Here is a 125,192-nt window from a genome sequence, read left to right on the forward strand (position 1 = left end):
CTCTCATGAATAAATAAATAAAATCTTTTTAAAAAATTAAAAATGAAAAAATCATTTAAACCAGTTTTTTTTTTTTTAAGATTTTATTTGTTCATGAGAGACTCACAGAGAGAGGCAGAGACATAGGCAGAGGGAGAAGCAGGGTCCCTATGGGGGACCCCGATGCAGGGCTTGATCCGGGAACTCTGGGATCATGCCCTGAGCCAAAGGCAGATGCTCAGCCACAGCCACCCAGGTTCCCCTTATTTAAAATAAAATATTTTTTTCTTTTTGAAAAGAATAGAGAATTCTATTGTGTCTGTCTTTTTTTTTTTTAAGATTTTATTTATTTATTTATGAGAGACACAGAGAGAGAGAGAGGTAGAGACACAGGCAGAGAGAGAAGCAGTCTCCATGCAGGGAGCCCGATGTGAGTCTTGATCCCAGGACTCCAGGATCATGCCCTAAGCCGAAGGCAGGCGCCAAACCGCTGAGCCACCCAAGGATCTCCTCTTTCTTTTTTCTCTATTTTTTTTTTTATCAAGTGCCTTTCTGAGTATCCATGGATATAATCACAAAATTTTTCTCCTTGATTTGCAAGAAAATGAATTATCCTTTTTATTTCCTGGGGTACCACCTTCCTTTATTTTTTTAAAGATTTTATTTATTTATTCATGAGAGACACAGAAAGAGGGAGAGGCAGAGACACAGGCAGAGGGAGAAGTAGGCTCCATGCAGGGAGCCCTATGTGGAACGACCCTGGACCCCAGGATCACAACCTGAGCCAAAGGCAAACACTCAAGCTCTGAGCAATGCAGGTGCCCCTATATTGCTTTTCTGTTACTGCTGTAACCATAAGCAATAAAATTACCACAAATGTAGTGACTGATCACATTGTGTTCTAAGAAGAGTGTGCCAGTGTTGTTTATGCCCTCCCTTACTCTTCTCTGCACCCTGCTCTGCTTTCCACCCCTCTGCTCCACCTAACCTACTCTTGCTAAAGGCACCAGTGACTTCCATTGGCCAAATTCCAGAGTCCCCATTCCTCCATCTTCTGAGTCCTCTCACTAGAATCTGGTGGTGTGGACCACATTTTTCCATTTGTCTTTTTTGCTACCTTTGTCATCCTGGTGGTTCCCAAGCTTTGCTCATCTCTCTGGCCATTCATTTTCAGCCTCTTTTGCTGCCTGCCTTTCTTCCTTCTTTTCCTCCTTTTTCTTTCATTGACGCGACCTCCCAATCTTTAACTTGTGTGATGCCTGATGTTGGAATAGAGTACTATTATGTCTTTTTTTTTTTTAAGATTTTATTTATTTATTCATGACAGACAGAGAGAAAGAGAGGCAGAGACACTGGCAGAGGGAGAAGCCGGCTCCATGCAGGGAGCCCGACGTGGACTCGATCCCAGGTCTCCAGGATCACGCCCTGGGCTGAAGGTGGTGCTAAACCACTGCACCACCGGGGTTGCCCGACATTCAGATTTTTATATCCTGCCTAGGCTACTCTTGTGGGCTTTAAGCTCATAAAACTCCAGCCACTTGTACGACATCTCTGCTTAGACATCTCAGCAGCATCTTGAATTGAACGTGTTCAAAATGGATCTACCGACATGCCCCCTCCTTTCTGCCTGCCTCCAGCTCTCTGCATCTCAGCAAATGGCACCTTCATCCACTGAGGGGCATTGACCTTCACAGGTCCTTCTCCCTCTTCTCTTTAATCCTTCTCTCATCCAACACTTGCTTGTTGATGCCTGTTACGTGCCAGGCACTCTGTCCTAGTGCTAGTGATATAACCAACATTCTGGTGTGGGGAAGAGCCAAGAAAAAGTAATCATGTAAATAAACAAGATGATCACATGGTGTAAAAAAGGGTATGAATGACTCAGATAGAGGAATTTGATGGAGGAAGGTCCAAAGAAGGAGCTGCTGCTGATAGTATCTGAGGGAGAGTGCTCTGGGCAGAGGAATCCGTATTTGCAAGGGCCTGTGGGTGGGAAGGAGCAGAAAGGTCAGTGTGGTTGGAGCATAGGGAAGTAGGCAAAGAGGTCATGAGAAGATGGGAGGTACATAGGAATCACATCATGCAGGAGCTTGTTGACCATGGCCAAGAAATGACTTAACTTGAAGTACCCTGAGAACCCTTGAAGAATTCAAAGCGGGAGGCTTGTGTGATCTTGATTTGCAGTTTTGAAAGCTCACTTTGGACTGATCATGAGTAAGGGGTTTCTTTTTGTGGATGATGAGAATTCTAAACTTAGAATGTGGTGATGGTTGCAAAATTCTATGACTACACTAAACGATTGTATGGTATGTGAATTATATCTCAGGAAAGCTGTGAGCAGGAAAAAAAAATCATTCTCTGTTGAGTGAGCTGGCAAAGGACAAGAGGATAGCCCAGGAGATCAACTGTATTCATCAGATAACAAAGTGTAGGATGATGGAGCTGGGCCAGAGTGGTACCCACCTGTGGGTGCAAGGTGGGATGTGGTGACTGTCAGATCGGGTGGGGGAGGAAGGAGGATTCCTTTATCAAACTATTGGCAGCACAACAGCAAGAATAATCTTTGAGGACATAAACTGGATCACGCCACCATGCAGCTGGATCCTTTAGTAGTTTCCTGAGTAGAACCATGTCTGGCCTCAGGTCTCCCAGCCTCCAAAAGCTGGGTTGCCTCTGCAAAACCACTCTGTCTTGTCCAGACCCTATCATCTCTGAAATCCCAATTTAAGTGCCACTTTTGCAGCAGCTTTCTCCAAGCTCAAATTACGTGAGAGGCTCTTGCTATCCTGCACAGCACTTCTCAGAATCTGTAGTTATGGAAGTTGCAGAATTATTTGTTTTTGTTATTGTTGTTCACCTCCCCCACTAAACTATAAACTCCTCCAGGGCAGGGATTTTTTCTCCTGTGATTATGCCTCCAGTGGTCATCCAAGCATAATATATGGAATGCACTGGAACATTTTTTGGGTGAATGAGTGTGTGAAATGAATGCAATATGTGAGAAACTAGTAAGCAATGGGTCAAGGACACTTCTGGAAGGAGAATGAATTTACAAAGACTCAAAAATGTAAGGGACAGGAGCACCTGGGTGACTCAGTTGGTTAAGCATCTGTCTTCAGCTCTGGTCATGATCTCAGGGTCCTAGGATGGAGCCCTGCTGTTGGGCTCCCTGTGGAAAAGGGAATCTGCTTGGGATTCTCTCTCTTTCTCTCTCTGCCCCTTCCCCACTCATGCATGCACGTGCACTAAAAATAAGTAAATAATTTTTTTTAAATGTAAGGGACAATCCACAGAATGAGAGAAAATATTTACAAATCATATATCTGATAAAGGATTAATATCCAGGGGATCCCTGGGTGGCTCAGCGGTTTGGCGCCTGCCTTTGGCCCAGGGCGCAATCCTGGAGACCTGGGATTGAATCCCACGTCGGGCTCCCGGTACATGGAGCCTGCTTCTCCCTCTGCCTGTGTCTCTGCCTCTCTCTCTCTCTCTCTCATGAATAAATAATAAATAAAATCTTTTTAAAAAAAGGATTAATATCCAGAATATATAAAGAACCCCTAAAACTCACTGACAACCCCCTCATAACCACATTAAAAATGGACAAGGAACTTAGATATTTCTCCAAAGGAGACAGACACATGGCCAGTAAGCACATGAAAAGATTCTCAGAACCAGGGGATCCCTGGGTTGCTCAGTGGTTTGGCGCCTGCCTTTGGCCCAGGGAGTGATCCTGGAGTCCCAGGATCCAGTCCCACGTGGGGCTCCCGGCATGGAGCCTGCTTCACCCTCCTCCTGTGTCTCTGCCTCTCTCTCTCTCTCTCCTCACTGTGTCTATCATAAATAACTAAATAGATCTTAAAAAAAAAAAGATTTTCAGAACCACTATTCATTATGGAAATACAAATGAAAACCAATGGGAGATATTACTTCACACTCCTTAAGACAATTACTGTAAAAACACAAAAACAAAAACAAAAACAAAAACACAAAAACAAATACGAAATCCTGAAAATAACTAGTGTTGCTGAGGATGTGGGGAAACTGGGAGCCCTATGCGTTGCTGGTGGGAATGTGAAGTGGCTCAGCCTCTACGGAAAACAGTAGTTCTTCAAAAAAGGTAAATATAGGGGCAGCCCCGATGGTTCAGCGGTTTAGCGCCGCCTTCAGCCCAGGGCGTGGTCCTGGAGACCTCGGATCAAGTCCCGCGTGGGGCTCCCTGCATGGAGCCTGCTTCTCCCTCTGCCTGTATCTCTGCCCACCCCACCCCCTCTCTGTCTCTCATGAATAAATAAATGAAATCTTAAAAAAAAAAAAAGGTAAATATAGAATTACATGTGATCCAGCAATTCCACCACTAGGTAGATACATGAACTAATGGAAAGCTGAGAACCAGCTTCCAAAGTTCAAAGCAGCATTATTCACAATAGCTAAAACCCGGAACCCAACTCCAATGTCCACTAATGGATGAATGAATAAATAAATGTATGGGACTCCTGGGTGGCTCAGTGGTTGAGCATCTGTCTTTGGCTCAGGGTGTGATCCCAGAGTTCTGGGATCGAGTCCCATGTCGGGCTCCCCGTGGGGCACCTGCTTCTCCCTATGTCTCTGCCTTCTCTGTCTCTCATGAATAAATAAATAAAATCTTTAAAAAATATGTAGTATATACATACAACAATATTTAGTTTACAACAATATTTAGTTTTAAAAATAAATTCTGGGGGCAGCCCGGACGGCTCAGCGGTTTAGCACTGCCTTTGGCCCAGGGCGTGATCCCAGGGTCCCAGGATCAAAGTCCCATGTCAGGCTCCCTGCATGGAGCCTGCTTCTGTCTCTGCCTGTGTCTCTGCCTCTCTCTGTCTCTCATGAATAAATAAATAAAATCTTAAAAAAAATAAAGTCTGGGTGGCTCAGTCAGTTAAGTGTCTGCTTGTGGCTCATGCCAGGATCTCAGGGTCTCTGCTCAGCGGGGAGTCTGCTTCTCCCTCTACTCCTCCCCACTGCTCCTGTGCTCGCTGTCTCACACATACTCTTTCAAATAAATAAAATATTTAAAGAAGAAATAAAAAAGGAAACTGACATATGCTACTACAGTGGACCTTGAAAATATTGCATTGGGTGGAATAAACCATACACAAAGGACAAATATTCTACCATTCTGCTTACATCAGGTACCTAGAATAGACAAATTCCTAGAGACAGAATAGAGGTCACCAGGGACTGGGGAGGGAGAATGAGGAGTTAGCACTTAAATGGCAGCTTTTCAGTTTAAGATGATGCAAACCTTCTGGTGATGGTTGGTGGCCATACTTGAACAACATTGTGAATGTGTTTAATCCCACTGAATTGTACATTTAAAAGCGGTTAAAATGGTAACTCTTTTGTTATGCGTATTTTACCACATTAAAAACTGTTTTAGTATTTTTTTTTAGTATTTTTTAAAAAATTTATTTATTCAGAGAGAGAGAGAGAGAGAGACTGAGAGGCAGAGACACAGGCAGAGGGAGAAGCGGGCTCCATGCAGGGAGCCTGATGCGGACTCGATCCTGGGCCTCCAGGATCAGACCCCGGGCTGCAGGTGGCGCTAAACCGCTGCGCCACCGGGGGTGCCCTGTTTTAGGATTTTATTTATTTACTCATTTTTAGAGAGAGTGTGGGAGAGTTAGGGGAGGGGTAGGAACAGACTGCAAAGGACAAGCAGGCACCTTGCAGAGCCTTGCAGGGCTGGATCTCCCAACCCTGAGTTTCTGACCTGAGCTGAAACCAAGAGTTGGAACTCAACCCACTGAGCCACCCACATCCCCACCACAATAAATTTTTATTTTTTAATTTATTTATTCATGAGAGACACAGAGAGAGGCAGAGACACAGGCAGAGAGGGAAGCAGGCTCCCTATGGGAAGCCGATGAGGGACTCAATCCCATGACCCCGGGATCACAACCTGAGCCAAAGGCAGACGCTCAACCACGGAGCCACCCAGGTGCCCCAAGTAAAAAAAATTAAAGGTAAGAAATGACATTAGCCGTAAGTGCATCTTGAACACCTGACTTAAGGATTCAACCACAATGAGAGGCTGGGCTGAAGCCTAAAGACCACAGTCACTACCTAGAAAGTTCCAAACAATGGTAGTCGCGTTCGGCCTCAGAGGAGATGCGGGCAGCCAAGCGAAGGGGCGCGCCCCTGGTGCAGCCCACTCGGCGGGGAGAGCCAGGCCCCTCCCCCAGGACGCTCCGCCTCCGCCTTTGTCTCTGCTGCGCCAGGCGGCCGGCAGCCCGGAGGTTTCGGAGCGAGCCCGGGGCCTGGGAGCGGCGGTTGGCCCTGCGGAGGCCGCGTGGCGGAGGGGCGGGATGTGCTGATACTGGCTCCCGGCCCGCCAGCTCCAGCCGCTCGTCTGGAGGCGCTAGCAGGGCGGGAAGACACCACGTCCTGCGGTTCTCAGGCTCAGTCACAATTTAATGTGAAGTTTCATATCTACAAATGACAAGTGTTGAGCGTTAAAACGATGGGAAACACTGAGAAACAAAACAAGGCAATTCACGCATGCTCACATCACCTAAAGTCCCTGTAAGCATTTTGGATGATATTTTGGGTGTATTTACACATAAACGTTCTGTACGTGTGTGATTATAGTACACATTTCAGAAAACTGAGCTATGGATTATTTTTCACACAATGAATATTGTAAACATTTCAAAAATATACACTTAAATCACCGTGATTTTTTTTTTAAGATTTTATTTATTTATTCATGAGAGACACAGAGAGAGGCAGAGACACAGGCAGAGGGAGAAGCAGGCTCCATGCAGGGAGCCTGATGTGGGACTCGATCCCGCGACTCGATCCCGGGACTCCAGGATCACGCCCTGAGCCGAAGGCAGGCGCCAAGCCGCTGAGCCACCCAGGGATCCCCCTACTTTTAAATTTTTATTCACTTTGAGAGAGAGGTCGTGTAAGCAGGGAGGAGAAGCAGAAGCAGAGGGAGAGAGAGAATCTCAAGCCGACTCCCTACTGAGCACTGAGCCCAATGGGGTGCTAGATCCCACAACCATAAGATCATGATCTGAGCTGAAATCAGCAATCAGAGGCTTGAAATTAATAGTCAGAGGCTGAACGGACTGAGCCACCCCGGCATCCCCACTATTTTTATTTCATTGTATTATTTTTTTAAAACATTTTTTGAAGATTTATTCATGAGAGACACAGAGGGGCAGAGACATAGGCAGAGGGAGAAGCAGGCTATGCATGGGGAGCCACTAGGGGACTCCATCCCAGGACCCGGGGATCACGACCTGAGCTGAAGACAAGACGCTCTACCACTGAGCCACCTAGGTGTCCCATCCCCATTATTTTTAATGACTGTGGAGTATTCCATTATATAGATCAATTTTTCTCAACTTTTTTTTATGATTGCCACCCAAAAGAGACTTTTGTTCAGTTTTTCCCCTCATGCTTCCCCCACATGAAACGTTAATTGCATAGATATACTGTATATTTTTTTAGGTGGCCATAAACCATTGTAATAACGAAGATTGTATTTGCCTACCCTCCCCCCACTAGAGAACCAGTTTTTGCCACTTTCAGAGGCAATATCAACCCAGGTGAGAATGCATGGTAAAGGGGATCCCTGGGTGGCTCAGCGGTTTAGCACCTGCTTTCGGCCCAGGGCATGATCCTGGAGTTCCGGGATCGAGTGCTGCAGGCTCCCTGCATGGAGCCTGCTTCTTCCTCTGCCTGTGTCTCTGCCCCTCTCTCTCTCTCTCTGTGTCTCTCATGAATAAAAAATAAAATCTTAAAAAAGAAAAAAGAGAATGCATGGTAAAGCTGTACCACAGTTTATTCAATACAAGAGACATTTCAATTGTTTTCTAAAATTTCCCTATTTCATGTGGCAATGAACATTCTTGTAATTTTTTTTTTTTTTTAAAGTAAGCTCTATACCCAACACTGGGCTTAAACTCACCACTCCAAGATTAAGGGTCCCATGCTCAACTTGCTGAGCCAGCCATGCATCCCTTAAAAGGAATATATATACATATATCTTAAGACTTTGAATATATATTGCATATAGTCCTCCAGAGAGACTGTACCAATTTACATTCCAACCACAATGCAATATATGTGTATGTCACCTCCGTGCATTCTTTCCAGTTCTTTTTTTTTTTTTAAGATTTTATTTATTTATTTATTCATGAGAGACAGAGAGAGAGAGGCAGAGAGAGAAGCAGGCTCCATTCAGGAAGCCTGATGTGGGACTCCATCCCGGGTCTCCAGGATCAGGCCCTGAGCTGAAGGCAGCACTAAACCGCTGAGCCATCTGGACTGCCCTCCAGTTCTTTATTACTTGTTTTAACAGTCATTACTTTGTAAATTAGTGGTGAAAGCTGTTGTACTGTTATTTCATTTAATTTGTATTTCTTTGGTCACAGTTTTTTTTTTTAATATTTTATTTATTTATGAGAGCCATACAGAGAGAGGCAGAGACATAGGCAGAGGGAGAAGCAGGCTCCATGCAGGAAGCCTGATGTGGGATTTGATTCCAGGGCCCCAGGATCATGCCCTGAGCTGAACAGACTCTCAACCACTGAGGCACCTAGGCGTCCCTGGTCACAGTGTTTTAATGTAACATTACTATAATTTTGTTTTCTGCTCTTTCCCCCCATACAATTATGACAAACATTTCTTCACAATATCAAAAAAATCTATAAAAATATTTTGATAGCTTGCAATATGTCATTAAAAAAATTAAAAAGTGGAATATACCAGTTTCCATCAAAACTAAGATGTTGGGGCACCTGGGTGGCTCAGTCGGTTAAGTATTTGCCTTTGGCTCAGGTCATGATCCTGGGATCGAGCCCTGCATCAGGCTTCCTGTTGGGCGGGGAGTCTGCTTCTCCCTCTCCCTCTGCCTGCTGCTCCATCTACTTATGTTGTCTTTCTTTCTCTTTCTCTGTCAATAAATAAGTAAAATCTTAAAAAAAAAAAAAAAAACCCAAACTAGGATGTCATCGATTTAAGACAAACCATTATTTTAGGTACCAGTAAGAAAATAAACGCTGCCAATTAAACTATAACATGCCACTCTTTTTTTTTTTTTAAAGAATTCCTATTTTAGAGAGGTTAAACTGTGAAGAAATGTTTTTTTAGAATTGATGAAAGAGATAGATGATGAATAAACACATCCTTTACCTCTGTATGGGAAATGGCTTTCTAAACTTAAAGATAAAAGAAAGTACATCTTGGAGGGGGGAAGGAAAGGAGAGGAAGTGAGTGCTTTCATCATGAACTTTTATGCAGTTTGTGTTTTTGTTTCTTGTTAAGGTCAAAGATCACATAACTGCCAGGGCAGGGCACCTGGGTGGCTCGGTGAGGTAAGTGTCCGACTCTTGATTTTTGCTCAGGTCATGATCTTAGGATTGTGAGATTGAGACCCACATCGGGCTCCTGGCTCAGTGAAGAGTTGGCTCAGGATTCTCGCTCTCCCTCTTCCTCTACCCCTCCCTCAAAAATGAATACTAAATAAAACATATTTTTAAAAGATTTTATTTATTTATTTGTGAGAGACACAGAGAGAGAAGCAGAGACACAGGCAGAGGGAGAAGCCAGCTCTGTATATGTTGGGAGCCTGATGTGGGACTCAATCCCCAGACCCAGGATCTCACCCTGAGCCGAAGGCAGACACTCAACCCCTGACCCATCCAGGCGTCCCAATAAATAAAATCTTAAAAAAAAAAAAAAGATTACATAACCATTATATAAAAAAAGATAAAAGACAGTAAAATTAATAAGATAAAAGAAAGTATCCATGGCTTTGACTTCATCAAAATTAAAAACATCTTTGTTTCTAATTATTAAAACAGGGGTGCCTGGGTGGTACAGTTGATTAATTGTGGGACTCTTGGTTTCAGCTCAGATTGTGATCTCAGAATGGTTGAGACTGAGCAGTATGTTGGCTCCACTCAGCACAGTCTGATTGAAATTCCCTCTCCCTCTTTCTCTGCTCTTCTCACTAGTGCTCTATCTCTAAAACAAATAAGTCTTTAAAAAATAAATATTAGAACAAGTAAGAGATAAGCAAACAGAAAAATATTTTAGGTAGGGATTAATGGCCTTAATAAGGACCAAAAGATCACTGAAGAAAGAAGAAAAAGTGACAATCTATATAACAGGGAGTTGGCTATAAATGTATAAAATTCATTCTACCTCACCAGTATCAAACAGATGCAGATTAGAGACAGGGTTTTTTTCAGTATTACATTAGCAATGATTAGTGGACAGGAAATTTTCAGTGCCAGCAAAACAAGATGTATGGAATCCTCACACACCACAAAAAGGTTTGTGAAGTGCTAGAACCTTTATTAGTGGCCTTCAAAAGATTTAGATCCTTTTGTTGAATAATTTTACTTCTAGAAATTTATCCTAAGTAAGTGATCTAGTCTATGATGATCATACAATTACATTTATTTTTTTAAGGATTTTATTTTTAAGTAATCTCTACACCCAATGTGGGGCTCAAACTCACAACCCCAAGATCAAGAATTGCATGCTCCACCAACTTAGCCAGCCAGGTGCCCCCATTCTTATTTATTTTTTAAAATATTTTATTTATTTATTCATGAGAGACAGAGAGAGGCAGAGACACAGGCAGAGGGAGAAGCAGGCTCCATGCAGGGAGCCGATGTGGGACTCGATCCTGGGTCCCCAGGATCACACCCTGGGCTGAAGCCTGCGCTAAACCACTGAGCCATCCAGGCTGCCCGCCCCCATTCTTATTACGTTAGAAAATCCCAAGAAAACTATAGAAAAAAATTAGGAAAAAACAAACATCTTGGAAGTGTGGCCATATTGTTAAAAGGTAAAAAACATGATTTTAAAAATTTATTTTATTTTTTCTTTTTAAAAATATTTATTTATTCATGAGAGACACAGAGAGAGAGGCAGAGACACAGGCAGAGGGACAAGCAGGCTCCATGCCGGAAGCCCAATGTGGGACTCGATCCCAGGACTCTGAGATCACACCCTGAGCCAAAGGCAGACACTCAACTGCTGAGCCACCCAGGCATCCCTATTTTATTTTTAAAGATTTTATTTATTCATTCATGAGAGAGGCAAAGACAAGCAGAGGGAGAAAGAAGCAGGCTTCATTCAGTCGGCTGTTTCAGGACTTGATCCCAGGACCCCAGGATCAAGACCTTAGCAGAAGGCAGACACCTGAGTTAAAGGCAGACCCTTAACCACTGAGCCACCCAGGTGTCCCAAAAACGTGACTTCTTAAAACACCCTACCTAAAGGGATCAGGGGTTTTCCCCCTCATCTGACCATAAACCAGTGTTCTTTGCTCATTTAATAAGACCAGAACTCTCAAATGCTGTAACCTATTAAGACATCGCCAGATGTTAAAGTTATATCCTAATTAAAACAAAAAATTAGGGGGCCTGGATGGCTCAGTTGGAGAAGCATCTGCCTTCAGCTCAGGTCATGATCCCAGGGTCCTGGGATTGAGCCCCGTGTGGGGTTCCCTGTTCAGTGGGGAGTCTGCTTCTCTCTTTCCCTCTGTCTGCCACTGCTCCCCCTGCTTGTGCACTCTGTGTCAAATAAAATCAAATCTTAACAATAAAATATTTTAAGGAGAAGAAACGTCTGGGAGGTGTCTGTGATATTCTGGAGAGAGCATCTAAGAGCAAAAAGTGTTCTTCATTTTGAATCCCCCCAGAGATAGACCTATACTGTCTGGAAGATGTGGGAGTCCCACATCTTGGTGACTCCAGCCAAATTGCCATTTCCTCTAGCTCTGCTTTCACTTGAGGGCAGGCAGCAGTACTCACACTGCCTGATCCTTCTGGGTCCCTCTTCCTCCCTCCCCGTTTTCCTGGACAAACAGCTCCTGTTGCTCACTGTTAAACAGCTGGTAATGCTTTCCCCTCTCTCGGGGTTAACACTGTTGCCAAGACCTAAATGGTCGGCCAAGATCGTTCCAAGGTCTGGCCCTTCCCCACTCTGGGGTTCCTCTCTTGGATCATCGATCCTCTTTATTCCATTGATGTCTTTCTCTCGTTTTCTCGGACCTGCCAGATCTGGATTTGGCCTCCAAAGCCATTGCGCTTGGGCAGGAGCACGCTTCGCCTGCATCTTCCAACATCAGGGAGGCCTACCCTAAGCGCTCCACGTACCTTACTGCTCACGTGTTCAGGGCCTGTGCCCACCGGGCCCGAGCCGGTGAGGACAGGCGGGTCAGGTAGTTTCCCGCAGTGCCGGCGGGAACCACGAGTCTCACGAGTCCCGTACCAGGTGCGCACACGGGGAGGCCCGGGGGTCCCGCTTAGCCTTTGAAGAAATAAGCAGGAGCCCACTTGGGGGAGAGCGGAGCCCGGCGCTCACTAGACACCACGGGGGACGCGACATCCGGCTGCCCCCGCCCGTGCACGACCGGCCTCACCCGGGATGCCCCCCGGGATGCCGCGGCGGGGGTCGCAGGGTGCGGGCCTTCGGCACGGGCACTGGGACCCCGCGCGGGCAGGTAAGGAGTGGAGGCACACACACCCCCGACGTGCCCCTCACGTCGCAGCCCCGCGGAGGGGCCCAGCGGGTCGTGGGCCGGCTCTGGGGAGAGGGAGGGTACAGGCGGCCCCAAGGCGGGGAGCGGCTGTCCTTCGGGCCGGCTCCGAGCACGGTAACAGGCTAAGGGCGGCAGGACAAGGCCACCGCGCCACACGCCAGGGCTCGGGACTGCCTTACAGACCGTACCCACTGGGAAGCGATTACCACCATTCCCCTCCCCCACTCGGCGGGCGAGGCGACAGAACGGTTTGAAGGAAGACGCATGCGCCTGAAACTAAACTCATAAACCGCGGAGGCTCCAAGTTCAATAATCGCGGGATGACGCAGGCGCAAAAAAGCAGAGCGGGTTTCTTGGGGTGGGGGGGAATAAGCCTAAGACGCAAGCGCAGAATAGCTCGCTGGCGGTGGGGGGCGGCTCGAGAAGTTACGCATGCGTCGGGGCTCTCTGTGACGCAAGGGGGCGGTGCGGGCACCCAGCTGCGCGTGCGCAGAGCTTGTTCAAAGGGCCTTATTTAGGTTGCGCAGGCGCCCGCTGGCCATTTCTTCTCAGCCACGCCGAAGTCGTGTGTTCAGGTGAGTGTTGCCGCTTGGTGTTCGCCGCCCAGCGATCCTCGAGGATGCCATTTTTGGGAGGATTGCTTACCTCCAGACTTCTGTAGAGCCTGGGGGTGACCGGCGAGGTGCGGGCTGCCGCTTGGAGCCAGGAATAGTTGGCTGAGTAGCGGCGGGGCCGTGGAGGCCTGCAGGCCGCGTCGACTCTATTGTGTGAGATGTCGGAGGAGGCGGAGCGGAAGCGGCCGCCGCCATTTCCTTGCATCCACGCTGGCGCCAGGCCAGGGCCCCCTCGCCTCGGAGCGTCGGCACCGGGTGTCCAGAGCGGCTTTGGGGGCCGGGCCGCTGGCCGAAGGGGTGCTGGGTGTCGGAATGGGCAGGGTTCGGGCGTCCGTACGGGCTCGGCCCCTCTGGGGCGCCGCGGGCCGCCCGGCGCCTCGAGGTCGGAGGGCAGTTTAATTATGCCTTTTCCTCGTTCTCTGACGCTCGTCGCTCGTCTTGCAGCCTGTGTCGGCCCCGAGACCCAGTAAGAGACGATGATGTTGGGCACCGAAGGCGGAGAGGGGTTCGTGGTGAAGGTCCGGGGCTTGCCCTGGTCTTGCTCGGCGGATGAAGTGCAGCGTTTTTTTTCTGGTGAGTTTGAAGCGGAGGCGGGAGTTGGTGGCCGGGGCCGGCGGTCGGGCCGGCGGTCGGGCGGGGAGGCGGGCGGCTGGGGCGGGGCGGGGCGAGGCGGGCCTGGGGCGCCCCCTAGCGGGGCGCGGGCTGCAGCCGTTCCTGCTGGGCTGCTCGCGCCTGGAGGGCTGCTGTTACGCAATGGAAATTGCGAAAGCCCCGCCCGCCCTCCGAACCCCGGGGGGTGGAGGTGGGGGTAGGGTGGGTGAGAGCGGCCTCTGGCGGATTTTTTTTCTTCTTTACCTACTTTTAAGCCTTAGTCTTTTCTATGGCTGTTTTTTCGAAAGGATAAATGGAATTTTCCTCTCCATTTTGAGAAAATTGTCCAATAGCTGGGCAAACAATACTAAACATTTTGCAAATCTTTAAAGTATAACAGTTTATTTCCAATTTCGGTATGCCCTTGAAGTGGGGGCATTCGGCTTCAGAAAGTTAAAATGTCTCTTCTTAATTTCAGACAATTTTCTTAATCAAGATTTGGTAATTGTGAAAAGTTCTTGCTCATTTAGTTCTTGATCTGGCTCACTTTATAGTTGACATTGAAGCCCCAGGGAAGTTCACTTGTCTGTGGCTTTTTTCCAGTAAGCAGGTTTCCTGAATAATTTCTACAAAAATGTCCTTATTGTTAATGTGAGTTTAGACTGAGAAGGGTATATTCGGAAGAAATTCACAGGTTTTGGAAGGATACTTGTAGTATTGACTGAATTTAGCGTTGGTAATGGAAAAGGACCTGTAAAACGAGAACCAAGTACACTGGAAGCCACCTTGCAGTGAGCAAGACTGGGTTTGGCTTCAGCTGTGCAACTGGAGCATTTAGCTTGCTAACATTGATCCCCTTTTAGGTGAGTATTGGCCCTGCAGTTTGGATTCGCAGGAGAAATTGTATGTTGCTGCTAGTAAGGTAAAACCATCACGTGTCCCAGACCAAAACTTGAAACCAGACTCCGTGGCATAAAATTAGACTCCAGACTTTATGAGAAGTTACTAAAGATGTTCAGTGGAGAGGACTTGGAGATAACTTTAAGAAACTGCTTTGGCTATTGGATTTTCCTGATGTAATGGGAACATGTCTAGGGAATAAGAAAGTTTGGGAGAAGATAAATGCTTAAGTACTGGAAAGCAGCCCTGGGAATTGGTAATATGGGTCATTCTGTGCTTTGCAGAAACTTTACTTTGTAGCAGGGGCATGAACAGGTGTTTCATCTGTATCACCCAGAGGTGGTTTTTTTTTGTTTTGTTTTAAATTCCGTATTAACGGTTGTTTTCTTTCCAGACTGCAAAATTCAAAATGGGGCTCAAGGTATTCGTTTCATCTACACCAGAGAAGGCAGACCGAGTGGCGAGGCTTTTGTTGAACTTGAATCAGAAGATGAAGTCAAATTGGCCCTGAAAAAAGACAGAGAAACTATGGGACACAGATATGTTGAAGGTTTGATTTATGTTGCCCTAGTAACAGTAAATAAAACATTAAACACATAGAGCTCTATCTTACCCCTTCTGAATTTTAGGTATTTGACCGCATGGAAATGGTCATCTAAGGGAGTTTATGGCAGCTCTTCCTAGATTATCTAAAGACCCAGGAAGTCTGAACTTTGTTCTCTAACTTTCCAAAATTGACTAATTCTAAGCACCTCTTTCAGTATTCAAGTCAAACAACGTTGAAATGGATTGGGTGTTGAAGCATACTGGTCCAAATAGTCCTGACACGGCCAATGATGGCTTTGTACGGCTTAGAGGACTCCCCTTTGGATGTAGCAAGGAAGAAATTGTTCAGTTCTTCTCAGGTATGTAGTTCTGTTTGATGCTGAGCAGTGAGTTCTGGCTAGTTTCTGGCAACTTGTGATTTAATAGACCTTAAAGTTGAGTAGCTTAGATATTTAAACAAGTGTGAGTATATGCAGATGAATTAAATGTTTTCTTCTTCCTGGAGACCTTCAAATAATTTAAGCCCATCTTAAAGGTGGAAATTAAGTACTTCCAATATGCTAACTTTGCCTATACTTAGTGTTGTAGTTAGAGTAGATCTTTAAGGATTGTCCTCAACAGCTTTACTTTCCTCACAATGCTGTTCAGCAAAGTACTTCAAGTTAAAGGTAAGATCACTTAACATTAGATTAGTATCAGTTAGGTTGTTGTAATTTATGGCAAGTGCCTATGTCTTAAGACACATTTGGGTCTTGGGCCCAGAAATGTCTCTAATGGTCTAATTAATTTTCTGTAAGAAGAAAAAAAAACTTATGGAAGGAGCTGTTGGTTTTTTAGCCAGGGAATTAAATATAAACCAATCTAATGTAGGAGTAGTTTGAATGTAGTCTCAGTATCTGAAATACAGAAAGTGTTTTGAAATTGTTCTGGGCCTAAAGTATTTGAATGTTTTTATGCTGAAGAGCTGATAAAATTGCATGTTTAGCAGAATGTTAAATCATATATTTTCAGTAACTTTTAATATTCATGATGTGATAAAGTGGAATTAACAAGAAATCCTTTCATGGTTTAGTGTAGTATATAATAAAATCTTAGAAATGTATCAAGTCCTAATGTTTTGCCAGAATTTTTGAAATCAAGTCTGTTTTGATTGTTTTTGTCTAAATTGGTGAGAATTGAATGCTATCTGTCAACGTTAAATATGAACATAATTTCATATCTTCTAGGAAAGTGCTTTAAGCCCTTTTTGTAAGCTTGGGAATGTATCCACGGAAAGGATTTTTCATAGACGGAAATTCCAGAAGTGAATCATACTACTGTTAGAGCATAAGAGTGCATGATTGTGCTGTGTAGATCAGTTGTTTGTTGAAAAGTTTAGATTGTATGTTTGTCAATTATATGACTTAAGCAATGTTTCAGTTTGTATATAAAATGTTTAAATGTATAATTTTTTTTAAAAAAAGTTGAAGTTCCACTAACTTAAAACATTGAAATATAAAATGAGGTAAAAGGTGTGTTTGAAGTTTAGTAACTGTTGTATATATTGCTTGAAAATTATATTAAATTCTTGTGTAAATCTCAACATTAATTTGCATAGATTAGAGTGTTAATTGTTATTCTTAATGCATCCTGTGTTCAAGTGTTTTTGTTTTTGTTTTTAACATACTATGCCATGGGGTGTGTTAAGAATTGAGTTGTACTTTGTAATAATGGAACTTCATATTACAATGCATATGTAAACAGTACTGTTGAAAGCATACCGTTCACCTAAAGTTAAAATTCTGGTTTATTTAAAGCTATAAGAAGAATCATTTCTGGGCTTGTGATGTTAATATTGCCCCCCTACTGGGGTTATTTGTCCTTGGGTTGAAGGGTTGGAAATCGTGCCAAATGGGATAACATTGCCGGTGGACTTCCAGGGGAGGAGTACGGGGGAGGCCTTCGTGCAGTTTGCTTCACAGGAAATAGCTGAAAAGGCTCTAAAGAAACACAAGGAAAGAATAGGGCACAGGTGGGGATGGATGGTTGGTTGGATTTGTCACTTTTCTTATGGTAAACAATTAAATCCATATTCTCTCTGCTTAGAAGAAAAATATATTTTCTAGTCTCCACTAATTGATGTTTGCCACAATTTCCAAATTTTCTTTTAAAGTCCCATCATACATTGAGATGAAAGTTTAGGTTTTAAAATTGCCCCCAGTTAATTTGATCTCCCTGTCAAATATTGTAAGATTCCTAATTCTAATCAATAGAGTTGAGAGACTATGGCTTTAAAAAAATGTTAATACAAACCTGGCTTTAGCTGTAATAACACCCACCTAGTAAATTAATATTACCATAAGAAAATGTGATACTTTCTGATCTTGTTTTTAAAGTTGAAATGCAACAAACTTTTTCTTGCTGTATATATATTCTGCATATGTATTAATAAGCATAGCTTTCAAGAAATTGTCACAAAAGGTTTTATTCTCTTTGCTTGTGACTATTTTTCATTGAAGCATGCGCTTACCTATGCTGATTCCTACTAAAAGCATAGGCCTGGGGTATTACTGGCGAAATGAAATGTGTAGTGTGGGCTAGACTGTTGGTGGAGGCTGGCTTTTTAGCCCACTTGCTATACATGCTGCCAATGGATTTAAGACCTGAAATGTTGAAAGTTGAGTGGAACTCTTTCCCTCCTAAGACATTTATAGTACTCCTCTTTACCTCTAAGGTTGGGCTCTGCCTCAGAGGAGTGTTTTACTCTATATATAAAGTTTACATTTATAAAAATCTTACATTTGAGTGAATTTCTGGTCATTGCCTATGCAAATATAAGAAATCTGGCTTTAAATATTAGTCAGTTTCATGGCTATGACTACATTGTTTTCTTGTGTAACTAAATACCTGTATGAAGTGGACTAATGTTTTCTCTCCCCTCCCCATCCCCTTCCCTCGTGAACAATGCTTTAGGTATATCGAAATCTTTAAGAGCAGTCGAGCTGAAGTTAGAACTCACTATGATCCACCACGAAAGCTTATGGCCATGCAGCGGCCAGGTCCCTATGACAGACCTGGAGCTGGCAGAGGGTATAACAGCATTGGCAGGGGAGCTGGCTTTGAACGGATGAGGCGTGGTGCTTATGGTGGAGGTACGTGAGAATATGCAGGCATCACAGGGTCTGTTCCTCATGTAACTGTTTTCATTTGATTGATTGTACTTACTGTTTTTCAGGTTATGGAGGCTATGATGATTATAATGGCTATAATGATGGCTATGGATTTGGGTCCGATAGATTTGGAAGAGGTAAGGTAAGAATTGAACTTCTCAGCTGAAGAGTACTTACACTCTTGTCAATCTAGACCTCAATTACTGTTTTTCAGGAATGTCTGATCACAGATATGGGGATGGTGGCTCTACTTTCCAGAGCACAACAGGACATTGTGTACACATGCGGGGATTACCTTACAGAGCTACTGAGAATGACATTTATAATGTAAGTGTAAGATAAATTTATAAGTTTTCTGTTCCAGGAGAGCAGTAAAACTTCAGTCTTAACTCTAAGTGAAACATTAAGCTGTAAATTGTTTTTTTTTCTTGTAACAGTAGATATTTGACTTTGTTTTCTGAAATACCTTGTATTTAGTTTTTTTCACCGCTTAACCCTGTGAGAGTACATATTGAAATTGGTCCTGATGGCAGAGTAACTGGTGAAGCAGATGTCGAGTTTGCAACTCATGAAGATGCTGTGGCAGCTATGTCAAAAGACAAAGCAAATATGCGTAAGTGTGGTTTTAAGTATCTTGGGGTCTCTTTTAACGGTGACCAGACCAATGTTTGTGGATAGAGAAGTAATAAGGATGTGTGAGAAATTTATTTTCCAATAATGCGTTAGTTCTTTTGGTGTGTGTTTAAAAAGCATGTGGGTTTTAAAAATTAGTATGATTGAAAAGGAGTTATTGATGGTAACACGAACTTGAAGTATATTCTTAATTGACAAATGTAAAACAATTTAGGTGAATGTTTAAATCAAAAGGCTGGTTTTTGAAACCAGTGTAGTTAATCCTCTGAGAAGCAGCTAGAATTATTTTTACCAAAAGTATTTGAAGTTCACAGATCTACTTGTTTAAGAACTTAAAGTGCTTATCTTCTTTCTTTCACCAACAAACACTTTCAAAATTTTTTTTTTCTCATTTCAGAACACAGATATGTAGAACTCTTCTTGAATTCTACAGCAGGAGCAAGCGGTGGTGCTTACGGTAGCCAAATGCTAGGAGGCATGGGTTTGTGTAAATATCACTTTAGTGTCTTTTTTTAAGCTAACCTTGTATGCCTTTTCTCTCATTTCAGAACACAGATATGTAGAACTCTTCTTGAATTCTACAGCAGGAGCAAGCGGTGGTGCTTATGGTAGCCAAATGATGGGAGGCATGGGCTTGTGTAAATATCGTTAGTTTTTTTAAAAACCAAAACATATCTATATAAGTCAATTATATAAGTTAATTTATATTTTAATGAGTTTAGCATAATGCAGTTAAGCAAAGAGGTTTCAATTTGGATTTTGTGTCTGGCTAATTTAAATCCTTGTGAGTTAAAATGTTTAGATAACTAGTTTTAAGTAGTTTTGGGGGAGGGGACTGTGGAAACTAGTTGAATTATCTTAAGTATGAAGTAGAAGTCTGAAATTAATGATTAGTTAAAAGCACAAGGTCAAAGTTTTGGGCATGGTTAGTTGGGTATAATTAGGTGTTCGGTGATCAACTGTATGACATAACCTTACTTACAAGTTATGGGGGAAAACCCCACTAAATCCAGTTAAGCAGTATTCTAAAATCATCTCAATGCCTCTACCTACTGGAATCACGTGGATTTAGTCCTGCTGATGTGCATATACTGTTAGCCTTTTGGTTTATAAATGTTTGTCTAGTTTATATGATGGATAGAAAGGTAGTTTGGTCATAGGCAATAGGCAGGAGGAGGCAGAGGGTTATAGTGATATCAGATCAAGACTGGAAAATCATAGACTTAGAATTACAAGCCCGGTACCACCAGGTACCACATTACATATGGAACAAGGTTCTAATGTTCTCTTAACTTAACAGCAAACCAGTCCAGTTATGGTGGCCCAGCCAGTCAGCAGCTGAGTGGTGGTTATGGAGGCGGCTATGGCGGCCAGAGCAGCATGAGTGGATATGGTAAGGATGTCTTTTTATATACTTGAAATAAGTTTTAGGCAGGTTTCTTAGTTGGGGGAATATGCAGGCTCCTTTTGGTAAAACTGGGTTAATAAATATTTGCTTTTGATCCAAAAGTAACTTGTTCTTATTAGCTTAATTTTCAGAACCAATCATGGGGAGGGGGAAGTGTTACAGAAATTGAAAGTAGTCATTGCAACTTGGAATAATGTCGAGCCAGAAAACATCTGCCTCCGTTTATTTAAAAAATTAAACTGTTGATTTTTTTTTTTTTTTCTGTCTTTGGTTAGCATTAAATCCATTTTAGATGGAGGGAGAATTTTAAATAGTAGAATGGTGGTTGGGTTTAGGACCGTATTTACTAGTCAGGTTTATCCTAGGATTGCTTTATTTTTATTTTTTTTCAATTGGTCTAAAGAATGGTGATTTTGGTATTATAGTCTTACCCTACAAAATCCTTTTGCAGACCAAGTTTTACAGGAAAACTCCAGTGATTTTCAATCAAACATTGCATAGGTAAATATTTTCTCAAAAAATATAAATTCCCAATAGCAAATACTGATATGTTGTAATATTTCTATAGCAGTCAATGGCTCTGACTTAACTCCATGGAGGCTGCCATTTTGGGCACAGTGAGTTGCCTTTAGTCCCAACTTTTGTCATCTCACTTCCTGCCCACCATGAATAGGAAAAGCAAGAGACTGCCCCTGTCCTCCCTATTCATATATGCCATTCGATGGACACATTGTGAATGTTTATGGTAAAATTTTTTTTTAAAAATGCCTTGCTTAGCTTTAAAAACAACATTTAGTAATTTTGCAATTTTTGAAAAACACTAGTTTTCCTTTAAACTTAATTTTCTATGTTGATCCTGAAGCATCCAATTAAATGGTAGCACAAGAGTCTGGCAAGTTGGTACTGCAGAGAGAAGGGGTTAATTGAGACTTGTTTGGAGTCGGGAGTCCCCTTTCCCAAACATGCTTCTCGCCACTTGGACAGCAGCCATTTGTACTCGTATACTTTTTAAACTTTTTCTTGGAATGCTATATTTTATTGGCCTGTTAATCTGATGATTCTGCTGACTTGTCACCTGGATCTCTCTGCAGGCAGCCAAGGAGCAGTGAGCAGCAGCTACTACAGTAGTGGAAGCCGTGCATCTATGGGAGTGAACGGAATGGGAGGGATGTCTAGCATGTCCAGTATGAGTGGTGGATGGGGAATGTAACTGATCCTGATCACTGACTCTTGGTCAACGTTTTTTAAAGAAAAAAAAGTTTAACAGTTTTGCAATACAAGCTTGTGATTGATGCTTATTACTCTAAGTGGGAATCAGGATTGTTTTAAAGACTTAAGGTTCAGTATTTTTGAACACAAACATTCATCTAGGATGTAACACCTGAGTAAACTAGAACTGTTAAACAATTTTCAGCTTTTCTCTAGTTCTATTGTAGGATGTACTTAATAAGCAGCAAGTGTATTTAGGTTAAAGCAGTTGAATTATGTTAAATGTTGCTCTTCTACCACGTTACATTGAACACTGTTGGGATGCATGTTGAAAGACATGCTTTTTTGTAAAACGCAATATAGGATCTGTGTCTACGATTAAAAGTGAACACATTTGGCATGTTTGTTAATTCTAGTTTCATTTAATAACCTCTAAGGCACGTAAGTTTAAGCTTTTTTTTTTTTTTTTAAGTTAATGGGCAACTTTGAGACGCAACACCATACGTTAGGATTTTGGTCTTGGTGTTTGTATGAAATTCTGAGGCCTTGATTTAAACTTTTCCTTGTATCGTGATTTCCTTTTAGGTGTATTGCGCTAAGTGAAACTTGTCAAATAAATCTTCTTTTAAAAACTGCACTTTGTCTTGTCTGTGCTTCAGTGTCATGTGGACTGTTTCTTGGTGCTCTCTTCCTGCCTGGGGCGTAGGTGACAGTGGCCCGTGTCTCTGGCTGTGGCAGGAGGCTTGGCAGTCGAGGCCATTGTGTAGAGGTCGGCCGACTCCTCAACTGAAGGTAAATGTCACTTTTGGGCCCTTGTGGAAGGGCTGTGTGATTGGCCTGGCTGCACAGGATCTAACCTAAACTGTCTAAATGGCTGTGTGCTTGGACAAAACAAAGGGAGCAGTGGGAAGTATGCTCACTGCATGTTGTGCATGTTCTTGGAGTCCTTTAGCAGTGTGGCTAAGGAGGCAGGGCCATAGGCAAGGGGGTTCTGAGGAGGAGCTGCCCTTCCACCCTGGTGGCCTCTTGAAGTTTTGCTTGCATGGGGTGGGGGTCCTTCAGAAGAACTAGCTTATTAAGTGATTTTCAGATGAAGTTCTTCGATCTTAACATTTGATTCCCAAAGACCACAAACTGAGGATCAGAATTGATTTCTTCTGTGATGTTTCTGAGGTAGAATACCAAGTCCTAGAAAGGACTAGTCGTTTTAATGCAGTAACTGAAATCCATTTGTTTTGGCAGAACTCCTGGTAACTCTTGAATAGGTGGCATTAAACACTTTTTAAAGGTATGGTCCCCAAAGAATTCAGTAGATCCTAGTAAAGACTCAAAGCTTGAACCATAGTGATTTTAAGGCATTTTCACTTCACTGTGAACGGTAAAGATGTTCTTTCATCTGGGATGATTAGGATTCTAGCTGTTTTAAAGTGTCTACAGATGGTAGCATTTCAGAATGTTGCACAGAACTGTGTGAAGGGTTCCATGGATCCTGCCAGCCTGCTGCAGGCCCTCAGAGAACTGGGTGCCGCCCCCCGCCCCCCCCCCGCCCCCCGTGGTGGAGGAGAAAGGTCTGTAGTCAGGCTGGGGTACAAAAGTCTTGTACTTGGAATGTGTCCTGTAGGCTGTCTTTTGGGTTAGAGCAACTTTACAGGGGAGGTGTAGTTCTGGGGTTGCTATTCAGCTGTGTTCCAGGCCTAGTACTGCCCCTGGGATCTTGCATGGAGTTGTGTGGGGAACCGGCTCATGGAGGGCTCCTTCCCCAGGCCCATCAGCTAACTTGGTTTATGGGAGGGTTATCTGTGTTGCAAAGGCCTGTTGGAGGAATCTGAGAAGGAACTAGAAGTGGGAGGAAGGGTAAGTTCATGCAGAAAGAACCATTTAGCTTTTGAAAAGTGAGTCTTGGGACCCTTCTGCTTTTTTGGAACCTTGTGTTCCATCGGCCTGCAGTACTTGTTGGCCAGGACCAGAACCCCTCCAGATGCTGTGGGGAGTTGGCCCCTGGGTAATGAGTGGGTGGTTCAGCTGGAGGAACACTGGCCTTGGTCATCTGTGGTCCCTTGTTGCCCAGGGTCAGGAAGGTTGCCAGACCACAGTCTGCATGCAGGTCCCAGAGTTCAAGTGCATATCTGATGCATGAGTAGGAAAGTTCTGTTGCACGCTGCTGAATATTTGTAACTGGCTCTGTGATCTTTGAATAGTGCCTGTCTAGTACTTGTAGATGGGGGGAGGGAGCAGGAAAAACCTGGGTAGGATACAGGCAAGAGCACTGAATACCCTGCCTGGTGGTCTAGGACTCAGGTATTCTGCTTCCCTTTTTGTGTGTGCAGATGAGCGCTAAGGCACAGAGGTGAAGTGACCTGCCCAAGGCTCCCCAGCAAGTTGGAGTCCAAATTGGGTACCCTGAAAACCAGGTACTGATAGCTCTTTCGTGCTAGACCAGCTGGGGGCAGTGCAGTGGTATGTATAAAGGTTCTGGAAAAAGCTGCTCAGAGGAAGTGATGAAAGGGAAGGGGGACCCTGGCAGCTGCTCTGGCTGCCATGTACTTCTTGATTGGATGGGAAAACCTACAGCTCGCAAGGAACAGGACTTTGTACCTGGGCCCCGCAGAACACAGGGACCTAACTTTGCTGAGCTGCCCAGGTTCCTATTCTCCTAACAGATGGATTTCAGCGAGCGGTAGCAGATTTGGAATCAGCTAGGCTGCGGGGACCCTCCTGCAGGGTGAGAGCCCAAGACGAACCAGGCCAGCCTAGAGGACAACAGGGAGGTGGACTGGGCAGTCCCCTGAGGGCAGGTGGATGGACTAAGTCTGGACAGCGTTACAGCACTTAGTTTTGCTTCCTTTTGAACACTCGAGGCCTTGGTCCTGTTGGGGATGGGGGTGAGCATGCGTGGAGTCCGTTTTCACAGCTTATAAACAGTACCTGTCCTAGCATGGCTTTGGAAGTTAAAAAATGCCCTGGCAGGTGCTTTCCACAGGTGTCTATCTGGAATCCACTAGATCAATCCCCATCGTTTGTGTCAGCTCCCTGTTGTGTAAAGGAACAGCATCTGAGATCTGGTAACAGGAGTAAGGTTATCTCCCCTGTGCCCATTGGTGGAAACCGGGCAGGGCACAGCCTGTGCCTGAACCCAGCAGATGCACCAGCCCTCACCTCCCTAGGGTCTTTATTTAGTCCTAGGCCTGACAACAGGGGTGGCACTGAGGCCAACCCCTTTGAAGCCTGACACAAGAGCCTACAATTTTCTGCACCAGAATGAAAAATAAAGGATTTTATTGTAGGCCCAGAGACCTATAAGGGTGTGACATGGCAAATCTCTGAAGCAGGGAAGGCACAGTGCAGGGTTGGGGGTAGGAGGAGAGGAACTGGATTGCTCACTACACTAATATATAGCTGCTGAAAAACTGGTTAATTTTTTGAAAAGTGAAAAATGACAGTAGCAAAAATCATGAAATTATCATCTGAGCCAAAGCCGGCGATGTAGCCAAGTGAGAAGGTAGAGTGTCTGTCCCCATGGGTTAATTCCAGACAGCATGGAAAAGTGCGTACCTCCCAGGCTGGAACATGGTTCTGGAGCGCCCGCAGACCCAATGGGGATCAGAGTCTTGCCTCTGATACCCTCAGGAAACGCTTCCCTGCCCCTCCCCACCCCCCCGCATCAGCCCCTGAGACCGAGGTTTGGCACTGTTCCAGGGTTGCCCTGGCACCGAGACAGGCCCTGCGGAGGCCCTATGCCTAGGAGCCAGTGGAGGAGCAGCGCTGCAGGAGCAGGGTGTGGCAGCTGTCGCACACGCGCACGGGCTTGGGGTAGGAGGGCAGGGCCAGCTCGTTGCTGGAGCACATGTTGCAGAAGATGTGGCCACAGTGGCGGCAGTGGTGCTAGAGAGCAGAGAAGAGGCAGTCACAGTAGGCCTTTGGAAGTCCGGCCCTCCCCCAGAAGCAGGTGTCCAAGTGGAAGGGGTCCTGGTCAACTCTGGTTTCTAGGTTTGTGCTCCTCTAAGGGCCGTGAGGTACTGGTAGAGGGCGTGCCTTTGTGTGTCTGGATGACTGAGCCTCTCCTGCTCTAGCATGTGTCTTACTGGGGTGGCTGGTGGGCCCTGATCCCTGTACTCCCTGCAGTCAGCTGGAAAAGACTCCAGGTTTCTTTAGTGGTTCAACCCTGCCTGGTGGCGGGGCAGCTGCCTAAGCCCTGGGCACAGGTCAAGACAAGCATCCACGGAGCCTGCCTCCCTCAGGCTAGACCCTGGACCTTGGCCTCAGGGTGGGGCCACATGTGGGGCAGCCTCAGGACCTGCAGTGAGGCACGGGTGAGGATTTGGGGATGGATGAAAATGCACCCCCATGCGGTACTGTTTGCTGGCAGGGGAGGGGTCTGTGGCCTGCCCCTGTCCTGCCCAACTAGTTCAAAGCCTTGTCGACCCTGGGCCAAAGGCTGGGCGAAGACTTCTGTCCTCGAGGACCTGGAGGCCCGCACCTGCCCACATCGCCAGCAAGCTCTTCATGCTGCTCAGATGCCCGTCCTGAGGCCTGCTAACAAACCCACAGGTTCTCTTCAGGTGGTTTTTGCCTAATTTGGCCAGATATTGGTCCTGTTGCTCACAGTGAATTTTCGGTGACACACCTAGTGTTCTCAGTTACTGAAAAGATTGGGTGGGGACAAGCAGGAAGGCTGTGTGCGTGGGCCAGGACCCCAGCGAACATGGTCACGGTGCAGTAGCCCCGACCCACAGGCACCCACAGAACGGGCGGAAGGGGCCCTCCAGGAGCTGGTGGGAGACCTGCTCCATGTACCTTTCTCCGGGAGATGGAGAACTCCTTCTCACACTGCTTACAGTGCGTTGCCTCGTCATCCTTCAGCCACGTGTGGCCCTGAGAGGTGAGAGACCACAGAGAAGCTCACTTTACGGCAGTGGCCGGGCCACTCTTCTAACAGTGCTTTGGAGGGAGGGTGGCCTCTTCACGCACGACGCAGCCTCCCAGGCCATGGGCACTTGGGCTTCTGGGTCCCTGCAGGTCACCTCTGGGCCTCAAGCCGGAGTCCCTGGCTTCCTGTCACCCTGAGCCTCTCCCACCCCTTCCTTGGGCTGAGGTAGCAGAGTTGGGGTCTGAGGAGGCCTGCTCCACGGCGGCTGCTGGCTGAATGGGGTGGAAGGAGGGGCCGGGCCCATCACAGACCACATGGACCTGCCACTGTGCCCCTGCCCACATGCTAAGCCTCAACCCTCAGAGCAGAGCAGGGAGAGGCGGAATCTGAGGCTTTAAAGTGCCTTTCTGGAGATCTAAAGGAAAATGAGAATGTGCCATTAATTCAGCCCCAGAAACTAAATGCTCAAATGATAAGCTTTTCTGGCTCCTTAGCATCCTTTAGCCATCACTTTCCCAGTGACAGAGTGACCTTAGGAGCTGCAGCGCTGGTCCATCAGCTCCTTCCTGTGGTGCTGTCACTGACACATGTGGGCAGCAGGGACAGCAAAGATAAGCAGCTCATAGTAACCACATCCAAGGAGCTTTCCATCTACGAGGGAGGGAAAAGCTGGTGACGCTAAGGACACGTCCGGGGCTGCCACCTCAGACCTGTGATTTGCTGGGTCTCTGATCCAGCGGGGGCCTGAGGGCAGACATGCCTGTCCCAGGCAGGCCACCCCTTCCTCTCTCCCGTCTCTACCTGGCCAGATTGGCACCCATACTGGGTCATCTGGTTCACAGGTTCCTGCTTCCTCCCCTGGAGATAGTCCAGAAATGTGGCCCAGCTCAGGGCCTGGGCCTGGGCTTGAATGGTCCTCAGAAGCAGCACAGAGCACTGCAGCAGGGCAGGGTGGCTCTGGGCCCCTGCACTTACAGGGAGAGGTCTCATGCTCCCTATTTAAAAATCCCAGCTCTCTTTCTGCCACTTTCTGTGTCCTTGATTTGGGCACCCATGCCTTAGGCTCACTGCCGACCCACGGCGGCTAGCTGAGGGGCTGGAATCAGGACCCAGGTGCTGGGCTGGGCTGGGCTGGGCCCTGCCACCCATCAGCATCATGTGTCAGATCACGTGGTTCTGGGCAGCACTGTCTGACCTGTCAACAGGTGACAGCCACCCCTGCCGCCTCTAGGACACTTCCTCACCTAACTTGAGAACCTGAGCATACACAGAGCATGAGCTGGGCTAAGCCGGAGGCAGTGATTCTGATGGTAATAACGTTAATAATCTAGTACCTTCAGCGCCTTGTTTACTTCCTTGATGTCTTCCATCTTGAGCTTTGACCTTAAAAAAAGAATGAAAAATAATTTATAGGTGTGAGAAGCTCTCAGATGCAGCAAGTCCACAGTGACTGTCTGGCTTGGGGAGGGTGACGGGTCTTAGGAGAGCAGTTCCAGAACACGCTTTTCACCTTTTATCATCCCAGAGTCACAGCATGCTGGCTCATGCCTGCCACACTCTGAGGCTGAGCCTGTGACCAAATGTGGCCCAAAACAGACTGTCAGCCTGTAAGTTTTAAAAAGACTTTGAAAGGGGATTCCTGGTTGGCTCAGCAGTTTAGCGCCTGCCTTCAGCCCAGGGAGTGATCCTGGAGTTCGGGGATCGAGTCCCACGTCAGGCTCCCTGCATGGAATCTGCTTCTCCCTCTCTGTCTCTCATGAATAAATAAATTGAATCTTTAAAAAAAATAAAGACTTTGAAATACTAGGGACCATTTAAAAATTGAGAAGAAGGGATTCCTGGGTGGCTCAGCGGTTTGGCGCCTGCTTTTGGTCCAGGGCGCGATCCTGGAGACCCGGGATCGAATCCCACGTCGGGCTCCCGGTGCATGGAGCCTGCTTCTCCCTCTGCCTAGGTCTCTGCCTCTCTCTCTGTGTGACTATCATAAATAAATAAAAAAAAATTAAAAATTGAGAATAATTTCCTAGAAGTCAGGTTTCTGGCTTCTCTGGGCAACCTTCCTGCATGGGACATGTGCTTGAGTGGGTGTGTGGGGCCCCTGTGGGGCTTCTGTGGGGCGGGACTCCAAGTCTGCAGGGCTGGCCTAGCCCCTCCTACTGCTTGCTCCACCTATAATCGTCCTGCACAGAGGTCAGGGCCGCTTGGTGTTGCCCTAGCTCCTGAGCTGTCTACACAGAAGACAGGCCTGAACATGGTCTAAACTGGTAGAACTGAACCAGTGTGTATTTCTAACTGTGGGGTGGGGCGGGGGTCTGAGCCCTTTTGTGAAAGCTGAGATTGGCCGACACAGTCAGTGGGGTTAACCTGATCTAAGTGTCAGATTGGCAGGGTTCTGAGCCACGAGACTCGAGGGCTGGGAAACAGCGCTAGGGCCTTCGTCCCACCCGGAGCGGCTCAGACCAGAGGCTGCTCAGATGGCAGCCTGAGTGTGCAAGCACATCCCTGGGAATCCCAATTGGGGAAGGGCCCAGATGCTGCCAAAATACAGAACCTGGGCCGTGCATCCAGCTGGAGGAGGGGGGATATGAAGAGAGCCCTGTCCTTCTATCATGTGGTGTGGGCTTGCAAGATGCTGGGGCGGGGGGAAGCAGCTCCTTGGGGACCCCTGCCCATGTCCTATGCTCCTGACATGGCGACCTCTACGCAGCCTGATGAGGGATGTCTGGGACATGCGCCACTGCTGTGTGTTCCTTGCTGCTTCTAGGTCACTGTGCTTGGGGCAGGCGCTAGAACAGGATGCTTGTGGCGCAGTGGGAGCCCAAGCCACCTGTGAGGGAGCAGAAGATGGACAGCCAAGGCAGGAGTGAGACATGGGTTCCGGATGGCTTTTTTGGCTCAAGTATGTGAGTTGGATTTCGTCCCTCTGCAACCATGAATCCTGACTCATAAGGGGATAAGGCTCCCCAGGGGCTCCGAAAGCGCAACCATCACACAAATAGGCAAATCCTACCATGCAGCACTGTGACCTATCAGATGGGCAGAGCAACCTGGCGGGACTGGGACACCAGGGCAGACAGGTGTCAAGTCAAAGGAGGGGCAGAGGTTCCAAGGTCTGTGCTCCTTGAGCAGCACCAAGGACAGACTAACAGATGCTGGCAGGTGAGAACATCCAGAAAGGGAGGTAGGGATTTGTGCTTACCCTGTTGGGGGGCTGGAACCCTCAAACCATGGGGCCTCATCTGGTCTAACTGCAGCCCAGCCAGCACCCTGCTTGCTGCCCCTGCCCACCTGGCTCCCTTGGGACCTAGAGGCTGAGCTCGTGGACAGGAGGGCTCACCAGGGGGATTTCTGGATGCCTCAGTTGATCGGCGCTGGGCTCTGAGGCCTGACTTCTCCTGGGAGGTTGCCCTCCAACACTTGGCAGGCCCCCGGACCAGCCCTTCCTCTTGTGAACAGCAGAATTTGTCTGGGGCCCAGTGGACAGGCTAGTGTGACTGTTGGGGTGAGGGTAGTGGTGGCCCTGACGCAGGTGGGAGGGCAGGGAGGGTGGGCTTCTTACTGGCTGAGGTGCAGGCCCATTTCCTGGAGAGCTTGCTCCTGCTCGTCACAAACCTTCTGCAAGTCTGCCTTCTCGTCCTGGAGCTCCTGCAGCTCCTAAAATGGACCAATCGGAGGCTTGTCACCCTGATGGCAGCAGCAGGGAGGTCAGGATGTTTTTCAAGAACAAAGCAGTTTTGTGGTGTTGATCTCACTGGAGCAGGGGTTATTTTGTGGATTACCTCTGCTGAGTGGCTCTCCTGTCCCACGGCCCTGGGACAGGAGAGCAGAGGCCCTCATGGGGTGAACCAGGCCTTGCCGGCTGAGTGGCTATAAAAGTCTATTTAAACAGAGAATGGCCTCTACACCTGCACAGCCACGACTCCTGCAGAAGCACAGCGAAGGCTTATCTAAAGAAACGGATTTCTGGGAAGGGCAGGTCTGTTGGAAACTAAGACACTTCCTGGGAGTGAATGACCAAGGCTGATGGAGGCCACATGTGAAATCTCATTCATGGCCTAAGAATGGAAAGCCTTCTGGAGCCCCGAGACCACCTGTGCATGTGGGCAGTGAAGCTCACATGTGGACACCCACTGCCATCTGTGTCCTGTGCCCTTTGAAGACACAGGCTGGCGACGGCCCAAATACCCAGGAGAGTGATTTGGGGTTCAGAGCTGATGAGGGGGAGCCTGAGTGGTGGGCACCTCCCTCCCAGCTGCCCTGGGGCCTTCTCCCTGAGAACCTGATGACACAGGCACATGAGGGCCCTATGACCACGTTATATGTAGTTTGTTGTGTGTGTATGTAAGTGCAGGTGGGGGATGGGGAGGGTGTGCAATTCAAGTGTTAGACCAAAGAGAGCCTCAGAAGCCCCCAAGGAAGCTGTTCCCCTCCCCAGTGGGCTCCTCTGGGAGAGACTCTTAGACACTTTCCAACAAAGATCAAAGGGGGTTGGTTGGCTCATTGGGGCCGTGCAGCAGTGCCCATCACCACGTTCAACACAATGAAATCCCCAAGGGTCCTCTGCTAGGGCAGGTGTGCAGCGGATGGTGTACCAGTCCTGCTGGGAGCAGCTGTGGAGGCCACAAACACCCCCAGTAACCCTGGCAGCAGCCGGCTCTCACTGGCACTGTGGGGGAGACCGCTGGGGATTTTATCCTGAGGAGAACTCATAGCCTGCCTGGGTCCCCTGGGGGGCCTATTCTGCAGGCAAAGATGCCATTCGGGTAACCTACTTCCCCATGCACTCTGAAGCCTTTGCCTCAAGATCCAGGGCTCACCTTCTCCAGAGAACTGAGGGGACTCCAGAGAGAGACTAGACTCAGGTCTTGTCTAGAGGGGTGGAGGGTTCTGGTTAGCTTGGCTTCCCAGGCGTGGCCCAGGACCAGAACCAGATGGTTCTGGGGAACCAGGATAGCCAACCCTGGGCAGTGGCCAAGCCCCTTTCGGGGGAAGCCGTGGACTGGCACTTGCTGTAAAGTGTTCACGTTTACGGTTTCCTCTCCTGCAAGCCCAGCCCCCATCCACACAGTAGCTAGTGACCATCCTAAAACCGAAAGGGATCCAACAGCTTCCTGCTGCGCTCAGGATAAGATCCAAATCTCTTCCAGAGCCTTCGGGGGCCCATGATCAGTGTGCCCACCCAAGGCTGCAGCTCCAGTGCCTCCTTCCTCCACTCGCCACTACTCGGCCTCACTGCTCTCTGCTCCTTCTCCATGACAGACCTTCACGCTTCCTGTGGCCTGAGAGGTTCCTGGCTTGCATCTCTCCGTGGCGTCATCCAAGCCTCCTCCCTGGCACTCTTCCCGGACCCCCCTCCCAGTGCAGCCGTCTCCCTGTTATTGCACCCCTAGCAGGGCTCCAAGTGGCCAGGCTTCCTGGAGATGCCGGCAGCTCTTCTCCCCAGGATGGCTGCCTTACCTTTTTTAATCCTTCCACTTGCTGTAACTCGGCTCGGAGTAGGGAGGAAGTGTCTTTCTCCTGTTGTAATTCTCGCTGAAGAGCCTGTCTCTGCTCTTTTTCTGATTTCAACTCTTTCTCTAGACTCGAGCTGTTTTCCCAAAATGAACTTCAGTTAGTCTCAGAGGGAGAGGTGCATGGAAAATGTATAACCTCCAACCCATTTTCCACCTGGGAAATGGGAATTCATAGCAATCAGAACTGCCATACGGGTGTCTGAACCCGTCACCTGCAGGGATCCGTCTGCCCTTCTAGAGGGGACACCAGGACCCTGCAAGGAAGCAGGGCAGGCACACACTTGATCCCACGTGAGTGGAGAGAAAGGAAAAGTGTCCCAAACACTTTCTACTAAGGGGGTGGGGGGGACTGCAACACGTGTTCTGCTTTCTCCAACCCATAGCCAGCTTCCACTGGAGGACACAGGATGGGGGTGGGAGAGCTACTGCACACCTCCTGTCACCAGCTGCGGGGCCCAGGGATGTTTCTGAACCCCAACCCTCTCCCTGGAACTAGTGCCCTCACTTATGGAAGGGGACACTGGCACTTCTCATCACTGGGCTGGACACATTCTGATCCCAGCCTTGCAGGGCTAAACTCAGAAGGGAGCCCCCAGGGAGCGCCCCCTCCCCTCCACCTACCACTGCTCATGCAGCTGCGAGAGCTGCTGCTGCAGTGCGCACGTCTGGCCGCCCAGCTCCTGCTGCACCTTGAGGCTCCGCTCCTCTGCCCCTTGCCGTGCCCTTTCTGAGAGCTGTAACCTGCACCCAAAGAACCAGGTGTGCGTGAGAAAGCTGCCCTCATGACTGAGGACTGGCGGTGGTAGTGTACCTTTTCAGACTCCTGTGGCTTGGGTTTTAAATACACAAACAGTAAAACTGACTCATGGCTATTGCGGCAACCAGGAGGATCAGGAGACCAGGAGACATAACAGCTCTGTCACCCTGGAAGGCTCCCTAGTGCTCCCCTCTGCAGTCACCCCTAAACCCTGGCAACCACTGATCTGTTCTCTGATACCATGGCTTTGTCTTTCCAACAATGTCCTTCAAATGGAATTATTCCTCCTATAACCTTTTGAGACTGCGGCTTCTGCTCAGCATGGTATCTGAGATCACTCTCAGTCTGGGTATTAGTGGTTCCTTCCTTCCAATGGGCCAGTATTATTTCACTGTATAGAGTGCTGGTTTATTTATCCTTCACTAGATGAAAAGACTTCGGATGCACTTCTAGGTTTGGCAACTATGAACAGACCTGCTATATAAATGTTTGTGTAGGAGTTTTTGTGTCAGCATTAGTCTTCACTTTCCTTGGGAAGGACTTCTGGGTCCTATGGTAAGGGTATGTTTAAGCTTTAAAAGACTGTTTCCAAAGTGGCTGTACCATCTTGCATCCATGCAGGTAATGTAGGGGAATTCCAGTCACTCTGGAGTCTTCTCAGAACTCACTGCTATCATTAAAAAGCTCTGGCTGTTCCAGTAGTTGTGTATTGGTACCTCAATGTGATAATATGCGCAGCCCTGATGGCTAGTGACAATGAATATCTTTTTATGTGCCTGCTTGCCATCCATATGTCTGTCCTTTTTGGTGAAGTGTGTGTCCAAGACTTTTGTCTATTTTTAAAGTGGGTTGTTTGTTGAATTTTGAGAGTTCTTTATATATTCTGGATACAAGTAGTTTGTCAGTTATGTGATCAATTTGTGGACATTTTCTCCCAATCATTAACAGTTTTATTCTCTTAACCATGTCTTTTTTTTTTTTTTCTTCTTTTTCTTTTCTTAACCATGTCTTTCACAGAACAAAAGTTTTACATTTTGATCAAGTCCAGTTTATCAAGTTTTCCTCCCGTGGACCCCAGGCTTTCATGTCTTGTCTAAGATCTCTTTGACTAATCCAAGGCCACAAAAATTTTCTATGTTTTATTCTACAAGTTATAAATTTTAAGTTTTCCATTTTGACTTATGATCCCTGTGCAGATAATTTTTGTATGATGCATGAGATATAGACTGAGGTTCATTTTCTTAAAGTTTATGGATGTCTGATTGTTGCAACATCATTTATTAAAAATACTTACCTTTCTCTACTGAAATGCCTTTGCACCTTTATAAGAAAATCAGTCGCCACATTTGTGTGGGTCTGTTTTCAGACTATTGTGATCCACTACTGATTGATGTGTAAATATGACAGTGACAAAGAGCTCACTGTATAGGTCTGACCCCCTGAGAAGACAATGTGATAGTCACTAAAACATTGGTTAAAGGAATATACACTTAGGCAAGGCTGGCAATCAGCCCCCTTGCTCAGCAGGACTAGGTCCCAGAGGACCACTAGAAGGAAGTTGTCTGTCCTTCTGAGAGAGACTTCAGGTCCAGAGAATGTCCCATGCATTCTAGGGAGTATTTGCCAGGGGGAGTGATTACCTTTCTTCCATCTGTTTCATGCTGGACATAACTTGGTTGTTTTTTTCTTCAAATGATGTGATGGCGTCATTCTTCTGCTGTAAACAGCTCTCTGCATTCTGCCAAGGCAAGGAAAAGGGGTCATACTCTGCCTCTCTCTTACCACTGTGCCTACTCGGAATTAAGAGCAGGTTTGATTTTATCCTCTGCTTTAACAACACTTTCAGGAGCATTTCATTAATTGCTGCTCTTCCCCACAATGTGGGTCACAGCTCCCAGCTTCATCAACACAAAGAAAGGCCCCGAATGAAGTAATGAGCCTTTCCTCTACGAAAGGTTCATGTTTCTTTTCAAAAAGGAACTTCAGAGTGGGATCTGACCCTGTTACTGAGCTGTTCCCATGTGCCCAGCATACAAGTGAGCTCATCTGGCCTTGGAGGGATGGTTAGCCCCCTTCTCTGGGCAAAGGGAGGCTCAGAGAGTGCGCCTGGGTGGAGACTAGCATGGATGAGTGGTGCAACAGGTTCACGCCTGCGACTATGTGACTTCTGAATCCAGGCTTTGAACCAGGGCAGGTGCTGAGGGAGCAGGTGGACAGGGTATGGCAAAAAAGCACATCTCTGTGTGTCTACAAGAAGACACTCCCCACCCCCTCTCCCCAGCAAGCTTCATTTGAGAGACAGTGTGCTCACAGGTGTGTGTGTGTGTGTGTGTGTGTGTGTGTATGTGAGGGGAAGAGAGAGAAGCAGATTCCATGCAGGATGCAGGGCTCTATCCCAGGATCCTGAGAGATCAGGACTTCAAAGTCAGATACTTAACCAACTGAGCCATCCAGGCATCCCAAGAGACACTTTAAAAATAAAAGTTCTTGGGGATCCCTGAGTGGCTCAGCGGTTTGGTGCCTGCCTTTGGCCCATGGCGTGATCCTGGAGTCTTGGGATTGAGTCCCACATCGGGCTTCCTGGACGGAGACTGCTTCTACTCCGTCTCTGCCCTTCTCTTTCTCTGTTTCTCATGAATAAATAAAAATCTTAAAAAAAAAGTTCTAATACATTGTTAAGAATAATATACAGACTGTATTCTTGGATCTTAATCTAAAACAATTAGACATTAACAACAAAACAATGACTAAAAGTCCCTCATATCTTGGAAATGAAACTAAATGGCATATTACTAGAACTATTGAGCTAAAAATATAAACCAGAGGAATAATTATGAAATACTCAGAGGTAAAAGCTAGTGAAAACATTATGCAATATTGTGTGGTACTGAAGATGTACCGAGTGTAAGATGTGTCTTAATTTTATATACTACTAAGAGGGATCCCTGGGTGGCGCAGCGGTTTGGCGCCTGCCTTTGGCCCAGGGCGCGATCCTGGAGACCCGGGATCGAATCCCATGTCGGGCTCCTGGTGCATGGAGCCTGCTTCTCCCTCTGCCTGTGTCTCTGCGCCTCTCCCTCTCTCTCTCTGTGTAACTATCATAAATAAATAAAAATTAAAAAAAAAATGTTTAAAAAAATTTTTTATATACTACTAAGAAAGAAAAACCTGGTACTTGGAACACATCATGCTACTGACTCTAAGATGCATCTAGGTTTCGGAGATGCTAAGATGTGAAAAATGTGCTTCTTAGATGATATGCTTTTGTTAAAATTTGAGGACCACAACTAAAGCTGCACTTGCGGGTAATTTTTAACTTCAAATAACATTTTTGTTATTTATTTTTATTTTCTTAAGTAAATTCTGCCCTCAGCGTGGGGCTCAAAGTCATGACCCTAAGATCAGGAGTCACACTCTACTGATGGAGCCAGCCAGGCACCTCCATATAACATTTTTTATGATATTAAAGAAAAGATAAAATGGATAAGCCAAGCATGCATTTCAGCAGGTGAAAATGAAGTACAGAGCAAACGCAAAGAAATCAGAAAGAATATAATAAAAGTAAGGGTGGAAATCAATGAAAAACATTAAACGATAGACAATACAGAATATTAGGAAAAGAAGGTGGTTCTTTGAGCTAAAACATTTGAGAACCTAAACAAAATACATTTTGTAAAAAATGTATCAAAACTGTCCAGAGAAGAAATAGAAAGTACAAATAGGTTAGTAAGCATTTAATAAATTGAAATGGTCATCAGAGTCTCCCTGCTCCCAAAGTCTCAGACCCGGGCGAGTCCTGTTACAGAGGTGGGTTCTCAAAACTCTTTGAGAACAGACATTTGTTATCTTATATGAATAATTCCAGAGAAAGCGAGCTTTAAGAGAGCAGGAAAGCTTACGGTGCCAGCCCAACCTTCTGAAGGCAAATAAGGTTAGTAAGAGGAAAGGTAACTAGAAGTCCACCTAAAAAATAAACATCTATATTATATACAAACTATTGCTAATGGTACTGAGTCTATTTAAATATATCATAAGCAGGTAGGATTCCAGGAATGTTAATCAATATAAATTACAACACAAATAAAGGGGAAAAAAAGAATATGATTATCAAAAGAGATACAATACAGGGGAAAAAAAGCATTTAATAAATCCAACACTCAATCATGATAACAGAAGTGAACCGCCTTAACTCACTGAGGATCACACAGCAAACATCTAGCAAGCATTACAGCTAAGGGAGAAGATTTTAAATACATTCCTTTTAAGAGCAGGACCTCAAGTTTGCCCATGGTTTCTGCTACTGCATAATGTAGTCTTGGACAGCTTGGCCAATGCTCTAAGAAATAAAAATTGAGGGTAAAGAAATTAAACTCTATTTACCAATGATATGATCAATTACACCTCAAGCCAACAGATTAACAGAGAACTGTCAGGTCCTGGTGATGTGCAAGGCTGCTAACAGAAGATCAAGCGCGCAAGCACACGAGCTCTTTCCTGTATCAGTAAGACCAACCTAGATGATACAGCAAAATAAGGCACAGTCACATGAGCAACAACAATTATAATCCAGGAACTCACCTGGAGAAAATGTAAGACACTTATCCAGTAAAAAGGACAAAAAAAAAAAAAAAAAAAAAAGGGGGGGAGAGAGAGAGAGAAAGAGTATGTGACTAAATGAAAAGCTATCCCATACTCTTGGGATGGAATGACTTTATATACTATGGAGATCAATTTTTCTCGAGTTAACCTATAAATCCAATGTAATCCCCATTTATGAAATTCAGTTGAATTTTTTTTTTTTTTTTTTTAATGAATTTACTCTGGGACCTCCTACCTCAATCCTGGGCTCCAGTCCCACCTGCCCCTGCTGCTTGTACTGCTCCAGCCTGTGGGTCCAGTCACAGCTTGGTTCAGGCTGGATTATTTTTAAAAAAATTTTTAAAAAGATCTCTTTATTAGGGACGCCTGGGTGGCTTAGTGGTTGAGCATCTGCCTTCAACTCAAGAACATGATCGCAGGGTCCTGGGATTGAGTCCCACATTGGGCTCCCTGTGAGGAGCCTGCTTCTCCCTCTGCCTGGTCTCTGCCTCTCTCTCTCTTTCTCTCATGAATAAATACATAAAATCTTAAAAGAAAAAAAGATCTCTTTATTTGAGACAGAGAGAGAGAGCACGCACACACACAAGTTGGGGAGGGGCAGAGAGGGAGAGAGAATATCCCAAGCAGACTCCCTGCCAAGTGTGGAGCTCAAATCCCACAACCCTGAGATCATGACCTGAGCCAAATCCAAGAGTCAGATGCTCAACTGAACTGCCCAGGTGCCCATCAGCTTGATTTTTAAAAGGAACTTTATAAACTGTTCTAAAATTTGCATCAAGAATAAAGGTTTACAAATAGAGTCAATCTTAAAAAAAGGAGGGGGAGGGAATAGGGGGCAAGGAGGGCAGGCTTGTCCTCTGTAATGGGTTGAGTTCTGTACCTCTCAAATCTGTACATGGCAGTCCTAACCCCTAGTACCACACAACATGACCTTATTTAGGAAGTGGGCCATCATGGACATAATCAGTGAAGATGGCATCATAGTGCAGTAGGGTGGGCCCTTAATCCAGTATCACTTGTGTCCTTGTTAAGAGGGGAAGTATGGACATAGTCATGCCTGCAGGATCGTATGTCAAGTGAAGGATCACATATGGTGGTCAGCAACCACCATGAGCCAAGGAGCCAGGGGTGCTCTGTCTGGTCTTCCTCACAGCTCCCAGAAGGCGACTGTGCTGACACCCAAAGTCAGACTTCTGGGCTCCCGACTGCAAACCAATGCAGCTCTGTCAAGCCACTTGGTCTTTGGTACTTCGTTACAGCAAGCCAACAGACATGAAACTTACTACACAGAGCTGTGCTGATTAGGTAACTCAAACAGGTAGACAGACTCAAGAGAGACCTCAGGAGCAGTTCCCCTCACATAGGAACCTGATCTACGATCAGGGTTGGCACAGCCAATGTGAACGAGAAAAGAGAAGATTAGTTTTGTGGTAGCTGACTGTGTAGAGAAAACCAAATGCAGATCTGTAAGACTGAACATGAAAGTTAACTCTAGATACTTTCAGAAACCTATCTGTCAGGTTCATCAAACTAGTGTAGAATGTCTTTGACACACAGGCTTGGGAAAGGGCTTCTTAAAATCCCAACTTGAGCCCATGACGTGAAAAGTTAGCACACCTGGCTACATCAAAAATAAGGACTTGAGGACACCAGAGGAGGAGGAGAGGGGATATACTGTATTCGAGGAAGGGACTGATATCCAGACTACATGCAGAATTAATGCTAATCGGGAAGGACAAGACAAGGGGAGGCTCTAAGACGGTGATGCACAAGACCGTAACCTCTCCTCCTCCAGACACACCAAACCTACACCAACACCTACTGTGATTTCCCCCTAAGAACATAGGGCTGACCAAACAGTTTCTGCACGCCAAACAGAGGGACCACACGGAGAAGGGCAGGAGAGGTGCGGACACAGGACGGTAACCCAACCCTGGTGCTGTACCTGTGGCAGGGTGGGAGAGCACCAATTGGCCTATGTGCATGTGCACCTGCCCTGGGGCACGGGGAAAAGCTGCAGTTTAAAATGGTAGCTGGATTGTGCTGGATTGTGGGTGAACTCCCAGAGCATCTGCCAGGCTCTGGGGGAGTTTGCTGGAATGCTCCCCAGTTGCTGGGGAGCAGGCGCTGGTGAGGACCATTGCTGATGGTCCCCCTTCACCTTGATAGCACAAACAGCAGTGTGGTCCAGCCATTCTGGACAGCCCAACACCTCAGTGAGCCCCAGTTCCCCAGCTCTCATCAGCCCTCAGCGTCCCCGAGGGGCCCTCCCAAGCTCCAGCTGTCCTGCCAAGGTGGAACCAGTGCAGCACATACTGGACACCCCGGATGGTGCCTGCTACAGCTCCAGCTGTCTTGCCAAAACAGGCCTATACCTGCTTTGGCTCTATATGACTTGCCAGGGCACCCATTGCCCAGGGCACCCTAGGACCCCACCTTCTGCCTTGTCTATCCCCACTTCAGCCATCCCACCTGGCCCTCCACCCCATGTGGAGCCCTTCAGGACCTCCTGGTCTGTACCCATTTAAGCTCCAGCCATCCCACCAGGATCTTCAGTATGCAGAACATCCTGGGACCCGCCCCCCTCACTTCTTGGAGTACCTTGGGGCCCCCTGGCCCATGTCCTCCATCAGCTCCAACTTCCATGGAGTGCCCTGGGAGCCCCAGCACACGTGCTTGATGAAGCCCCAGCACAAAACCTCAGACACACGCAATCTACACAGGGCACAGTCCTACACAAGGTCAGTCACCTCTTTAAGACCTGAAGAGGTAGCTATTCTGCCTCATACACATAAATAAGCACAGGAAGTCAAACAAAATGAGGAAACAAAGGAATATGCTCCACATGAAAGAACAAGTCAAAACTTTAGAAAAAGAACTAAATGAAAGGAAGGTAAGCAGTCAACCTGATAAAGAGTTCAAAGTAATGGTCATAAAGATGTTCACCGGACTTGCCAGAAGAGTGGATGAGCTCAGTGAGAACTTCCACCAAAAGAAATGTTATTTATTTATTTATTTTTAAAAAAAAATTTTTAAAAGGAAATTTTAAAAAAGAAACAGTAAGAATTGAAGAATACAATGACTGAAATGAAAAGTATACCAGAAAAACTCAACAGAGATCAGGGGATGCAGAAAATCTGGCTCAGTGATCTGGAAGACAGAGGGAAAATTGAAAGCATCCAAGCTGAACAGCAAAAAGAGAAAAGAATACTACAAAAAGGTTAAGGAACTTTTGAGACATCAAGCATGCCAACATCTGAATAATATATATCTCAGAGGGAGGCGAGAGAGAAAGGGGCAGAAAACTTATTTGAAGAAATAATAGCTGAAAACTTCCCTAACCAAACCTGGAAACTAGCTGAAAACTTCCCTAACCAAACCTGGAAACAGACATCCAGGCCCAGGAAGCACAGAGAACCCTAAACAAGATGAATCCAGGGAGGTCCACACCATGATACATGATAATTAAAATGGCAAAGCTTAAAGATAAAGAGGGGATCTTTAAAGCAACAAGAAAAAGGCAAATAGTTACATATAAGGGAAATCCAATAAGGCCATCAGCAGATTTTTCAGCAGAAACTTTGTAAGTGGGACGCCTGGGTGGCTTAGCAGTTGAGCGTCTGGCTTTGGCTCAGGGTGTGATCCTCGAGTTCCAGGACTGAGTCTCACATTGGGCTCCTGCATGGAGCCTGCTTCTCCCTCTGCCTCTCTCTCTGTGTCTTTCATGAATGAATAAATAAAAATCTGAAAGAAAGAAAGAAAGAAAGAAAGAAAGAAAGAAAGAAAGAAAGAAAGAAAAGAAAAGAAAGAAAGAAAGAAAGAAAGAAAGAAAGAAGAAAGAAAGAAAAGGAAGGAAGAGAAAGAGAAAGAAAGAAAGAAAAAGAAAAAGAGAAAGAGAGAGAGAGAGAGAAAGAAAGAGAAAGAAAGAAAGAAAGAAAGAAAGAAAGAAAGAAAGAAAGAAAGAAAGAAAGAAAGAAAGAAAAACTTTGCAGGCCAGAAGGGAGCAGCATTATGTATTCAAAGCACTGAAAGGAAGAATCCTACAACTTAGAGTACTCTACCTAGCAGGAGAGATAAAGAATTTCTCAGACAAACAGAAGTGAAAGGAGTTCATTATGCCTAAACCAGGCTTATAAGAAATATTTAAAGGAGCTTCTTTGGTGGAAGAGAGGAGGCCATTACTACAAGTAAGAAAATTATGAAAGGGAAAACTTTCACTGGTAAAAGCAAACATAAAGTAAGGGTTGGATCAATCAGTTATGAAGCTAATAAGAAAGGTAAACAAGAGTAGTAAAGGCAATTATATCAGAAAGTAGTTAAGGGATACATAAAATAAAAGGATATAAAATACATCATATACATAAAAAGAGAGTAAAAGTGTAGTGATATATATATATATATTATTACATATATATATATAATTGTATATATATATTATTGAAGCTCAATTTGCCAACATATAGTATAACACCCAGTGCTTATCCAATCAAGTGCCCTCCTCAGTGCCTGTCACCCAGTCACCCTATCCCCCAACCCAAAATGTAGTGATTTTTAGAATGTGTTCAAACTTGACAGACCTTAATAGACCTTAAGAGAACTTATTATAAACTGTTTATATTCAGAATGTTATATATGAGTCTCATGGAACTACAAATCAAAAACCTACAACACGTACACAAAAAGTAAAGAGAAAGGAATGTAAGCATAACACTGTGGAAAGCCATCAATCACAGGGGAAGAAAGCAAGGAAGAGAGAGGGACGCCTGGGTGGTTCAGCGGTTGGGCCTCTGCCTTTGGCTCAGGATGTGAGCCCGCAGTTCTGGGATTGAGTCCCACACTGAGCTCCCTACAGGGAGCCTGCTTCTCCCTCTGCCTGTGTCTCTGACTCTCTCTCTGTGTCTCTCATGAATAAATAAATAAAATCTTTGAAAAAAAACAAAAAAGACAGAACTACAAGAATCAACAGAAAACAATGAATAAAAAGGCAGTAAGTACATACCTGTCAGTAAGAACTTTATTCTTTATTCTATTTATTTTTTAAGTTGCATTTATTTATTTTAGAGAGAGAAAGAACACATGAGCATGGGGAGGGGCAGAGGAAGAGGGAGGAGCAGGCTCCCCACTGAGTAAGGACAGCAACTTGGGGCATGTTTTCATGACCCTGAGATCACGACCTGAGCCAAAATCAAGAGTTGGACACTTAATTGAGCCACCCAAGCACCCCTATCAATAGTAACTTTAAAATATTTTATTTATTTGAGAGAGAGTGAGCACGAGAATATGCATGCAAGCAAGGGGGAGGGCCAGGAAGGCGGAAAGAATCTCAAGCAGACTCTGTGCTGAGCGTGGAGCCCAATGCAGGGTGTGATCTTACAACCCTGAGATCATGACCTGAGCTGAAACCAAAACCCGGATCCTCAACTGACTGAACCATCCAGGCACCCCATCAGTAATAACTTTAGGTGTATATGGTCTAAATATGCTCCAATCAAAAGACATAGGGTGACGAATGATAAAAAAAACAAGACCCATCTACATGTTGTCTTCCAGAGACTCCCTTCAGACCTAAAAACATACACAGATTGCAAGTGAAGGAAGGGATAGAAAAACATACTGCATGCAAATGGAAGTAAAAAAACCCAAATCAAACCAAAAACTGGGGTAGCAGTACCTATTTCAGACAAAATAACGTTACATAATGATAAAAAGGGATCAATCTAGCAAGATGAGCTAACAACTGTAAATATCTGTGAACCCAACACGGGAACACCGACTACAAGGAGCAGCTGTTAACAAACATTAAGAGAGGACTGATTAAAAAAAAAAAAAAAAAAAAGGACTGATAGTAATACAATAGTTGGGGACTTTAACACCCTACTTACATCAATGGATAGATCATCCAGGCAGAAAATCTATAGGGAAACAGAAGCTTTGAGTGACACACTGGAGTAGATGGACTTAACAGATACATATAGAATATTCCATCCTAAAGCAGAATACACATTCTCTTCAAGTGCACTTGGGACATTTGCCAGGAGAGATCACATGTTAGGCCACAAAAGGAGTCACAATAAATGTAAGGAGTCTGAAATCATACCAAGCATCTTTCTCCACCACAATAGTATGTAACTTGAAATCAATTACAGGAAAAAACCCATAAGAAACACAAACATGTGGAGGCTAAACATGCTACTAACAAATTGGTCAACTAAGAAATCAATGGAGAAATTTAAAAAAGTACCTGGAGACAAATGAAAGTGGAAACACAATGGTCCAAAACCTTTGGGATGCAGCAAAAGCAGTTCTAAGAAGGATGTTTATAGTGATAAAAGCCTCCCTCGAGAAAAAAGGAAAAATCTCAAAACCAACAATCTAACCTTATACATAAAGCAACTAGAAGAAGAGCAAAAGCCCAAAGTCAGTACAAGGAGGAAATAATTAAGAGTGGATATAGTGAAACAGAGACTAAAAAAACAATAGAAAAGATCACATGAAACCAAGAGCCAGTTGTTTGAAAAGATAAAACTGATCAACTTTTACCCAGACTCAATGAGAAAAAGAGAGTGGGCTCAAATAAATAAATAAATTCAGAAATGAAAGAAGAAAAGTAACAACTAACAGCACAGAAATACAAAGGACTGTAAGAGGGAGGCCTGGGTGGCTCAGTGGTTGAGCTCTGCCTTTGGCTCAGGATATGATCCCAGTTCGGGGACTGAGTCCCACATCAGGCTCCTTGTAAGGAGCCTGCTTCTCCTTCTGCCTATGTTTCTGCCTCTCTCTGTGTCTCTTGTGAATAAAGTAAATGGATTCTAAGAAACTTATGATTGTCTAAGAATGAATCAGGAAGAAATAACCAGTTTCAAAGTGGTGAAACTGAATCTGTAATAAAAAAAAACTCCCAACAAACAAAAGTCCAGGACAAGATGACTTCACAGGGGAATTCTACCAAATAGTTATTTAAACAGAGTTAATGCTTAATCTTCTCAAACTCTTCCAAAAAACAGTAGAGGAAAGAAAACTTCCAAAGTCATTCTATCAGGCCAGCAGTGCCCTGATACCAAAACCAGAACAGAGGTACTATAGGTCAACATCTCTGATAAATACAGATGCAAACATCCTTCAAATATTGGTGAACTGAATGCACCGAGCTATTAGAAGGAATACTTGCCACACTCAAGTGGGATTTATTTCAGGATGCAGAGCTTGCCTGATATCTGTAAATCAATCGTGATACAACATATTAACAAAATGACGGGTAAAAACCATACGATCATCTTCATAGATGCAGGAAAAATATTTCACAAAATATAATATCATGTAATATCCATTCGTGGTAAGAACTCTCCACAAACTGGGTTTATTCCATCTCTTTTTTTATTTTAAAGATTTTATTTATTTATTTATTTATTTTTCAAGATTTTATTTATGAGAGAGAGAGAGAGAGAGAGAAAGAGAAAGAGAGAAAGAGGCAGAGAGATAGGCAGAGGGAGAAGCAGGCTCCCTGTGGAGAGCCTGATGTGGGACTCGATCCCGGAACCCCAGGATCATGACCTGAGCCTAAGGCAGATGCACAACCACTGGAGCCACCCAGGTGCCCCTACTTATTTATTCATAGAGAGAGGCAGAGACACAGGCAGAGGGAGAAGCAGGCTCCATGCGGGGAGCCTGACGTGGGACTTGATCCCAGGTCTCCAGGATCACACCCTGGGCTACAGGTGGCGCTAAACCGCTGCGCCACCAGGGCTGCCCACAAACTGGGTTTGGATGGAGCATACCTCAACATCATAAAAGCCATAAATGACAGAACCACAGCTGAGCATCAGACTCAGTGGGGAAACACTGAGGTTCCTTTAAGGTCAGAAACAAGACAGGGATGTCCACTCTTCCCACTTTTATTCAACAAAGAACTAGAAGTCCCAGCCAGAGTAGTCAGACAAGAAAAAGAAGTAAAAGGCATCCAAGTTGGTAAGAAAGAAGTAAAATGGACACTATTTGCAAATACATGATACTCTATACAGAAAACTTGAAAGACTCCACCAAAAACCCGTTAGAACAGATAAATGAATTCAGTAAGGTTGCAGATAAAAAATTAATATACAGAAATCAGTTGTATTTCTATATACTAATAACAAGCACAAAGAAAAATTAAAAAACCACCCCATTTACAATTGCATCAAAAATAATACAATAGGAATAAACTTCCCCAAGGAGATGAAAGACCTATATTGTGAAGAATGTAAGATATAGATTAAAAAAACTGAAGATTATAGAAAGAAAGACCATGCTCACAGATTGGAAGAATTAATATTGTTAAAATATCCAGAATCTGTAGACTACCCAAAGCAGTCTAGAGATTCAATGCAATCCCTATCAAAATACCAACAGTATTTTTCATAGAACTAGAACAAATAATCTTAAAATTTGTATGGAACTACAAAGGACCTCAAATAGCCAAAGGCATCTTGAGAAAGAATAAAGCTGGAGGCATTGCAATCCCAGATTTCAAACTATACTACAAAGCTGTAATAATCAAAACAGTATGGTACTCAAATGAAAACAGACACCTAGATTGATGGAACAGGACAGGAGAGCCCAGGAGTAAATCATATGGTCAATTAATCTACGACAAAGGAGGCAAGACCATATAATGGGGAAAAGACCGTCTCTTCAACAAATAGTGCTGGGAAAACTGGACAGCTACATGCAAAAGAATGAAACTGGACGACTTTCATACATCACAAAATGGATTAAAGACTTAAATGTGAGACCTAAAACCATAGAGCATAGATTGTGATCTCTTGGCACACTGGCCTTTGCAATATTTTTCTGGCAAAAGACAAAGTACAGACTGTTGGGATAACATCAAACTACAAAGTTTTTGCATAGTGAAGGAAGCCATTCAACAAAATAAAATAGCAACCTACTGAATGGGAGAAGATATTTGCAATTCTGTCTGATAAGGAGTTAGTATCCAAAATATACAAAGAACTCCTACGATAAACAAGAACAAAACCAATCTGATTAAAAATGGACAGAGATACCCGAACAGGCGTTTTCTTACAGAAGATATCCACATGGCCAACAGCAGGTGAAAAGATGCCCACCATTACTAACCATCAGGAAAATGAGAATCAAAACCACGCTGAGATGTCACTGGACACTGGGGACAATAGCCAGTGCTAAAAAGACAAGAAATGACAAGTGCTGGTGGAGGAGGAGACCAGCTTTCTGATGATCTGTTTGCTGGCCTGGAGGTTGCATTCGGGACCAGTCACAGATGTTCTTCATGCCTGACTCGTGGTTTCTTTGATGATACAGTCCCCTCAGTCATTGTATCTGCTGTTTATTTCCCCTCAATCCATGTGTCGGTGACTACAGTTTACTGCTTCATTTATTAAACACAGTTCTTGTGCCTGCCTCACTGCTCTGTGTGGGCAGGGGCAGGTTGTAAACTGGTGCAGCTACTGTGAAAAACAGTCTGGAAATTCCTCAAAAAATTAAAAATAGGGGACACCTGGGTGGCTCAAGCAGTTGAGCATCTGCCTTTGGCCCAGGGCATGATCCTGGGGTTCGGGATTGAGTCCCACATCAGGCTCCCTGTGAGGAGCCTGTTTCTCCCTTTGCCTATGTCTCTGCCTCTCTGTGTCTCTCATGAATAAATAAAATCTTTAAAAACAGAAATATTATATGATCCAGTAATTTCATTGGAGAAAACACAAGTTCAAAAAGATATCTGCACCACTACATTCGCTGCAGCATTATTTTACAAAGGACAAGATGTGGAAGCAGTCCAAGTGTCCATTCATCAATGGATAGAAGAAATGGTCCATATATAAAATGGAATATTAGTCTTTGAAAAGAATGAGACCGGGACAGCCCGGGTGGCTCAGTGGTTTAGCGCCACCTTCAGCCCAGGGCCTGATCCTGGAGACCTGGGATTGAGTCCCAGGTTGGGCTCCCTGCATGAAGCCTGCTTCTTCCCTCTGCCTCTCATGAATAAATAAACAAATAAAATCTTAAAAAAAAAAAAAGAAAAAGAAAAAAATATAGTGCAGGGAATATAGTCAATAACAATGTAATTGTGTCATATGGTAACAGATGGTGACTGCACTTATTGTGACGAGCACTGTGTAACAGAACTCGATTCACTATGTTGTACGCCTGAAACTAGTGTCAGCTATACTTCAATTTAAAAAAGAAACAAGGACAAGAAACATGACCCAGCAAGAACAGGAAACATGAATGGCTAACAAACATATGAAGGGACGCTAATACTTACTAGGCTGACAAATGCATATAAAACAAGCATGCTCACAATACAGATGTGGCCAAACAGGGCTGGAGGGGACGGTGTGTACTGGTGCAGTCCCCTGGAAAGCAACACAACTGGGCTTCCACAAACCAAGGACACAAAGGAAGTGTTTGTCCGGCAGGCACTCCACTTTCTATCTGCTAGAGAGACCCTCCCAAGCCCCCTGGGGGGATGTGTACCCCAGTGTTGGTTTGTGCCAGTGGAGTGGCAGGAACAGAACATTGTCGCAGTGGGAACGGGCGAGGCAGTGATGCATATACCAGGACTAACCACTTTGAAGCCCAAACCAGATACACCCAAGACGCATGTAGCTCTGAGGGGAAAAAAGGTGAGATGAGAGCCATGCACAATACCACCTATATAAATTAAAACGTACATACTCAAAATGATGTGTGTTTTAGAATGACAAATACCCATAAAAAATAAACATTGTGGAATATGGGCCCAAAAGGATAAGGATGAGAGTAGGCATGAGGATAAAATAAAACAGGAAGTGTTTTATTATAGTGTACCCTGACCTGAGGGACAATATCAAATCCCCTATCCCTGAAACCCAGCCGTATAAGAGGGAAGGTGGGGGGTGTGCTGCTGCCCCAGGAAATGTACTGTACGCAGCACTGACTCAGCAGTCCAGGGCTGGGAGCGTCCAAGCAGCTGTGACAAGCCCAAGAGCCGGTGACCATTGTTAATTATGGCAGACAATTAGCAAAAGTGTCACTTGCCCAAACCTGGAATTCACACCAAGTGTGCGGGGGCTGCAGAGGCAGTGGCTGTAGAGAGCCAGAGAGCTGGTCTGGGTGGCAGGGCCTACCGTCTGGACAGGGGCCATGAGTGAAGGGTTTGCAGAGAGGTGGGACAGGAGCAGAGTCCAAGGGCAGGGGCATGACAGGTTAGCAAAGCCACCACTTCTGTGCCCTGAAGTGAGTGAGAGAAACCACAAAGTGAACACTGAAGGCCCCAGGACACCCTGCAGTAGAGATCCGAGGTACAGGAAAGGAAAGCACCCCTTGGCCTATTGTTGCAGATCACTGGCCACTGATAGGAGGGAGGGAGGGACTAATGGAGTGAAGCAGTGAGGCAGGTACACGGGACAATGACCTGCTCACTGACACCCAGATGAGGGGAAACAGACGGAGACAATGACTCAGGGGACTGCATTGCAAAGAAACCATAAGTGGGGCCGGAAGACATCCTGTGACTGTTTGATCCTTAAGACAACTGCAGGCCAGCAGATAGACACAGCAGCCAGCCACTGGGAAGGCTGCACTCCCTGAGAGCCCACTTCTTTTTTTTTTTTTTTCTGAGCCCACTTCCAATGGGCCATGGAGATGGTGGACCTCTCAGGGGCCAGAGGTGGGCTGACTAGTTCTTCAGCCAACAGAGGAAGGGGAGCCAGATGTGCCAACAAATGGAGCCCCCGGTACCCTGGGCAGCCTTCATGGTTCCTCCCCAGCCAACCCAAAGATGGCCACAGCTGGCTGGGGTCTGCCATGCGTGTCCCTCATTTCCCTTTGCAAACAGGCAGTCCTGTTTCAGCTCTACTGTCTGATGCTGGGTGGGATGGGTTAACATGAGGAAAATGGTTCGTCTTGTGGTTCGAACACAGGCCTCCCAGGCTCTATGGGGAGTGCTGCCTGTCACCCAGGGGCTGTGGATGGTGAGGATTCTGGGACTGGATGGGACTTCCAGGAGCTCAGTGGGGCTGATGGTGATAGTGACAACCAGGTCTCCCAGCCCTGATGTTACCCCCTTTCTGGCTGGCAGCCCAGACATGGCAGCCCCATGGCCCCCTCACAGCCACGCCTGGCCATGCTACCTCGCCCTTGGCTGTGCAATTGAACGGAATGATGTGTCCAACTTCTCTGCTGTTGTCTGGGAGGAAATCCTGGCTCTGGATTTTTGCTCTTCTCGCCCCTTCGGGTGGCAAGAATGGCACCCACTAGAGTGGCCTGGACAGCTGGAGCTGCCACGAACCCGGGTCCCTGCATAGCTATGAGGAACAAGACTGCTGGTCTGGAATGCTCTCTACTTTAGGGTCTGCTAAGTTATTACAGTGGTATGGTTTCCCCTGACGTGCATTTAATATTAAGTTTACAGACTGGCCCAAAGCAGAAGAAAACACAGATTAAAACAGAGAATGTGTCAGGAGGGAACACAGTGAAACTGTTTCCCATTTTCTCCCTATGCTTTAATTTCCACGGCTGCTATTATGATAATGTCAGTTATATAACAGTTTAAAAAAGGCAGGGCAAAAGAACACGTGTGTCTGCCCTCACGCCTTCTCTCACACAGATGCAGGAGAGTCAGAGCACAGCTAGGGAGGAGGAAGTGGGTCAGTCTGAACATTAAAAACAGAAAAGAGAACTTCAGAACAAGAAAGAAGTTTGGAGAAGGACAGAGGATGATCCCAGGGACTGCCGTAGCTTCTGGGCAAGGAAGCTCTGCCACCTCAGATGCTACTTTCAAGCTGTGGAATGATCCCTTGGAGATGACAGGAGAGGCGACCTGCCAGCTGCGAGGCTGGAGACCCAGCTAGATGAACGTCACGGCAAAGCCTGAGAAGGCAATACTAACTTCTAGGGCGCCTTATTCCGCTTCTCCATCTCCTTGGGGCAGACACATGATAGAGACAGCGAAGGGAAAGACAGGCCAGGTTCAACTTTGGATTCAGAAGACATTGTTCCATTTTCAGGCCTATGTATTAGCTGTGCCAGTCCGGGCACTTGACACAGTCACTGGGTTTGACCCTGTCCTTAGGCCCCCCACCCTGTTACAAACTTTTCTTGGGGACCACTGGGAGGCTCAAATAACCTAAGAGCAGGAAGGTGCGACAGGGCCTAGGGACCAGACCTCGCAGAGGTGTCCTCCTCTCTCCTGCAGAAAGAATGGGGATGGACGTAAAGGCAGTATGCAACAAGCAGCAGAAAGCCAGCCTGCGGTATGGACACGCAGCCCACTCCCACCTGAACTTTGTGGAACATCTGTAAATTAATGGCTTTGACTTCTTCCAGCTGCTGGCGGAGGGCAACCAGGGTGTCCTGTTTCTCGTGGGTGTCCTTTTCTAGCAGCTTCATGGCAATTTCCATTTCTGTCTTCATTCCAATCTGTAACTCCAGTTCTTTTTCCAGTTCCTTCAGAGCATATTAATAAGGCAAGTGTTATTGAAGTAGACAGAGAGATATGTTTTTCTAAGGTGTCTCTTGGGCAAGGCCAGAAATACAAACCCCAAGTCAGAAGAGGTTAGGGAGATCTAGGAGAGTCTGTCTGGAACAGAACTGGATTAAATTTTTCTCTTTTTCTCATTTTATAGTGACTGGCTCTGTAGCAGTCAATAGAAAGCTGGCAGGGACACCTGGGTGGATTAGTGGTTGAGCATTCGCCTTTGGCTCAGGTCGTGATCCCGGGATCAAGTCCCACACTGGGCTCCCTGCATGGAGCCTGCTTCTCCCTCTGCCTGTGTCTCTGCCTCTCTCTCTCTGTCTGTCTCTCATGAATAAATAAAATCTTACAAAAAAAAAAAAAAAAAAAAGAGGCAAGCTGGCAGGTGGCACTCTGAGCCTCGAGTTCTACCAACAATGTTCTTTAAACCTGAAGACCAGGATGCACAGTCTCAGAGAATGTCTGCCCAACAATGCAACGCTGCAATGTTGGAGTTTTGGGACTGTGTTGCTAGATTATGGCAATAAGGGTGTGACCATGTTGAACCAGCTCTGTCCTGGGTAATTCAGGACATAGGTCTCCACATTCGTGCAACGAAGCAAAGAAACAAAGCATATCTAAGAGCTGGGTCTAATAAAAAACACTGGCTGGGGCGTCTAGCTAGATCAAGGCGCCTGTGAGTCTTGATCTCTGGGTTGTGAGTTCAAGCCCCACGATGCGCGTGGAACCTACTTGTAAGAACACAAAAAAACAAAACACTGGTCACTGGCATATAGATTGAGTGGAAAGAAACAGACCAGAGGCTGTGACTGAGGGAGGTGTACTGGCAAAGCAATCACGATTCTGATCTCACGATGATCCCTGACAAAGGCTGATAAAATTGGCAAAAATGCAGAACTTCGTGGTAAACTAAGTAAGCCCTTAAAAATATTTTATTTTTAAAGATTTTATCTATTTGAGAGAGAAAGAGTGGGTGAGAGTACAAGTGGCAGAGAGGAAGAAGCAGTCTGCCCATCGAGCAGGGAGCCTGATGTAGGGCTCTATCCCAGGACTCCAGGATCATGACCTGAGCCTAAGGCAGACACTTTTTTTTTTTTTTTAATTTTTTTTATTGGTGTTCAATTTACTAACATACAGAATAACCCCCAGTGCCCGTCACCCATTCACTCCCACCCCCCACCCTCCTCCCCTTCCAACACCCCTAGTTCGTTTCCCAGAGTTAGCAGTCTTTACGTTCTGTCTCCCTTTCTGATATTTCCCACACATTTCTTCCCCCTTCCCTTATATTCCCTTTCACTATTATTTATATTCCCCAAATGAATGAGAACATATAATGTTTGTCCTTCTCCGACTGGCTTACTTCACTCAGCATAATACCCTCCAGTTCCATCCACGTTGAAGCAAATGGTGGGTATTTGTCGTTTCTAATGGCTGAGGAATATTCCATTGTATACATAAACCACATCTTCTTTATCCATTCATCTTTCGTTGGACACCGAGGTTCCTTCCACAGTTTGGCTATCGTGGCCATTGCTGCTATAAACATCGGGGTGCAGGTGTCCCGGCGTTTCACTGCATCTGTATCTTTGGGGTAAATCCCCAGCAGTGCAATTGCTGGATCGTAGGGCAGGTATATTTTTAACTGTTTGAGGAACCTCCACACAGTTTTCCAGAGTGGCTGCACCAGTTCACATTCCCACCAACAGTGTATGAGGGTTCCCTTTTCTCCACATCTAAGGCAGACACTTAACTGAGTGAGCCATCCAGGTGCCCCACTCCCAAATTTTTTTTAAAGGGACGATCTGATTCTCCGTAAATATATTTTTTCACCCTTGAAAAAATTTATATAAAAGATTCATTTGTTTTTAAAAAGCAGATCTAGGGATGCCTGGGTGGCTCAGTAGTTGAGTGTCTGCCTTCAGCCCAGGGCGTGATCTTGGAGTCCTGGGTTAGAGTCCCACATCTGGCTCTCTGCATGAAGCCTGCTTCTCTCTCTGCCTGTCTCTGCCTCTCTCTCTCTCTCTCATGAATAAATAAATAAAATCTTAAAAAAAAAAAAAAAAAAAAGCAGATCTAAGCAGGTGTGTGAAAAGTACCGACAAAGAACCTGGCGGGCTTCCTGGGGAATTCCTTCTAAAGATGCTCAGTCCTGTACACTCACCAAACGGACTTTCTTCTCCTCTTTCAGCTGCTTCCATACGTCACTATACATTTCATCCAGACCTTGCCGAGTTTGCTTGTAGGTCTCCAGCTCAACTTTTGTATCTTGCTTTGTTATCTGTATCAAAAAGAATGCCAAGAGGAATGGTTTGCTTATGGAAGTGAGCTAATTACAAAGAATTTAACTTTTTTTAAAAGATTTCATTTATGGGATGCCTGGGTGGCTCAGTGGTTGAGCACCTGCCTTTGGCTCAGGGCATGATCCCAGAGTCTTGGGATCGAGTCCCACATCGGGCTCCCTGCAAGGAGCCTGCTTCTCCCTCTGCCTATGTCTCTGCCTCTTTTTCTATTTGGTCTCTCATGAATAAATAAAATCTTAAACAAAAAAAGGAACAGTTTCTTTTAAAAAAATAAAGATTTCATTTATTTGAGAGAGAAAGAGAGAAAGTATGCGCACAAGTGGGGGAGAGGCACAGAGGGAGAAGCAGGCTCCCTACCAAGCAGTGAGCCCAATGCAGGACTTGATCCCAGGATCCCAGGACTGGGACCACCCAGGTGTCCTAACTACAAAATATTTTAAAATACACCCTAAGGATGTCTGATTGGCTCAGTCGGTAAAGTTTGTGACCCTTCATCTCAGGGTCATGAGTTCAAAGCCCTAGGTTGGGCATAGAGCCTATTTTTTTTATATATATATATATTTTTTAAATTTTTATTTATTTATGATAGCCACAGAGAGAGAGAGAGAGAGGCAGAGACACAGGCAGAGGGAGAAGCAGGCTCCATGCACCGGGAGCCCGACGTGGGATTCGATCCTGGGTCTCCAGGATCGTGCCCTGGGCCAAAGGCAGGCGCCAAACCGCTGCGCCACCCGGGGATCCCGCATAGAGCCTATTTAAAAGAAAAAAGGAACATTAAAAAATATGCCACAATTTTTAAAGATGTAGGATAATTTCTACTCTTTAAAAAAAGATTTTATTTATTCACGAGAGACACACAGAGAGAGGCAGACACAGGCAGAGGGAAAAGCAGGCTTCCTGCGGGCAGCCTGGTGTGGGACTCACACCCAGGACCCCGAGATCATGACCTGAGCCTACTAAGGCAGATGCTCAACCACTGAGCCACCCAGGTGCCCCTGTTTTTTAAGCATAATAGAGAAAGGCTAAAGGCTATTTCAAAAATATCTTTGGGGCAGCCCCGGTGGCTCAGCGGTTTAGTGTCACCTTCAGCCCAGGGTGTGATCCTGGAGACCCACCTCAGGCTCCCTGCATGAAGCCTGCTTCTCCCTCTGCCTGTGTCTCTGCCTCTCTCTCTCTGTCTCTCATGAATAAATAAATAAAATCTTTAAAAAAAAAAAAATTTGAACTCGAAGGATAAAAGCAAGCCAATAGACTTTTGAATAGTTAGGTTTGGAAAATAATTTATATTTAATTTTCTTTAAAGCAGAGTAGTACTTAGTGGGGAAAGGCCTCCATTCAGTGCATCATTCAGCATGGATTTTCACTTATCCGGCATGATCTTTAGCACTGGGTGGATTTCTCTAACAGAGGGAGGCACAAAGAGCTATGTGAGTAGGGGCAGGGGGCCCCGGCCTACAGATGGGCACCAGGGGTGGCATCACAGAGGGCCAGCCTGTGAGCAGAGGTTTCAAGTGCAAAGGCCCAGAGGTGAGGGAGTGGTGGTCCAGGTGGCCTGCAGGTGGGGTGAGAGGGCAAAGACGCCCCAAACAAGGACGCCCTAGTGAGGCCAGCATCTCACCTCCACGCTCTTCTCACTTCTTTCACGAATTAACTCATTTTGTTCTCTTAATTGTTGCTGCTCTTCTTGAAGTGAACAAATCCGGTCTGTTGCAGCTGAAAGCTGATAAAGAAAGATTTTATGTTCCTTAACATCAAAATTCATCTTACTGTTCAAATTAAAAGCTGATGTTTGGCATCTTCACAACTGGCGATGGATTTCTGCATTATTTGCTATTTTGTTTTTTATTTTATTTTGAATAGGAAATACATTCACATTAAAAAAAAAATGAGAGCAAACTAGTTAACATGGGCAAAATGTATGGACACAATGATAGGCACTTGCATGTCCAATACTGGAGAGACTGTTTAATTAATGACAGTAGGAGCATCAAACAGACATGTAGTGAGTAAAATGTTTGCAAAGGATTCAAATGACTTGAGAACATACTCAGGGCATAATATCAACAGAGGTAAAAAAGTGGGTCATATAGAATGTTCTCACTTCTTCTTTTTTTTTTTTTTTTAATGTTCTCACTTCTAATTAAAAAATCACCCTATGTTAAAAATGCTTAGGAGAAGCTGGGGATTATATAAACGCCAATGACGACAGCAGCTCTTGCTTAGCAGAGGGATTATGGGCTTTTTTTCCCCCCGGAGTCTTCATTCTTTTCAGTTTTCCTAGCTGATAAGCAAAGAGATATTTTATCAGTAAAGGGAGAGTAAAAACCTTCTGGAGGGAGGAATCACAACCAAACCATTGAGGACGGGCGCTCGAAAGTCCTCTTCCTGTCCCCAAAGGAGTCACTCTATTTTCTGGCAAAGTGTGTACAAACAGGATGCCTTACAGACCCGCAAAGGGGGAGGCTCTCAGGAGAGGCGGCCAGAGATGTGTGACCACACCTGCCTGCCTCTCCTTCTCCAGCTTCTACACACAGCCTGGAGAGAGGGGCAGGCTGGGGAAGGGGCAAGAAGATGAGAACTTGGCCTGTGCTCCTGGCATCACTCAGGGAGAGAGGCCCTGGAGCCCTGAACTCCTTGCTCCTCTTTGTCACCAGCATCTAAGTCCAAGCAGACTCAGGACCCATAACTGGGGTCTTTCAACACAAACTATTGTGCTCAAGTAAGAAACCTGAAGGCTTTAGGAGTTGCTAGCTGCCACAAGGGAAGAGGCAGGCGAAAGCCATATGCTAACTCCTGTTCCGCTCCCTGAAGACTGAGAGAACACACCCTGGAGAGAGGGACGTTTCTCTAAAGCATGTTTTCTCTTCCAACTGTTGGCCTTTGAAGAAAAAAATAACCTGGTTGTCTAGTTTCTAAAGCTAAATGAGACCTTCCTTGAAAGTATGCCACCTCACCAGGGAGAACAAAGAATCAATGTTTGTTCTAAAATCAACTAACTAATGTCTGCACACGCCAAGTGTTGTATTAGGCACATTTATATAACACAGTGTTAACTTTTACAAGGACATTGGAAGGTATGGGTTATCATCAGATCTGGAGATGAGAACCTTGAGGCCCAAAGACCTGCCTACCTAAACTGAGGCCCAGAGGCCCACCCACCCAAAGGAATCTCAGGGCCTCTGATTCTAAGTGTGGTGAAGCTGCTCCCGTGAAGTTCATCTGTGAATGCTTTCTCCTCACACAAATCTGAGCTCCTCTCATTAAAGCTCTTCAGGCCTGGCCCCGGGGGGAGAGCAGTCAGTTCAGAGTAAGCCTTCAGCTGGGCTCTCCATACAAAGACATGCTCTGTGTTTCTCCTTTGGCCATAACCTGCTTCCACACTGAGGTGGGGGGTCACATCCTGGCCCCTGTCACAGCCCTCTTCCTCCCCAGGGAGACCTGGTGGGGAGGCCCGAGCAGCCAGGGACCGCTACCTGTGGAAAGCCTCAGAAAGGCTGAGCAACCCCCCTCCTGCTAACAGGAGACAAGATGTGTCCACCAAGGAGACTGCCGGGCAGCGGGCAGCAAGCTTTCTTCCTGGGCCTCAGCCCTCCTTCTTCCTGTCCTTTCATTCTCTCTCTTCCTAGTGAGAAAGCAGAGAAAGACCACACTGTGGGGAGACTGGTTCCATGCTCCTGAGAGGCCGAAACACAGAAGGGGTGGGCAAGGGTGACTTTTACCTCATAACAGAGTCTGTGCCTTCTGGGCAGCAGGGGGACAGACTATATCAGAGGAAGGTGGGTAAAGAGGAAGAGAAAAGCACATTCAGCACAGAAGCTGGGCTTTCCCGAGGAGGCCTGGTCTTCCCCGGGTCCCCTGGGAGGTGCTGAAACCTAAGTCACTTAGAACTGGCTCGAGGGAAGCCCTGGACAGGGTGAAACACAGACACCCTGAGGACACAGCACTCTGAGAACCCATGACCCCCCCGCCCTGTGCCGCTCAACCCAAGCTCAGCAATTCCCACTCCGATCGGCGAGCGGCTCTAGTCCGACACCTCAGTCACACCATTGCTCTTCAGCTTGGGCCATTCTGTTCTATGAACTTCAGTAAGTTACAAACCTCTTCTTGAAGTTTTGAATTTGTCTTTTCCAAGCCATCAATCTTGCTTTGAAGATCCCCAACGGTGCAGCTAGAGAAAGCAACACATTAAGTAACTGAGCTTCTAAAGGCCATCTCCCCAGCCTGAGAATGAGGAGGACGGATTCCTAGGTCTCCTGCATGGGATGGATATAGAGCTGAGGATCTCCAACGAACCAAGAGAGGAGAATTCTAAACACATGTGTGTGTGCGCGTGTGGACACATTTACTGAAAAGCTCTCAAAGTCTTTCCCCTGAAATATGCTATCCAGGGATGCCTGGGTGGCTCAGGTGGTTAAGTCTCTGCCTTCAGCTTAGGTCATGATCTCAGGGTCTTGGGATCGAGCCCACATCAGGCTCCCCCCACAGTGGGGAGTCTGCTTCTTCCTCTCACTCTGCCCCTCCCCCCACAAAATTAATTATAAATTAATTTTTATTAATTTATAAATTAAATAAATTTAATTTATTCATTAAATAAATAAATCTTTAAAAAATGCTACCCATTTCATTTTTAGCCAACTAGAAAGAAAATAGTTTTTCCCCTCCTAACACAATAGATGGGAACAAAAAATGTGCTGGCAGTCACATATCTAAATCAATATCCATAACAAGACATTGGTACTCTGGGGTTGTAGGATTGAAGGTGGTTTTTAAATCTTTTTATACTTTGCCTCATTTTTCAAATATTCTTTAAGCCATCTGTACTATTTTCCTACTCAAAAACATGTCAAACAAATGTAATCTCATAATAAAAGTAATGGCAACAATAATGAGCAGAACTTACTTTTTGGATGACGTGCCAGGCCCTGTTTGTTCTAACCACTTCAAATGCATCAATTCATGTGACCCTCCCCATGATTCCAATTCTGTGAGTAAATCTTATTGCTGCCTATTTCACAGATAAGGAAACACGAATTTACAGTGGAAAACTCACTCATGTCCATATCTCTCTGTCTGGAGGGGCACAAGAATGTGAACCCAGGTGGTCTGACTCCAGAGCCTATACTTTTAGGTAAAAGGGCTCTACTGCCCCAAACTGGTGCCTTTTGCCAGGGGGGTGTGTAAAGAAAGAAACCTGGTAAGGCTAGTGAATCAAGGTTCAAGCATTGGGGCGGGGGAAATTAAAACACAATGACACAAAATGAAAGAGGAACACAAACAAAAGATATGGAGGGAATAACAAGGTTTTTGTTTTTGTTTTTTTTTAAAGTAGATGCCACACCCAGTGTGGAGCCCAACCTGGGGCTTGAACTCATGATCCTGAGATCAAGACCTCTGAGTCGAGATCAAGAGTTCGCTGCTGAGGGCAGCCCGTGTGGCTTGGCAGTTTGGCGCCGCCTTCAGCCCAGGGTGTGATTCTGGAGACCCGGGATCGAGTCCCATGTTGGGCTCCCTGCATGGAGCTGCTTCTCCCTCTGCCTGTGTCTCTGCCTCTCTCTCTCTCTATCTTTTATGAAGAAACAAATAAAATCTTAAAAAAAAAAAAAAAAAAAGAGTTGGCTGCTTAACTAAGCCACCTGGGCACCCTGATAATTACCAGTTTTAAAAATATACAATTTCAGTTCTATTTCAACTATATAACTTAGAAAATGTCACTAAAATTTATATTTTTCTTAGAAAAATCAAAAAAGACCTATCTTCAGGAGAAAGAGACCTCGATAAACAAACAACTTAGGAAAAACTGAAAACCTGGCAAAGTACTGCCTCAATAAATGTTTTGCATTTCATGTTTTCTGTTAAAAAAAAGTAAATTTTGTTTTTAAAAGTTATCTTTATGCCCAACATGGGGCTCAAACTCATGTTCCTGAGATCAAGAGTCACCTGCTTCCCCTGACTGAGCTGGCTGGGCACCCCCATCTTCATATTTTCAAGGAGCAAATAATGCCCACAAACCAGAAGCTCTTCCTAATTCATTCTGTGAAGCTGCATAACTCTGACACCATGCCAGAGGGGAAAAACTACAGAACAGTTAGGTCAGTTTACATATTAAAAAAAATGGGGATCCCTGGGTGGCGCAGCGGTTTAGCGCCTGCCTTTGGCCCAGGGCGCGATCCTGGAGACCCAGGATCAAGTCCCACGTCAGGCTCCCGGTGCATGGAGCCTGCTTCTCCCTCTGCCTGTGTCTCTGCCTCTCTCTCTCTCACTGTGTGCCTATCATAAATAAATACAAATAAAAAAAAATGATTACTAAAACTACGATCAAGTAGAGTTTATGCCCATGATACAGAAATGGGTCAGTATGAAAATATCTACTAATCAGATACATCCCATCAACAAATTAAGGGATAAAAGTCATGATTACACTAATAATGCTAAGGGACCTTCGATAAAATCTGACATCTGTTCCTCAGAAAAACAATCAATGAAGGACCTATCAAGAATCTTTCACAGCAACTGCCAACATCACACCTAAGGAGCTCTTGGAGCAGCCTTCCGCAGGCATGTTCTATGGCATGCTGGCTCCTTTGGCTGTTTGGCTGGCACTTGGGGCCAGGGGAGCAGCTCCCGAGGAGCAGGGCTGATGCCCACAGCACACTCTCTGAGGGGACTCCTTGCTGAAGAAGGCAATGGGTCTCCCAAACACATTTGCCTGAGAATCTCTGCCCACTCCACCAACACTGCTGCCGGCCGCTAGTTTCATGAAACACAGCAGTGGCTTTCCAATTAAAATGAAAAATCAAGGCATAGATGTCTGCTACTTGCTCCTGAATTGTCACCAAAGGTCTATCCCGGTGGGTTTTCAGCCCTATTATCCTGCCCCAGGCACCCCAGAGGGATGTGTGTTGATTCCCAGTGGGAACAGTGCTTCCCGTGGCAGTGACTTCCAACTAGGGGGCTGAGGAGTATAGAGTACAGGTTTAGTCTGGTTGCTTTCTACACTGTCTCTACCTGCAGCAAACAAAGAACCAAAGAATTTCCAAAACTCCTTGGTCAAGAAATCATATTTCTCCAGTCTGCAACCACGAGCACAGCATAACCGTTCCTCTTAGTCTGGAGACAGAGTCTGTTATGAACATACGGCAAGTCACAAATGCTCCCTGAAATAGCACACGGGCATCGAGAATGAACTGTAACGTTGGAAGAAGGAGTGAGTCCTACCTTAAGTGACGGTTAAGTTCTTCCACATAATTTTTCTGATCAAGGACATCAGTAATCCTTTCATGCCTTTTAAAAAGAGCACAAGAAGAGAGAAATTCCTTTTACTCACGGCTAATACTTTATTACCATCCCCAACATGCCAGTCAACTTGAGGAAGTACCAGTGTCATCAAGAAACCAAGGGACAATCGGACCTCAGCAATAACATATGCCTGGTCCCCATCCAGGAGTGTATGGAGAGCAAAGCTGGGCAAGGTGCAGGTAGGGCGGGCCTAGCAGCTAGGGCCTTGGGGGATGCAGAACCATCAACAGGCCTCCTCCTGCAGACCACCCCCACCACAACCCGGCCCAGGAGAAAGCCATCTGGAACACAAGGTGCAAACACCACCACAAGGTGCAAACACCCCTGGTCAGGTGCAAATGGCCCTCCCTTGAGGTGGCAGATGAAGCAGCCTTTGTCATGTTGAATGGAAAGAGGATGGCTCCAAAGAGAACAGAGGCTTTTCAAAACATAAAGCTGACCAGTCTGGTTTTTTTTTTTTTTTTTTAAAGGCTTTATTTAACATTTTAAAGTTAGGCTCTTTTCCACTTCCAATTTCAGTATGTACACACGGGGGTTCATTCTACACAGGTGCTGAATTATTCAGCATGGTCAAATTTTTCTTTTATCTGTTCTGCCCTTCACGTAGCTCTGCAGGGTAACCCACCTTAGTAGTCTGTTGAGCCTATATGCATAGGATCACAATGACTGTATTATCTATACAGATATGTAACTGAAACATAAAAAATTTATCAGGAATTTCTTAGGTTTGTTTACAAAGATGATACACAGGTGACCCTTTAAAAATGCAGGGGTTAGGGATGCCAATCCCTGAGCCGTAGAAAGTCTGCATATAACTTTTGATTCCTCAAAAACTTAACTACTAATAGCCTACTATCGACTGGAAGCCTTACCAATTATGTAATCAATTAACAATTTTGCATGTTATGTGTATTATACCACAGCCTTATGATGAAATAAGCCAAAGAAAATGCTATTAAGAAAATCTTAAGTGGAGGGGTGCCTGGATGGTACAATCAGATACGTGGCCGACTCTTGGTTTTGTCTCAGGTCTGATCTCTGATTTTTGAGATGGAGCCCCATAGCAGGCTCCACTTTCAGCACAGAGTCAACCTGAGGTTCTTTCTCTCCCTCTCCTTCTGTCCCTCCTCTAAAATAAATAAATAAATCTTAAAAAAAAAAAGAGAAAATCATAAGGAAAACGCATTTAATAGTACTGTACTTACTGAAAAAAATCTGTGTATAAGTGAGTTTGTGCAGGTTAAACCTGTGTTGTTCAGGAGTCAACTGTATAGGGAAGCCTGGGTGGCTCAGCGGTTTAGCACCACCTTCAGCCCAGGGCGTGATCCTGGAGACCTGGGATCAAGTCCCACATTGGGCTCCCTGCATGGAGCCTGCTTCTCCCTCTGCCTGTGTTTCTGCCTCTCTCTCTCTCTCATGAATAAATAAAATCTCTTAAAAAAAAAAAAAAGAGTCAACTGTATACACTTCTCAGCATCACTCAAGGAAAGCATCACTCTTCTCACTCGATTATACATTGGGGAAATCCCTGTAAGTCTACTATACCCAGGAGGTCAAATTTGTTCTTTCTGTCTACATAATATATCACAGAATGGAATACTTTGAATGTTCCATAATTCATTCAATTATTCTCTTATTGGTTGATAATGTTTATTTCCATTTCTTTACATTAAGACTATATATGTATATATTTTTTTAATTTTTATTTTTAAGTAATCTTTTACACCAACGTGGGGCTCTAACTCACACCAGGATCAAGAGTCACATGCTCTACCGACTGAGCCAGCCAGGTGCCCCCAGAATGTATTTTTGCTTAAGGTTCAAGTGGGTGAATCCTCAAACTCAAGACACCTGAAACATTAATGGGATTCTCACTGCCAGATAAGGCATGGTGCTAGGGTACCAAGACCATGAGAATCCTTATCAGAAGACATTTAAAAGACAGGTAATAGATGCATGTGGTAAAATATTTAAATACAACCCAAGGACTTACAGGGAAACTCCCTCCCATGCCTGCTTCCCAGCCTCTTCCCCACCAGATAGCCACTGTTGACAGGTCTATATGCTAATCTAGAAAATGTCCATGAGTATGGAAGTACAACATACAAATATGGATATATATTCTTTATCATAACACAAATGATAGCATGTTATACACATAGCTTGCTTTGTTCACTTTTCTTTTTCCCCAGAATAGCTCCTTTAAAAAGAATGCTCTTGGGGTATCTGGGTGGCTCAGTTGGTTAAGTGTCTGCCTTTGGCTCAGGTCATGATCCCAGGGTCCTGGGATCGAGCCTCATGCTGGGCTCCCTGCTTATCAGGGAATTTGCTTCTCCCTCTCCCTCTGATCCTTGCTCCCACTTGTGCACTCTCTCTCAAATAAAATCTTAAAAAAAAAAAAAAAAAAAAGCAGAGGCTCTTATTAACAAACATGAGGGAGAGCTACACGTGGTATGAAGAGATATCCAAGACACACCAGGATCAAAGAACAACTCTAGGGATCCCTGGGTGGCGCAGCGGTTTGGCGCCTGCCTTTGGCCCAGGGCGCGATTCTGGAGACCCGGGATCGAATCCCACATCGGGCTCCCGGTGCATGGAGCCTGCTTCTCCCTCTGCCTGTGTCTCTGCCTCTCTCTCTCTCTGTAACTATCATAAATAATAAATAAAAATTAAAAAAAAAAAAATAAAAGATTTAAAAAAAAAAAAAAAAAAACAAAAAACAAAGAACAACTCTAAAGGCAACTTATTATGTATACATAATAGTACCACCCTATTTATATTCATTATATATTTATATATGTAAACCATAGGCAAATTATACTGCCGACAAATATATACCTGCAAGGCATTTAGAAAAGCTGTGGGAGGAGACACTAGCAGCCTCCTCTTAGGGAGGAGCCAGCCTGGGATTGACCTGGGGGGATGGGGGCAGTGTAAACGGGGACATTTCACTTGTCCAGTCTATTCAGCAAAGCTCAATCCCTTGCATATGGGAATGCTAATGTATTACCGCTGTAACTCAAAATGCCTGATGAAAATGAAAACGTCAAACAAAACAAATGTAGCGTTCTTTGCCAGAATTTCATTAAAAATGGAAAGAGCAGCAGCCTGCAGTGCAGTACTTACTCTTTGCCACCATCAAGATCCTGCACATCCTTAAGGTAGAGGGAAAAATCAATCACTCCAACCTGGTTGACATAAAATGTACAAGTTTAAATAAAAGAAATTTTCCCTGTTTTCCACAAAACTTACATCTTTAAAATTCAGGCCATTTACATTCCTGTCTCTTTTGTGCAAACATTTAGTTGAGCTATTCAGCTCAACAAAATAGCAATCAACTGAACCAAGAGAAAACCAAGAGAAAAATAACCCAAATACCTTCTAGAAGAAAAACTTATTAAAAACCAGAATTTAGGACAGCCCCGGTGGCGCAGTGGTTTGGCACCGCCTGAAGCCCGGGGCATGATCCTGGAGACCTGGGATCGAGTCCCACATCGGGCTCCCTGCATGGAGCCTGCTTCTCCCTCTGCCTGTGTCTCTGCCTCTCTCTTGGTCTGTGTTGCTCATGAATAAATAAATAAAATCTTAAAAAAAAAAACCCAAAAACAAAAACAGAATTTAAGGAGGATATTCTGAAATTTCATCCTTGTCAGGATTTATTCAACAAGGATTCAATTTAATCCTTGTCAGGATTTATTTAATTTAATTTAATGATTTAATTTAATCCTTAACAAGGATTCAATTTAATCCTTGTCAGGATTTATTCAACAATCAAGTTGCTGACAAAGATCAGCAAAGTTCTTTGGGTACAAAGTTATTTAAAAAAAAGGGCGGGGGGGATCCCTGGGTGGCTCAGCGGTTTAGCACCACCTTCAGTCCAGGGTGTGATCCTGGAGTCCCGGGATCAAGTCCCACATTGGGCTCCCTGCATGGAGCCTGCTTCTCCCTCTGCCTGTGTGTGTCTCTGCCTCTCCCTCTCAGTCTGTGTCTCTCATGAATAAATTAAAAAAAAAAAAAAGGCCTGGATTGCTAGACTAAGGGGTAAGTAACCTTAACTGACACTCTGCTCCTTCCTTCCCTATACTCTGGGTAAAATGATCCCCATCCCATTTTCCAGGAGAACTGTGCTGCTGTGGAGAATGAGGGACGACCCAAATGCTTCCCATCAGAACATCAAGGGCTCTGTCCAGAAATAAATAAAGCACTTGAGAGAGAATGAAAGTCTGGTCCACCACCACCGTCCACTCCTGTGAGAGTGAAGTCACTCCTTGAAAAATGGGAACACTGGGTCCATCACTAGAGAGCTACTTATCACTCCTGTAAAGGCTGCATCACAGAGCACAAAGAACACTGAACATTGATGTATAATGCCATAAAACCAGCTCGAGGAGAAAGTTGTAAGCCTCAGAGTGATAGGTACAGCATTAACTCTTTCTAGTAACACATTTTTAAAAAAGGATTTTTATTTTTAATTAGTTAATTTAAAAAAATATTTTACTTATTCATGAGAGACACAGAGAGAGAGAGGCAGAGACATAGGCAGAGGGAGAAGCAGGTTCCATGCAGGAAGCCCAGTGTGGGACCCCAGGATCACACCCTGAGCTGAAGGCAAACACCCAACTGCTGAGCCACCCAGGCATCACCCTAAAAAGGATTTTTAAATTTATTTTAGAGAGAGAGAGGGTGTGAGCACGCATGAGCACAGGGGGAGATGCAGAGGGAGAGGGAGAATCTCCAGCAGACTCTGTGCTGAGCACGGAGCCTAGGCGGGGCTCAATCCCCCAACCCTGAGATCATAACCTGAACCAAAACCAAGAGTCGAATATTCAACCAACAGAGCCACCCAGGCACCCCTACAGTAACACCATGTATGTTAAAGCCAGAGCCACAGCTGATGGTCTCTCCAACTTCTCTGCTATACCTCCTACCAATCTATATTCCCTACCCTTGAACCTGAGCAGCTTTATAGTGTTCGTCTTGAGTAAAAAGCAGCAGAAATGATGCTGTGGCTTCTGCTGCCACATTAATGAAGGCAACACAAGCTTCTTCCTGGCTTTCCCTAGGGGGGCATTTGCCTTTGGAGTTCTGGGCTTCCTTGGAGGAATTCTGGGCTTCCATGGAGGAATTCTGGCTACCCTGGAGCCACCACGTGAGGGGAAAGTGGAAAGTGGAGAAGACCACATGAGGACAGAGGTGCCTGAGAAGCCTCTGCTGTTCCAGTCCCACTTTTTCAGCTGGGAAGACATACAAGCAAGACACGAAGCCTTGAGGCACCTGCATGGCTTAGTGGTTGAGCATGTCCCTTTGGCTCAGGTCATGATCGCAAGGTCCTGGGATTGAGTCCTGCATCAGGCTCCCCTAGGGAGCCTACTTTTCCCTCTGCCTGTGTCTCTGCCTCTCTGTGTCTCTCATGAATAAATAAATAAAATCTTAAAAAAAAAAAACCCCGAAAAACAGGAAGCCTTCAGCCATTGCTTCCCTAGCCACCAAGCTGACAGTAATCATGGAGTTCTTCTTCATCAAGAAGGCCCAGTCAACTCCCAGCTGTGAGAGACTGTGATGGCTCCTGGTTACCTGGCTGGTACCTTCCTTACCCAGAAATAGGGGCAAGAAAGGATTTAATCTGAAATGAAATCTATGAATAAAAACGCACAGAAAAAACATAAACGTCTCTAGAAAGATTCTCCCCTCAGTTTTTATCATTATCTATGGGGGCGAGTGGGATTGATAGGGGCAGTGTGAATTCCACTTTTCACTTGATAAACTTTTTTTTTTTTTTCAACAAGCATGCATGTCTTTTGCAATAAAATTAAATAATAAAAATAAATAAAAGGCACCTGGCTGGCTCAGTTGGTGGAGCAGGCAGCTCTTGATCTTGGGGTTGGGAGTTCAAGCCCCATGTTGGATATAGAGATTACTTAAAAATAAGATCTTTAAAGAAAAACTAAATAATAAAATTTAATAAAAAAGAGATACTTTTTTTTTGAAATACATTTTTAATTGCAAAAAAATCCTCAACTACAGAAAGAAGGGGGAGTTAACACTCAAAGTAGACATTCATGATCAGAAAGCAAATAAAGCCCTTCTCCCAAAGCAGAACTGATCAATAAAAGCAAGAGTCGGTCCTTCAAATCCAACATAATAGACAAAACTCTATCAGGTTATGATCAATATTTAGCAAGGGCACAATACTGCAAATGAGAAAAGTGAGACTTTAAGCTGTAAGGGAATACTGTCATATAACTAATAGATCTGAGTGAAATAAATGACTTCTGGAAAAATATAAATGACTAAAAAACTGTCCTAAGACACAGGAAACCAACATTGACCAAGAACTAAGTAAAAAAATTAAAGTGGTCCAAGAACCAGGATCAAAAAAAGCATAAAGCTGAAGAGGTCATACCAGGAAAAAACCTTGAAAGAAAAAAATAATCTCTGCTCTAATAAACAGTTACAGAAAACAAAGAAAAGAACAATGTTATCTAGCTTATTTTACAATTATTACAATTCTGACCCATGAAGGGAAAAAGGAGTGTAAAATCTGGGCATATGCTAGAACAACAACACACAATGGCCACTTTGGGTTTATTTTAGGAATGCAGGGGTAATATCACAATAGGAAACCTATGAATGAATTCAATTATATTTATGGGTTAAAAGATATGACATTTCGGGATGCCTGGGTGGCTCAGTGGTTGAGCACCTGCCTTGGCCCAGGGTGTGATCCTGAAGACCCAGGATTGAGTCCCATGTCGGGATCCCTGCATGGAGCCTGCTTCTCCCTCTGCCTGTGTCTTTGCCTCTCTCTCTCTCTCTCTCTCTGTCACTCATGAATAAATAAAATCTTTAAAAATAAATAAATAAAAAATAAAACTAAAAACGTGGGGCACCTGGGTGGCTCAGTTGGTTAAACACCTGCCTTTGGCTCAAGTCATGACCTTGAGGCTCTGGAATTGAGGCTCCCTGCTCAGGGGGGAGCCTGCTTCTTGCTCTGCCCCTCCCCACACTTCTGTGCACTCTTTCTCTCTCTCTCAAATAAATAAAATCTTAAAAAAAAAACAAACCCAAATGAACGAAACAGCCTACTACTGTCATTTTCTTTTTCTTTTCTTAAAAGATTTTAAGCAGCTCCATGCAGGGAGCCTGACGTGGGATTAGATCCCGGGTCTCCAGCATTATGCCCTGGGCTGAAGGCGGTGCTAAACCGCTGAGCCACCTGGGCTGCCCATTTCTGATGACTCTTCAAAAGTTTACTCAAAATTGTCTCTAAGTAATGGTAATAACAGTAAGTAACAGTACAGGATTAAAAAAAACAAACCTCAGACCAGGGGGCTCAATCACATCTGTGATTTGGTAAGAATCCCAACTGATTTTTTATTTTGGAATATAACAAAGTGATGTTCAAGTTCACACGGCAGAATGGACAAGACTGAACTATGTGTGAAAAGGAAGTATAACAAAGTAGGCAGGAGTGAGAAAGACTATGTGGCTCTAATAATCTTGACTGTGGGGGCACCTGGGTGGCTCAGTCATTAAGCAACTGCCTTCAGCTCAGGTCGTGAATCTGGGGTCCTGGAATCGAGCCCCACGTCGGGCTCCCTGCTCAGTGCAGAGTTGGCTTCTCCCTCTGCCCTTCCCCCTGCTCATACTGTCTCTTAAATAAATAAATAAAACCTTAAAAAACAAACCAACTGTGTTACTGGCATAGGATAAGGAGATTTAGGGACTAGACCTCTGAGTCCAGAAATAAACCTCAGTGGATTGAGCATACTTCACACATAATAAAGGTAAAATTTCAAATTAGTAGAAAAATGCACTTGATACATGACATTGAGAAAACTGGGTTATCTATAAAAGAAACCCAGACTTCCATTTCACAATATGTCAAAACAAATGACAGGTTTTTTTTTTTTTTTTTTTAAAGATTTTATTTATTTATTCATGAAAGAGAGAGAGGCAGAGACATAGGCAGAGGGAGAAGCAGGCTCCCTGTGGGGAGCCCAATGTGGGACTTGATCCCAGGATCCCGGGATCATGACCTGAGCCAAAGGCAGAGGCTTAACCACTGAGCCACCCAGGTGCTCCTGACAGGCATTATTTAAATTTAAAGAAAAAAGGGGCCCTTTGTGATTCAGTGGTTGAGCCTCTGCCTTCGGCTCAGGGCACAATCTTGGGGTCCTGGAATCAAGCCTAGCATTGGGCTCCCCATTTCACTGGGGAGTCTATTTCTCCCTCTGCTCCTCCCCTCAGCAAAAGCGCTCACTCTAATAAAACCTAAAAAAGAAAAAAGTAAAAAATACACAGTTGATTTTAAAAATTAGGCTAATTTTTGGATGGAGAAGGACCTTCCAAGAATAATACCTTAGAAGGTATAAAGAAAAAGTCCATTAAATTTGACTGCAGGGGTGCCTGGCTGGCTCCGTCAGTAGAGCATGCAACTCTTCATCTCTCAGTTGTGTGTTCCAGCCTCATGGTTGGGGGTAGAGATTGCATAAAAATAAAATCTTTGAAAAGAACAAATAAATTTGACTGCAAAAAACATTTTTTCCCCCTTGCAGGGAAAACTAACTGAAAGAAAGCAGAATTTTTTTTTTTTTTTTTTTTTAGAGAGAGAGACAGAGACACAGGCAGAGGGGGAGGCAGGCTGTGTGCAGGGAGCCCGAAGTGGGACTCAATCCCGGGTCTCCAGGATCATGCCCTGGGCTGAAGGTGGTGCTAAACCGCTAAGCCACCCAGGATGCCCTATAACCAAATTCTGACAGTTATTATCATTAATGTGTAATAAAGGAATGGAACAAAATGGAAGACTCAGAAAAATGGGTGGAATTGGGACGTGGAGTCACAAAAACTGAACCACCAATGGCAAATAAAACATGTAATAAATACCTGACCTACAGAGTTTTTAAAAATGTAAATATGAGGGGCACCTGACTGGTTCAGTTGTGAACATGTGACTCTTGATTTCAGGGTCATGAGTTCAAGCATGGAGACTACTTTAAAAAAATAAATAGGAGTACCTGGGTGGCTCAGCCAGTTAAGTGACTCTTTTTTTTAATTAATTTTATTTTATTTTTTTATTTTTAAAGATTTATTTATTTATTCAGAGAGAAAGAGAGAGAGTGAGGCAGAGACAGACACAGGCAGAGAGAAGAAGCAGGCTCCATGCAGGAAGCCCGATGTGGGACTCGATCCTGGGTCTCCCAAGATCACACCCCGGGCTGCAGGCGGTGCTAAACCGCTGCGCCACGGGGGCTGCCCTAATTAGTTTTTTAAAAATATTTTATTTATTTAAGAGAGAGCAAGAGAGAGAGTGAAAGAGCTCAAGAGGGCAGAGGTAGAAGCAGGCTCCCTGTTGAGCAGGGAGCCCAATGCAGAGCTGGATCCCAGGACCCTGAGGTCATGACCTGAGCTGAAGGCAGATGCTGAATCATCTGAGCCATCTAGGTGCCCTGCAACTGACTCTTGATTTTGGTCAGAGTTGCGAGTTCGAGCTCTGTGTCAGGCTCTGTGCTTAGTGGGGAGTCTGCTTGAGATCCTCTCCCTCTGCCTCTCCTCCAGCTTCATGTGCACATGGTCTCTCTCTAAAATAAATAAATAAATCTTTTAAAAAGCCTAAACATGCTTATAACAAAATGTGAATGTGAGATGAGCTGTTTTGCTCTATTAGATTGAAAAAGATCAAGAATGCTCATTGTGGGGACAGCCCGAGTGGTGCAGCGGTTTAGCGCCGCTTGCAGCCCAGGGCGTGATCCTGGAGACCTGGGATTGAGTCCACGTCGGGCTCCCTGCATGGAGCCTGCTTCTCCTCCGCGTGTGTCTCTGCCTCTCTCTTTCGCTCCGTGTCTCTCATGAATAAATAAAATAAAATCTTTGGGCAGCCCCGGTGGCGCAGCGGTTTAGTGCCGCCTGCAGCCCAGGGCGTGATCCTGGAGACCCCAGATCGAGTCCCACATCAGGCTCCTTGCGTGGAGCCTGCTTCTCCCTCTGCCTGTGTCTCTGCCTCTCTCTCTCTGTGTTTCTCGTGAATAAGTAAATAAAAAAAAAAAAAAAAAAAGAAAAAGAAAAAAAGAATGCTCATTGTGATGTCACCATACTATCGTATAATGTTTACTTTGACACAGTAATCCCAAAATGTATCCTAAGAAAATGAATGGATGACAGTGCAAAGAGGATGAGGCTGTGTATAATATTGCTGTTGTAATATGGAATCAACAGCAGGTAACAAGGTACTGGTTAAACAAATTACAGTATGGTCGTAAAATGAAATACAGACATACCTTGTTTTATTGCCTTACAGCACTTCCCAGACCCTGCATTTTTTGCAAATTGAAGGTCTGTGGCAGCCATGAGTTGGGCAGGTGTTATCAGCACTGTTTTCTCAACAGCATGTGCTCACCTCCTGTCTCTGGGTCACATTTTGGCCATCACGTATTTCAAACTTTTCTTATTACTACATTTGTTATGATGATCTGTGATCAGTGATTATGACACGCTGAAAGCTCAGATGGTCAGCATTGTTTAGCAAGAAAGTATTTTAAAATTAAGGTATGAACATGGACTATTTATTTATTTAGCTTATTTTTATTATTTATTTACACTTAAAAATATATATATAATGCTATCGCATACCTAATAGGCTATAGTATAGAGTAAAAATAACTTTTATATGCACTGGGAAACCAAAAAAGCCATGACTCCCATATTGCGATATTTACTTTACTGCAGTTGTCTGGAACCCAACCTGCAGTCTGAGCCATGCTTGTACTGTGCAGCCATTTAAATGGCTCATATCTCTCACTGACATTGAGAGCCATGTGGGACATAGTGTTAAAAAAAATTAATTCCAAAACGGTGTGCCCAGAATAATTATGTTTTGGTTTAACAAAAAAAGTCCAAAAAAAAAAAAAAAAAAAAAAAAGTCCAAATATCTCTAGAATATATAAACACACATACACAATCTTACTCATGTGCCAGAAGGATAGATATCGGAGTGTAACATTAAATTAATTAGCTGTCTCTGAGCAATGGGATTCTGTGTAAGGTTTTCTTTCTTTTCAAAAATACTTCCTTGTATTTTTTGAAAAATTTTCAACATGCAGAAACAACAAAACTACTGGAGAAAAAGGGAGGAGAGTTTACAAGAAAAATAAAAGAAAAAGAAACAAAAGCTGGCCTTGGCATGGAGGGATTAGGGGAAGCTATAGATTTCTCAGATCTGTGCCCTGAAAAGGGGTAGCGGTGGGGAGGCATCAGGGGGTCTCTTCCCCTTACGCACTTCCCGTCCCCACCACCAGCTGAGGCCCTAGCCCTGGGCACCTGCACCCAGGCAGGAAGAAAGCATCCCAAGAGGGTTGTCCCCACAGTCAGGGTGCTCTGCTCCTTGATGCCTGCTTCCATTTAGCGCTCTTGCATCATCTCCCCTCCCCAGTCTCTAACTTCCCAGTCCCCACCTAACCTTGGGGGACGTGTCTGCCCAATGTTTTTGCTGTCTCCACTCTTGGCCACTTCCAATTCATGACCTAGATGGTTGCCAGATTGATCTTTCTCAAACCTGAGCCTAAGTAGGCCAGTATACACTGCCTATAAACCTCCAACAGCTTCCTGACGTTCCAGAGACAAAAGGATGGCCTTTAGCATGGCACGGATAGCCTGAAAACTGAGCCCAGCTTCCACCTACATGTGCCTCTGTGCCTTGGCCCAGACTTCCCCTTCCCCAGTGCTTCCCCCTCTGCCCTGGCATGGCACCGGGCACAGCCTTCAAGCAAACACCCTCTGCCCTCTGCCCCTGAGAAGGTCCAGCACATGTCCACAGTCCTGTGTGAAATCCCCAGCCCAATGGAGGCATTCTACCTTGAGCCAAGATTCCCGTCCTACCTGAGAATCCAAGTCTTCTCCTTTTAAGCAGAGATTGGCATCAAGAACATTAAGTCCCACCAGCAGACCAACAATCACCATCCCTTCTTCCTCCATCATTAATGCCTCAGGCTCATAGAACTCACTGAAAGAGATGGACACAACAGGCTCAGGAACGGGTGCTCACCACCCCCTCCCCCCAACCTGCCCTGCCCCCCCCCCTTTTTTTTTTAAAGATTTTATTTTATTTTATTTTATTCATGAGAGAGACAGAGAAAGGCAGAGACTTAGGCAGAGGGCGAAGCAGGCTCCCCGGGGGTGGGGGGGAGCCTGATGCAGGACTTAATCCTAGGACCCTGGGATCATGACCTGAGCCAAAGGCAGATGCTCAATCATGGAGCCACCCAGGTATCCCCTGCCCTGCCTTTTCACCTCTTAGCCACCTTCACCAGATGCCACAAACTCCCTGATATCTTTTACTTACTGCCTTCTGCGTTTTATCTCCCACCCCTGCTTTGAGTGCTGCTATTTCTTCTCTGGCTTTTCTCTTCCTGCGGCTGATGATAGGCTCCTCCCACCTCCAGTCTGAGGCTGACTCTTCCATCTGGACCCTAGACTCCAGTCCTTCCTATCTCCTCTTGGCTCCTGTGTTCCTGATCATCACTCTGCCCCTCCTGTCCCCACTGGCGTCTTCTTCCACACTGCTATGAACTATGTCTACACTCATGTGAATGGGAAGAAGGATCCCATACTGCCCCCCACATCCAAGAATGAAACCCTTCCCTCTTCCCTGTGTTCCATGGAGCAACACTGGCTGCTCTGACTTCACTTCCCAGTTGCTTCAACTTTCGCAGTGTGGCTCCATCCCGTCTACTACTGCTCCAGGTCACCAATGATGTGCTTGTTTACCCATTGTATATGTGTGTGTGTGACTGCTGAGAAACTCGGTGTCTTAAGGGTTAGTTCATCAGGTTATGAGGATGTAAGGTGCAGCATAGGGAATATAGTCAATGGTACTAGCATAACTTTGTATGGTGACAGCTGGTAACTATGCAACACAATATAACAGCGTAGACTTGTGGAATCACTCTGTTGTATTCCTGATGCTAACATAACATTAGATATTGACTACACTTCAATTAAAAAAAGAATTAGTTCACTAGAACACAATCTGTACCTCAAAGTTACTCAGTGTGATTGTACTCAAAGCACAAGTACACAAAGTATTTGAAATCTGTATTTATCATGCAAAGATACATTCAACAATAAGCTGTGACTTGAAAATGATGAAAAATTTTGAGTGGCAAGCCGTATGTAAAAGATATTTTTGACTCAATCACACAAAAAAATGAACTCTAGAAAGATTCCTCCCTTACAAATCCTCATATTCTCAAAAAAATCCCTTTTAGGAGGATTATTTTTGCTTATATATATTTATTAGTATCAAAAATGAATTAATCATAAATTCCAGGGACAGCCAATTAGTCATTACTGATGCTGAGAGAAAATTTTACAAAATGGATACGGAATCCTAAAATAGGTACTATTATAGGTATGTTCCCTTACAAAAAAAGCAGGCTTTTATACTTTAAAATTGTCCACTGCATCTAGTTTTGTTTTTTTTTTTTTATAAAGTTTTTTTGTTTTTTATTTATTTATGATAGTCACACACAGAGAGAGAGAGAGAGAGAGGCAGAGACATAGGCAGAGGGAGAAGCAGGCTCCATGCACCGGGAGCCCGACGTGGGATTCGATCCCGGGTCTCCAGGATCGCGCCCTGGGCCAAAGGCAGGCGCTAAACCGCTGCGTCACCCAGGGATCCCTGCATCTAGTTTTAAAGTCATTTGTCCCCCATGTCATCAACAAATCCAATATGTACATTTTGTTGAAGCTTAATCGAGTAGGCTGTCAATTACTGAAATGATTTTTCAAAATGAAAATATGAAACTTCATTCATAACTTTCAGATAGCCATGCTTGAAAATGAAACTCTTTAAAAACTAAGCCATAGGATGCTCACGATGAACAGTAATTCGAGTAAAAGCTGTGTATGCTGTACACTCGTTTTAATTCAAAACAGTCTCCAGAACTATGTTCTAAATATTTACAAAGCAAAAGACAAACAAAGATGGGAGGTAAAATACCTTAAGAGATGTTTATTGTCTATGAGCACTTTCAGATAATCTGCCAGTTTCTTTTGCATGAGTGCAAGATACAGCCAGGCTCTGCCTCTTCCCACAGCTGTCCTGGAATTTAGAGAATTGAACTGTTAAGGCATAACACCAAAACCCCTCAAACCCCTCGGTTATCTAAAGAGATACACATATCCCAGCATGTACACGTGTATTAACGCAGGGACACCATAAGAATAGCAGCTTTGGGGCCTGGGTGGAGCACAGTCTGGGAAGGCCCAGAAAACCACTTTCTGAAAACCTCTGGGTATGGTTTGAATTTTGTATCATGGACATGTATTTTTGGTTGGTTGGTTGGTTTTGACAAGAGAAAAAAAAAAAACTCTTAAGCCACAAAGAAATCTGATTTCTGGAACAAACACAATTAGATAAAACTTTGCATGTATTCATAAAATTTCACAGGAGGCCAGCAACAATCTGGTTAGGTCTGTATAATGGATAAACATTTCTTTAAAAAATTAGTACGTAGGGGATCCCTGGGTGGTTCAGTGGTTTGGTGCCTGCCTTTGGCCCAGGGTGCGATCTTGGAGTCCCGGGATCAAGTCCCGTGTCGGGCTTCCGGCATGGAGCCTGCTTCTCCCTCCTCCTATGTCTCTGCCTCTCTCTCTCTCTCTGTCTGTCTCTATTATAAAAAAAAAAAAAAAATTAATACGTAAAACAGTGTTGAACCCTCACATTTCTTTTTTTTTTTTTTCACATTTCTAGGCATTAGCTCAAAGATGCAGTTTTATTTTTAGTTGTAAAATACACAAAATATAAAATTTGCCTTTCCTTTTTTTTTTTTTTTAAGGTTTTATTCATTATTCAAGACACACACACACAGAGAAGCAGAAACACAGGTGGAGGGAAAAGCAGGCTCCTTGCAGGGAGCCCAATGTGGGACTCCATCCAGGACCCTGGGATCATGACCTGAGCCAAAGGTGGGTGCTCAACCACTGAGCCACTCAGGTGCCCCTAAAATTTACCTTTTCATTTGTACCCTTCATTAGTACATTCACGCTGTTGTGCAACCAATCTTAGAGATAATTTTGCAAAGGCACGCATCAAGAGAAAACAAAAAACTTCCCAACTGTAGAACTAACAGTGCTTGAGGAAAGAAAGACTATTCTAAGCAGAATGAGTGTATTTAGTATCTTCATCAAAGGGAGCTGTGGGGGTTGAGGGCTTCAGAGCCAGGCGCATCTAATCCAACTCCATCAATACAAAAGGCTTTGAAGCCCCTCCTCCCCCAAACAAATGAGGTTAAACCAGAGTAAAAAGGAAAGGAAATAAAGTAGAAAAAAGAAAGATGCTGAAAGTTGGCACCATGTGGCGAATGGATGCAGACACTTGCAGCATGCCAGCCATGTAAATCGGCAGCATGCCTTGAGCTGGCGATTTGATGGGGTTATCAAAATCCTACGTCTAGTAATGTGTACTAAGGAAATAATTTAGGATGCACATAAAAATGTATGTGTGGCAATGGTCTGCACACTCTTTGGATAATGAAAAACTGAAGACAAGCAGAAAGCCCAAATGGCAGTTAAAACAAATGAGCTATATAAATGAATGCCACGCAGGCACCTCAAAACTGATGTTGTGGGGCGCCTGGGTGGCTCAGTGGGTTAAGCATCTGCTTTCGGCTCAGGTCATGATCCTGGGGTCCTGGGATCAAGCCCCACATCAGGCTCCCTGCGCAGTTGGGAGCCTGCTTTACCCTCTCCCCGTGCCTCCTTTGCCCCATGCTCTCTCTCAAATAAATAAAAACCTTAAAATAACAACAAAAAAACTGACTTGAAAACAATGAAAAATTTGGGGTCATGGGGTCATACTGCAAAAGATATTTTCATTTCAATTAGGGGGACTAAATGCCAGACTAGAGATTCCTCTCAGGATGCAAAATGCATCCTGCAAGTTTCAAACAACCCTTCCACCCCAAAAAACACTAGTCATAACCTCCAAAATAATGTCAAAATTTCAGAAGGTTACTATTTAATGAAAGAGTGAAAGAAATACCTCTCTCACAGAGGCTACTCCTCTGGAGGCCTCGAGAAGGGAACTACTGTACATTTCCTTTTTGGCGACAGGGGAGGATTTCCATACCTAAGCCTATCACTTGTGCACAGCCACAGAGCAATAAAGGGAACAGAGATAGTGGGGTTTAGTGGACAGTAAGCTCTTTGTTAGCATAAGACTTTGAAAATGCCTCCCATGCATAACTGGAAACAGAGGTCTGAGGGTAGGAGAGCCAGCCCAGGTCTGCTCCAATCTGGACACGCCGGAACTCCATCTCCACTGCTTCACTCATGAGGGGGGTGAGCTGGTCAGAAGGGTTGGGCAGCAGGACCACAGAAGGAACTGCTGAAACAAAGTAGACTTGGGGAGCTCCTGAGAGGTCAACAAATACGTATATGAATGTTGTCATGGTGCAAAAGGCTTTTGCCTTCTGTGGTACAGGCCCGAGGGCTTAACTACGGACAGGCACAGAGGTTCAATTTCATCAAGGAGACTGCACAGGGCTCCGTAGCAATGGAGGTCAGTGGGATTTAGAGGATTCGAGTCCCACGGAGCTGTGTTCCCTTCCTGGCTCCACCATTCCCTTGCCAAGGGACCTTGGGCAGTTTACTTAGCTGCTCAGTGTCAGTTTCTGAACTTATCAGTGGGGATGCCAACGGCTTTCCTGGAGACTGTTGTATGGGTTTAAATGAGATCCTACAATGTCCTTAACGCAATGCCTGGCACACGGCAGGCTCTTTGTAAATGCTATATTACTATCTGAAGATGGAACAGGATGGCTCTACAGGAGAAGCATCAGAGGCTGGACAGCGGTGTCCCCCTCTGGGAGACTGAAGAATGCTCTTCTGCATGGGCCCAAGGATCTCTACTTCCCCCTCTAAATGCAGATTTCATGATGACGCCTTGTTTGTAGTCTATCTGTTTTTTTCATTTTTGAACCTATGCATGGGGATCCCAAGGGCAAACCCAGACATGGCAAATGATTTGTCAGTCTCAGTTTTTCACAAATGTCCCATGTCTCATAATCTAAAATCCGGCCTGAATTATATTATTCAGAAAACTGCCCAGATGCATCCAAAGCATGGATTCCAAGGGCATAATGATGACCTCTTTTACTCTTGTAATTGCTCCTCAGGTGACAACATCTTTCCTTTTTTTCTTTTTTTAAAGATTTTATTTATTCATGAGAGACACATACAGAGAGACAAAGACACAGGCAGAGGGAGAAGGAGGCTCCCTGCAGGGAGCCTGATGTGGTACTTGATCCCAGGACCCCTGAATCATGACCCAAGCCAAAGGCAATTGTTCAACCACTGAGTCACCTAGGTGCCCCCCCCCCCTTTTTTTAAAATAATCTTTATGATCAACATGGGACTTGAACTCATGATCCTGAGATCAAGAGTCAAGTGCTCTACGGACTAAGCCAGCCGGGTGCCCCACACTTTTTCAAACTATACAACCTCATTTGACATACAGGAATTGCTGTCCCCATTTTAAAGATAAGGAAACTGAGGCTCAGGGAGGGGCAAATCTTGACTCAAAATCCTGAGGATAATGAGCAGCAGAGCTGGGACTGAAGTTTAAGTGGAATATGATGGCTCATGTTACAATTTGTTCTAAATCAGAAGAAGTTTTTATCAGCAAGGAATTGAGAAATTGGTAAATACGAGGGAGTTTTTATTAAACATTAATTCAGTGTTAACTACTTCTCACTCACTTTAATTCTGGCAGATTTCTGACACTAGTGGCTATATCTGCTGCTTCTGGACAAAGTTTCTCCACCAGCTCCAAAGGACCAAAGAAAGATTTATTTTGGCCAATAAAACTCTTCTTAACTAAAAGGGAAAACAAAAGTGTTATTCATAAGAACAGGTTGTAAAAATGTCCTCAGGCACCCACAGTCTCTCCCAAAAGCCAAATGGACAATTCACAGCTCTACTGCTAATTCTGAGTTAGTCCTGGGGACTCAAAGAAGTCAAGTTAACAAATGACCTCTCCTTTCTCTGGTGACAGGGTTTCTGTGATATCCTGACTATATCCTCTTACTCCAATGAAATAAAACAAGTATATATGTAAACTTATACAGCTTGTAGAAATCCTTCCCCTTTCTAACTCCTACCTGATACCAACATCAGTGCTGGATTTCATATCAGCACCACCATCTCTCATCTGAACTGCTGCCAATAACCTAGTGGGTCTCCATGCTCCTAATATAGCCACTCCCTCCCTTCACAATCTCTTCACAACGTGGAAGTTCTTTTAAAAATGTAAGTCAGGTCAGTTTTCCTTTGCTTAAAATCCTGCAGACATATACTTAGAATAAAATTTAACTCCTCACATGACCTATAATGGCTTATATGATCCAGCCTTTCCCCGCCTGGCCAACTGGTTTCCCTGACCTCATCTCTTTCCACTTTCCCCAGAACCCACTGGCATCTTCCTCAAACCAAGCTTGGTCTCACCCAGAACTTCTGCCCACCTGTTTCTCCCCACCCCTGCAAGGTATGCTCTTGCCCCAAATCTCTGCACAGCTCTTTCTCCTTTAGGTCTCAGCTCATAGTTCACCGACCCCACCCTGCCCGCCCCAGCAAGACCTCCCCTCTCACTATAGCCAAAACCCTTGCTGCTTCCTTGGATGTGTAGCATTTTGTAATTAAGTGTGTTTCTGGGTTTATTGTCTGTCTGGTCCCTTAGAACTGTGCTGTCTGCGAGAGTCAGTGACCACATGTGCTCCTGAGCACCTGAAATGTAGCCAGTGCAATTGCCATGAGCTATGAAACAACACATGGTGGGTTTTTAAGCCTTAGTAGAATGAAGTAGAATTTAAAATATCTCATCAATAAGGCTTTTAAATACGGCTTCAGTGTCAAAATCATAATATTTTGGATCTACTGGGGCAATAAAATGTGCTCTTAAATTAATGTCAGCTGTTTCTTTTTATTTATTTATCGTTTAACGTGGCTACCAGAACGCTAAATATTGTACATGCCGCTTGCCTGGCATTTCCCCTCGGACGGTGCGGCTCTCATCGTCGGATCTGGCGAGCGGGCACCCCGCCTGTTTTGCACCCTGCTGTCATCCCAGCATCCAGAACAATGCCCAGCACTGATGAATACGTGCCGAGCAAACAGCTGGCCCCAACTACCCGACTCCGAACGCCCTCTCAGGCTCACCTTTCAGCCCGTGTTTGAGGCAGTGCTCCATCACTACAAAGAACTGCTGCAAGGGGGCATGGTCTGCATCCAAACTGCGGCCCAGGCTCAGGGCAGACTGGAGCAGGACTTTGACGCTGAGTTTCATCATGTGCATCAAGTTGGTACGCTCCTCCATCATCTGGCACCTGGAAGCTGTTGGGGCAGAAATCAGGACAGCCTCGTTAATGGACTGAGGGTGGTCCGCGGTGAGGAGGTCGGTCAGGACCGGCCGTGGGGGGAAGGGAGGGTAGGGGGGGGCAGGCGATCTGTCCGCAGCGCGGACGTGAGGCTGGACGGATAACTGGGCTTCGCCGCCAACCCGCCTCTGATTCCTGGAGGTCACGGCTGCACCTGGGCACCTGGGCCGCTCTCCGGCCAGTCTCTGGGGACCTCTCCCAGGCGGCTCCGCGCGTTGCTAAGGCGACAGCCCTACTAAGACCCACCGCGATTGGCACTTCACCCAGCATTTCATTTTCGACCAATGGAAGGCGCCAAACTCCAGAAAGCCCGCCCCAAGCTAGAGGGCGAGCTGGGGAGCAAGCGTTCCGCCGCTGGACATCCCGATTGGACGCGCCCAGCTGGAGGCCACGCCCACGAAGCTCCCGGGCGCCATCTTGCATTCTCCGCCCGGGAGCTTCTCCGCCCGGGAGCCTCGTGGGCGTGGCCTCCAGCTGGGCGCGTCCGCTGCGGGTCCCCGGAGCCCGTTGACTCCGACGGTGTCAACTCAAGTGCTTCCAAGGAAGCCTCTGCGCCTGAGCCACAGTGGAAAACAGTTTTACGCTTTTTTTTGGTATGTCAAACCGCTAGAAAAGAACTCAGCTACGTTTCCACTTCAACTCCCATTACTGTTGCTTTGCTTTGAGAGTAAAAAAAAGTTTGTGAGCTATCGGTATCAGACCCTCCACGCTGTGCACGAGTCCTGGCGGGAGAAGGACCCCAAGTCCTCCGCACCCCATCCTGACGCGGGGGTAGGGCTGGAGTCGCGTCCTGCCAGCGGGCACCTGTCTACTGAGGTTAAATAGCTTTCCATGTTTACTGTCTGCCAGGACTCTGAAAACAGCACGGGAAACCTTTTAACTTTCTTGCTCAATTGTCCTTTGAACTATATACTCTGTATAAAGTAACATTGATAGGAATCCTTTGCTGATAGCTGTTTGCCTTCATTATCATTAATATAAACCTAAAGATAGGGGCACCTGGGTGGCTCAGTGGTTGAGCATATGCCTCCTGCTCAGGTCGCGATCCAGAGGTCCTGGGATCCAGTCCTCCATCGGGCTCCCTGCAAGAAAAGTTCTCCCTCTGCCTATGTCTCTCTGCCTCTGTGTCTTTCATGAATAAATAAAATCTTAAGAACAACAACAAACAACAAAAAAGTCCATATAGATAAAAGAGTGCACACATAGATAGCTACATCAAAGAGAGCCATATGATCGTGAATTTATAATAAAGGTATTAAGTAAGTAAATATTATTGAGACTTCCAACAGCCTGGGACTAAAAATTCTAAAGTCTCTCAAAACACCCACGAAAGACAGCTGCTGGGAAAGAGAAATCGGTCTAAACGTTTCAACAGAGAAAAATGGGTTGATTAAATGGGTGGGGGTGGTGTAATTATTTTAAATTTTGAAAGAATCCTATGTATTACATTTATAAATTCCAAGTGTTAATGGACTGGTTAATTGGCAAAGAAAAAAATTGTAAAGCCTCATTAAGAGGAGGGTGAAACCCTGAGTAGGCCAATAAACATAGAAGCAGTTTGTAAAGATTACTGAAGAAGACACCACGCCAGATCTGTAAACCAGAGCTATGCTCATCAGAACAGGGATGTGCCGAGCGCCAGGCAAGCCCAGATGTTTGAAGGAGATCCTTTCTGCCCCTCAAGTTCACAGCTCTACAGGTTAGCCCCATGTGAAAGAGGGCTTCCTTCACTTCCACTCTGACCTCAGTCTATACTTTCTAATTGATTAAATTCTTTCCAGCCTCTCACCTGCAGCAAAAGACTGTGGGCAAGGCACCCCCTGATGGGAACCCAAACTACCCCCTCAAGCAATAAGGACTACTCCAAGCCAGCCAGACCCCATGTGACTGAGCCCAAAACAAGGATCAACCCAACCTGACCACTCGCCCACACCCACTGTCCTTTGTCCCACATTTTTCTTATATAAATCTACAGTATTTTCAGCACTTTGTAGACCACCTTTGAGACGCTACCCCACCGTCTTCCCGGTATTGTCACACTGCAATAAATTCTTTTCCCGTTTCACCACCACTCGTTTCTCTATTATTGGATTTTACCAGCAGCCAGGGGCTGAACCTCGTCTTGTTTGGGACCCCCAGAGCCAGGATGCTCTTGCACTCCAGTCCTGGCAGCCTGGTTATAGATTCACTCCCTATCCCACATCTTCCTTCTGATGCATCTGAAGAGGGAGCAGAAGGCAAGCTGAGGACGGAGCACTAACTGACACACCGCATCCCTCCCACCCCAGGTGGGATATCTGTGATATTCCCCAGGCACTCCTGGCGGCCCTAAATTTAAGGGAAGTGAAAAACGGTTATGGTTAACTGATAAAGATCACAGTCCTGCAGGACATGAGTCTCCATCGGTTTGCCAATGCCTTAGTGATTTAAAAGGAAAAAGCATCCTGCTACCAATAGCCTAACTTCCAGAGACACATAGTCTCAATTTCCTGGAGCCCTAACACCACCCTCCCCTCCACAAAGATGTAGGAAACCAAGGCAAAAGGGAATGCAAATAAAATTAAATTTCCCTATAACCTGCAACCCATTAACCAATACTTGAAAGAGTTTGACACGCCTCCAGGAAGCTCCCAACCGTCTAACACTAAAGCTTTCCTAGAGGGAAAAGCAACCTTAGTTTGACAATAGCAAGGCCTCTGGTATCCGGAGTCGTCTTTAGCATATGAAGTCCCTTTGGACACCTTTTTCCTTACCTCCCCCAATTCCCAAGAATATAATCAACCATTCTTCATAAACCCCAGTGCAGCAGCCCTTTCTGCCCATGGGTCCTGTCCCATTAAAAAAAGAAAAAAGTCCCCTTTTTGCACCAAAGACGTCTCAAGAATTCTTTCTCAGGGCACCTGGGTGGCTCAGTGGTTGAGGGTCTGCCTTTGGCTCAGGGTATGATCTGGGGGTCCTGGGATAGAGTCCTGCATCCGGCTCCCTGCAGGGAGCCTGCTTCTCTCTGTTTCTCATAAATAAATAAATAAATAAATAAATAAATAAATAAATAAATAAATAAATAAAATCTTTAAAAATTCTTTCTTGACCATGGACCTCACCAACAACACTACTCAAAACTATATCACATGGATCTGGGGTCCAGAGAGTCACAACACCAAGTGGAAGTGAAGCCTCCTTCAAGTGACCCAAACAAAACATGAAGAGCATCCAATCTCTCACTGCTTTATTGTACTCATTTAAGAAAACCTGGTCTTGGAGTGGATGGTCTCTAGTTGTTGTTTTAAAGATTTTATTTATTCATGAGACACACACACACACACACACACACACACACACACACACAGAAGCAGAGACACAGGCAGAGGGAGAAGCAGGCTCCATGCAGGGAGCCCGATGTGGGACTTGATCCTGGGACTCCAGGACCACGCCCCGGGCCGAAGGCAGGTGCTAAACTGCTGAGCCACCCAGGGATCCCCTGGTCTCTAGTTTTCTGCGGCTAGCCTGAATTTAGAAGGTTAAAAAAATTTTCCCCATGCATACACGTAATTATTCTCAGCCAGTCTCAATACTCCTAGGATGTACCATTAACTTGATGAACATGTTCCATAAATTAGATGGAAAACTGTAGGCCCAAACTGTAGCTCCATGTTTTTGAAGAAAATGGATTTGAAGTACACACAAACTAAGTCTTTTTGTCAAAAAATATCATATCGGCAAAGGCGTAATGAAATAAGCAACACTCAGGAGTCTCCAACCATTTGGAGTGCTCTGGATTAAATAAGGTAACCAAGTGAAAGAATTACAAGTATAATTTTCTTTTGATAATTTTCTTTTGATAAGGCATCTCTTTTAAAAGATTTTTAAGAGAAAATTTCTATTGGTCATCCTATCATATATCTCAGGAAAAAAATGTAAATAAATTAAAATTCAATAAACTTTTCTTGTGACTAAAGTTCTCAGTGTATAAAATATTTTTCTTATGGCATGAATAACCATTAAAATAATAAGAAATGATGGGTGCCTGGGTGGCTCAGTGGCATAAGCATCTGCCTTCAACTCAGCTCTTGATCCCGGGGTCCTGGGATTGAGTCACACATTAGGCTCTCTGCTCAGAGAGGAGTCTGCTTCTTCTTCTGCTCCTCCCCCTGCTCATGCTATCTCTCTCTCTCTTGCTCTCTCCCTCTCAAATAAAATAAATAATAAAATTTTTAAAAACATATGGAAGTGGAATTCAAGTTCAAGGAATAAAAGGGAAAATATACAGTTTTCAGGGGCACCTGGCTGGCTCAATTGGTAGAGCGTGCATGATTCTTGCTTGATCTTGGGGTTGTGAGTTTCAGCCCCATGCTGCACTCAGTAGAGATTACTTAAAAATAAAAATCTGTAAATAAAATGTAAAGTTTTCAAATAACTTGTCATTTATTTTTAAGATGGATGGTAGTACTTATCAAATCATTTAGATATTTACATACCACTTAAAGAATGATGTAGCACTTTTATTTTAAAAAGTTAATATTTAAAAAAATAAATAAAAAAAATAAAAAGCTAATATTTTCAATTAGCCAGAAAATATGAACTTTAAAATCATGATGAAGAATTTTACATGTCAACCTTAAAAGCTGAAGATTTTTTTTAGGGGCTCATATGAGCAAAAAACATGAAGGCTAGTGTTTCAGGTGATCAGAACTGGGTGGCAGTGGCTCCTATTGATGAGGAAAGATGTTGGGGTGCGGGACCGATGGCCAAGAAAGAATTCCTGAGACGTCTTTGGTGGAAAAAGGTGGTTTTAAAAAAGCACAGGGACAGGATTTGTGGGCAGAAAGAGCTGCACTGGGGTCATGAGGAGTGGCCCATTATATGCTCTCAAGTTGGAACGGGGTTAGGGATAGCCTAAGTTTCTAAGGAATTTTGGAAGCAAGGTCTCCAGGACCTTGAGGGGGCTAGCTATTGTTGGGGAAAGGTCATTTATTACCTTCTAATAAACCGTAAGTCGTAAGACCCTTCAGATATATTTCGGTGGACCATATGCTTGGGGGATGACTGCCAACATGGGTCTTGGGAGAGTAGAGACAAAGGAAGCCTGGCTCAAGTTTCCGAAGTAATTTTTATTTGTTAAAATAGACTTACAAGACTCCGGGGTTTGGGCTAAGATTACCTTTTGCCCTTGGCAAAGTGTTAACTAACACAAGGCAGCTGAGTCCCTAGAGGAATGTCACTCTGCTTGTTTCAAGGACTTGTCAGCAGGCTGTAGGCTGTAAGGAAATTTAATTAAATTAATTAATTAATTAATTAATTAATTTTTTGCCTTTGTTCCCCACATCACTATCACCATTCCTGGGTACGTGGCTGTGTTCTGCAGCCATCCTATCCATCCCTCTGCTTTATGACTCACCTGTTCCCATCAGTGCTCCATTTAGAGAGCTATGGAAAATGTGAAGTGTATCTTTAAGCCATTCCATCTCTCAGTTTTACTGGTTTTGTGACTTTGGTCAAGCTAGTCACCTCTTAAGGCTTCATTAATAATAGTCAGCACAACACACAGAATGATACCAAGTTCTATACTTCCTGAATTGCCAAATAAATAGTCTGCTCAGGGATCTGGATCTTGACTGTTGTGCAGGAGCCAGGCTGGGAACAGAATCGAGTGCTGCTGAGGGAGGATGAGGTGGAGGGGACCGGGGCCCCATAGATACCCAGGGAGCAACCCAGCTGAGCACCACCCTCCAGCAGGAGAAATGCTGGTCAACAGTGTCGGATGCAGAGTTTTCAGAAGCTGGACATCTGGGTTTTTAGGTAGTCTGCTCATTGGCTAACATTTTGTTTTGTTTTGTTTAAATGCTTTTATACTGTGCAGCATATAAAATGCAACTACCAGACACAGAGAACTCATAGGGCTGCCAGCTTGTCACCTTTGGTATAGAGAGAGAGTAGGCACGATGTCTGGTGGGCGGTACAGGTTTTTTTTTTATTGTTGTTGTTGTTGTTGGGCTTTACATTATAGATTCTTTATAAATTTGAGTTTTAGTTTTGGGTAGCCCTAGGGTGTCTTGGAGAATCTTACAATACAGTACAGTGTTCCTCTCTACTGACAAGGAAGAAAACCTTAATGCTTTCCCAACTGTCAGGAATTTCCACTCATTATCTCAAGGGCTAGCTGGATTTCAGCAGCATGACATGGAAAATGTTACTGGGCTTCTCCACTGGCTGGGGAGGGTCACTTAGACACACCTGTTACACTTAGACACATGGAAAATAAAATTTCCCACGGACGAGAACAGAGAAAGGCATAATCATGCATACCACCTGTCTGACGCAAATACATATCTAAGTAATTATAGAAGAAAAGAGCACCCATGCGCAAGCATTGTGCTGGTCATGTTAACTCTTAGGAACAAGCAGGCTTTGCAACCACTCTCTGAAAGCTCTGATAGGATTGGGGACAGTTTCTGTGCAGGAGGACATACTCTACACTGATATTTTGTATGGTGTGATTTCTTTTTGTCAACCACGGAGTACAGGATCACAGTGGCACGCTGCGCTAACAGGGCCCATGGGGGATAACGTTTTAAAACAACTATTCAGGGCAGCCCCGGTGGTGCAGCGGTTTAGCGCCGCCTGCAGCCCAGGGTGTGATCCTGGGGACCCTGGATCGAGTCCCACGTTGGGCTCTCTGCATGGAGCCTGCTTCTCCCTCTGCCTGTGTCTCTGCCTCTCTCTCTCTGTGTCTCTATGAATAAATAAATAAAATCTTTTTTAAAAAAATAAAATAACTATTCAAAGCGTTCTACACTAATCCACATCAGTTTCCTTTAACCTCCATCACCAATGGATTTTTATCTGGCAAGAGCGCTGCTCACATTTAATCTCTGCTCCTTCACTGCTCTTCTGAAAAATCTCTGTCCTCACTGCTTGTGTATGTGGATCAGTGGAAAAGAGATGAATGAGCTGGCCCTGGCCTGGCCGTGGCTGAAGTGGTGGCCACTGTTTTCTCCTGACCTGCTTTTCTGAAGCCTCCTTCAGAGCCTGCTGCCCCCCATCCCTATTCCTATACTACTTGATGGCTTCAAATTCTAGTTACCTCTGCACTGGCCACACAGCCCAGCAGTTCCCCACACTGCCACCCTGGGTAAGCCATGTTCATTCACCATTTGTGCCAAATCCGAGGGTAGTTATTCCTTTAATGTTATCCTTACATTTAAAATAATCCCTATGGTATATGGCATTCTGCTTATATAGGCATTGAGGCACTGAATGTCATGATTAAGCACAGGCTCGAGAAACAGCCTGGCTCAAGCCCTGGCTCTGCTACTTTGAAGTAACTTGGTCAAATTACTTCTCTTTAATTTGGTTTCTGGGCAGCCCCGGTGGTGCAGCGGAGGCCCGGGATCGAGTCCCACATCAGGCTCCCTGCATGGAGCCTGCTTTTCCCTCTGTCTGTGTCTCTGCCTCTCTCTCTCTGTGTCTATGAGTAAATTAAAAAAAAAAATCTTTAAAAAAATTGGTTTCCCTCTTTATAAAATGGGGCTAAGCACATGGGCTGGCACATAGGCTGGCTCCGTGGGTGGAGGTATGGAAGTTCCCTCTCCCCTTTTAAAGGCCCTAGGGGATTGCCACTTCCTGCAGAGATGAAGTCTGTATCTGGTTGGGTTGGCAAGGGGCCACCCAGCCAAGCCCTGAGATTCAGAGGGCACAACCCCAACCCTCCCTGGGCTAGCAGTGGCCATGGAGCAGGGGCTAGGGTGGGCAGGCAGAAGCCCCAGGGCAGCTGCAGCAGGTACCCCTCCCGGTCTGTGGAAGGTGGGACCATACACCAGCTGGCTCCAAGGCCCCTCAGGGCTCCTCTGTCCCAGTAGGTTTCACTTACAAAACACACATTTGAAGATAATAAGAATTTAAAGTGTAGGGCACCTCACCCAGTACCTGGGTGATCACATTGGCCAAACCATGCATTGATGCGCACCCAGAAGTCAGTCCTGCTATCACCTGAGGTTATTTTGAGGGTTAAAGGAATATAACGTAGGTACAGATCTAAGACTAATAATACCTGGCACCTAGTAAGCATGAAACAAATGATACAAATGTTGGCTGCTACTTTTAGCGCCACTATAAATTGAAATCAAGTATTTTCCAAATACATGTGTTCAACTGATATTTATTATTATACTGTGCCAGGTGCTATTCTAGGTACTGGCACATGTCATATATCAGTGGATGACTAACATTTATTATTTGCTTTTGCTCCATGATCTCAGAAGCCTCCAGAACGCCTCATGCCTTGACTTTTGGAAATCACTGAAAACCACTGGAGGCAATGGCTGGTTCACAATCAAACACCCACAGGTGTGTGCAAAGGCAGTGGGAACTAGATTCCTGTGTGAACAGCCGCCTTCATTACCTTCTGCACCTCTTTGCCACTGCCAGAATCTCAAAACAAGTCCGTTTGTAAACTTTCCTCTACTCATTACTTTCCCAACCACTGAAATTCTCAGGATTCACTATGCTGGTTCAGTGATGACTTCTATTTTTTTTTTTTTTTTTTTTTTTTCAGTGATGACTTCTAAACAGCAAATTTACCCGTGGGGAGGAGGGAATCAAGAAACCTCGATGGCACATTATGATTCTTAGCACTACCGACTTCCCTCTATTTATTTTAAATTTTATTTAAATTCAATTTGCCAATATATAGTATAAAACCCAGCGCTCATCCCATCAAGTGCCCTCCTCAGTGGTTTCTTTTTTACTTTTATTTTTATTTATTTCAATTTTAAATTCGATTTGCCAACATATAACACCCGACTTTCTTCAACTCTGCCCCACAGCACTTTCTATGAAGACGGAACTGAAATTTTAATTTCCATTTAATGTTTTAAAAAAGATTTTATTTATTCATGAGACACAGAGTGAGGCAGAGACACAGGCAGAGGGAGGAGCAGGCTCCCTGTGGGGGCAGCCCTATGTGGGACTCGATCCCAGGACCCCGGGATCACGCCCTGATCCGAAGGCAGATGCCCAACCCTGAGCCACCCAGGCGTCCCTTAATTTAACATTTAAGCATTGCTTACGTGTGGCTATTCTGTGGGTGAGCACAGCTCTTCATATCTGGCTTTTAAAAGGCTTTCCAGTTCACACTCAAAATCATCATTTAGTATTTCCATTATTTCCATTCTTCTAACATGCTGAAAGTCTATCCCCGATAACAAGGGCTGAAAAGGAGAAGAGCTCCCCGGGGAACCCAAAAGTCCCCATTGCACAGTCTGGGCATCAGACTGCTAGCTGGCTGCACGGCTCACCTGGAACCACCGCCTCCTGACTTCCACGTCGGAGCGCGCATCTCGAGGTTCACCGCCCAGAGCGGAACTGGAGACTCAGCTCCTCAGTTTTTAAAAAATGAATACAGACAACGTAAGCTTTAACTCGTGCATTTTCTTATCCAGCACCGAGGGTCAGGATGTTGCCTGGTGCGGTAGCGGGGCCGCCGGATCTCCGGGCACCCAAACCTCTCTTGACCTCTCTTGGCTCGGCTCGCACAGCGTAAAGCACACGTGTAGCAGGTTGGTTCTGCAGAACTCGTCTGACAGGCTTCGGAGCCTCGACGCCCTCGCCAGCCCGGCTCCCCACCCGCTCAGCGGGCGCGCGCGGCCCCCCGCCCCTCGACCCCCGCCGCCCCGCCCCGGCCTACCTGCGCGCGCTCCGCTGGCGGCGCCGCCGTCCCCGCCGCCGTCCGCGCCGCCCAGCGCTGCGGCCGCACGCAGCGCGACGCCGCAGCTCGCCGACAGGTTGCCCGTGGCCTTCCGCGCCAGGGTCAGGATGGGCGCCGACCAGCCCTCCGACCCCGCCTGAGGCTTCGCCGCGCTCCGCAGTTCGCCGGGGCTAGGCAGCTGGCTGCGGTCCACGATCTCGAACTCTTCTCCGGGTTCCGGCCTCGGTTCCCGCCCCGCCAGGGAGCCGTCTTCCCCTTCGGCCATCTTGGCCGCGTCACGTGGCCCCGGCGGGCGGAGGACTGGGCGCGGGCGGGCGCGCGGGGGGGCGGCGGTCTCCGTCCGGGCGGGCAGGGATTTTTTTTTTTCCATCTTCGCGAAGTTCTCCTTCCTCTTCATCACCCTCCTTCTCTCCTTCCTTTAACCTTAAAAAAGTTCAGGAAAGTACAAATCATAACCTAAAAAGCAGCACCCATATTCCTGGCAGTTGAGAGGACTTGGGTCCTGCCCCCTCCCCTGGCTCGGAACACAGCCCGAGGGCTTTGGTGTCATCCTGGCTCTGTTTCCTCTTTCTGATTTTCGTTTCATGACTTACTTTTTCTATTTCGACACTTTTCTGCAGCACTCTTCAGAACAAGCTCTAGGCGAGGTAGAAAATCAAGATTTTTTTTTTTTAATTAAAAAATCCTACATAGGGACGCCTGGGCGGCCGAGCGGTTGAGCGTCTGTCTGGCTCAGGGCGTGACCCCAGGGTCCTAGGATCGGGTCCCGCATCGGGCTCCCTGTGAGGCGCCTGCTTCTCCCTCTGCCTGTGTCTCTGTCTCCCTCTGTGTCTCTCTTGAATGAATAAAATCTAAAAAAAAAAAAAGGCAATACCCGTACTGTCACCATCAGGGATTTTAGGTACAAGTGCCTGGTTGCCTTATTTCTTTTAGCAGTGATTGTGCCTTATTTATATATTGAAATACACTTTATAATTGATTTCTCCTTTATATAATAGGACTTTATGTTAATTTTTTTGGAATTTTGAGTGTTGGCAAGCTTATTATCTATGAATTGCATTTTAGAATAGTCAGTGGGCATTATAAGGCATGTATTATCTTGGGGGATCCCTGGGTGGCTCAGCACTTTAGCGCCTGCCTTTGGCGCGGGGCGTGATCCTGGAGACCCGGGATCGAGTCCCACATTGGGCTCCCTGCATGGAGCCTGCTTCTCCCTCTGCCTGTGTCTCTGCCTCTCTCTCTCTCCTCTCTGTGTATTCTCATGAATAAATAAATAAAATCTTTAAAAAAAAAAAGTATTATCGGGAATGCCTGGGTGACTCAGTGGTTGAGTGTCTGCCTCCTGCTAAGGTCATGATCCCCGGGTCCTGGGATCGAGTCCCACAACAGGCTCCTTGCCGGGAGCCTGCTTCTCTCTCTGCCTGTGTCTCTGACTCTCTCTTTCTGTGTCTCTCATGAATAAATAAATAAATAAATAAAATCTTTTTAAAAAATGTATTATCGAAAGGTTATGATGGGCCCCATAGCGAAGGTAACTGAATTTGCATGTAACTATTTCAAGCCTAGCAACACACAGTAGTTTAAAATTCTTTGTAATTTTACTATATATGAGGCCAACTTTGGAGAAAATTTGGTAAGAGGAACCTGTGGTTTGGAGCCCACTTGGTGAAGAGGATGTATATGATTATTTTAGGTACAAATAGTAAAATTTTAAAAACTGTACAGGTTTGTTATTTTCTATGATTTTTCATATGCTTGAAATGTCCCATACTAATTAGAAAGGCCCTATCTCCAAATATGTAGCTCAATCCCCCCTCCCCATGTTTTCTCCACATCCTCCTGGTCCTTTCTTCAATCTTCTCCAGACCTGTTTTTCTATGCCTTGAATTTCAGCTGCCTGCTGCCTCCTTCTGAGTGTGAGTCTACCCTCTGCCTCATTTTTCTTTCTAATTGTCTGAAGGTTTCTCACTACATTTCTCAGACTCCATCTGTCACTCACATCTGGCCCTGCCCTTCTTTTCCCAGTGCCCCTGCCTGCGTGGACTCTCACCTCGCTTTGCAGACACTCTCCAGGACATCTTACATCTTGGGGCTTTACTCTGTTCTAGGCGAGATTGTTCCTCTGTTCCCCAGACTTAGGCCTGATCCTTTCAGCCCCCTGCTTATAGCTTTCTCTCACTGCTTCCCATTGCAAGAGGCTTCGTGTTTGCATGCTGTGGTTGCAGGCGGCTCATTTTCTCCTTGATGTGGACTTTGGATTGAATTAGGCGGCACGGCAGAGTGGGTTCAGTGACTTGCCTGTTCCAAAGTGGTATCCAAAGACATGGAACCTCGTGGCTTCATTGGTATGATGAGTTGGCCCATCAGCTGAAAGCCCCTGTATCTCACATGTAGATGTTTACACTTTTGTTGGCATTTTATAATCTTCAGTATCTGGCCATAGCTGGTACTCTGTGGCCAGGAATGGCCCATTGAAGCAAATGGCTCTTCTGAACGATGCAATGTGAAGCAACAACATTCTATAATGTTGTACCTCCTTTTTTTTTTTTTTTTTAACATCAAGACCCACCTAGGACATGATAATATTTGCTGTATAACACAGCATTATGAATGGACAGAGGTAACACTTGGGGAATCTGGCTTCTTCAGACTTTACCAGGTCACCCCGGGGCCAAGGACATCAGTATCTCTGCACAGCTAATAGCCCAAGAGCCTCACTAGTTGAGAAGCTTTGCTCTGCTTTAAGGGGAGTTGAAGTCTGTCTACTTTCCAGTAAAGAATATTACGAATGCTTTTAAATTTCTGCCAAAGAAAAACCAGAACTGAGTAACAAATATCAATGTTTGGCTCCATCTAGTGGTCCAAAGTGGATTTGACAATTTCTGTCCATCCTCATGTAGCCATTGCAGTCTACAAGGCCCTGTGTGATCTGACCCCTGCCAACCTTTCTGATTCCATTTCATTATCATTATCTGTAGATTTCTTCTTCTTTTTTTTTTTTTTTAAGACTTTATTTATTTGAAAGAAATAGTGAGAGAGCACTAGCAGGGGGTGGGGAGAGGGAGAAACAGACTCACCGTTGAGCAGGGAGCCCAATGCGGGGCTTGATCTGGGACTCTGGGATCATGACCTGAACCGAAGGCAGATGTTTCACCGACTGAGCCTCCCAGACACCCCTATCTGTATATTTATTAAGTCCCACATGATTTCTTTCTGTTTCTTAAGCACACCACATTTATTCTTTGCATATGTTTTTCCCTCTTTCCTTGGAATGATTTTCTCCTAATCTTAGCCTGATTGACTCTTTATCAACATCTTTCATACTCAAGCTCAATTCAACTTTCCAGAGACACAGTCCCTAACTGCTCTAAAACACACACACCTCCCAGCCTCCAGGCCCTCTTGGGCACTTGACCCAGTTTTATTTCCTCTAGTGGTACTACTTATCAGTTCCTGACGGGTAAGGAATAAATTACCTTAAAAAATTACCTTAAAAAATTCAATGGGAATGATGGTTTCCTGCCGAATTTTATTTAAGTAGGGTTATCTCCCCTTCCTAGAATGGAGCTCAGAGGGAAACTTGTCCCTCTGGGTCACTGCTATATTCCTGGGGCTCAGAACCACACCCATGTGTTAGTGACTAAACAACAAAAGCTTATTTCATGATCACGCCACACAGCTACCTTCATTGCCAGAGTTTCTCCCCATCCTTTCCTCTTGGACACGGGGCTGGCAGAGGCCCCATCCTGTGGAACTTCTTTGTTATCCCAGCAGCGGGAAGGAGCAGAGGAATAGTGATCTCTGCTCCTAAAGGCTTCCTCATAGAAGTAACCCAGGTTCTTCTGCTCACATTCGGTTGGCCAGAGTGGACACATGGCCAGGCTTCACTTCAAGGGCATGGGGGTATGCAGTCCTACCGTGTGCCACGAGAGGAACCAGACCGTTTACGAGCTCTGATAATTCCAACAGCTTGGTCATCATGAAGTTGATGTGTTGTAATTTCTTTTGGAAATGGATCACAATGGCCTGGTTCTTTGTATATTAAAGAGGCATGAGTCCTGGTCACTTGGCTAACACGTCATTAAGTCCTCAAAGCCTTTGGTGTCCTGTTTGGGGTCAGAGCCACACATGTGCATGTTGGGAGTGAGCCCAGGACTGCATATACAACTTTATGGGACTCCAAGGAGAGAGATGAATAAGAAAGCACAGGGCTGAAGCTTCAAGACCAAGCTTACTTGGGATCGGGGCCCAGAGAGAAAAACCAACCAACCCATCAACCAAGGGGAGTCCCTATTCTCTCTATCTCTTAGGGGTTCTCTGCTTGCTCCACAGACAATAAAGGGAGGGCTTCTCTTAGAACATTTTTTTTCTCCTCTTGGAGCCATTTTTGTTGGTATCCTGGATATAATTCTAGAATCTGTGCTGCCTTTGAACCTGGACCATGAGATATGGGAGAAAAAGACCCCAAGCGACTGACTGCCAGTTTCTTCTCCAATCTGTCCATCACCATTTATTTTTCAGAGTCCTCAGAGAACTGTGGCATGGATTGTGTCTGGAATTTTTGGCTACATTCAGTGGCAGAGATGGAGTGGACTGTGTTCACTCTATCTTCCTTAGGGCCAGAATCTCTAAATACTTTTTTTTTTTTTTAATTTTTTTTTAAATTTTTTATTTATTTATGATAGTCACAGAGAGAGAGAGAGGCAGAGACATAGGCAGAGGGAGAAGCAGGCTCCATGCACCGGGAGCCCGATGTGGGATTCGATCCCGGGTCTCCAGGATCGCGCCCTGGGCCAAAGGCAGGCGCCAAACCGCTGCGCCACCCAGGGATCCCTCTAAATACTTTTTAAGAAGATCTAAGAGATATCTTAAGTTGCATTTAAATTTTTCCTTGTGGGAAGCTTGGCTTAAATCAACCAGTCTGCCATTGCTAGGATCAGAATTTCAGGGTCAGTTTATCAAGTTCTGTAATAAATCCAGTTGGAGTTATAGTGGAATTGCATTAAATTTATAGGTTAATTTGAGGGAGACCTTTATTTATTTATTTATTTATTTATTTATTTATTTATTTATTATTTTTTAAAAATTTAAAAAAAAATTTTAAAAATTTCTATTTATTTATGATAGTCACACAGAGAGAGAGAGAGAGAGAGTGAGAGAGGCAGAGACACAGGCAGAGGGAGAAGCAGGCTCCATGCACCGGGAGCCCGACGTGGGATTCGATCCCGGGTCTCCAGGATTGCGCCCTGGGCCAAAAGCAGGCACCGCCAAACCGCTGCACCACCCAGGGATCCCTGAGGGAGACCTTTAAAGTGCTGCTAAGCTCCTTCTTCGGATGATCTTTTTATTTTTATTTATTTTTATTTTTTTATTTTTTTTTCGGATGATCTTTTATGTTCTTTTAAAAAAGATTTTATTTGGGATCCCTGGGTGGCTTGGCTTTTTGGCACCTGCCTTCGGCCTAGGGCGTGATCCTGGGGTCCCAGGATCGAGTCCCGCATCGGGCTCCCTGCATGGAGCCTGCTTCTCCTTCTGCCTATGTCTCTGCCTCTCTTTCATGAATAAGAAAATAAAATCTAAAAAAAAATTTTTTTAAACTTATTTATTTACTTATTTGAGAACAAGAGAGAATGAGCAGAGGGGGAGGGGCAGAGGGGAAAAGGGGTGGGGCAGAGGGGGAGAGAAGCAGATTCCCTGCAGAGCAGGAATCCTGACTGCAGCAGGATCCCAGGACCCTGAGATCATGACCTGAGCTGAAGGCAGATGCTTAACAGAGTGAGGCACCCAGGCGCCCCTTTTTATGTCCTTTAAAATAGTGTAAGAGTGTTAAAGGTTTCTCCATAGTGGCCTTGTACAAATGGTTAATCTATAAATACTTTTTTGTATAAATAATTTTTATATTTGCATATATATATTTGCCTTTGTGTGTGGTATCTTATTTAAATTAGTTTTGTGGGGCAGCCTGGGTGGCTTAGCGGTTTAGCGCCTGCCTTCAGCCTGGGGCCTGATCCTGGAGACCCAGGATCGAGTCCCACGTCCGGCTCCCTGCATGGAGCCTGCTTTTCCTTCTGCCTGTGTCTCTGCCTCTCTCTCTCTCTCTGTCTCTCATGAATAAATAAATAAAACCTTTAAAAAAAATAAATTAGTTTTGTATTGGTTCATGCTAGTGTAGACCAATGTTAATTAATTTGGATATTTTTATAAGGAATACAGGGTGTGTCTTTAGATTTCACGAATTTACAGCTGAAAAAGGAGATCCACATACTCGCTTTGTTTCAAACATCTGGAAAAGCTTTTGAGTAGATGCATCCATAGTTTGCACACTTGAGGTTCTACTTATATGACATTCTGGAAAAAGCATAACTATGGAAACAGAGAATAGGTCAGTGATTGGCAGGGGTGAGGGGTGGAAGAAAGGTTTTGCTAAAAAGGAGAAGTATGAGGGACAGTTGTGAGGCTAGAGAACTGTTTTCCATGTGATGTTGGTTAGATGGTCCTATGCATTTTAGCAAAACTCACAGAACTGCATACTAAAAGTAGTGAATTATAATTTACTTCATGCAAATAAAAAAGAAACTAAAAAGATTTCATGACTGAATAAGTTTAGGAAGTACTAAATTTAATTAACATTTAAAAGTTTTCCAGAGGCACCTGCGTGGCTCCGTCCCCATCCCCGTTAAGCATCTGCCTTCAGCTCAGGTCATGATCCCAGGGTTCCTGAAATCAAGCGGGGAGCCTGCTTCTCCCTCCCCCTCTGCTCCTCCCCTCCCCTGCTCCTGCTATCTCTTTTTGTCAAATAAATAAAACCTTAAAAAAATTTTCCCCAATAATGGAATTCAGTAGCAGTTGTTCATTTAAACTTAAATTTAATGAAGATGAGCTAAACATAAGAATTTGCTTTCCCAGTTCTATTGACCACATTTCAAGGGCTCAGAGCCACAGGGGGCTAGTGGATACTGTATTAGATGGTGCAGTTCAAGAGAGCAACTTGTATAAGAGAACTAATTGTTGCTTGTAAGTCTGGAAGGATTCCACCTGTAAAATAACCAGGCTAGAGCCAGGCTTTTTTCTTTTTGTCTAGTCTTGGGTGGGAGGAGGTCTTTGACCACCATTTCAATGAAGACAAAATTATTAATCTAGTCAAATTATCTTTCCTTCTTGTGCAATTTTGGTCTTTTAAATTTTGTCTGTGAAAGTATCCATTTTGCCCAGATTTAAAAGTTATTAACATTTTATAATTTTATGAATATCTATCATCTTTACTACTCTTTTCTGTTATCTTTTTATCTGCAAGTCTCTTCATTGTTTCCCTTTCTCGTTTCCTTGGATTTCGTCTGTTCTTCTAGTGTTTGGAGTTGAATGCTTATTTCATTTATTTTTAATACTTCTTGTTTCCAAATAAATACCTGTAGAGTTACACATTTTCTTTCTTTCTTTTTTTTTTTTTAAAGATTTTATTTATTTACTCATGAGAGACACAGAGAGAGGCGGAGACACAGGCAAAGGGAGAAGCAGCCTCCCTGCAGGGAGCCTGATATGGGACTCGATCTCAGGACCCCGGGATCATGCCTTCATCTCAACCACTGAGCCCCCTGATGTCCCTACACATTTTCTTTCAAGTTCCATTAGTTGTATCCCATAAATTTCCACATCTCTCTGGTTCAGTTTTAGACATTTATTAATTTGCCTTCTAGTAAGAATGATTTAGTAATACATTTTTTTTTTTTACTTCCTAACCTTTCTTAGTTTCCTTCTCTCCCTCTGTCTCTCCTCCCTCCTTCTCCTGGTCCTTTCTTATTTTTCTTTTGTGGGACTCTTATTATCTAGGTATTGACACTCCTACTTCCATCCTCTAAATCTCTTTCCATTCCTTTTAATATTTTTCTAACTCACTAACGTTTCTTGATTCCTTCTGGGAGGGGTCCTTCATCTGATATTCCAATTGACCAGTTCTCTCTTCAGTTTTACCTTTCCTATTATTTATACCATCTATTGTGATCTTTCTTTTATTATTATTATTTTATTTTAAATATTTTTACTTATTATTATATTAGTAATTATTATTTGCTATTATTATTTTTAGAGAGGGAGAGAGAGAGAAAGAGACAGGTGGGGGAGAGGCAGAGGGAGAGGGAGAATCTCAAGCAGACTCCATACTCAGCATAGAGCTTGACACGAGGCTCGATCCCATGACCCTGAGATCATGACCTGAACCAAAATCAAGAATTGGACACTTAGGGGCACCTGGGTGGCTCAGTGGTTGAGATCTACCTTTGGCTTGGGTGGTGATCCTGGAGTCCTGGGATCGAGTCCTGCATCAGGCTCTCTGTAGAAAGCCTGCTTCTCCCTCTGCTTATGTCTCTGCCTGTTTCTCTGTGTCACTCATGAATAAATAAATAAAATCTTTAAAAAAAGAGAAAAATGTCGGACACTTAATTGACTGAGCCACCCAGGTGCCCCTCTACTATTATATTTTTGACATTTAAAATTTCCACTTATTTAAAAAATTGTTGTTGTTGTTATTTCCTGTGTGGCTGTCCACTTCAGGCAGGTACTGACATATTGTGCTTTTTCCCTTCTTCATTTCATGGTCCTAGGGAATCCTTTTGAGGCCATGGGTGGGGCTGCAGGAATGACCCCAAAGCAGTAGGGACTGGTACTAGAAGATCTTTTTTTTTTTTTTTTTTTTTTTTTTTATGATAGTCACAGAGAGAGAGAGAGAGAGAGGCAGAGACATAGGCAGAGGGAGAAGCAGGCTCCATGCACCGGCAGCCCGACGTGGGATTCGATCCCGGGTCTCCAGGATCGCGCCCTGGGCCAAAGGCAGGCGCCAAACCGCTGCGCCACACAGGGATCCCCGTACTAGAAGATCTGATCCTGAATTATTTATTTGGGCTTTCTGGACCCGCTCAGGCCCACCTCCTATATCCTATTTCCATGTTATAATGGAAAGCTGGGAATTTCATGATTTGGTGGAGAGGTAGTACCCAGCTTCTCATGCACAGTGTGGTATAGTTAATTCATAAAGCAGGTTATATTTTTATTAGATTTACCACTCACCAGTATTTCTTATATATAAGTATACTTGTATACTTTCTCCTACCTTGAGGTCATTGTTCTGATTTGATTTTCATCTTGATAAGAATGTCCTTAAATAATTCCCTCAGAAAGGGTATATGTATGGTGGATTTTTTGATGAATATGCTGTAAGTGTGATATTCTTTGGTGAGTATCTTGTTCCTCCTTTTTGGAAGGAAGGCTGTAAGTTTTTGGTTTTTTGATCACTGTAGTTTAAAAATTCCACAGGAGGGGATCCCTGGGTGGTGTAGCGGTTCGGCGCCTGCCTTTGGCCCAGGGCACGATCCTGGAGACCCGGGATCGAATCCCACGTCGGGCTCCCGGTGCATGGAGCCTGCTTCTCCCTCTGCCTGTGTCTCTGCCTCTCTCTCTCTCTCTGTGACTATCATAAATAAATAAAAAATTAAAAAAAAATTCCACAGGAAATGCCTATGTTTATGACTTTAAAAATAAAACTCTGTGGGGGGTCCTGGCCGGCTCAGTCAGTAGAGCAAGCAGCTTACTTGGGGTTGTGAGTTCTTGGGGTTGTGAGTTCAAGACCCATGTTGGGTATAGAGATTACTTAAAAAAATAAAATCTTTAAAAAATTAAGAAAAAAAATGAATTCTGCCTGGTACTTAGCTTGACATTTTCAACTGGAAAATTATTATTTTTTCAGATAGGGGAAGTTTTCAAAGTCTTTTTTTTTTTTTAAGATAGGGGAAGTTTTCATGTGTTGTATCTTGTATTATTACTCATCTTTGCTTCTTTCTTTCATCTTGGGGTTAATATTCATTGTTTGTTGTCCATGTTGCTTTTCTTTTCATGAATGGCTACTTTATCTTTTATTGTGTTTGGAGAGTTATTTATTTACATATTTATTTGACAAACATTTGAGGACTGCTTCTGTGCCCAAATATAGGCATCTGGGTTATATCAATGAACAATCAAAGAAACACACCTTCATGGGACTTACATTTTAGTGTGAGGAGACATAATGAATAAAGAAGTAGGTTTTATGACATATATGAAAGTGATAAGTATTAAGGAAGAAAAAGACAAGTAGAATTGGGTTAGAAGGATTGGGAGTGGCAAGATGGGAACTTTCTGTAATTTTAAAAAAGGTATTCAGGGTAGGTTCCTTGGGAAGGTGAGATCTAAAAAAAATAAGCAGAGGGAATGAGATTTTCAGGACCTGGAGGAAGAGTGTTCTAGGGAGAAGCTAGGATAAATGTCCTAAGACAGGAGTGTGCCCTACATGTTGGATGAAGAGCAATGAAGCTGGTATGCCTGGGCCAGAATGGGTGCGGGGATTCTAATGGCTAACACAGTTAGACTCTCTATGGTCTTGCAGCCACAGTAAAGACTTCGGTTTTACTCTACCTAAAATGAGAGGTCATGATAGGATTTTGAGAAAGAATGACTTGATTTGACTTTGGTTGTAAAAGGCTCTCTCTCACTAAGCTGCTAGGAATAGATTGTATAGGTAGATAGTGTATAGAAATAGTTTGTTAAAGTAGGGGCAGGAGCCCTAATTGGAGGTATTGTAGCAATAGGTGAGATCAGGGAGGTAGCAGTGGAGGCTGGTAACTATGGACTATGGTGGTTCGTAGAGTTGCCACCAGCTGAAATGAGAAATTTGTGGAGGTAAAATCAAGAATTCGGTTTTGGATACATTAAGTTTGAGATGTTTCACATCTCAGATGGAGTGTTTAGTAAGCAGGTATATATATTTGAGTCTGGAGTCTAGGAGATAAATTTGGCTGGATCTATAAACCTACGAGTTATTGGCATGCACATCGTATTTAAAGCTGTAATACTGGATGAGGTGGCTGTATTGGTCAGGATAGATTAGGCTTTTCTGCCTTGGTAACAAGTAGCCCCCAAATCCCAGTGGCTGGACACACAGAAGCCTATTGCTCAATCATATGAAGCCCGACGCAGGTCCAGGCTCATTTCCAGGACATTTGTCTTTCACAGAGTGACTCAACGATCAGGCTGCTTTGGTTTTTTGGTCCCGCATGTCAACGTGAGGATTTCTCCAAATAGCTGTGGCAGGAGAAAAGACAGCTGGAGAGTCATGTGTCAGGCTTTGTTGGGAAGTGATCTGTGTCTTCTCACAACTCATTGACAAGAGCCAGTCACATATGGTCTTCCACTTGCTGGGATGAGGTGGGAGGGTCTCTGCATGAGCAGTCACCAAAAAAGCCAGGGGAGCTAGAGGGGAAGAGAAGGTCATGGAGAAGAGGAGAAACCAGCCAAGGAGTCAGAGAAGGAATGTTTAGGTGGGCAGAGGGAGGCCCAGCAGATAGTATGAACCCAAGGAGGAAAATGCTACAAGGAGAAAAGAGTGACCAAGATGATGTATTAGATGGTGACTGAGGACTGGCCATGGGATCAAGGTGGAAATAATCTGTAACCTTGAAAAGGTCAATTTGTCAGAACTGTGTGCAAAAAGCCTGGCTGAAGTAAGTTGAAGAGAGATGGTGGATGGGGAGGAATTAGAGATAAGTATAGACCAGAAATGGGGAAGATACTGGCAGGGGAAGTAAGTACAAGCCAAGGTGTTTTCATTTGTTCTTCTTGGTTGGAAGAGATAACAGCCTTTTTATATGCTGTTGAAGATCTTGTAGAGTGAGAACTGATGAGGTAGGAGAGAGGGGAGCATTGTTGGATTCAAGCCTTGGAAAAGTGAGGAGGGACCCGCTGTGAATCTCAGGTAGTAGGTGGGAGGAGGGGAGGTGGGACAGATTCTGGGGGTGGGAGGGTATGTAGGGAGGAGGAAGCATGGACCAGCCTTCTGCACCCCGGCTGGTGGACAGAAGAGGGAAGCGCAGCGTGGCTCGGGCAGGTTGCATTGTCTCTCGAGGTTCACGGTCAGGTCCATGTGGCTTGTGACTTTTTCCAACCCCCTTCTGCAGGAGAGTTGGATTTTTTTTTATAAAGATTTTATTTATTTATTCATGAGAGACACACAGAGAGAGGCAGAAACACAGGCATAGGGAGAAGCAGGCTCCATGCAGGGAGCCCGACGTGGGACTCGACCCCGGGTCTCCAGGATCACGCCCTGAGCCAAAGGCAGTGCTAAACCGCTAAGCCACTGGGGCTGCCCTGGGAGAGTTGGAGTTAACCCAGTTGGGGCTTTATCACAAGAGTTCAAGGAAGTGAGGGAGGGGGCAGGATTTGGGGTGTGTGCAGCGGATGATGATTGGGAGAATGTTAGCTCTTTTTGACCTTTTGGATCATGAATTATGTTACCAGCAACATATAGTTTATTTTCTACCACCTCTACTGAATTTTATAATCTGGATGTATGTTTGTTATATATAATATATGTATGGGTATGTATGTATAAAATAAATAACTGTAATAAAAATAAATAAAAATAGGATATAAATATAAAATATGCAAAAAACAAAAAATGTGTAAGTAAATGAAAAAGTTAAAATTGTAACAAAAATTTAGAAAGTAATTATAATGAAAATTATTTTATTACTATTATTATTTAAAACTTTATTTATTTGAGAGAGAAAGAGAGAGAGAGAAAGAGCACAAGCCGTGGGGGGCAGAGGGAGAGGGAGAAGCAGACTCCCCACTGAGCAGGGAGCTTGACCTGGAGCTCAGTCCCAGGACTCCAGGATCATGACCTGAGCCTAAGGCAGACACCTAACCAAATGAGTCACCCAGGCACCCCTGCAATGAGAACTCTTAAGGAGAGTCAAGAAGATATTACCAGGAAACAATAAGAAAAAACAAAGATTTTGGAATATATCTAATATATCTAATATATCTGTATCTATATCTACATCTATATCTAATCTGTGTATGTATGTATATGTTTATGCATCCATATCCATCTATAGTGACACATCTATCTTGTTAAAGGTTCTCATACAATTGCTTCTCTCAATGCTACCTTTGTTTTTTCTCTGAAGACCACCTCTCCAAGTGTCTCTGTCCCCCTCCCTCAAGCCACTGGCTCCTTCACACAGTGTGGTCCTGGACCAGTGGCACTGGGACCACCTGGAAGCTTCTTGGAAAAGCAGATTTCCAGGCTCTGCCCTAGACCTCTGGGGTGGGGCCCAGGTATGTGCATATATACTACTTCCCCAGGGATTCTGTTGAGAACATCTGCTTATATTGCCCGTGGCCTTTGCCTTCCTACTCATGTCAAGGAAATGGACCCTTCCAGACTTGCACTGGTTGGGATCTGGGGAGCTGGCATGAGGCATGGAAGTGAGTCCTTCCTTCCTTCAGGGCAGGGGGAAGATGGTGGTGTGCAAGCTGGCCAGCAAGGATCTGGCTCCCTGTTTCTTGGGGGCTCCAGATATACATTTTGGTCATATTGGCATGTGGTCGGTCCCGTACATGTTAATTACTGTTTTAACCTTCACTGTGGTCCCTTTGGGCTTTCTCAGGGCTTTTCCTGGGCTCAGCCAAGGGAAGACACAGAGATCTCAGACCCAGAGAGAACAAAAAGCCAGCAAGTTTCTACATAAGATTTGAGAAATTCACAGCAGAGGCAACATTACTTTGAAAATTGAGGTGTTTTTTATTTGGTTTGACTCTCAAGGAACAAATACTGAAGGACTCTGTCTAAATGTTTTCCTGCATGAAAGAGCAGAGTGGGGCAGAATGGAGGTTGATGCCATTGCTGGGAGGTAAGCCCACTGGCAGGAGAAGCCCCCAGGGCTGGGCAGTGTATATGTTGAGAAGGGCACTTGGCCAGGAGACCAGGCAGGTTAAAAGGTCCCGGGAGCCCAGGGGGTGAGAAGGAGAGCAGCTGTGTGTCCCTGGATCTCTCTCTCTTGAATCTCTGGAGTACTCACAGTGTTTGACAAAGCGTGCAGGGTGCTTCTCCTCCCATCAGGTGGCTGTGGTTGGGGGTGGGCTGGATTTCAGTGGGTGCTGGTGGGTATGGGTGCCAGCCCAGGAGGGGGCTGGGGGCTGGGGACAGGCATTCATCGCCCCAAAGCCCTGGCTCCACCTGAGGAAAAGGGGGAGGACTGAGTGGGATGATTCTGCCTGAAGTGCTGAGTGACCATAGACAGGGCTGTCTTTCTGGGAGGAACTAAATTATGCTTACAGAAATTGGAATCAGAAATTAAAATTGAGGGGCACCTGGGTAGCTCAGCGGCTGGGCATCTGCCTTTGGCTCAGGGAATGATCCCGGAGTCCTAGGATTGAGTCCCACATCGCTCCCTGTAGGGAGCCTGCTTCTCCCTCTGCCTGTGTCTCTGCCTCTGTGTCTCCCATGAATAAATAAATAAAATCTTTAAAAAAATTAAAAACGAGTTATGAAAAAATAGTTACATTTTGTGCACTTGACTTTTGAGATGGAGAATTTGTACTTGTTCTGTTTACACTTGAATGTGAAAGTATCTTGCATGGTGCCGGGCATCTCATTGGTGCCTTGTAGGGGACAGATCATATCTTTCCAAATTTGCAGGGAGCCTAAGCATGTGCACACACACCAAGTATAACTGAGCAGAGAGGATGCCACGGTGATGCTGTCATATTATTTTTCTTCAGAAATTCGTCTGCCTTTTAACACATTTTTTGATCATATGCCATTGATGATTTTTTAATCTTAGAGATAATCCTCAATACAAAGTGATTAAATACCACAGTCGGGTCTGAGTCCTGGGCCTACTACCACTAACTAGTTCTGGAACCTTTAGCGAGGCACTGCACTTCAAAAGTCTTCCTGGTGCTCAACTCACCTGGTCCCACCAACGTACCTAGACAACTTCCAAATCATCCTGAACACCTACAAATTAGACCTGAGATTTAAAGAGAGAACAGCTGGAATGCTACAGAGAGAAGGATTTTCACTTCTAGCAAGGTAGGAAGGCGGAAAAAAATAAAATAAAAAAGAATCAAGTGGGGGAGGGGCACCGCTAAAGCCGGGGAGTGAAAGCCTCTGGGACAGGAAAGCCCAGCCCCGGATAAGTGGGAACTTTAAAAATAATAAAAATCCGCACCGGATTCTTCCTGGATAGAAAAGTGCTTAGCAGGGAAATCAGAATCGTAGGAGGGGCAGTGGAGCCTCCAGTTTTCCGGAGTCACTAACAGAGGAAGTTCCCCCTGGGGAAAGCACACCCAAACTGTGGGTCTCCGTAAAGGGCTGGATTGCCTGCCTTGTGGGGCCTGGGGAGAAGCGGGACGGTCAGGCGGGGGCTCCGGGCGGAGGGGGCTGCGCTCTGCTGCCTTTGGGATCGGTGGCCCCGGGAGCGCGATTCCAGCAGCGCAGGCTCCAGATCCCGGGCGCTGGGAGACACAGCCCAGGATCCTGTGCTTCCCCCGGGACAGGCGGAGGCAGGGAGGGCACAGGACAGCAAGGACCCTCCTGCTGCCACCCGGCGCCCCCAGGCTGTGCTGATCAGCGCCCCGCCCCAGGAGCATCCAGGCCAGTGCGGACTGGGAGACTGTGGTAGTTACTGCAGGAGCTGACTCCAGGGCTGGAGATCTGGCCGCTGTTAGTGTGGTTGTTCCTCCTGGTGTCACCCTGTGCCTGGGAGGGGTGGGGCCACCAGGGAACAGGGGCCTCACAGGATAAACAGTTCCCACTGAGCCCAGCATCCGCAGGGGGCGGGGCAGGTCCCCCAGGTACACACACCTGAGAATCCTCACAGCAGGCCCCACCCCCAGAAGACCAGCTGGAAGGACAGGGGAAGAGCAAGTTCTTGACCAAGCAGCACTGGACTAAAAATTTCCAGTATTTTTCCTCTTTTCCTACCTTAACTACAATATTCTACCACCTCTTCATTTTTGACTTTCATATTTCTACAATTACATGTCTTAGATATATTTTCCACTTCTAGATTCCCTTCAACATACTCAGTTTAATTTGGGGAGATATACGAGATATGTTTTGTGTGTGTGTGTATGTGTGTTTTGTTTTCTCTGCCTCATTTTGTTCTAAAGGTTGGAAGTTAATATTTTCTAAAACATGACCAGCATGCACCCAGAACCAAGTAGAATACTCATTCTGTGAGATTATATTCTCTCTTCATTCCCATTCTGCCCCTCTCTTTACCTCGTTTATGTTTTGATGGTCAATGTTGGGGCTTTCTACAAGTATTCCTGGTTTATATAAATTTGGAACTGAGCATCTTCTAACATACAGAACTTAGTACACTCAGAACCAAGAGGATCACCCTCTAGGACCCCTCAGAATCAACTAGGGTGAAATTTACTTAGGTTGTGGTTAATATTCTTGACTCAGCATGCTCATACAGCCACATATAACATAACACCCAGTGCTCATCCTGTCACGTGCCCCCCTCAGTGCACATCACCCAGTCACCCCACCCCCCAACCCACCTCCCCTTTCACTACCCCTTCTTCATTTCCCAGGGTTAGGAGTCTCTCATGTTTTGTCACCCTCTCTGATTTTTCCCACTCATTTTCTCTCCTTTCCCCTATAATCCCTTTCACTATTTCTTATATTCCCCGTATGAGTGAAACCATATAATGATTGTCCTCCGATTGACTTACTTCACTCAGCATAATACCCTCCAGTTCCACTCACATCGAAGCAAATGGGTATTCATCATTTCTGATGGCTGATTAATATTCCATTGTGTATATAGACCACATCTTTTTTTTTTTTTAGACCACATCTTTATCCATTCATCTGTCGAAGGTATTTGAGGCTTCTTCCATAGTTTGGCTATTGTGGACATTGCTGCTAGAAACATGGGGGTGCAAGGGTCCTGCCGTTTCACTGGATCCATATCTTTGGGGTAAATACCCAGTAGTGCAATTGCTGGGTGGTAGGGCAGTTCCATTTTTAACTCTTTGAGGAACCTCCACACAGTTTTCCAGAGTGGCTGCACCAGTTTGCATTCCCACTAACAGTGCAAGAGGGCTCCCCTTTCTGCACATCCTCTCCCACATTTATTGTTTGGAAGAAACTCAAATATGTGGAGGTTAAAAAGCATCCTACTAAAAGATGAATGGATCAACCAGGAAATTGGAGAAGAATTAAAAAGATTCATGGGAACTAATGAAAATGAAGATACAACCATTCAAAATCTTTGGGATACAGCAAAAGCAGCCCTAAGAGGGAAATATATTGCAATACAAGCATCAAAATATTGGAACCAACTCAAATACAGAAGCTAACCTCGCTCCTAAAGGAATTGGAGAAAGAACAGCAAATAAAACCTACACCAAGCAGAAGAAGAGAGGTAATAAAGATTTGAGCTGAACTCAATGAAATAGAGACCAGAAGAACTGTAGAACAGATCAACAAAAACAAGAGTTGGCTCCTTGAAAGAATTAATAAGATAATAAACCATTAGCCAAACTTATTAAAAAGAAAAGATAAAGGACTCAAATTAATAAAATCATGAACGAAAGAGGAAAGATCACAACCAATACCAAGGACATACAAATGATTTAAGAAATGTATTATGAGCAGCTATACGCCAATAAATTAGGCAATCTAGAAGAAATGGATGCATTTCTGGAAACTACAAATTACCAAAACTGGAACAGGAAGAAATAGAAAACCTGAATGGGCCAATAGCCACAGAGGAAATTGAAGCAGTCATCTAAAACCTCCCAAGACACAAAAGTCCAGGGCCAGATGGATTCCCAGGGGAATTCTATTAAACGTTTAAAAAAGAAACAATATCTATTCTACTAAAGCTGTTACGAAGGATAGAAAGGGACAGAATACTTCCAAACTCATATTATGAGGCCAGCATCACCTTAATTCCAAAACCAGACAAAAACCCCACCAATAAGGAGAATTACAGACCAATATCCCTGATGAACACAGATGCAAAAATTCTCAACAAGATACTAGACAGTAGGATCCAACAATACATTAAGAAGATTATTCACCATGACCAAGTGGGATTTATCCCTGGGATGCAAGGCTGGTTCAACACTCGTAAAACAATCAATGTGGGGGATCCCTGAGTGGCTCAGCGGTATGGCACCTGCCTTTGGTCCAGGGCGCGATCCTGGAGTCTCAGGATCGAGTCCCACGTGAGGCTCCTGGCATGGAGCCTGCTTCTCCTTTCTTTCTCTCTCTCTCTCATAAATAAATAAATAAATAAATAAATAAATAAATAAATAAATCTTTAAAAGAAGAATCAATGTGATAGATCATATCAACAAGAGAAAAAACAAGAACCATATGATCCTCTCAATAGATGCAGAGGAAGCATTTGACAAAATATAGCATCCATTCCTGATCAAAACTCTTCAGAGTGTAGGGATAGAGGGAACATTCCTCAGCATCTGTAAAGCCATCTATGAAAAGCCCACGGCAAATATCATTCTCAATGGGGAAGCACTGGAAGCCTTTCCCCTAAGATCAGGAACACGACAGGGATGTCCACTCTTACCACTGCTATTCAACAGAGTACTAGAAGTCCTAGCCTCAGCAATCAGACAACAAAAAGACATTAAAGGCATTCAAATTGGCAAAGAAGAAGTAAGATGACATGATACTGTACATAGAAAATCCAGAAGACTCCACCCCAAGATTGCTAGAACTCATATAGCAACTCAGCAATGTGGCAGGATACAAAATCAATGCCCAGAAGTCAGTGGCATTTCTATACACTAACAATGAGACTGAAGAAAGAGAAATTAATGAGTCAATCCCATTTACAATTGCACCCAAAAGCATAAGATACCTAGGAATAAGCCTAACCAAAGAGGTAAAGGATCTATACCCTAAAAACTACAGAATTGAGGAAGACACAAAAAGATGGAAAAATATTCCATGCTCATGGATTGGCAGAATTAATGTGGTGAAAATGTCAATGCTACCCAGGGCAATTTACACGTTCAATGCAATCCCAATCAAAATACCATGGACTTTCTTCAGAGAGTTGGAACAAATTATCCTAGGAATTGTGTGGAATCAGAAAAGACTGAATTGCCAGGGGAATATTAAAAAAGAAAACCAGAGCCGGGGGCATCACAATGCCGGATTTCAGGTTACACTACAAAGCTCTGATCATCAACACAGTGTGGTACTGGCAGAAAAACAGACACATAGATCAATGGAACAGAATAGAGAACCCAGAAATGGGACCTCAACTCTATGGTCAACTAATATTCAACAAAGCAAGAAAGACTATCCACTGGAAAAACGACAGTCTCTTCAACAAATGGTGCTGGGAAAATTGGACAGCCATGTGCAGAAGAATGAAACTAGACCATTCTCTTACACCAGACACAAAGATAAACTCAAAATGGATGAAAGATCTAAATGTGAGACAAGAATAGAGGAGAACACAGGCAACACCCTTTTGAACTTGGCCACAGCAACTTCTTGCAAGATTCATCCATGAAGGCAAGAGAAACAAAAGCAAAAATGAACTATTGGGACTTCATCAAGATAAGAAGCTTTTGCACACCAAAGGATACAGTCAACAAAACTAAAAGACAACCTACAGAATGGGAGAAGATATTTGCAAATGACCTATCAGATAAAGGGCTAGTTTCCAAGATCTATAAAGAACTTATTAAACTCAACAGCAAACAAATAAACAATCCAATCATGAAATGAGCAAAAGAAATGAACAGAAATTTCACAGAGGAAGACATAGACATGGCCAACAAGCACGTGAGAAAATGCTCTGCATCACTTGCCATCAGGGAAATACAAATCAAAAGCACAATGAGATACCACCTCACACCAGTGAGAATGGGGAAAATTAACAAGGCAGGAAACCACAAATGTTGGAGAGGATGCGGAGAAAGGGGAACCCTCTTACACTGTTGGTGGGAATGTGAACTGGTGCAGCCCCTCTGGAAACTGTGTGGAGGTTCCTCAAAGAGTCAAAAATGGAACTGCCCTACGACCCAGCAACTGCACTGCTGGGGATTTACCCCAAAGATACGGATCCAGTGAAACAGCAGGACACCTGCACCCCCATGTTTCTAGCAGCAATGTCCACAATAGCCAAACTGTGGAAGGAGCCTCGGTGTCCATCGAAAGATGAAGGATAAAGAAGATGTGGTCTAGGTATACAATGGGATATTCCTCAGCCATTAGAAACGACAAATACCCACCATTTGCTCCGACGTGGATGGAACTGGAGGGTATTATGCTGAGTGAAGTAAGTCAATCGGAGGACAATCATTATATGGTTTCACTCATACAGGGAATATAAGAAATAGTGAAAGGGATAATAGGGGAAAGGAGAGAAAATGAGTGGGAAAAATCAGAGAGGGTGACAAAACATGAGAGACTCCTAACCCTGGGAAATGAAGAAGGGGTAGTGAAAGGGGAGGTGGGTTGGGGGATGGGGTGACTGGGTGATGTGTACTGAGGGGGGCAGGTGACAGGATGAGCACTGGGTGTTATGTTATATGTTGGCAAATCGAACTCTAATAAAAAATATACAAACAAACAAAAACAAAACAAAAGCAAGTCTTCCTCGTTAAGAGAGGTTATGCCCGAATCATGAGGCTGGTGGACAGTGAGCCTCTCCTGAGGACTTACAGCTCCATGCTGTGCACCATCATAGATGTCTCCATAACCGGAAAGCACCTATGCAGGGTAGGCACATGTACTAAAGCCGATGAAGTAGTAATTCCATTCTCCTATATACAAGTCCTGAACACACACACACACACACACACACACACACAGCCAGATATACAAACATGCCACATACAATGTAACACATGCATGCAAACACATGTACCACACACACCATATGCAAAGAATACCACATACAGGCAACACATGCACACATGACACACATCCCATACTACCCACAGATACACTTATCACGTGTGGACATGATTCGTGATCACTCACATACACACACACACACACACTATACCACAAGCATGCACATACACTACACCATAAGCACACACACCACACCACAAGCACACATGCACACACTGCCTCACAAGCACACACACTACACCCCAAATGCACACAAACACCTCTGGTCGCCAGGAATTGTAATAATTAGAGACACCACTAGGGGGCTTCATGACACTTTGATTCAGAAATGTTTCTGTCTGCTTTTACATAGCTGTGATTATACTCTAGAGAAGCTAGCAGCACCAAAAGTGTGGCCAAAACTATTTTCATAATAACATGAAGATATCATTTGCCTTTTTCACTCTTTCTCCCTTGAGCATGCAGTGGAATTTTCCAGAGACCACATTCTGTGTGACATTGCAGCAGGTAGAAGGCGGGAATAGATCCGAGAATCCAGCTGTCTCTCTAAAGCCAGACATTTAAGAGATTCTCAAATGTGAGCAGAATGCTACCTTTCTCACTGAAATGATCAAAAACATGCTTATTTTTCACAGAAATGTTATTTATATTAACATGGGCTTGGATTTTTAATTGCCATTTTAAAATAAATAAATATTTTGAAATCTCTATCTTAATATCTAATTCAGCTAAAATTGATAGGTGTAATTCACAGAAACAGAAGTTCTTCAGGGTATTTCCAAGAATTTTTCAAGAACATGAGGCAAACGTACAGGTGTGTGAGTATATGCGTACAGGATATGTATGCGCGCATATGTGAATATACGTACAACACGATACGAAGCAAAACGTTTGGCGATCATTGTTCTCTGTGTAATCACATGTCCACAGATATGTTTCAATGTTTTTAAATTATAAAGTTATAAGAATAAACATGTACAGAGAAGGGAAAAATCACTTGTAATCTTATCGCTGAGAGATGGAAGACAGTTGCTACTGACATTTTGTCCTGTTTTCTCTCAGTTGTGTTTCTTCACATATTTCTCTGTGGTTGATACCTTCTGAATATAAGCTTGGAGTCCCATGTAGTGCAGCCCACAGGTCCAAATGTGGTCTCGTGCAGTCTGTCTGCACATGAACTTGGCTGCTCCAAGGCGCCACGAGCGCACGTTCACCTGCTAGTGATGCAGCCCAGGCTCCTGGGGTGTGCCAGTCTCTTTCCATCTTTCCAGGGCTTTCAGGGAGCCTTACTTGGGTAATCCCAGTTACGTCTGGGTTGTCAACTTGTGGGGTTTGGCTAAGGTACGTCTCCAGATGCTCCTTCCTGCCACGCAGCAGCCCTCAGCCCTCCTACCTTGGTCCCTCCTGGCTCTGTGGGCTGGGAGGGAGCCTCTCATCCCCTGAGAGGTGGCCACGGCCTTGCAACACTCTGCTCTTGCTCTGCTGACCTCTGCTTGCCCGGGTCAAGGCCCCTGTCCTAACCTACCACCAGCTGACACTAATTTTAGGCCCCCATGGTGTCCACTTCTCTAACACCTGGGGCAGGGCCAGCTCTGTCACAGTCACCCAAGACCCTCCACCCCATCTCCTCTTGTGAGAGCGATGAGGAAGCCTGCCTGGTCCATGTTCAACTCTCAGAGGGAATGAGCCGATAGAGCTGCATAAGACCCTTGGCGAGCCATGGTATGGCTGGGACCTCAGAAAGTCTAGAGAAGTGGCTAGATCCCCAAGCCCCACAAAAAAGCACTCCAGACTGTCCAGGAGAGCATCAAGCTTGGTCTGCCCAGAGCCCGCTGGGTCTTGGGGGTTGTCCAACTCCACAGATTGGCCTATCTGCCCCTCAGCTTCAGTGGGACACTGTATCCAACTCCACTGATACACATTTGAAAATTGAGGTACAGGGTACCTGGGTGGCTCAGGGGTTGAGCATCTGCCTTCGGCTCAGGTCGTGATCCTGGGGTCCTGGGATAGAGTCCCCCATCGGGCTCCCTGCAGGGAGCCTGCTTCTCCCTTTGCCTGTGTCTCTGCCTCTTTCTGTGTCTGTCATGAATAAATAAATAAAATCTTTTAAAAAATTGAGGTACAGTACACTGAAGTACACAGATCTCAAGTGTAGAGTTCAATGATTTTTGACAAATATTTATATATCTATGTAGCTCACACCACAATCAAAATATAGAACACTGTCATTACTGCTGGAAAATTCTATCCTTTTTCTTTCCACTCTAACTGCTCTCTCTCCCCAAGCAACCACTGTGCTGATTTCTATTCCAAATTATTAGGTTTTTGTGTTTTTTTTTTCTTTCTGGTTTTCTTTTCTTTTAAAAATATTTTATTTATTTATTTGAGACAGAGAGAGAAAACACAAGTGGGGAGGAGGAGCAGAGGGAGAGGGAGAAACAGACTGTCTGCTGAGCAGGGAGCCCAATGCGGGGCTGGATCCCAGGACCCCAGGATCATGACCTGAGTTGAGGGCAGACACTTAACCAACTGAGCCACCCAGGTGCCCCTCTTTCTGGTTTTCAACTTCATATTAATGTATCATAAACTATGTGCTCTTTTGAATCTGTCTTGTCTAGCTATAACACACTTTTTGGAGATTCTCCCTTCGCATCAGCAAACCATTCCTTTTAAAATTGTTGGGTGGTATTCCATTGAGTGAATACACCACTGTTTATTTATCCATTTCCTTGTTGAGCATTCCAGTTGTTTCAATCTGCAATCAACATTGTTCTCCAAGGATTTGTGTGGATACATGTTTTCATTTCTCTTGGGTCAATGCAGTGGGGTGGAATTGCTGAGTCATCAGGTAGGAGAATGTTTAACATTTTAAGAAACTGCCAAAGACTTGTCCACAATGCTTGTGTCAATTTACACTTCCACTAATAATGTATGAATTCCACAGCCCAGCAAACACTTGGTCTTGTCAAGTCTTTTATTTTTTTAAATTTCTATTTATTTATTCACGAGAGACACAGGAAGAAAGGCAGAGGCATAAGCAGAGGGAGAAGCAGGCTCCCTGCAGGGAGCCTGATGTGGGACTCGATCCCAGGACCGCCAGATCACGCCCTGAGCTGAAAGCAGACGCTCAACCACTGAGCCATCCAGGCGTCCCTTGTCGAGGCTTTTAAATGTGAGCATCTCTAGTGAGTGTGTAGTAATACCTTGTAACTTTAATTTGGTGTGCTTGATTGTGTATGTATTTGTTTTTGCTTACTGCTTTATTCCAAGATTTGAGATGGTTAATTTGTGTTCTACTTTTTTTTCTGTATAGCTTTATATCATCATCTATTTTTGAAGCATTTAAAAATGATTGTGTATTTTTAAATGGCTGCATAATATTTTAGAATGTGAATGAATCACATATCTTCTTTTGGCCATTTTAGGTAGTGGAGTATGGAGGTTAAGACCATGGGCCCTGTGTTTGAAGTGCCTCCGGAAGGTGACTCTGTCTCTCAGTCTTTCTCGGCAAAACTCTCAGAGTTTGTAAGCATTGAAGGAGAAATGCATGTGAAAACCATAAAGGGTAAGTGTGCAGTCACTGCTTCTTTCTATTAGAAACCACATTGCCATCGTGCATAAAGCTTCTCTGCTTTTTAGGATTACTCCCTTAGGATCAGTATTCAGAAATGAAATTAACTGGGTCAGTAGATGTGAGCATTTTTTAGAATCTTCTTCTTCTTCTTTTTTTTAAAGTAAGCTCCATGCTGGGTGGAGCCCCATGTGGGGCTTGAACTCACAACCCTGAGATCAAGACCTGACCTGAACTCAAGAGTCAGGCACTTAGCTGACTGAGCCACTCGGGTGCCCCACATTTTTTTAGAATCTTGATAGTCATCTCCAAATTGCTCTTTGAAAGGTACTCATCAATCAGCAGCATATGAGAGTGCCTGTGTCACCACTGCATCCCAGGAAGCAGCGACTTTTGCCAGAGTGGAATGTTCTACCTACACATGAGGGAAGCCATGTTAATAAGGCAGCGATTCAGTAACAGCTGTTCCCTGCCCCTCCAAGTATCAGCTAGCCATTGCCATAGTTATGCTGCATAACAAATCATCTCCAAATATCAATGGCATACAGTAATGATTGCTTATTTCCTACTTGTGGGTTTGCGGGTTGGCTAGTGTGGCTTTGCTTCATGCTGCAGGCAGGCCAGGCAACTGTGCTCCTCATGTCTCTTATCCTTCTCTGGGGACGGGCAGGGCCATGCTCATCATGGGTAATGGTGGGGGCCGAGAGAGGGCACACCTCAGCACACAAACATTTCATATTTTTGCTTGAATCATATCTGCTCACAATCTATTGGTTGCATGAAGGAGATGGGAAAGTGCATCCCACCCACAATGAGGTTGTGGCAAGGATGTAGAAGGGCTGAAGAATCGGGTTTAATAATTCAGACTACAACTCCTGCTTCTGATTGTTGTAAATCAAAGAAGTTTTTTCCCCCTTATTTAAAAAAAAATTGAGGTATAATTGACTATCGCATTATATTAGTTCCAAGTCTGCAACACAATCATTTGATATTTGTACATACTGCAAAATGATCACCACAGTGAGTCTAGTTAACACCCTTCACCACCTGTAGTTACATAGTATTCCTTTCATATGAGAAGAATAAGAGGAAGGAATAAGAGTATGAGAACTCTTAAGATTTATTCTCTTAGCAACTTTTAAATATACTATACCAATATACTATACATATTGTAAACTATAGTACCCATGCTGTACATTACATCCCAGAACTTACTTATTTTATAACTACACATTTGTACCTGTGGACACCCTTCAACCACTTGGCCAACTGCTCCTCACCTCCCCTGCCTCTGACCACCACCAATCTGTTCTCTGTATCTATGAACTCAGTTTTAATTTTTAGATTCCACCTATAAGTGAGATAATATGGAATTTATCATTCTCTGTCTGATTTATTTCGCTTAGCATAATGCCCTTGGAGTTCATCCATGTTGTCACAAATGACAGGATTTCATTTTTTTTTTTATGGCTGAGTGTGGGTATATACCACCTCTTCTTTACCCATTCATCCATTGATGGACATTTAAGTTGTTTATTGTAAATAATGCTGCAGTGAACGTGGGGGTGCAAATATCTTTTTTGAATTAGTATTTTCTTCAGATACATACACAGAAGTGAATTGCTGGATCATATGGTATTTCTATTTCTAATTTTTTGAGGAACCTCCATACTGTTTTCCACAGTGGCTGCACCAATTTACATTCCAACCAACAGTGCACAAGGGTTCTATTTCCCTACATCATCACCAACACTTGTTATTTCTTTTCCTAAAAGAAGTTTCTTTATTGGACTTGAAAGGATGGAAGAGATTTCTGTTTAATTCGGTATGTTGATATATTAGGAATTCTTATTTTCCTTTTTCAAAAGATTTTATTTATTTATTTGAGAGAGAGAGAGAGAGAGAGAGAGAATGATCAGGGGAGGGGCAGAGATAAGCAGACTCTCTGCTGAGCAGGGAGCCCAACGTGGGGTTGGATCCCAGGACCCTGAGATCACAACCTGAGCCAAAGGCAGATGCTTAACGATTGAGTCACTTAGGAGCCCCAAGAATTCTTATTTTTCATATTTTGTCAACCCAGTGCTCTTTTTAAGAGAACCTATCAGGATACAGCATTTTCTGTACAGTTCCTAATCATATGTGGTCTCTCTTCCATCCCAGGCGGCTCTCCATGTAGCACAACTTGACATACTGTGGTTTAGAGGGTGCTGAAAATGCTATGCGATCACTGAAATGAATCTCTTAGATGTACTCCCACCTTAACCCTGCCCTTGAGTAAATTCAAAGGCAAAAAATTTATGAACACTTTCATTAACTTAGACAAGCTAAACTGGCTTTCTAGTCCAATTATTTTTTTTCTTTAATTTAAAAAATTTAAAAAAAATTTTTTTATTTATTTATGATAGTCAGAGAGAGAGAAAGGCGCAGAGACACAGGCAGAGGGAGAAGCAGGCTCCATGCACCGGGAACCCGATGTGGGATTCGATCCCGGGTCTCCAGGATCGCGCCATGGGCCAAAGGCAGGCGCCAAACCGCTGCGCCACCCAGGGATCCCTTTAATTTTTTAAATTGGAGTTCAATTTGCCAACATATAGCATATCACCCAGTGCTCATCCCATCAAGTGCCCCCTCAGTGCCTGTCACCCAGTCACACACCCCCCGCCCACCTCCCTTTCCACCACCCCTTGTTCATTTCCCTGAGTTAGGAATCTCATGTTCTGTCACCCTCACTGATATTTCCCACTCACTTTCTCTCCTTTGCCCTTTATTCCCTTTCACTATTTTTATATTCCCCAAATGCATGAGAACATATGTTTGTCCTTCTCCAATTGACTTACTTCACTCAGCATAATACCCTCCAGTTCCATCCACGTCAGAGCAAATGGTGGGTATTTGTCGTTTCTAATGGCTGAGGAATATCCCATTGTATACCTAGACCACATCTTCTTTATCCATCATCTTTCGATGGACACCGAGGCTCCTTCCACAGTTTGGCTATTGTGGACATTGCTGCTAGAAACATGGGGGTGCAGGTGTCCTGCTGTTTCACTGGATCCGTATCTTTGGGGTAAATCCCCAGCAGTGCAGTTGCTGGGTCGTAGGGCAGTTCCATTTTTGACTCTTTGAGGAACCTCCACACAGTTTCCAGAGGGGCTGCACCAGTTCACATTCCCACCAACAGTGTAAGAGGGTTCCCCTTTCTCCGCATCCTCTCCAACATTTGTGGTTTCCTGCCTTGTTAATTTTCCCCATTCTCACTGGTGTGAGGTGGTATCTCATTGTGCTTTTGATTTGTATTTCCCTGATGGCAAGTGATGCAGAGCATTTTCTCACGTGCTTGTTGGCCATGTCTATGTCTTCCTCTGTGAAATTTCTGTTCATTTCTTTTGCTCATTTCATGATTGGATTGTTTATTTGTTTGCTGTTGAGTTTAATAAGTTCTTTATAGATCTTGGAAACTAGCCCTTTATCTGATAGGTCATTTGCAAATATCTTCTCCCATTCTGTAGGTTGTCTTTTAGTTTTGTTGACTGTATCCTTTGGTGTGCAAAAGCTTCTTATCTTGATGAAGTCCCAATAGTTCATTTTTGCTTTTGTTTCTCTTGCCTTCATGGATGAATCTTGCAAGAAGTTGCTGTGGCCAAGTTCAAAAGGGTGTTGCCTGTGTTCTCCTCTATTCTTGTCTCACATTTAGATCTTTCATCCATTTTGAGTTTATCTTTGTGTCTGGTGTAAGAGAATGGTCTAGTTTCATTCTTCTGCACATGGCTGTCCAATTTTCCCAGCACCATTTGTTGAAGAGACTGTCGTTTTTCCAGTGGATAGTCTTTCTTGCTTTGTTGAATATTAGTTGACCATAGAGTTGAGGTCCCATTTCTGGGTTCTCTATTCTGTTCCATTGATCTATGTGTCTGTTTTTCTGCCAGTACCACACTGTGTTGATGATCAGAGCTTTGTAGTGTAACCTGAAATCCGGCATTGTGATGCCCCCGGCTCTGGTTTTCTTTTTTAATATTCCCCTGGCAATTCAGTCTTTTCTGATTCCACACAATTCCTAGGATAATTTGTTCCAACTCTCTGAAGAAAGTCCATGGTATTTTGATTGGGATTGCATTGAACGTGTAAATTGCCCTGGGTAGCATTGACATTTTCACCACATTAATTCTGCCAATCCATGAGCATGGAATATTTTTCCATCTTTTTGTGTCTTCCTCAATTCTGTAGTTTTTAGGGTATAGATCCTTTACCTCTTTGGTTAGGCTTATTCCTAGGTATCTTATGCTTTTGGGTGCAATTGTAAATGGGATTGACTCATTAATTTCTCTTTCTTCAGTCTCATTGTTAGTGTATAGAAATGCCACTGACTTCTGGGCATTGATTTTGTATCCTGCCACATTGCTGAGTTGCTATATGAGTTCTAGCAATCTTGGGATGGAGTCTTTTGGGTTTTCTATGTACAGATCATGTCATCTGCAAAGAGGGAGAGTTTGACTTCTTCTTTACCAATTTCAATGCCTTTTATTTATTTATTTTTTTGTTGTCTGATTGCTGAGGCTAGGACTTCTAGTACTCTGTTGAATAGCAGTGGTGAGAGTGGACATCCCTGTCATGTTCCTGATCTTAGGGGAAAGGCTCCCAGTGTTTCCCCACTGAGAATGGTATTTGCTGTGGGCTTTTCATAGATGGCTTTACAGATGCTGAGGAATGTTCCTTCTATCCCTACACTCTGAAGAGTTTTGATCAGGAATGGATGCTGTATTTTGTCAAATGCTTCCTCTGCATCTATTGAGAGGATCATATGGTTCTTGTTTTTTCTCTTGTTGATATGATCTATCACATTGATTGTTTTATGAGTGTTGAACCAGCCTTGCATCCCGAGGATAAATCCCACTTGGTCATGGTGAATAATCGTCTTAATGTATTGTTAGATCTGGTTGGCTAATATTTTGTTGGGAATTTTTGCATTTGTGTTCATCAGGGATATTGGTCTATAATTCTCCTTATTGGTGGAGTCGTTGTCTGGTTTTGGAATTAAGGTGATTCTGGCCTCATAAAACGAGTTTGGAAGTATTCCATCTCTTTCTATGTTGTCTAGTCCAATTATTTAAGGAATCAGAACAGTTTAGTAAAAATCCCAAATTAGGTTATTTTGGAAGTCTGGCAGTTCTAATGGGGTAACTTGCAAAAAAGATCCGTTCTTGCAGTAGGACAGTAATATGTGGACCTGTGTGTGATTTTGCTTCTTTTTCTCCTTGCTGTTCCCATTATCCCTACCACACTGAGTGCATTTAAGACTTTAATTCCAGACTGAAATTTAACTTTTTAAACAACCTAACACATCAACTCTAAGTTTCTACTTTGTTTTCCCTTCTGTTATTTATTGGATCCTGTATCTTCCACTTTCTTGGATTCTTGGGGGGCAGTTTACAGGTGGCATGAACCTACACATGCTCAAAAATGTCTTTATATTGATCCCCACTTGAATGCTAGTTCATCTGGGTATTGGATTCTAGGTTAAAAATGTTTTCTTTTTTGTTTTTCTTTTTTTCTTTTCAGAACATTATCTTCCGGTGTTCAGGGTTGTTGGTGAAGACGTCCAATGTCAAGCCGATTTTAATTCTATTGTGATAGCTTATTTCCTCTCTTGGAAAGCTAGTTGGGTTTTCCTCTCATCTTTGATTTTCCAAACTCTTACCATGGTGTGTCTCTTACCATGATATGCCTAGATTTCTGAAAATTCTCTTTCACTTTTTATTCACTCTGCTTGGTACCCAGTTAACCCTATTGGTATGAAGACTGGTGTCTCTCTTCAGCTCTGAATCCCCACCTACAAACCCATTCTTTCTTTGAGTACTTTTTTACTTTCATTTTATCTGTTTTCTCTCTTTGGAACTTCTGTCATACAGATATTGGAATTTCTTGGTCTACCTTCCACATCTTATGACTTTTTAACTGACATTTTTCTATTTGTTTGTCATTTCACACTAAGCCTGAAGGGAATTCTTTGGTTTGATTTTCCATTCTTTGGTTACTAATTTCCCCTTACCTGTGTTGGTGTTAATATTCACCTCACCTATTCAGTGTTTGAAGTTAATCTTTGTTTTTTCTTAATTGAAATTAATTTTTTATGGATGAAATATATTCTATTATCTCTCTGAAGATAGAAATTATAGTTATTAGAATGTTTTTCTCTATTGATTCCTTTGGTTGCAGTTTTTTTTTTTAAGATTTTATTTATTTAATTGCGAGAGACACAAAGAGAGAGGCAGAGACACAGGCAGAGGGAGGAGCAGGCTCCTTGCAGGGAGCCTGATGTGGGACTTGATCCCAGGACCCTGGGATCATGACCTGAGCCAAACACAGACGCTCAACCCCTGAGCTACCCAGGTGCCCCTGGTTGTAATTCTTCTAGGTTACATTCTATGTTACCTTATTATGGTGTTGGTTTTCTCAAATGTTTGGCAATTCTTGGCCATCTGCCATCTGTAGATCTAAAAATCCCCACTAGCTTGCTTATTTTATTGATCATACTTGCTTTTATTGATTATTGGAGCAGGGCGGGCTCTACTCTTCTGAGAGTGTAGAGGTGACCTGACCTTCCTGGAGGGTCAGTAGTCACTAGGATAGTCCCTGCCTTGCCTCTCTGAACTAAGTATTCATGCCCTCAGGTTTAGCTTGGGGACAAATGCTATGTTCCAACGATGGTGATCTTTCTTTCTTTCTTTTTTTTTTTTTTAAAGATTTTATTTATTTATTCATGAGAGACACACAGGGAGAGAGAGAGGCAGAGACACAGAGGGAGAAGCAGGCTCCATGCAGGAAGCCCGATGTGAGACTTGATCCCGTGATCTTTCTTATCTTCCCATGCCATTATGAATTTTTTTCCTTTCCTTTTCTTTCTCTTTTGCCTTTTCTAATTAAACAAGACTTTTCTGTTATTTAATGGGATTTTGGTTAGGAGGGAGGTCAAATGGGGGTGCTCAGTCCTCCATCTGGCTCTAATCTGCATTTTTAGCAAAACAACTAAGTTTGGAAGTTTGAAACTAACGACATTAGGGCTGAGAGATTTCTTAATGTAAATATATTTCAGCAGAGTTAATGAAAACTTGGAGTGCTTACAAAGTTGGATATATTACATGTGTGACAAATTATATATAAACCAGATTTCATTTCCTGTTTTTTTTTTCAATCAGCAAAGAAAAAATGGCAAGAAAACCAAGTCTCCTGTATTTTAGCTACTCATTTTAAGGGATAATGCATATTTAAACATTTTCAGCATTTGCTGTTGAAATGGATAAAACTTTACAATAAAATCCCCCCAAAGCATGAAGTTCCAGTCAGCAATGAGCCCCTCGTTCGGATATGGTCCAGGATTTGCCTCAGAGGGCCCGTCGGCCTGGATCTTCTGCTGTTAGCAACCACATTGCCATTCTTCTCACTTGTCTCTCATCACTATGGTGATTCTCGTTAAATAAAGTGAACAGTCCTGATCATGTGCACTGGCGCCTTGTCATTTTTCCTGTGGCTGTCAGTTTCCACAAAACAGCAGCCATCTAGTCAATAAATATTTGTTGAGTGCCTAGTATGTGCTTGCTCCTCAAGGCACAAAGATCAAAAGGACAAAATGCTTTCCCTCTAGAACGCTCTCTATGGGGAAGAAAAGGCAAAAGACGTAGATGCCTTGGATCAGAATGGACCCCAACTTTGTGTCTTTGTAGCTACTGAACTTAAAAATGTTTTATGTTTGTGTAGGTAGAATCCTTTCCAAATTATTTTTAATTTTTGAATGTGAGATAAATTATAGGGTTCAAAAATCAACTGCTAAAAAAAAAAAAAACAAAAAAAAAAAACAAAAAAAAAAACAAAAATCAACTGCTATGAGAAATTGTTGTCATCTGCTATTTCAACTCTGCTCACACCTTCTCTGGGTAACCATTTTTATTAGATTCTTGTTTCTACTTCTAATATTTCCTTATGCAATTGTATATGAATATGTATTTTAATTTTGCTGTCCTGTAAAGGGTGGCAGGCTCTATATGTACCAATATAGTCTGGAGATCTTTATATAGGGGTCCACAGAGATCTCCCTTGTTGCTTCTCCCAGAGCCTTAGAGTCCTCTGGGTGGATGTCATAGCACATTAACCAGCCTGTTATTGAGGGCCACTTGGGATGTTTCCAATCTTTTGCCATTCCAACGAACGTGCCAATGAATAATCTGGTACGTCTGCCATTTGTATGCATGCAGGGGTGTTTGCAGAATCAATTTCCAGAAGCAAGATTGCTGCCTCAAAGGATACTTGCATCTATAATTTTGGCAGGTTTTGCCAGCTGTCTCCCCTTACAGGGGTTAAACCATCTTATTCTTTTCCAGCAATGTCTGAGAGCATCTCTTTCTCCCCCGTGGGAAAATTTCTAATCCTTCCTTGTCTTCTGGTACCAAGTAATCCCACTTGCACCTTCTCTCCACAGTGTTGTATTAGTTGCCAGGTATTATCCAGGTTTCTATTAGCACAAGTAAAGCTGCTCAGAAGTAGACAGTGTGTTCTATTTGCTTTGTGGTGCAACCAGATGAGGAATCGTGGAAGGGAACCCAGAATGTTTAAGGGATGATGTGGAGCACCGGGTGGCTGGAGGCCAGGTCCAAGCTGCTGAGCTGTGGGAGGGAAGATCAGAAACAGATTGTGGAGAACTTGTGCTGCCATACATCAAGAGCTTTGGATTTTTCCTGCAGGCCATGGGCAGTCGCCGAAGGTTTCCTAGTGGAGGAAGGAGATGGTTAGAGCCATGTCCAGGCTGGTTTTAATTCCAGTGGCCTGTGCAGGATGCAGAAGAGACTAGTGACTATACTTTTTTTTTTTTTTAAGATTTTATTTATTTAAGAGAGAAAGCATGAGTGGGGGAGAGACAGAGGAAGAAGCCGACTCCCTGCTGAGCATGGAGCCAGACATGGAACTTGATCCCAGGACTCTGGGATCCTGACCTGAGCCGAAAGCAGATGTTTTTCCGGCTGAGCCACTCAGGTGTCCCACGACTTTTTGATTCTTAGCACAGACCTGCTGTAGTTTGGTGTGGTAATAAATGTGTAATATTGCTGTTTGGCAGTTGTCTGCACATTGCATGGAAGGGTTCTGGGAGAGAATCCCTGAACCAAGAAGAGTAATTTCTCTATTATGTGTCCTGACTGGAAGCAGTGGAGGGTCACTTTCCCACTTGGCTTCTCAAGAGCCATCCTCATCATTGCCATTCAATGCACAGTCATCAAAACACCGAGTCACTTCAAGCTCATGAAGTGGCCAGAGCCTTTGAATCAACATTTCTTATCTATCCCCTCATCTTGTGATATTATTCCCCACTTTTGGGTGAGAGACGATCCCAGGTCCCAGACGCCCATGAAGAGCAGGTGTCAGATCCGAGACAGGAAGGCCAGCTTGCAGAGGCTTGCTTGGCTGTTCTCTACCCACAGAGTGGCCTTGGCAAACCTCTTCCTCCTGGAGAGTGCTGGGAGCCGCGATGCTGTGTGCGGTTTCCATAGCAGTGGGCCGCGGGGACAGGCGGCCAGGTGGCAGGCCTGCTGGGCTCGGTGCTGGCTCACCTGCTTTGCCGTTGGCAGCCACCCCCTTCGTTCCTCTAGCTGCTGGAGCTATAGAATGTCTTTTGTTCTTCCCTTTGAGTTTGATCTCTGTATCAGAGGACTTTAAAGTTCTGAGCATATAAAAAGTGTGACTTTGTCTCCAAGCGGATTGAGTAGCAGGAATCCAGAATGCCAGGGTGGAAAATTACTGGGGGATGGTGTGTCTCTCTGGAGCGAGGCTAGAACTCGGGGTGGGGGGGTGAGGCCAACTCTGAGCACTGAGCTTTGGGCCAAAGGCGGCAGGAGGAGCCCCTGGTGGTGAGAAGAGAGGCTGGCTCCCCTAGGGACCCCGGGATTGTCCTCACCAATGCGATGGGCACCAGACTGTTTGGATTCAGGGTCTGCCATCTTTGTTTCCTCTGATCTCTTCATTTAATTAACTGCAGGAGATTATGCCTTGCAGTAGTCAAGAAATGCTGGTTTCGTCACTGTCCCTGGTTTTCCAGGGAGGACCCATTGTCACAGGATTCCAGGAATTGAGAGCCGTGGGAGGGAAGGGAAGGATCTCAAGTGGGAAGGAAGTCAAAGTCAGGTGCAAGTTCATCTGTGCTTTCTTGGCCAAGTGCTACTCGTTTCAGCAGGCTGTGTGTGCTGTCCTGTGGTGGTGGGACCGGCCAGCTCCACAGGCCTGGGACCCCGGTGGCCCTGCCCAGCAGGCAGGACCAGACTCTGGGCTCTGCTGTCTAGATGATTGTGTTGGACTGGAGCTTTATCTAAGGAGTTAATGCGTAGAAGAATTCCATGACAGGGTTGGAGACAAAGGTTCAAAGTCAAGGGCAAGGATTCTGTTTTGAGAAGCGAAGATGCTCTGGGCGAGTTCCATCTGATACTGTCATGAAGGCACCAGTGGCAGGAGTAGCTAGAACATGGAGCAGAGCAAAGCTCCTCTCACCTGCTGCAGACCCCAAAGAAGTGACCTGAAGCCACCTGTTCTTCTGGGACATATTGAAGAATCACCAAATAGAGGGGAACTTATTTAGAAAAAAACTCCATTTAAGCCTGCCTATGAGTCAAAGCAGTTTTATTTTGTTCCTGAGGGGCGAAATCTTCTTTGTCCTAATCATCTGCAGTTAAGTCATGAACAGAGACCAGGAAATTCCCTTTAGTAAACCCCCAAACTAATTAAATGCATTTCTCTGGTTTGCATTCTGACTAGGAAAAGGAAAAGGGAGAAAGGAAAGAGCGGGTAAATCGGCCTGTCCTCATATTCTTTGGGCAAATATTCTTGAATGCTTATTGCATTTTTCGGCCTGGAAGTAGGCTCCCAGGGAAGCTGAGTTTGCTGGGGTTTTGGGGAAGCAAGCAGCCAACCAGGTGCTAGCTGGAGGCCTGAGGATCTGGCCTTGTTCAGGTGAGGTGGCTGAGGAGGAGGCAAAGTTGAAGCAAAGGTGCAGAGGTGAGAGAAGGAAGCTCATTCCAGGCACAGAACTGGGGGCTTATCTGTTGGAGTAAGAGGTATGGGGAGGGACGGGAAGAGCTTGCTGGCATGGGGAGTGGACTTCATGCTACACACAGGAGAGGCCTTTAAACAGAGGAATGGGGGCGCCTGGGTGGCTCAGATGGTTGAACATCTGCCTTCGGCTTGGGCCATGATCCAGGGTCCTGGGATCGAGTCCTACACCGGGATCCCTGCTCAGAGGAGAGTCTGCTTCTCCCTCTCCTTCTGGCTGCTGGTCCCCCTTCTTGTGCTTCTCTCTCTCTCTCTCTCTCTCTCTCTCTCTCTGTATGTCCAACAAATAA

At 44.6% G+C, this 125,192-nt stretch overlaps 2 protein-coding genes across 16 annotated transcripts; one reads left to right on the forward strand and one right to left on the reverse strand.

The window, feature by feature from the left end:
• Positions 1–12,952: 12,952 nt before the first annotated feature.
• Positions 12,953–22,219, forward strand: HNRNPH1 (heterogeneous nuclear ribonucleoprotein H1). Of its 11 annotated transcripts, none has more exons than XM_025446758.3 (14): positions 12,953–13,107; positions 13,591–13,719; positions 15,032–15,187; positions 15,399–15,542; positions 17,056–17,194; positions 18,136–18,314; positions 18,398–18,469; positions 18,526–18,659; positions 18,810–18,945; positions 19,363–19,422; positions 19,514–19,603; positions 20,266–20,358; positions 20,825–20,874; positions 21,465–21,653. In XM_025446758.3, exons 2-13 carry the CDS (start codon positions 13,623–13,625, stop codon positions 20,872–20,874), a joined length of 1,350 nt encoding a protein of 449 aa, XP_025302543.1. In that variant the 5' UTR covers positions 12,953–13,107; positions 13,591–13,622; the 3' UTR covers positions 21,465–21,653. The 11 variants fall into 11 exon arrangements, with proteins under 11 accessions (XP_025302543.1, XP_025302544.1, XP_025302539.1 ...); XM_025446759.3 differs by having other exon boundaries at positions 19,514–19,573; XM_025446754.2 differs by lacking the exon at positions 20,825–20,874 and having other exon boundaries at positions 21,465–22,219.
• Positions 22,220–24,841: 2,622 nt separating this feature from the next.
• RUFY1 (RUN and FYVE domain containing 1) lies at positions 24,842–89,808 on the reverse strand. Of its 5 annotated transcripts, none has more exons than XM_025446749.3 (18): positions 89,498–89,806; positions 79,598–79,771; positions 78,142–78,259; positions 74,382–74,483; positions 72,260–72,383; positions 63,512–63,573; positions 60,305–60,370; positions 57,188–57,257; positions 54,708–54,809; positions 52,951–53,067; positions 50,594–50,761; positions 34,360–34,457; positions 32,584–32,703; positions 31,907–32,036; positions 30,009–30,103; positions 27,784–27,832; positions 26,377–26,454; positions 24,842–25,464 (listed from the first exon to the last, which is right to left on the reverse strand). In XM_025446749.3, exons 1-18 carry the CDS (start codon positions 89,781–89,783, stop codon positions 25,321–25,323), a joined length of 2,103 nt encoding a protein of 700 aa, XP_025302534.1. In that variant the 5' UTR covers positions 89,784–89,806; the 3' UTR covers positions 24,842–25,320. The 5 variants fall into 5 exon arrangements, with proteins under 5 accessions (XP_025302534.1, XP_025302538.1, XP_025302537.1 ...); XM_025446753.3 differs by lacking the exon at positions 89,498–89,806 and adding an exon at positions 89,109–89,442; XM_025446752.3 differs by lacking the exon at positions 89,498–89,806 and adding an exon at positions 79,970–80,114.
• Between the last annotated feature and the right edge of the window lie 35,384 nt (positions 89,809–125,192).

The sequence above is a fragment of the Canis lupus genome, chromosome 11 (assembly GCF_003254725.2).
Source record: "Canis lupus dingo isolate Sandy chromosome 11, ASM325472v2, whole genome shotgun sequence".
Taxonomy (NCBI): domain Eukaryota; kingdom Metazoa; phylum Chordata; class Mammalia; order Carnivora; family Canidae; genus Canis; species Canis lupus.

Excerpts from the sequence above, each read along its gene's own strand:
- HNRNPH1 (XM_025446754.2), top strand. The coding sequence starts at position 13,623 with ATGATGTTGGGCACCGAAGGCGGAGAGGGGTTCGTGGTGAAGGTCCGG. Across the intron at positions 13,720-15,031 it reads AGTGCAGCGTTTTTTTTCTG|ACTGCAAAATTCAAAATGGG; the intron begins GTGAGTTTGAAG and ends TTTTCTTTCCAG. Across the intron at positions 18,946-19,362 it reads AAAAGACAAAGCAAATATGC|AACACAGATATGTAGAACTC; the intron begins GTAAGTGTGGTT and ends TTCTCATTTCAG.
- RUFY1 (XM_025446749.3), bottom strand. The coding sequence starts at position 89,783 with ATGGCCGAAGGGGAAGACGGCTCCCTGGCGGGGCGGGAACCGAGGCCG. Across the intron at positions 79,772-89,497 it reads CGCCAGCGGAGCGCGCGCAG|CTTCCAGGTGCCAGATGATG; the intron begins GTAGGCCGGGGC and ends CTGCCCCAACAG. Across the intron at positions 25,465-26,376 it reads TCTCCATCTCCCGGAGAAAG|CACCACTGCCGCCACTGTGG; the intron begins GTACATGGAGCA and ends TCTGCTCTCTAG.